The sequence below is a fragment of the Tympanuchus pallidicinctus genome, unplaced genomic scaffold, assembly GCF_026119805.1.
Source record: "Tympanuchus pallidicinctus isolate F22 unplaced genomic scaffold, pur_lepc_1.0 scaffold1, whole genome shotgun sequence".
NCBI classification, from domain to species: Eukaryota; Metazoa; Chordata; class Aves; order Galliformes; family Phasianidae; genus Tympanuchus; species Tympanuchus pallidicinctus.
In genome coordinates, this window is record NW_026294618.1 from 93,511,557 (window position 1) to 93,650,322 (window position 138,766).

General features: G+C 45.9%; 9 protein-coding genes and 1 long non-coding RNA gene across 13 annotated transcripts in view; 4 read left to right on the top strand and 6 right to left on the bottom strand.

The window, feature by feature from the left end:
• The first annotated feature begins 16,200 nt into the window (after positions 1–16,200).
• On the top strand, positions 16,201–59,850 carry MRPS5 (mitochondrial ribosomal protein S5). The gene is made up of 11 exons (XM_052676331.1): positions 16,201–16,327; positions 20,355–20,492; positions 29,913–30,038; positions 30,339–30,572; positions 35,457–35,491; positions 46,320–46,410; positions 50,169–50,215; positions 50,722–50,779; positions 52,035–52,097; positions 58,614–58,750; positions 59,273–59,850. The coding sequence occupies exons 1-11, from the start codon at positions 16,261–16,263 to the stop codon at positions 59,495–59,497; spliced, it is 1,221 nt and encodes a 406-aa protein (XP_052532291.1). The 5' UTR covers positions 16,201–16,260; the 3' UTR covers positions 59,498–59,850.
• A 3,103-nt stretch (positions 59,851–62,953) lies between these two features.
• MAL (mal, T cell differentiation protein) lies at positions 62,954–67,460 on the bottom strand. The gene is made up of 4 exons (XM_052676371.1): positions 67,142–67,460; positions 64,367–64,534; positions 64,066–64,185; positions 62,954–63,853 (listed from the first exon to the last, which is right to left on the bottom strand). The coding sequence occupies exons 1-4, from the start codon at positions 67,244–67,246 to the stop codon at positions 63,779–63,781; spliced, it is 468 nt and encodes a 155-aa protein (XP_052532331.1). The 5' UTR covers positions 67,247–67,460; the 3' UTR covers positions 62,954–63,778.
• On the top strand, positions 64,459–73,268 carry LOC128077359 (uncharacterized). Its single transcript, XR_008204944.1, has 2 exons — positions 64,459–64,557; positions 65,586–73,268. It is a non-coding gene; the product is annotated as an uncharacterized LOC128077359 (long non-coding RNA).
• A 7-nt stretch (positions 73,269–73,275) lies between these two features.
• On the bottom strand, positions 73,276–89,335 carry ENTPD6 (ectonucleoside triphosphate diphosphohydrolase 6). Its single transcript, XM_052676269.1, has 14 exons — positions 89,294–89,335; positions 86,672–87,009; positions 85,792–85,868; positions 84,933–85,076; positions 83,713–83,788; positions 82,120–82,155; positions 80,927–81,015; positions 79,534–79,613; positions 78,826–78,890; positions 78,376–78,477; positions 77,268–77,408; positions 76,660–76,716; positions 74,320–74,432; positions 73,276–74,089 (listed from the first exon to the last, which is right to left on the bottom strand). Exons 2-14 carry the CDS (start codon positions 86,928–86,930, stop codon positions 74,000–74,002), a joined length of 1,329 nt encoding a protein of 442 aa, XP_052532229.1. The 5' UTR covers positions 86,931–87,009; positions 89,294–89,335; the 3' UTR covers positions 73,276–73,999.
• An 18,521-nt stretch (positions 89,336–107,856) lies between these two features.
• Positions 107,857–111,411, top strand: VSX1 (visual system homeobox 1). Its single transcript, XM_052676344.1, has 5 exons — positions 107,857–108,259; positions 108,385–108,463; positions 108,603–108,726; positions 109,552–109,732; positions 110,227–111,411. Exons 1-5 carry the CDS (start codon positions 107,857–107,859, stop codon positions 110,490–110,492), a joined length of 1,053 nt encoding a protein of 350 aa, XP_052532304.1. The 3' UTR covers positions 110,493–111,411.
• Positions 111,412–113,246: 1,835 nt separating this feature from the next.
• On the top strand, positions 113,247–127,649 carry PEX6 (peroxisomal biogenesis factor 6). The gene is made up of 17 exons (XM_052676048.1): positions 113,247–114,152; positions 114,226–114,389; positions 114,773–114,856; positions 115,428–115,530; positions 115,715–115,851; positions 115,970–116,081; positions 120,171–120,379; positions 120,736–120,931; positions 121,314–121,390; positions 121,498–121,630; positions 123,937–124,142; positions 124,228–124,289; positions 124,670–124,778; positions 125,399–125,515; positions 125,900–125,977; positions 126,635–126,774; positions 127,081–127,649. The coding sequence occupies exons 1-17, from the start codon at positions 113,256–113,258 to the stop codon at positions 127,215–127,217; spliced, it is 2,961 nt and encodes a 986-aa protein (XP_052532008.1). The 5' UTR covers positions 113,247–113,255; the 3' UTR covers positions 127,218–127,649.
• Positions 127,650–128,646: 997 nt separating this feature from the next.
• On the bottom strand, positions 128,647–130,464 carry GNMT (glycine N-methyltransferase). Its single transcript, XM_052676357.1, has 6 exons — positions 130,240–130,464; positions 130,036–130,163; positions 129,804–129,917; positions 129,257–129,399; positions 129,038–129,159; positions 128,647–128,953 (listed from the first exon to the last, which is right to left on the bottom strand). Exons 1-6 carry the CDS (start codon positions 130,443–130,445, stop codon positions 128,782–128,784), a joined length of 885 nt encoding a protein of 294 aa, XP_052532317.1. The 5' UTR covers positions 130,446–130,464; the 3' UTR covers positions 128,647–128,781.
• Positions 130,465–130,621: 157 nt separating this feature from the next.
• On the bottom strand, positions 130,622–133,157 carry CNPY3 (canopy FGF signaling regulator 3). Its single transcript, XM_052676384.1, has 6 exons — positions 133,016–133,157; positions 131,982–132,105; positions 131,756–131,852; positions 131,365–131,487; positions 131,128–131,245; positions 130,622–131,016 (listed from the first exon to the last, which is right to left on the bottom strand). The coding sequence occupies exons 1-6, from the start codon at positions 133,113–133,115 to the stop codon at positions 130,820–130,822; spliced, it is 759 nt and encodes a 252-aa protein (XP_052532344.1). The 5' UTR covers positions 133,116–133,157; the 3' UTR covers positions 130,622–130,819.
• A 39-nt stretch (positions 133,158–133,196) lies between these two features.
• Positions 133,197–134,439, bottom strand: PTCRA (pre T cell antigen receptor alpha). Of its 4 annotated transcripts, none has more exons than XM_052676426.1 (4): positions 134,198–134,434; positions 133,775–134,086; positions 133,610–133,680; positions 133,209–133,529 (listed from the first exon to the last, which is right to left on the bottom strand). In XM_052676426.1, the coding sequence occupies exons 1-4, from the start codon at positions 134,241–134,243 to the stop codon at positions 133,506–133,508; spliced, it is 453 nt and encodes a 150-aa protein (XP_052532386.1). In that variant the 5' UTR covers positions 134,244–134,434; the 3' UTR covers positions 133,209–133,505. The 4 variants fall into 4 exon arrangements, with proteins under 4 accessions (XP_052532359.1, XP_052532386.1, XP_052532367.1 ...); XM_052676407.1 differs by having other exon boundaries at positions 133,218–133,529; positions 133,610–133,651; positions 134,198–134,427; XM_052676399.1 differs by having other exon boundaries at positions 133,197–133,529; positions 133,610–134,086; positions 134,198–134,439.
• A 789-nt stretch (positions 134,440–135,228) lies between these two features.
• POLR1B (RNA polymerase I subunit B) overlaps positions 135,229–138,766 on the bottom strand; it is a 15,856-nt gene continuing 12,318 nt past the window's right edge. The window contains exons 13-15 of the mRNA XM_052676034.1: positions 138,744–138,766; positions 138,087–138,340; positions 135,229–136,350 (exon numbers count right to left, since the gene is read on the bottom strand). The exon at positions 138,744–138,766 is cut by the window's right edge and continues 174 nt beyond it. Coding sequence (XP_052531994.1) covers positions 135,468–136,350; positions 138,087–138,340; positions 138,744–138,766 — 1,160 coding nt within the window. The 3' untranslated portion in view covers positions 135,229–135,467. The remainder of the gene's footprint in view (positions 136,351–138,086; positions 138,341–138,743) is intronic.

Here is a 138,766-nt window from a genome sequence, read left to right on the forward strand (position 1 = left end):
AACTCAAGGCAGGGTTATCAGCACTTCAAGCTTTTCCCAGTGCGGGGAATGCTCTGAACTCCATGCTTTCAGAATAAGCCCCTGGCTCATTCTATAAGCTGTGACAAGCCACATCCCATATCCCATTCCTGACTGCTGCTTGCTGGGAAAATCTTCTGAGAAAATGCAACATGGTGAAAGCTGTCAGTTAGCTGCCAGCTTTGCTGTGTTCTCAAAGTTGTGGAGCGCAGGATTGGGGGTTACCCTGCAACCACGATTCCTTCAAGTTGATTTGTAGGTGTTGTGGTTTAAATCAGCAAGCAGCTAAACAGCACACAGCCGTTTGCTCACTCCCATCACAAGTGGGATTGGAAACAAAAAAGTTTTATCTCAAGTCACGTCAGCAATCCATCTCAGCCACAGCTAAGTCATCGGTGTGCTATTAATGCTGTTCCAGCTGAGGACATCCTACCAGGACGGTAGGATAGGGGCACAAAAACACTCAGATAGATGCTAAACCCCTGAGGGTGAGTGTGGCCAGATGGGGCTGTGCGACCCTCCCTGCTGAACGGCTCTGGAAGCAGCACTGTTTCCATAGCCAGCCTCCCTTCCAAGGAAGGCAAGCTGGGGAAATGCGTGTTTCCATTTGTTCATTCAGCAGTGAATACATTAGAGGAAATGCAGTCTATTCGTGGCTTTTGTCAGCTGGGAAAGCGATTGAATTCATGCAACAAATTATTCAGGAGTTATTTGCCAGAGTCTCATTATGAGCTCTATAGAACAGAGGAGTTGAAACATCAGATGTAATTAACTTCATGTTATAAAACCCTTTTGGGATGTAAAGCCTAGATCCTGCCAGCCCTACCCTACTGTAAGGGCCTGGCTGCTGCTGATTTTAACAGGAACCTATGTCTATCTGGCCTGCATATTTCTGCATGTGGCAACATCCATGAAAATCCCATGAGATCTCATCCAGAATATGTCTAGAGAACAAAGCGACACTTCAGACCAACACAAGCAGAATTCAAATGTGAGTTTTGAGTAGGAGTAAGCATCCCTTGAAGGAGTGAAATATCAAGCCTATAAGCATTAGTACTGAAAAGGAGGTTCAATATGAGTTGCAGTTAGCAGGATTTCACTGAGGGCGGAGATAGACCAGCACCAGTGTTCTCTCCTCACCTGCTCCTTAGTGCCAAGGCCTTAATAAGTCTCTCTGGGACAAGACACTGCAAGAATATGCTTTCTGCTCAGCACAACGTGGGGTCTGTGGCCAAAGCAGCAGCTGACGGTCTGTAAAGCAATGAAAGCACAACTGCTTCATAAACATGCAAAAGCAACACATCGGATTCAGCTGACACTACAATGTCCTACCGAGTCTGTGCCATTTTCACCAGATTGCTCACAGCAACTCAGAAAATGTTGATCTTGCCTTTTTCAGTGCACCGCATTGGGCTCTAAATGCAAATTTATACTCTTGTCAACTTCTATTTTTAAGTTGTGTTCCAGCTAAAATTCACTGGCCAATGTGAATGCATGTTTATTTTTTAGGGACCTCACTTAAAAAACAAAAAGGGTAATGGAAGCTTTAACTGTTAAGGAAATGAAAAATCAGTTGGTTGCACAGCTCTGGATAGAAGCAATGGGAGAAAAAAGGGAGAGTGGGCCCTGCAACTGTGTAGAAAGCATTTATTCAAGCATTTGAGAGGTTAGGTTCATTGTAAGTGCTCAAAGACAAATACTGTCTGTTCCTAAGGAAAAGTTACATCAAGCATTGCCAGTATTTATGGCTGACATTTCTTCAGAAAAAAGATTTTAGTGCTTTTAAGGAAAATGTTGATTTTAGAATAATCAACAAAGCTCAAAACAATGCTTCCATTAGCATCTAGTTAAACAGAGACTCAAATCTCTGTGCTTATCCCCCCAAATTTCACACAATAACATCTTCCACCTCCTCCTCCTTAGAAAAGGGGGAAAAAAGCAATAAAGGAGAAAAGCCCTGAAGGAACCTGCTGAACTGCAGGCCTTAAGAATAGTTTTCTGGACTTGTGTTTGTTTTTTTTCTACAACAGCATCTGTTACATTGACCCTTAAAATAAGCCATGGTGGTGATTCAGCTGTACAAACAACTTTAAGCAGCAAGGATTGGATTTATTTCTCATCTCTGCACATTGCTATGTGGGACAAACCCTCTGTAAAACATCACCTATACCTACTGTTAACAAACACCCATCATTTCGCTTTCAGTAGTGAGCTTGTTTAAGAAAAAGTTGAGACCTTGGCTGTGATGGAACTGCACCCAACTGCCTTAGATAAAGGAAGGTTCCTAAAGGGAGCTACGAGAGCCCAACAGGGAAATCTGTGTGGAACAGTGTGCTAAAATAAGGAGGAGTCAGGGTGGCTTGGACCAACCTGGGCTGGGACCAGTGCATCCTCAAGCCATGAAGGGATTTAGGAATAAAATCAGCTCTCAAGAGGGGTCCAGTTCTGGCAGTTTTGGCAAATGCAAACTAGATTTTGCAGCCAAGAATGCTGTGAACATGGCAGCCAAAAGACTGTAATTCTCAAAAGTGAATTATTTGTTCAGCATAAAAATGAGGAATGTAAATGTTGCTCTGCATTGGACAGGTTGAAAGTGGAACGGAGGCTAGCAGCCACATTTCTTGGGCACCTAAAGCGTTCCTAAGAAGCTCCTGTGGGTGTGCATGTGGGGAATATTTATGTTGTGTTTGGGCAGCTGTTGAAAAGAAAGCAGAAAACACTGAACACCACGTTAAAAGGTTGAAATAATTTTTGGAGCAAGGTCAAAGCAGATGGAAGGAAAAAAAACACAAAGTCCTCATGATTGATAAAGAAGGCAAGAGCAGAGCATATCAAGAGTTAGGCTTGTTTCCTTGATCTTGCCAAGATGCCCTTTTTCCTGTGGAAAGTCACTTTGATGCTTTTAAACAGGGATAGGAAAGCAAAGGGAAATTTGGTGACTTTCACTGAGATGCCCTGTAATGGCAGCTGCATCCTGGGCTGCCTGCTCTCATGATGATTTGCTGTGTTCTAATGGGTACAAAGGTACCAGGCTGAAGCAAGTGTCCATCCTCCTGCTCTGGGCAGGTCCAGTCGTATCAAGTTGCTCAGGCACATGTTATGCTGAGTTCTGAATACCTGCAAGAATGGAGATTCCACAACAGCTCTGATTTCTGTTCGGGTGTGCATTGTGAAAAATCCATTTTCCTATAACACGGAGAGTCTCAGAAATACTGATTTTGGACCACGGCATTTTCCTGTACTAATACTGAATCCATATTTTTCCTCACAGTGTCAGAATAGTAAAAAACAGTTCAACAAATAATAACACATGAGACAAAATATTCCGAAATGATTTTTTTCTCATTTTCACTCTACAGTGTATGTCAGAACCACACCATTCTCACAAGGCATTTCTACTTTAGCAGGAAGGAGAGAGAGCCAGAGATACTCAAACTGGTGCATCAGCCCATCTGCCCTGGAGAAGCATGTATAAAATTAGTGCCAAGGGAGGTTCAGGTTGGATATTAGGAAAAAAAAAATTCTCAGAAAGAGTGGTAATGCATTGACACAGGCTGCCCAGGGAGGTGGTGACTCCACCATCCTTGGAGGTGTTCTAGAAACGTGGAGATGTGGCACTGAGGGATGTGGTTAGTGGGTATGGTGGGGGTGGGTTGGCGGTGGGACATGATGATCTCAGTGGTCGTTTCCAGCCTTAACGATTCTGCGATTCTGTGAAAATTATGACTCTGAAGAGGGCAGAGAGCCATCTCCTCTCTGCTCAGTCTAGCGCTTGGTGTGTGCTGTGTGCCCAGAGGAAAACCTGCACTGAGCCATGGGTATAGCAGAGGAAACAACACCTTCACATTGGGTATGAAGGATGAGAGCAACTTGTTGCTTTGTGGAGCTAAATGCTCTTTTGCCACTTTGTAAGTGCCATGCAAATTCAAGCCCTGGGCTTCTAAAGGACTTAAGGAATCACAGCTGGCATAGTCAGGGAGCAGCTGCTTCTCTTCGTTCTTTTCTGTGTTCTGTGCAAGAGGCTGTTGCTTGTGGTAGTAATAGCACAGAAAAGTGAGATGAAGAGCTTGATTCAGCCCCGGCATCAGTCCCAAGGGTACTACATCTGTCTTTGCAACTACACTGCTCTTAGAGCAGTGTCACAGCAGCCTTTCCACCTACTCGTGGGGACAAAATCTCATGGTTGTGCCTTGAACCCACCTGATGCATTAGTATCACAAAAAACAAGACTACATATCCCACTGGTTCTTTTCTTACCCTCTTTTTAAAAAAAATAAAATATAAAGATAAAATAAGGTTTTTTTTACTTATATACACTATCAAATTTTTATGAGAACTGCTCTGAAAGTAATGCTTCTTATTTCGTCACGTTGGCCCACAACACCCACAACATCAGAGGAGGATGGTGGTGGTACGGCAGCAGAGGTTGAGCCAATATCCCATTACATTCTGCTGCTGTGTGACAGATGGCAGCAGAGAGGAAGTCTGACTGTGCTGCGTCTGACATGGAAGTGTGTGTGGAGCAAAGGTGTGGAGCTGAATTCCTCCATGTGGAGAAAATTGCACCCATTGACATTCGTCAACACTTGCTGTACATTTATGGACACCAAACAGTGGGTGTGAGCACCGTGAGGAAGTGGGTGGTGTGTTTCAGCTGGCGCAGATTGTTATGAGCGCAGCACACAGGCACTTGTTCTTCACTGGTGAAAATGGTGGTGACAGTGTTGAAAAACAGTGTTCATAGCTAAGAATTTGCTCTATTAAATAGTGTTATTGTTCTCTTTACATCTGCTGTAGTTTCCATAGAAATAAATTGGAGGTATTACTGTTGGTGCCACCTATGTATATGCTGCCCCAGTTCAGCCAATTCCTCTTCAGCCAACGCAGCACAAGCAAGCCAAAAAGTTGGACACTAATGCTGTAAATACTGCCTCTTTCTCCCTCCATGGGTTGATGAGGGACAGACTCTCATCCTTCTTCTCATTTCAGTTTAGCTCTTGTATGACAAAGATTTGGCTGACCTCAGTTTTGCTGTCCTCTTCCTTAATCTGCGTCTCCCTTTTTTAAGACAAATCAGGCTGTGCCCAGAAGGCAAAATGCTTCAATAGCAGAAAAAAGGGAGAAAAAAACACTGTTCTCAGCCTGGCAGTAACCAGGAAGAGCTGTAAGTCTCCTGGGAGGTCTTGTTACTGAAGATCAAAGAGGCTCAGAGGAGATTGCCTGCATTGGAAAAAATCTCAAGAAAGCTCTCAGCTCCATCCACGAGTCGTTTCCCATCCAGCAACTAAGCCAGTAAAATATCTTGTGAGCCTCCTTTAAAGTCATGAATCGAAAAGAGCAGAGGATGAAGTGGGATTTTATGGCCCTACGTATATTTCCGAAATATGCTTGTACTTCTTCTGGAGGCTCAGCATGAAATTTTAATGCAGAGAGTAGATGATATAAAAGGCAAGGTGGGGAAGCTTCTGGCTTGGATGGAAGCTGCTGAACTCATGCTATACTCTGCTTCCCAGGCGACAGAGGTTTCAGTTCTGGGCAGCCATTGAAGCAGTGCGTGAAGCTGTAAGCACTGACATTCATAGCCCTTCCTCGCAGGTGAGCGATAGAAACCTGAGCAGAGAGCCATAAAGCTGAACCAGCTCGTAACGAGAACATTCATCAGGAGATGGAGCTAACAGGCCTGGCCACTACTGCTGAGCAAGCCAAGTCAGGATTTTCCTGGCACGCAGGTGCTTTATTTCTTTTTGAGCATAATTCCACAGAAAACACTCTCTCCCCCAGGCATTAATGGCTGATGACAGGACATAAGTGTAATTGCATAGTTAAGATGTAGCTCCTGCTGCAGCTAATGGTTTCTGTCCTGAAGAAATGATACAGGCAAAACGTTTGCAGTCGGCCCTTCTCAAGTATTCTGAAAATCAGAAAAGACTAAAACGTTTTCTGTGTGGGGAATTTAATAATGTATTCAGAGTTTATATTCAGAGCACTGGTACTTTATTCTGAATGAGGAAGCAAATAGCAGGAAGGCAGAGTATCCATCAGCCTAATCATGCAGAATGTGCTTATGCTGGTATTCGTAATGCAAGGCAGTCTCCACATCTCCACAGTCAAAATATTTGGCTTTGTTTATAGATTGTTTAAAACATCTCTGAAACTCGGTTTCCCAAGTGACTGGGTTTCATCTCAGAAAAGGTAAACAAATGCTTCTCAAGGTGTTCTCAGATCTCTGAGTAATTCAGGTTGTCTCAATCCATCAGGATACAGAAAGTCAGTGTGTGGCAGCAGCAGACTCCTGGGGCAAGTTTTCAGAAAAACACTGTCAGTGAGGTGCCCCTCTCTGCCAGGCAGCTGGACCCATAAATTGACAGTTTTCCAACTGCAGCGAGATACAGAACTGTGACTGCAGACCATCTTCAAAGCTTAAATCACCCAACCCATCCCCTGGCGGCAGCAGGACTGTCTGACCACCTGCAGAGGTACACCGGAGGTGTGCAGGACTGGGAGCGCTCCAAACCTGACACGGGGTGAGGTGCTGGCAGGCGGCGTGATGAGGAAAAGCAGCCCTCGGATCCATCTCAAGTGCCTGAATGTGGAATGTGCATGCAGTCTGGGAAGCCAAGGATTGGAGGAGAAACACTTGGGAAGTGGGAGCGTGCCAAAACCGGAGGAGCACATCCCAAAGGCATCGGGGCACTGGCTGCCTGCAGTCAGCAGCTGCCGCTTTGAAGGAAGCTCCAATAATCTCTCCCTTGGGCACTCTGAGACTAACAGCCTGCCTCTGCACTGCTCATTTCCCATTTCCTGTGGCCACATGCTCACAGCGTGCTTAGGAAGTGACATGGTGCTTAAGGTGAGCTAATCAGCACGTGTGCTGGTCTGTACAAACTCTGAGGGTGGTACAGCCTTCTACTCTGCAAAGCAGATCTCCTATGTCTACTCAATCGGTCCAGAAGCACGAGGTGGTTTCCAGAGCTGAGGCTCAGGAAATGCACGCTATGACAGAAAGCTAAAAGAAGCAGAGGTCGACTTTGCTCTCCTGCTCTATTTAACCTACCCTGGAATTGCCTTCCCTGTCACCAGCGCAGCTGGGCTCGCAGTCTGCCCTGAAGGCTGCACACTAGAGATAAGCATAAATATTTTAACGTTTCATACTAATGAAAATGACTGCGTGCCCTAAAGATAATAGCCGTTGAGCTGTCACTCACAACATTTTAGGTGTGAACAGATACATTTTCCCCTGCAGCAGTTTTCCTCTGTGAGAGTAACGATGTTATTAAAGTTTGCCCAGCGAACACTTTAGCAGCTTATTAAACACAGCTGCATATTTTGTATAGCATTAAAGCAATTCACTTAGTAATTAACTAAATGCAGGATAAGACTTTTCAACTAATATTCCTTTTCTTGTGCAACTGCCTTCCATTCATCTCGTTCTATGGGTGGCACTGGGGAGGATTCCCTGCCTTGTGGAAGAGGGACAAACTCGGCAGCCACAATTCCTACGAATATTTGGGATATTCCCTCAATTTAAAATGGACTCCACCACACCTCAGGACAGGATTGAGCACGTGTTGCTCTGTAACCAGTCTTTTTTCCTTATGATGCTTGCACTGTTCATTCCTGAGAGGTCATGGTTTTTCCCCACATTTTTCTGGTTTTTCACCAGCATTAAAAACATTCTGGCAGTTCCAAATGGGGGCCTATACATTAAAAACCCCTTGAGTGCCTGCTATAGATCAGCACCTGCCATTCTCACCATGTTTGCAGCAGGTTTTTACTAGCAGCTTGGATAACCCATTTTTGTACTAAATTTCTCCTGGCTGGCCTAATGATTAAAGCTTTCCTAAAAATGAATTCTCTTCCAGATAAATTTAAACAGATTTGGTTTAACTTCTCGATGGTTTCTTCTTACTGTTATTTGAAGTTATTAACTTCTGGTGATAGAGCAGGTAGCACACTGGTTGTTAATTGGGTTCGAAGCTCGTGATATTTTCAGGCAATCCTTCTAGTCTTTCAGTGTTAAGTCTCCAGCATTGACCTATTACTGCGTTTTGATTCTTTATACTACAAAGGCAGAGGAACAGTCTCAAAACAATTTTTGATACACAGTTTTCACAGATGGTCAACAGGACTGGGGCATCTGGGTTCTTGTGAAGCATTTGAGATCTCCACAATCAATCCTGATCTCCATCTCCCAACAGTGTTTATCTTTCACTCTAAGGGTTCATCCTTGCCTCTCCTAGTAGGGAACACATATTTCTCCATAGGCCTTTCATTCACACACTGAAGACAATATATCAGGAAAATAAAAAAAGTAAAATAAAAATGTGGAAAGCTTCAGACTCTGGCAAAGGTGATACGATATCAACATCTTCTCAATGGCCTTTCAAAACAGAAGAATAAAATCGCTTTGAGCTGAGTGGCTTAGCTGAGTTTTTTCTGGAAATGGGAATAACTGTGCTCTCAGTTCTGGAGCCTGACCATACAATGAGTAGAGCTTTGTACCACAGTGCTTGTTTCTTCCAGGAATCCTCTCAGATGCACTGGAGATGGAGAATATACAGAGGTACCTGGCACAGAGCTGCTGTTGTTTGGAAATGAGGTGCGTGAGGACATGATATGCCTTAGTAAACAAAGACCTCTGTTTTCTGCTTAATGACTACAGGTGATCTGGCTTGAAGACCATAGCTTCTTCTAAAGTTTTATACTTCAAGCCTCAAAGCTCCCCAGATGTCAAACTCCAGTCAACGGCCTTGAATGTTCCCTGCCTTGGGACTCCACGGGCAATTAATCCCTCTGCCCCGATTCCTCCCTTGTAAAACAGAAGTGTTTATGCCCCCTGACTGGCTGCAAAGCCCAGCACTGACTGAAGACAGCTTACATACTGACCTTGACTCGGTTGTCAGTAACGTCAAGGTTTCCCCTCTCAGGCTGAAATGTCCTTTGTTGGGCCAACCAGGCTGGGTCTGACCAGGAGGAGAGAGGAGAAATAAAGAAGTGTCGTCAAAAGAACCTGTGGAGTCAGTAGGGCCATTCCCTTTCCCACGGGTGAAAGATGTAGTCCTCTGTGCTAAAAGCAATTCATGGATGGAGTTCTGGAGTGGGCCAACCAAAAGGTGCTATTGAAAACCATCCCTGTCAGTGATATGCAATGACTCAAGCAACTTTCAATGCAACATTATTTAAGTGATTCACTGTTCCTTATTTAAACTGCATTGCTTTACTTGAGGTGGAGAGAGAAGGAAAAGCTACAATAAGTAGTGATTCTATTACCAATTCTAGACACACTACAATAACAACAAGTATCACTTTTACTGGAGTTCCAGTCAAGTTTCACAGCATCATTTACAAAGGCAGACAAATGACATCAGAAATAGATTTCACACTCTGACTCCAAAACCTGGGAAACATGTCTTGGTTGAAGTCCTTAGATTCCACCCCGTTCCTGGGGTCAGCAAGTCCTGTACATTCAACAATCAATTTTTGAGGGTAGCTCTTGTTCCTATTCAGCTCTCAGTCAGCTTTTTAGTCAGCTTTTGTAGCCAATTTGAAGGCCAGTTGCCTGGAAGAAAGTATACATTCACATATGTTGTGCCCCCTGCTCTCAGGTACAGCTTTGTTACCTCCAACTTCACTCTCCTGCCATCATCCTGGCTCAGGAACACACGTCTGTGGCTGCTGCATATAGAGTACTTGTTTTGCTATTTGTCTGTTCTCTGGGAGATTTTGGGAGCTTGTTTTGTGTCCCATGAACACAGAGAGCTGGTAAAGTAGCTCAGGAACACAGGAACACCACTGCCTGTGTTTTTTTCTGTGTTAAAGCTTCAGAGAGTTGTGCAACGTGAACATAAACAATGCTACATGCTATAACCTCCATTGTTGTGGCACCTGAAACCATGCATATCAGAGCTTGAAAGCAAATTTTCTTATTAGTACTAACAGAGAAGCGTGCTGAATTACTGTCAGTGCTTGTTGAGATGAAGCATTGCTGGAACCAAGCACTGCTGCAGACTCCAAAACTTTTGGATGCTTTCCATCTTCGGCACCTGCAGCAAGTGAGGACGTGGTGTAAGGTGAACGCAGTAAAGCTGTAGGTCAGAGTCTGCCACCTGAAATACTTTGATTTTTTCTCCTTTAGTATGTTTCCACAGGCTGCTGTTGCAATCTTCATCTCTAGATGGAATATTTCAACAGCTTCTTTTGAAGGATGCTATGCAAGCAAAAAAATACGGGGGCTGCTCTGAAAGTAATGCCTCCTATTTTATTGTGTTGGCCCATGACATCAGAGGCAGATGTTGGTGGTTGTGTAATCAAGGAATATACAGATGTTATAATTAAGAAATATACAGGAAAGTTAGGCTAAATAAGATTGTTGCAACAGGAAGATAAGTGGAAAATGCTTACTGATGTTGTAGGCTCTGAATATTCTCCTGTGGCTGACTCATTGCTTGCCTCAGGTGGTCAATCAGAGGTTCAGGCCATGATTCAGCAGTTCCCATACACTGGTACAACAGCAGAGGCTGAGCCTTCCCACCACTACCATTACATTTTGATGGCATGTGACAGATGGCAGCAGAGGGGCAGTCTGACAAAATGGTATCCAATGTGGAAATGCATCCAGAACAAAGGTGCGAAACTGAATTCCTCCATGCAGAAAAAATGGTGCATTTCAGCAGTGGTGACAGCAACGTGAAAAAAAGCCACCTTCTGGATGGCCATGCACGGCTGTCACAGCACCAAATGAAGAATGTCTCAATCAGCTAATCCACACAAATGAGCTAACGGTGGGGGCTATGTTGAAAAACAGTGTTTCGTAGTTGAGAATTTGCTATACCAAATAGCGTCACTGTGCTCTTTGTATATGTTGTCATTTTCATGCAATTAAGTAGGAGGCATTACATTCAGAGCAAGCTACGTATTACATATATGACTATAATCATTTTTAATTTTTTTAAACTACTCGAAGAAACCTTGACAAGATGTGGCTATGAGGCTGTTCCACTGATTTCCAGTCAGCCTTTACATTCCTTGAGGTCTCAGCCAGGGTACCTTCAGGAGTGCTGCCTTGTCTTTTGAGTAAACCTGCACTGGAGACAAAATGTGGAAAACACAGATAAGTGGGGAGCAGTGAAAAGGAGGAACAAATAAGCAGAATGTGATGGAATTTCTTCTAAGTATTTCTTAGCCACATTTCCCATCCAGGCTGCATCCAGAACATCTCCTAGAGTGATGCGGGTGGGAGAATCCCAGAGGCACCCAACACTGAAAGCTACTCTTGGCTTTAGTGCTTTAGTGCTTTCCCTTGGTGCTCCCAGGAGCAGGAGATAGAAAGGGTCTTTGACTGCTCTGCACAGAGCTGGGGGTGCTGCAGTGGGCACTGGCAGTTCTCCACACCCTTTTCTACAGCTTGCTTATTGTGCCCAGGGGAGAAGGGCTTGTTATTCCTCTCCAGATGCTGGGATGTCTGAGGCAGAAAGCAGAGAGCAGTCTCAAATGTATTCCATTCATCTGAGCTCTGTATTTCAGACCTGGCAAGAAGCAGCTCAGCTGGCCCTGATAACCTCCACCAGCTCACAGGACCTGAAGACCGAGCTTTCATGAATTGCTGAGTGTTGCCTTAATTTTAAATTTCCTCATTTTATAACATCAGGGAGAAAAGGAAGGAAATCTCATCAACTCTTTTCTCTAGAAATGTAGATTAACGAGGAGATGACAGTATGTTTTAATTTTTTAAAAGCTCTCTCAAGCAAAATGAATATTTTCTTTGTGCCTGAAAGCATCCATTTTCTGTGCCATAACTTCTAGGCTCTGTTATAAGCTGTCCTTCAGTTTCTAGACATTCCTTAGGGATATCCTGCTCCCTGGCAACTTGTTACTTACAAGGACCGGCTTCCACAGACCTTGAGGGGCTTCTGGGAGGGCACCTGGGGGAGTCTCCAGGAGGACAAGAGAACCTGGCTCCAACTGCTGTGGGGGAAGCAGTCTCTCAGCACCAGGCTTTAGTGCTACTGCCTCTTTCATTGCGTGGGAAAAGGGAGCAGCAGACACAAGAGCAGACTTTTTGCTTGACTGTTCACTGTGCTTATTTCATGAAATATCCATGACCACAAAACAAGCTGGGTGTTGCTCAGCCGAGTCATGAGGAGAGCAAGGAACTAAATATACAATGCTTGGTTGCCAGATGGCAAGACAGCACTGGACAGCAGTCCAAAAGACAATGACTTCTGAGTCACTAAGTTGCTCACACCATAAAGGGTAGGATGACCGGTATCCAAGCTGCCTATTCTGTTCTTTGCTGCTCACACTTACACAGGGTCAAGGCTGGGATCTGAGCATGTGAACAAGAGCTTGCAGCTTTATTTCATTTCCTACTGACAGGTGACAGTGGATCTCGCAAGACAATCTTTGCAAGAGGAAACTTGTAGATGTGAGCCTCAGCTTAATCCCAGCCACCATTCCTACAGGATTTCTAACTGTGCCTTCCCTGTGGCCATCAGCTCTTGGCAGAGTGAGCAGCTGCATGGCAGCAGTGGAGGCTGGTCCAAAGACCCCTTGTGATCTCCTGCTGTTGGCATCTGTTCATGCCGGCACAATGCTGGGGATGGATTTGTGCCAAGAGCTGGGATAGGCTGCACTTGCTGTCACTGCAGCTAGTGCTACCAGGACAGGTATCCAGCTCCCCCAACCATGCTGCTGGAAGGAGCACAGCAGCAGCTTCTTGGAGCCTGAGTGTTAGCAGGTGGGTTTTACAGATAGCAGCTTGCTGGCTAGCAAATGATCCATGCCAGACAGGTGGAGCATGGTTTGTTACTGCCAGCAGTGGGAAGGAGAACACATAAATAACACAAAGTGTTGAACAGTTGCTTTGTTTACTACTCCAGTATCTCTGGCTACTGCCAAGCAGAAATCAACCGTGATGCATTTGATGCAGGGTGGCAACAATATTTAGATCTCACTAGAAATGCATTTCTCCTTCAAAGATGGAAAAGTGCTCTCAGATGAATGCTAACCTGGCTGAGAGATATATTTGACCAGCCATCTGGTCCTGTCACACCCTGTTTTACATATATGCTTATTGATAGTCTTCTCTTCTGATTGTACAGCCTTCAAACTAGGTGCCTGGCAGTAACCACCTATTTCAAGGAGCATGCAAATGATGTTCTGTCCTGCTTGCCATTCAGTGTACCTTAACAGAGCTGTCCACATGAAATCTTCAATTTCCAGTTTTCTCTTTGGCTGATTACTGATGTGCACATTATAACACTGTACCTCAGCAACACTAGAGGAATGATGGCAGCAATCACATTAACTGTTCCCCATGTGCATAATCAGCTACATGCCAGTTTCATGTGGCTAAGAGTCTGGCAGTGGCTTTGGGGACTCACAGATGACATCTCAAAACAAATACTGAGGAACATCATTGCTGAAAGACTCGTAACAGAAATACATAGAGAAGGCAGAAATGCACACACACCTTCCAAATTGCAAGTCTGTTTATGACCTTTTTCTGCCTTCATTAGCAGTACTGCTGTGCAGTTGCATGCTAACTGGATGGCCAGTGCACCTGCTCATTTCCCTGCTTGACTCTGAGCACAACCAGTAGTTGCAAGGCCCATGCAGACCTATGTGTCAGGAGTGGAAGAGCAACCAAGCAGAGCAAACAGCAATTGCTCTAGATGAATGTGTTGATGTAATTTCATATTTGGTCATTGGTCGCAGAGATGCAGTGATATCAAGCATTGGAACAGCTGCCCAGGGCAGTGGTAGAGTCCTCATTCCTGGAGGTATTTAAGAGATGAGTGGATGTGGCACTTCACAACATAGTTTGGTCAAGGATGATGGCTGGACTTGGTGATTTTGCAGGTCTTTTCCTACATAGGTTATTCTGTGATTCTTTTTCTTTTTTTTCCCCAGCATGACAGCCTTCATGCCTAGCAGAAGAGGAAATGAAACACCATGCAAACTGCAGGCAGGAGCAGCATTTGTGAAGGGAATAGCTGATTTCCCTAGAAGAAGGCTAAGGAGTGACTGGGGAGATGGCATACTACAGTCACTCATTCTTAGCTTAGGAGAAACATGAGGTTTTGGCAGAAACCCCAAAAGCACTCTTGTACTAAAAGGCAGCAGCAATCTGGCAGGTATGCCCTCGTGGATACTGCCGATGGCTTCAATCCAGTCTCTTTAACAATCTCTCCAACAATCTCTTCCTCAATGGTGCCCATCAGCCCCCAACATGCATCAAAGCAAACTGTGGGAGCGCAGGTTTCCATGGAGAATATATTATGCTTTCTCCTGGCAACCCTTCACTAGGCAACAAAGGGAGCCAGTGACTGTGTGTGCAGAATGGAGCTGGATGCAGCCCATCAGTAAGGAGCTGGAAATGGGGTCTCGTGCACGTGCACCCATAGCCTGGGGTAAAGGAGGGCCTCAGGGATGACAGTTGACTGGTCCCTTACTGCACAGTGGCTCTGTTTCACTCACCTTCAGTCCCAGCAGCCCTGGGGAGTGCCTGCCCAAAACATCCAGCTTTGCTTCTAGAGCTTCTGATATTTTGGAAGGTTTTTTTTTTTCAATCAAAAGCCGTTGAAGGCACTATCCTCTCTCCTGCTGACCCATCATTCTGATTATACCAAGTCTCCACTCTCACATTTAGCTTTCGTTGTTCTTGTTGTTGTTTGCTGCAAATATGCTGTGCTGTTTCTTTTTGCACATCTGAAGTTCCTAGCCAAGGGGAGCCAAAGTAGTAGAATGTACTTATTTGTCATTGATGCTATGATAGGAAAGTATACATTGGAGAATAACTTTAAATAATAGAGATTTGCAGGAAAAACAACTAGGGCAAAAAATAGTGTCTGTGTTGCCAGTTATTAGAAATTATCAGTCTTGCTGAAACAAATGAGCTAGATTGGGACTTTGCTATTATCCAAAGATAGGAAAACCCTAATTGAAATCACATCTCTGAAACTTATGTCTGCTCCTATTAGATCGCACTATTTATCCTTCAGTGGAGCAGGCAGCCTACCCTGGAACAGTCTGTTATCAGCCTGCATCGCTGTTCCTCCCAGTGGCAGTACTGTTCACACATCAATGACTGTTACTGGTTTAAATCTGTTCTACTGCCAAGGCATTCACTTGACACTCATGAAAAAAAAATAGGCCAAATAAAGTCATAAATGACCGTATGCCCAAATAATTGCCTCACCTGCTTTCAGTCCTGGGGTGACAGGATTTTTCCCTGTGAAATCCCTATGACAGGATTTTACCCTGGGACAGCAAAGAAACAGCTGATAACAGCACACAGCTAGAAGCACTATGGTGCAAGACAGGTCAGGACTGTGTTGTAGGGGGGTGCAGCAGGGCATGGAAAGTTCACCACTGGCTGAGCCCTGGGAATAGGGCCTCTCCCACCCCTGCCCCTCCCCACAGGGAGAACTGCATGGAAAACAACTGGTTGTTTTCAGCCAGTCACTCCTTCCTTTCAACCTGAGAAAATAATGGTTGAGAACAGATGGATACAATTTTAAGGAGGGTCAGATGACACAAAGTACCCTAAAATCATACAGGGTCAGTTCACAAGTTCTTTGTATTTTTTTATTCCATGGAATGTACAGGAATGAGCCAGGAATGGGCCTTCAGGACTGCGTGTCACTTTTCTTCCTTCTGTCTCTTGCAGCCCATGCAGAGCACTCAGCGCACACAGCCTGACCTTCGCCATCAGGCAGCCCTGCCACAAGGCTTTGGTGCTAAGCAGCCCTTCTTGCATGGCAAACCTCTCTTCTCAAATCAGCGTCCAGCAAGGGACACGGCCAAAGCACGAGGGCGGCCACCAGCACCGCCCTAACCCAGTAGCGAACAAGATGGCGGCTCTCCTCCCATACCCGTCGGCGAACAAGATGGCGGCGCGAAGCCCCGGCCCGCCGCCTGGTGGCCCAACCCCATCCACGTGACCACCTGTCGCTGGAAAAAGCCCCATGCCGAGGTCGTGCATTCGGTGGGGTCCTGCGGAGCGTTCCAAGCTTGGAGCTGTTCAGAATATGCCTGTCGGGAGGCTAACAGTGCAGCAGCTTCTGGTCAGGGCGGGGAGGAGAATTTCAGCGTGGCTTCAGCCTGGAAATAGGCGCTACTTTCCAGTATTCCTCTTTGGTCTTCCCGTCGCGAGCAGCTCTCTCGTCGCCCTCGCTTACCCATCAGGCAGAGCGTTGGACAGCTAAGTACGGTGGCCGGCTGCGGAGGCGGGAAGTCAGCATGGCGGCGGTGGTGGCGGCGGCCGGCCGGGCGTGCGCCTATGGTGTCGTGCGAGCGGCCTGGCGAGGTGCGGAGGGGGGCGGGGGGTAACGTATTTGCGCCTATGGGGGGCTGAGCTGCCGGCCGGGGGGCGGCTGAGGAACCGGCACGGGGACGGTGCGGCTCTGGTTGTCCGTGCGCCTGTGTGGCGAGAACCCAGTTGTTCTCACAGGTATTCGTGATGAGTCCCGTAGATCGTGCTCTGGAGCTGCAGACTCTGGCTGCATGGCTGACGATTCGGAGACGTGTAATTCTGCTGTAGGTTCTGCGCTGCGTTTCGCTGTGTAGCAGTCGTGCTTCTCGTCAGATGTTAACGCTGTTACGCAGCGCTATTAAGCAGCGAGCGCTGCCGGGTCTGTGGGAAGCGAATGTGAAGCGGTGTGGGCTCAGAGGCAGCGCGGCGCTGAGGGTCCTTACGCTTCTTATGTTGCTGAAGGCCCTTCGTCTCTGTCACCGCTGCGTGCCCTTGTGCAGCTCTGTTTCCATTTGCCCAAGCTGCTCTGGCGTGGGGCAGAGCCTTGGGGGCAGTTTTTCCCCCTCTCATTGTTATCCTTAAGGCTTGGCAGCAGTGAATCCCGTGGTGGATCCTCCACTTGGCAGCAGTGAAAGATTCTCATCTCCCGCCCTTTGTGTTCTTTGGGATTCCTTAGGGGCTGCGATAATGTATCTCCATAGAGTTTAACAGCGAACACCATGCATGCACACAGTCTTAAAGGGAAATCTTAAAAGAGTCCTAATGTAAAGTATATACTATGGGATATTTATGTGAGGGGGAATCATCTCTTGTATTGGAAACTACCTTGACATCCACCTTCTGTCTTCCTGGTTCTTTCTGTTTTCCCTTTTCTCCTGAAGGGACTTCTGTCACGACAGTCAATGTGTGGTACCAGTCACAAATCCTGCTAATAAATTTTTACAATCTGCTGTCAGAACCCTTTATAGAACTTAAGTAACTTGATGAACTGAAGTCCTAGGCAAGGCTGTCCTACAGGGAAAGCTTCTGAATAATAAATATTGCTGGAGACTGAGGTGGGAAGAAAGGCCAGAGTAATTTCCTAAAAATATATTCAAGTCTGGTGTTAGAACACTTGGAAGCTGAATGTGTTGGGTTGTTTGTGGTTTTTTTGTTTGTTTGTTTGTTTTTTTAACTTTTGACAGACTTTCCTTCTTTCTCCCTTGCCTTCAGAGCCAAAAGGATGTTCGTTAGTATTTATTTATTTTTTCAGCCCCCAGGAGCTTCCTTACCTTCCTTTTCTCTGTTTCTAAAAGGAACAGCAAAGTAGTTAATACATTCCTTGCCTCCTTCTTCAGGGTAACATATAGTGAAGAGATGTTCGTTCTTTAGCCAATTAACAATTACAGCTTGCACGTTCAAGGATGTTTGAAAGCATACAAAAATTTGCATACAAAATTTTTCAAAGTAGATGGAGGTGGTTTTGTTTTGTTTCTGAGAATCACTTAGTGCAGAGATTTCATTACTACGTGGGACTTTCTTGAGCTCTTGTGAGATGACATGAGAAAATAGTAATAACTCCAAAATATTTTCCCACTGGAGATTATTTGTATGAGTGTGTAATTTCTGTGCATAACAATTTCATTTGAATAAAAAGCAGCAAGCAAAATATAAAACAAAAACTCCATGCAAGAAAAAAGTTCATTGCCCGTTAGAGATTAACTTGACAGCACTTGATATCTTCAGAACTGCAATTTGTAATTTAAATAGACACACCTCTGGTTTTTTGGATATATATATATATATATATATATATAATATAATATAATATATAAATAAATAATATAAAATAATATATATATATTTAAAGAAATTTTTTTTTTCTTAAGAATGATGTGATTATTTCAATCTAGAGCCTCCCATGTGTATGCCTGTACCCGTACTCAGGCAGTTTCTGCGAAGTTCCAATTATAATGCTGCCATGAGCATTTCAATGGCTGTTTGTTTGTTTGTTTGTTTGTTTTAATAAGCTTTCTTTTGTGTGTGTGGTTGGTTGTTTTTTTATTATTTAACAGAGCAGTTCTCATGGCTGAAACCAACTTCTTGCAGTGTTTCTTTCTCTCAAGTATGGAACTAAGAACAGTTCTCCGTATTTAACTCCTGTGGAAAATAATTACAGAAGCAGAGGGGTTTACTGAGTAGTTGCCATTTGTTTAAGAAAAAAAAAAGCTGGGCTCAGGTTTACTGAACAGTGCTTTCATGATGCAAATGCACGGGTGTTTGGGCTGCTTGCTGCCTTTCAGGATGTGGGTGATGCAGAAATCAAATGCAGTGTGTGCCAGTTTGGGGCCCTGAGCGTGGGGAAAAGTGTGCACTGTGTGTAAGTCCATGAAAGGTGATTTAACCAATGTGTCACTTCAGTGGAGGGTAACAAGGTTTGGATGAAATAGGCACATCAAATTACTTGTATTGTGGTTGCTGTGTAGGAAATGGAGGACGTGGTGCATTGACTGCATGCGTGTGGGTACCACAGTACAGTTTGACTGAGATAGAGCCGTAGAATTTTTAACATTGGAAGTGACCTCTAGGATCATCCACTGATGTTTTCCACTGTTCACCTTCCATAAATATATATTTTTTGCTTTGGTTTTTGAGTGTTTATTCCCTTTGTAGCAGCATGTGCGCAGAGGTATGTGGGTATGCTTCCTTAAATACCAGCACTCAGGGTTTCATGCATTGGGAATTGTGGAGGTTTCTTGTGGGTGCTTTTGTTTGTTTGTTTGTTTTATTTTTCTCCAAGCATCTTCCTGCTTCTCTTGTCCTATTGCAATTCGGACCAAACCAGTTACATGTCCAAGCATCTAGAATAATGTAACACAGCTTTTAGGATTTGTTATACATAAAAGCTGGATTTCCTGCTCAGCTGGAATTCTCATACTTCCAGTCTTCAAAGTGTGAGTTTGTAATGTATGGTATTTTAAAGAAGACTTAATCCTTAAAGAAAATGTTGCTAGGAGATTTTTCTCTTTGATTTCAGAGAAACAGAGATCTCACCCTGCACTTCAAGAGCTTATGTTACAAATCATAATTGTCAGATGTTGTAGCACTTCTATAAAACTACTTTGAATCATTACACTTCTTGAGATCAGTTGGAGATGTCATCTCCTTTCTGTAACACTGGTGTTTGTTTGGCTTTGGTTTTTTGACATTTGACTTCTTCTGTGCCCTGACCACTGTCAGAATGTATTTCTGCAGCAGTTGATGTGATTTTACTGCCTAGTGATTCTTCTCTGTTGTCACTTTGTTCTGATTCTGTTGCCTCTGTAGGCTTTTTCTTGTACTGCTGTCAGAATCTTAGAAGGTGATGGTATTTAAGTTACGGAACTCTTCTTGGCCCATTTTGTTTTAGTGTGTGGAGCCAGGAGTTGGACTCAGTGATTCTTATGGGTCCCTTCCAACTCAGGATATCCCGAGTTTGGATTTGTTCTGTTTTCAGAGAGGCTCAGGAGGGTGATCCAGTTGATGTGCTCTGCATGATTCCCAGCTGGCTTTTTAGTGGAGTCCCTCCCCACAGGCTTCTAAAAAGTTCAGCAGGTATGGGATGTGAGAGGTGATTTGGATGTGGATAAGTAATTGGCTGCGAGGAGAAGTGGGGCTCCTTTAGGAGGGAGGTCAGCTGTGGAGCTCCACAAACATCTGTGTTGTTGAGCATGTTCATGAGCACTCAAGGCATATGGGTGATACAGTGCTGTATTTATGTCTTGCTGTTGACATGTTTTAGAACATTATTGCAGGTTCTGTTATCAAGACAATTTATACCTTCTGAGGGTGCAGTCTCACTCTATCAGCAACTTGTTAGAAACCTCCTAGCTTCCTTCTCTCTGTGACACTTCCTATTACAGTGGTCCCACCCCACCTCCCTCTGCATCTTAGTGCTTCAAGGCAGAGGCTTCACATCTGATTCCCTTTAGTTTCTAAATCATAGGAGTAAATGTTACTGGGGGGTTATTTGTATTTATGTGGTGTGTATGCTTGAGGGAAATGCTGTTTTCAAATTAAAATGTCCTTTATCTAAACACTTTTTTTCTATTTTTATCCCCAGGGTTTGCTTCTGTACCAGTGAAAGGGAATTGCTGTTCCTATTCTAGCTTGGCATGGGCTTTCCAGGTGCGGTGTTCCATCTCTGTCCCCCAGAATGTGACAGTACAGCAAAGCAGGCAAAGCAGTTTCTTCAATACGTGTAAGTCTTGAATTGGATTAAAATTAATGTCTGTAGCAAACAGAAAGAAAGAGAAGTTTGCTTTGGGAAGATCACAAAAATCTATCTTTAGTAATTGTTTTGTATCTCGTAAGATTATGGTCGCACCTACATTTCTTGATGGAACTGCATGCATAAAGTTCATTTCAATAGCAAGCAAGTATTTGATTTGCATCACAATGAATCCATTCAAAATAATTGTATGGGAGGGAAAGACACCTTCCCCTCTATTTCTTAGTCCTTTACTGACAGTGTGAACTATGTGTTTATTTTCCAAATGGTTTTTGAGCCATAGACAAGATGTACTATTTAAGCTGTTCTGTCTCAAAAATGAAATAATTCAAACACAATAACGTGCTTAACAGAAACCGTTGATAATGTCTTGCTAATTGTCAGCCCAGCTACAGTATTGTCCTCCAATCCTGGAAGGAATTAAATGCGTGGTTGATGTAACTGAGGAATGATGGCTGTGAACCTATTTTGTGGTTCCTTGTCTGTGGCATTATCCCACAGCGCAACAGGGGGAATAGTAAGAACATAATTTCTGGAGGAGATAACTGAAGTTTCAGAGTCATGTTGACACTTTATAACCCATAAGCTAAAGAACAATGGTGTTTTCTAATCTTTATGACATAAATGTGGTGGAGTCGTGTATGTATTTTAAATACAAAAGAGGTTTAAGTGATCATGCTGTCTGTCTGTTCTTATTCAGTATATTTTGGCTGTTGGTGGATTTTATTTTATTTTTTCTTTCCAAACAAATGATGGTAGAAGGGGCTTGAAAGACCTGCCAAGGGCTGCAGTGTGGAGGCTGATGGGGAAGGTTTTTGAGGATGCCAACTGCTTAGAGCTTAGGCACTAATGGCAAGATAAAACTATCTGTGAAGCTAAGCACTCTTTTTGTTTTCATAAACTCACAGAATGGCTCTGGTTGGAGAAGACCTTAAAGCCCCAAACCCCTGGCTGTGGGAAGGGCTGCCCTCCTCCCCAGCACAGGCTGCCCAACATGGCCTGGAGCCCCTCCAGGGATGGGGAACCCGCAGGTTCTGTGGGCAAGTGATTTTGTGAATCTTAAATTTAAAATATAATTCTACAAGGTATTTCCCTGTGATTATTTGTAGGGTAGATGTTACCCTAATTTGTGTTTGTGTTCATAACATCTAGATGAGGTCTGTTTTATGAGAAATTCTGCCAACTGCCTTTTAGGTGACTTAATCAAAAGCATTTATTGTAATGGCATCATTACTGCTTGACTTAATAAAATTTTAAGGAAGTTATATTTAGGCAAGCTACATAAAATTGAACTTTAATAAGATATAAGAAGTTGGAATAATTGAAGTACTTCTTGTATGTGTTCAGCAGAGATGGAAGCTGGAATACTGAGAGTTTCAAAGTATGGTTGTTTTAAGAACAGTTTTTATTCAAGAGGTCAGTCTGTAGGGTTCTTCACTTTTAAGAACCAGACTGGATAAAATCATATTACACTACCATTTGGAAGTAATGGGCTACCTTACTTTGTAGGCTCTTTTGTTAGAAAGGCAGGTTACAAATGTGGGTTGATAAAATAGTACTTGGTGCTTAAAAACAGTTTAATGCATTTTTTCAAAGCAATCAGAAAGGCTGGATAAATGAGGTGATCCCATAGGAACCTAGAGAATATAGTAATTGCTTTTTCTTTGTGCAATTCATCATGCAGTTTGTTAGGAAGCGTAAAATTTTATGCTATTGATTTCAAAGATGAGCCAAATCTGCTGAGTTCCCATACAAATAAGATAATGATAGATGAGGTGTACAGTGCTAATCTTGGCATTACGATTACTCTCAAATGTTCTGTTCTTTTTCTGCTTAGATGCGTGCAGTGGAAAGATAAGCCATTGAGTTAAAACTGCAGCAAAACTTTGTGCAATTCGTTTGTTCAATTTGTGAATGTAGGTGTGAGTCTTAACACCTGTTGTTTTCTAACCCTGTCTATACTGGGCTTAGGATACAGCACCAACCTGTTTTATTTTGTGCACCATTTCTTGAAACTCGTTTGGGATCACCTATTCCTGGAACTGAGAAATGGGTGTCAGCAACAGCTGTATCTGGCACGGTTGGGCTTTGTAAGTTTTTAGAAGGAAAATGCTGAGGGAAGCAATGGACAGTGGAAACTCAGGAAGTTCTGTGTGTGCATAAAGAAACACTACTGTGGTGGAGATTGAGAACTGGCATAGGCTTTCCAGGGAGCCTGTGGAGTCTCTGTATTTGGAGATGTTCAGAAGCTGCTGGACTGCTGGATCTGGGCAGCCCTTCTGGAGCAGGAGTTCGAGGGGCGCCTTCCCAGCTCAGCCATCCTGTGAGTCCACGTGGGATTGCTGCAAAGTGCTGACTCACATCTGAGGGCATCGGGTGGGTGGGAAGCTCTGGGACCTTACTGATCTGAAGAGCTGACTAGTGAGGGGCTCAGTGGGTCTTGTTTATTGTGGGTGTGGAGCAGAGATCAGTTGAAGCCTAGCTAGTAGATCCTTCTTGACATGGTTTTGTGTTCTGCTGTGGTGGTGTAAATGAAGAACTGGTAAAAGGGAAATGACACTTTCTTGTCAAGTGCAGAATACTTTGAAGAGCTGCCCTGGTGGCTGTTCAAACACCTTAGCTGGGTGCATGAATTTGCTCTGCCATGAATGGACAATGTGTGGCTGTCTGCATGCTTCCTTTTAGTAGCACCTGTGAGAAACATTGACTTTTCATGCTGTTCAGTCTCCTTGCACACTAACTACTGCATCTCTGGGTTCCATCAGGGTTTTAGAAACATGCCTTCATATGTTGCTTTTACTTCTCTGAAGCATCATTCTTCTCTAGGTTCTCTAGAAATACGTCTAAACCAAGAAGGTTGGTTTTGGTTTTCCTGCCTGGTTTGGTTTGGTTTTGTTTTTGTGTAAGGCTGCTGGTTTTGGAGCAGGTCTTCTTGTTGAGATGTTGTTTCCACTTTCTTTTCTCCCTGGTAATTAACAGCTGGAGTTTAATAGTTCAACATCTTCAAAATTCAAATGAAGTATGATATTAACAGTATAAATCACATTATGGCACTCGTATCCTTTAGTAATGTGGTTGTTTCAGAAGAGTGGTAGCATGGAATGATCGTATCTGCATTTTTAATGTGAAATATAATTTTCAAATGAAATGTCAAATGACAGTTCTTCGTGACTGAGAAAGTGATGGTACTTCTGTGTCTCATTAATGAAGGCTTACTTCTCTTCCATCATACTCTAAAAATTGTTGGCTTGCTCTTGTTAGCAGGGTCACCTGTACCCTTCAGCTTGATCTTTAGTTTAACTCATTTAAATTGGAGGAATTGCAGTTGTCCTAGGCAGTCTGTGGTCCTGGTCTGTATAGCTGGCTGCTGCACTTTGAAAGGGGCGTATGTTGGGATTTGGTTTTGTTTGGTGATATACTTCAGTGAGTTTGTGATGAAGTAATTTAAAATGCTCTTGTTATTTCAGGATTAAATGCTGCCCATCCCTCCCCTTTCCACCCACCCCATATGAAAAGCAATTATGTTTGTATTTACTTAACGATTTCATGTGCAGAAAGGACCTGATTTATTTTTTTTTCCTTCAGATGATGATTGGAAAATGAATACCTCCCTCTGAAAAGCTGTATCTCAACAAACCTGGCATAACAGATAGTATTGCTTGTGCCTGTTTCCATCCAGCTTTTGTGTGAGAAAATAGAGCACTTTTCCTTCCCTACCTCTTTTCACATTTACATGCTCTTATGAGCAGGCAGGCAGACTGGAGAGTGTATGTGTGGGTTGGAAATGACCTTCAAGATCACCAAGTCTGACCATCAACAAACCATGCCTCTGTGTGCAGCATCTGCACAGCTCTTAAATCCCCCCCAGGATGCAAACACCACCACGCTCCTTAGCTTTTTGTTCCAGTGCTTGGCCACCTTCTTGAAAAAATTCTTCCTAATGTCCCACCTAAACCTGCCCAGTGCAGCTTGAGGGCTTTAAATTCCAATAGTTCTGGCTTTTTCTGGTCAGGTGCTTGAGCTTGTAGTTGTTGAGAAACGTGGCTTAAAAAGTGCTGTATACTTCATGGGAGAAGTACGTATCTGTGTGAGCAAAATGTGAAGTAAAGACCTTTACACTACAGAACTGAGTTGAAATATGTAAGCTACCATTTCTGAAGGCAGCAGAGGCACACAGGTGTGTCATGAATACTGAAAGGAATTGTCCCCCATCATCCAAACCTTTTGGCAATAACAGTAAGCAAAATTTCTCCAAAATCTGTTCTGTATCCAAGAGTATATGAGACTAAAGATCTTTTATTTGAGCCTGCAGTTGTACCACGATTATGCTTTCCCTGTCAGTGTTAATTCCATTAGTTACTGTTGGGAAAAAATGAAAAGAACTTGATTTCTCTGTTGCTAGGTGATGTTTCCTTATAGGTTAGAATACAGAGTGAGGAACACGACTATCTTTCAGAGCTCATAGAATAGATTGTAGCAATGAAGAGAGAATCATATTTAGACCAACAATATAAAATTGTACTCAGAGTAACATGTGTTGTCTTTGGAGACTCTCCTTACTGCAAGCAATTACACTCTGTATAAATCTCTGCATTTGTGTTCTTTATGGGAAGCATCAGTTCCTGAAAGCCTACGTGTTAATTAAATTTGATATTAAATTTTCCCAGTCCTATGTGAGTTGTCTTCAGATTAAGTAGTTCATTTTTCTGCCTTGCCTACTTGAGAATCAAAGAGGAAAAGAGATCGTTTTTCAGGTTTTAATTTTTTTTTATTTAATGAAGTATGACCACTCAGAAAAACAGCTAATGAGTTACCACGTGTCACTGTCAGTAGCAGCATATGGAGAGGTTCGTTGTTTCCACATTGAGAATGTCAAGATCTCCAAAATACACATTGCTCAGTTCTATTTCCTCTTGTGAGGGCGATGCCTCATGTATTTATGTGTATGTTGAAGACATGTGAAGCTATGAAATCAGACTTCTCCTTTGTTTTAGATGTTTCACTTGTTGTATATGAAGTGCCTAGTTCTGCAGCAATTATAAGGCTGTCTCCAGCCTTGGTAAGTATTGTGCTTGGAAGCTGAAGTTAACATGTGCAATCTGAAGTGACACCTAAATCGTTCACCTCATGTTTGCTTTGTGTTTAGCCACTGAAATGAGTTGTAGCTTTTGTTCTTATGACAACTTACCTATGTGGGTTTTTTGCCCAGCCATTTCTATGTTAACTGCTTTGGTTGTTGTTATTAAGCAGTCTTTGAAAGTTTGAAACCTTGTTTCAGTGTCTTTGTCTTTTATATTTTATGCTGCCCATATGCTGCTTTGTTTCTTAATAAAAGTGCTAATTATACAGGTAAAATTGAAGCATCAGGAACATATATTTACATGAAAACAGAGGAGAACTAATGGAAGATGAATTAAATGTATATTGCTTAAGACTGAGCATAGTCTTGATTTTTTTTTTTTTTCTTTTTTTTTTTTTTCTTTATTTTCAGGCTTTGTATCTCACTAAAGCTTAAGATCAGAGGCTTAGAAATCAGGAGTCCCTACTGAGTCCATACCATTGTTTCAGAAATGTCTTTCAAAAAAACCAACAGATTTCATATTTGAAAACTGATCCATTAGACATTACCGTAAGGCAATCTAGGAGTTAAAAAGGACCTTTTACAACACGAGGAAATTCTTGCCTCATTAGACCAAATGTCTGTCTGAGCATCCCATCTCCAGCAGTAGCATGTTCTATGGGAAGAAAATGAGAATTGGATGAGCACATGGGGATGGACAGCTGCTCAGAAAATTGTAGAATGGCCTGGGTTGAAAAGGACCTCAGAGATCATCTAGTTTCAACCCCCCTGCTGTGTGCAGGGTTGCCAACCAGCAGACCAGGCTGCCCAGAGCCACATCCAGCCTGGCCTTGATATCTCCAGGGACGGCGCATCCACAGCCTCCTTGGGCAGCCTGTTCCAGTGTGCCACCACCCTCTGTGTGAAAAGCTTCCTCCTAATATCTAACCTAAACCTCCCCTGTCTCAGTTTGAAACCATTCCCCCTTGTCCTGTCACTATGCACCCTCGTAAACAGTTGTTCCCCCTCCTGTTATATGTTCCTTTCAAATATTGGAAGGCAAACAATCCTCGCAACATTCAGTGATTTACAGTGTGCAACTTCTGTGCTTTGTATATTTGAGTGTTTTTTCTTCTGTGAATTTGTTCACTGCTTTTCACCCCTGTAAGTAACACAGCAATGGTATGTTCTCTTTTCTGGAGATGGAGAAGCTTGTCTTTACAATAGAAGACAAGGTCAAGGAAATGTCCTCTGCACTTGAGCGCATCGGGGTCTGTGATGTGTTGGGTTCCCAGAGGAGCTGTTAAGCCTTCAACGTGCCTCTGAGGAAAAGAAAATTTACGTGTTTTTCATTAAGCATCTGAGTCTAGGCTCTGTAATTTATCTTGTCACTTGTAACAGAATATGTAAGCATTCCCTTTTGAGATGCTTTCTCATATTTCACGTGTGGAGAATTTTTTTTCCAAATTTTGTTTTCCTTTTGATTGGAAAAAGGAAATGGCTGAAATATCATACCATTTTAGAATTCATCTGTGTACAGAAGTTGCGTTTTAATCCAAGCTGAAGCCTGAAAATGAATGTTAGTGATTGGGAAGACCTTACAAAGTTCCTTAAGAGAATATGGATGCACAGTTGTAATGGCACTGACAGGCAACAACACACTAAAATAATTGTGTTTGTTATAACACATTCCTTTTTTAATGTTGTTAATATTAATGTGGATTTGTGGTGTTCTGCTGCTGGACTGTTTGTCATCAAAAAATTGAAACAGAAGTTGCTTGTCATGTAGAAAAAATGAGCGTTCGCTCACAAAGTTAATCCTTTCTTCTCTTTTTGTTCCCTTCCATTTTCCAATTTACTGCTATTTGTTTTTCCTTTCTTTTGGTAGTAAGCAAGCTCAAAACTCTCATCTTTCTTGAGGCAAAGAAATCTACTTTCAATCTCAGTTGATCAGATCTTGATTCTGTTTTTAGTATGGTTTACACCAAGCTGTTTTGGTAATGCTTGCGAGTTACTGAGGTGTGACCTGAAACAGCTTCAGAAGATGTGCTCTGATCTGAAATTGGAGAACAGCATAGAAGGGCACAAAACCAAATCCTTTTCAAACATTACAAGAACCTTTTATGTAAATTGAGTAAAACAGTGGCATCTTCACTGTTGGTAGTTGATGATCAGCTTACCAGCAAACATGTTTTCAACAAAATTCAGTAGTGGATCGGTTTTTTTGGCCATACAATAAAATCTTAGATGTCACATATTTCCCTTGTTTGTAGCTTTGTGCTCTTCAGTAGCTGGCTAGATCTGTGTGGTGAGTTTGGTTTTACAACTTGGGCTATTTCAGCAGTAATGGAGTGCATGCAGCTTCCCGTTTCACTGAACTGGCACTGAGGCAAAAGAAAGATAAAGCCACAAATCATTAAGAGATTGCAGACCTAGCTGCGCTGTCTTCATTTCAGAGCATTTTCTCCAATGTGAAAAATAATAAAGTTACTGGCATTACTTTTACCTCTGTGAGATATTTTTCCTGCAGATGTATTATGTATGTGCTCTCCAGTACGTTAGTGCTTTGCTGCCAAGTCAGATCGACCTTTCTATGATCAGATTTTGATTTTCTTAGTTGCTGTGTTGTCTGTTGTAAGCTGTGTCCTCACCATTGTAATCTTCTTGACTGCCCCTATCCTCTCTGTATTCTACTCCTGTCACTGTCTTAAAATTACTTTGTTATCTGACATCTTATAAAGAGCTCTCAGCTCTGAAGCCTGCAGGCTTCTGATATTGCATTAAATACAATTGCTTTCCAAACAAGTGATGATACTACTAGAGATTGATTAGATGGCTACACTTTGGTACCAAGTGTGGTTTTTCCCTCTTGTTCTGATATTATCAGATTCTGCTCTGTGATTGAGGCCAAAACGAGGTTTGTTCTGACCTCATCTTGCTGGATCTGTTGACATTGACTTGTCTCCTTTGCTGCAGTACAATTTGCTCTGTGACTTCTGCTGCTTTCCCTGTATTGTCAAGAAGCACTGTTATGATGTAGACATTTAGATGCTAAGAGGCTCAGTGGGAGCAATGTTGAACCACTGAATTCATGCCAGCTATCATAGTCTACGTGAACGTGAGAAGTCGCATCATACTTTACCTGCTTACCAGCAGTCTTTGTGTGGGTCTGTAATGCAGCGTAATCTTAGAGTATTATTAGTATTCATGTGCAAAAAAATCAGGTATCAATCACAGCATGTATTTTATTAGAAGTAACCAGAGCATCACATTTGGTAGCGTCTTGTACTTCGCAGTGTTTTGTTTCTTCCTCTGTGCTTGCTTTGTAGTGTTCTGAGTGCCAACTATGAGATTCAGGATTGGCCTTCAAAAAAAGAATTGTAGTCAAACATCCCAGTTGCGTTAAGGACTTCTGCCTGGAAAGGTGGGCATTATCCTTTGAATAAAGCCCCCTTGACCCCGTATTTGAACTTACCCAATGCAAGGAAAGCTAAGTACTGAACAGTAGCTCTGGAAATAGTGGCTAGCTCCTCATTCTCACCTTGATGTCAACATAGCAGGGCTCCCCAGCAGCGTAAAGTTTACTATCAAATCCGTACCTCCTCGGCGTCCTCCAGCAATTCTGTATGTTAGATGAAAAATCATGCAGTGGGTGAGGCTGGAAGGGAACTCTGGTGGTCAACTGATCAGACATGTGCAGGCAGTGAATGTTCTGCATGATCACCAAGTGAGAAGGCCAGCTGAGTTCTGTGAGGAAGCAGTTGGTTGTTTAGCGCACTGCGTTCCTTCCTCCACTCACCATTTCCATAAGCAATAACAGAGTGCTTTGTGTTTAATTGGAACATGAAAGTATCTGCAGGTTTATGTTGGTGGTGATTTGTATTTTGTGGGCTTTTTTAAGCAGGTTAACTTAAATATTTTTTAGAAAAAAGACGTTGACTCTCATGAATGCATGTCCTTGGTCAGGTGCTTAAAGGTATTGCTGATCTGAGCTCCTAATGAGTGATTGTCTTTATTTACCTAAGAATTAATACCTTACTGGTACTGGTTGGGATTGTTTACCCTTAAATTGTTTCTGAAAATCCTTTTAAGAATGATGCACCTAGCTGTGTGCATGTCTGATGGCAGTCATCAGTGGCAGAGGCACATCTACCTCTGCAGCAAATACACATGTATGTAGTAGGAAATTTCTTTCTTAGCAAGGCACTAATCCTACAGTTTAAATCCCAGTCATGGTAGGGTTAACTCTGTTTTATTGTGGTTTTTTTTTTGGTTCAGTTTCCAATATGTGAGGTAATTGTACATTACTTACAAAAACTTTCCTATTTCAGCGACAGCTGAGGAGCTATGGAAAGGAGCTTTGGCAGAAACTGGTGTGGGAGTAAAGAAAGGAAGAGGAAAGAGAAGGAAGAAAAAGCTGAAAAAGAATCTCAACAGAGGCCAGGAGATTGGGGAAGGTAGGTTCATAAATAAAGGGTTGCAGAATATGTCAACCTTTTCACATGCAGTGTCTTTTGATTTAGCATACAGATAAGTTGCTGTTAATTTCTGTGATGTCTGAGCAGCTTGAGGTACTCTGTTTTCTGAAAAATAAAAATCCTTGTGCAGTTGTTTAACGCAGTTCTTTGATTTTTAAACACAAATTGCGTCACAGGAAGCACTTCAAATGTGTGAGTACTTTGTGTTTTATTGCACTTTTCCAATGCGCGGATTTCAGTCCTTGCTTGACATAAAACTTTTTTCCACTTATTTTCAAGGACGTTCCGGTTTCCTCTGGCCAGGTCTTAATGCTCCTCTGATACAAGGTGGGAGAGTACAGGCCCTTAGTCAACGGAAAAAAGAAGAACGAGACAGAATTCAGTCTGAGATTATTCAGCAGAGAGATACATGGGAGAAGAAGAGAAAAATAAAAATGAAGAGAGAGGGAGGATGGAGTGGAAAGTGCTGGGGAGGTGTTCTTCTGGATCCTCCTGATCCAGGTCCTAACGGAGGTAAGAAGACTGAATTCATAGCTTTCTCAGTCTTATTAGCCTTTTTGTCAAGGGGCTGGGTAAAAGGGAGATCCAGACTTCCTGTGATTTGAAAATCCAGTTTGTACTTCGGTCTTGGATGCCTTTGTGTCTGCACATATGCTGATATGTTAATCAAGACGGCTGACTCCAAACAAGTTGCATTTACTCAAGCAAAATTTGTTAAATCTCTGCTGTTAGGTGAATGTGTTATGGACCATCTGATCTTACACTTCACTGTGGACCACTGTGTCATGTTACAGACTGTTACAGAGGCTTTGGAGTGTGGAAATATTTTTGTGTTTTTGGCATCATTTGTCTTGAGTATGAAATGCAGCTGTGTTTTTGCATTGTTTCTTAAAGGATCTGTCGTGTTAAATCAACTTTTTCTTTCTAATAATGTAGTGAAATATGGTTTAAGATGTTGCAGTTTGAGTGTGGCTACTAAGTTCTTTATGTGCTAGAGAAATACCATATGTGTCTAGAGAAATACCATAGTGAAAATAGAGATCTTAGAGTGGACAAGTAAACTGTTTTTTTCAATCATGCTGTTCCTCAGACCACTAGGGAATTTTCGTTAGCTTTAACAACTAAAACTGTAGCCCTCTTCAATTAAGCATAAAAAGAAGTTGCTACATTCAGCTGAGTTTTCCTTGTGAAGCACTTTATGGTACTTGAGGATGATGTTTGTTACTGTTTTTCTGTAGTTTTGTATGTCCCATGAGGTAAGAATGACAGCTGATTTCTCTCTAGCACTTGTTTGGGACAAGTTTCAGTCCCTAGTTCTCTTAACAGTTAAGCTTGGTTGATATCTTCATTACTCAGAGAAAGCTGTGATCTTAGAACACACGTTGCAGAAAGCCTTTATAAATAGGACTTGCTGCATAAATGGAAATCCCCATATGAGTGAGAAACTACGTGTATGGATTGCAGTAACTTTTTTTCTGTTCTCCTTGCAGTCAGCTTTGTTGCTCAGTCTGTCTACCTGCTGTGTGGTTTATGAATTATTCTACCTGCTTATTTTCTGGTGATGTTCTATTGGGCCTTAATTCAACATTCAGGCATGCTTTGCACCAAGCCATAAGTCAGCGAGAGCGTTGTCTTTCCAGAGCAGCATAATGCTGTTGTCCATGTAGAATGAAGTGGTGGTGCTGTTGCTTTTTTAATAGTTTTTTGTCTTGTAAATACATCCCCACATAAATGTGTCCCACATTGCTGTCTTGCATTTCTCTGCTCCCTTGCCTGGCCTTCAATTCCTGTAGCTGGAATGGGTAATTCTGTGGCTTGTGTTGCTATGGTGTTGCTGATATCTTGTTTCCCTCAGACTTTCCTTATAAACTGGTGGAGCTCTTACCTTCTGATCTCATCAGAAGCTCAGAGATCAGAGCTTTTTTTTTTTTTCTTCTTGATTATAGGAGTAACTTGTTCTATTTCAATATCAGCCTAATACCATAGAGTATAAACGAAAAAATTCCTTTATTCACTTAACTGCGTTTCATTTTCTTACCTTGAGAGCACATGTACTGTGGAAGGCAGCAACTTAACAATGGAGGAGGCAGCCTGTCTTTCAAGTAAAAACTAGAAATTTGAGAAGTTAATGAATTGTTCCAAATTCCTCTAAGCTACTGTTGGAATATGGAGGAAAGTCAAGAAAATGTCATAGTTTGGGTTCTGTGCTTTAAATAAAACACTGCGTTGCTTTTAAAATCGAGTGTGTTGTCAAGTAGTTTATTCTGTCAAAAGTAGCAGCTGCAAATAGTGTTAATGTATGAGCAAATGGCACTCCTCGCTATTTCTCTACGTTTCAGTGTGATTACTGATCACAGAATCATAAAGGTAGGAAAAGACCTCCAAGATCATCCAGTCCAGCCATCCACCTACCACCAGTTATTTCTCCCATTAAACCAAGACCCTTACTACAGCATCTAAATGTTTCTTGAACACCTCCAGGGACAGTGACTCCACCACCTCTCTGGGCAGCCTGTGCCAGTGCCTCACCACTCTTTTGGGGAAGAAATGTTTCCTAATATCCAGCCTGAACCTCTCCTGATGCAACTTCCAGGCCATCCTGTCTCGGCCTTTCTCTGTGTGTTATAAGTGTGCTTGAGAAGAGCAGTTTCTGATTAGCATACACCGATTCCCTCTTAGTCCATTAAAAATTGTGGGGATTTGCAGATCCCCACAGTTCAATCTCCATCTCTTTATTCAGAAGAATAATGAAATGACTTCATTGGAGTGTGAGGACACTGGCTGTGTTCAAAGCACTGTCTGGGTGGTAGAAGAAGCAGACTTGAAACTGTCAAACCTTATGAGTCTGTTTGTCCTGAGACTGGCATGGACAGATTCTATGCTGTCCAGCCAGGTGTGAGCTATGGTTTGAGATGCTACCATTCAACCCTGCCTACCTGGTATTCTGGGAGGCTTCCTCTGAATTGTACTGAGATGATGACATTTATAACAGTCCATATAAACAATAAAGCAACACCTGAGTCCCAGTTTTGTTGTTTTTTCTCTCCCACCATTATGCTGTTTTAAGCTCTGCTGTGACTATGCCAAATGCAAGAAGTGTTTAACACTAGTCTTCTAAATGGTGACATTAACACTAGTGTTGTAAGTGGTGAAAGCTCTAGTTCATAAAGTAAATGGGAGAAGCAGGAGGTTGGTAAGATCTCCTGTTTATCCTGCCTCTTATACTGAGATGCTGCATTTTACCCTATTGCCCATCGATTTCTAAGGCAGTCATTTTTCTTTTTTCTGGAATAAAGCAGTGTGTGTCAGGGTGAAGGTCTGTGGATAAGATCTCATAGTGCTTTTGTTGGCATGGTTTTGTGCTCTCTCTTATTACTTGCCAGCTTTGGAGTTGGTACTTACAGATGGTATGTCGTGCCCAGAGCTCTGTGCTGTTCTAGCTCTTTCCTACCTTTGTGATTTTTATAGGACACTTCAAAAATTTCTTGTTCCTTTCAAGCCCCTTTTAATGACAGAGCAGAAACACACTGATTTTAGTGCAGTGAAAAGGATGTGTTCAGCATGCAGAGCTGAATAGGTAACATATACCTGATCATAGCTCCTCTTATCGTCATGATGACATGAATTGAACTCCGTGTGACGTGGAAGCAACGCGTAACACTTTAACTGTAACTGGACAAAATGAATGATGCTTTAGTTGTCTTTAATTGCAAAGACTTTTTCTTTTCAGGAGGCATTTGAAATTGGAAGAGATTGAAAGAAGTTTGGCTGTGTTGTTGTTGGTTATTTGATGTGGCTACGTTTTGTTTTTTCTCTTCTCTTGAATTTCACAGGAATATGTATTAAGAAAACCAGTTTGAGTCTTGTTGATTGTCTAGCATGTGTTTCAGAATGTACTGAACAGTACTGGCTGATAGTTTTGCTATGATGGAAGCTGACCCATTTGATGATGTTTTTAACCGTTTGCAGCTTTTGCATGCTGTACATTAAATGTGGTGGTTTGCTTTCTTTGTTGTCGTTTCTTTCGCAGTTTTAGAGCAGTGTTTTTCTTTAATCGTGCTGTAGACTTGTTTTTCATAGTATTTCTGCAACAGGAGAGAATTAGGAAGAATGTCGGATATAATTTAATAAAAATGCTTCAATATAAGTGCTGGCTTGCTCTGATTTCCCAAAGAGTATTTCAGGTTTAATTTAGAAAGATTGTATAGCTTAACTTGTGGTTAAAATATTGAAGAGATTCTGAGGTCAGTTCAGGTTTTCATCAGCTCTGTTATTACGTTCTGTGTGACGTTCAGACAAAGCTGTTGAATCGAAGTCTTGCTTTACCATTAAAAGAAGTATTATTTTTCTTCCTGTGTGCTACGCTGATTATTTGGATTGGACAATCTTTAGAGACTGTTTGCATCTTAATTCTCTTGCAACCACAATACCTAAAAAGATAATGTATAGATTCCAGTTGGAAGCAGGGGTACCTAATAGACACAGTGGATGTGTATAGGTTTTCATCTCTTTCATTATGACAGGAACTGTACTGTACTTACAACAAGAGTGGTGTTACACTTTCTAGGAAGTTACCACTTGAACTGGACTTTTTTTAAAGCTGGATTTCTTAATAGATGTTGATTTTTACGAAAGAAGTAGTAATAAAATTATGCATTATAAATAAAGAGTTACACATTGCTTTGTCTGTTTTAAAAAGAACAAACTGGACTCATGTTACAAAGCACAAAGCCTGCTCCAGAATAATGCCTCCTGTTTCATCACGTTAGCCCGTGATGTCAGAGCAGATGGGGTTTGGCAGCAGGGTTTTGAACCCTCTGACAGCAGAGGGGCAGTCTGACACAGTGGCATCTGACATGGAGTTGCATGTGGAGCAAAGGTGTGGAATGGAATCCTTCCGTGCAGAAAGAGCAGCACTCATTGATGCTTGCTGAGCACTTATGGAAACCAAACAGTGGATGTGAGCACAGTGAGAGTTAGGCTGTGTGGGCAACGTTCTCCTAGCAATGGCTCTGCGTGCAGCATGCAGACTCTTGTTCATCACTGGTGAAAATGCTTAGCTAGTGGTGGTGACTATGTTGGAAAACAGAGTTTGGTAGCAGAGAGTTTGTTCTATCAGATATTTGTTGTGCCCTTTGTCTCTGTTGCAGTTTCTATAGAAACAAGTAGGAGGCGTTACTTTTGGAAGAACCTGTATTTGAAGCCTATTTGTAAGGAAGCAGCTAATAATCTTCATTTTTAGATGTGTTCAAATCATTTTCTGCTTACTGCTGAGATGGATTTGTAAATTACAGCTACATAAAATTGCGTTCGTCTTTAAATTATGTTAACTGCAGGGAGTTGTGCTGATATGTAATTAATACAAGGAAATGTAATACACTGCTTTTTCCCCAACAGAAACTTACGAGGATTTTGAAACAAGAGTCATTGAGGTAAGCATTACAAAACTTTTCAAAGACTTTAATTATAGTTATTTTATATTGAACTTGTAATTATTTAACTGTCTTCACTAAGTCAGTGATACAGAAATTAGTCTGTTGTTTCAACTGCATGACACAATCTGGCATTCTGTTCATGGAGACTTCTCTGTTGAAGAAATAATATCTGATTGGAATGAGTGGCTATGAAATGGGAAGTGCTTTCAGATAAAGCTTTAACAGTTCCCACGCGACTGTAATGCAAGCAATGTAGATTCTAAAATACTTATGTCTCCATTGCATGTCCTTGTCATCTTTTTTCCAACGCAGAGTAGCGCTGCTAATGTGTAACTGATTGTGTGCGATCCCTTGGCTGGTGTGATGTGATTATCTGGTTGCTAAATCCAAGTAACTCAAGATATTTGCTCACTGTTGGCGATGCTTCAGGCTAAAAGTCAAGGTCTTCAACGCTGCCAATAGAAGTTGTTTTGGAGGCCCAAATTTTTCGTGATGATTTCGACAGAAATGCCACTCAGAATATGGTCAGAGAAAGTGCTTTTTAAAAATGAGAAAGGTGAATTTTGTTTTGGAAACAAGATAAACTATTAGTAATAGATTTTGAATAGTGAATTGTAAAGTGTCAGTAGTGCAAATATGTGTTGTTGCTTCTCAATGGAAAAGCCATTTCTGGAGAATGTAATGCATTCCAGAACAGACCATTAACAATTAGAACTATGCACGCTCATGCTATTGCAAGTTCTTTTGTCTACCATTTATGTTATTAGTTCTTCTAACTTCAAACACGTTTGTTACTATGGAAACCATGGAATTACTTGAAGCCTTGTTGGGGCAAGTCCTGACTTCAGAAATAAGCTCGTTTCTTGTGACTCATTTGCTATCAGTCTGGAACCAAATGATGCTGAGCATCCAGAAAAGGCAGTAGCTCTGGAAGTCAGAGCACTATTTGCGTTCCCTTCTCTTCTACTCATGTCCTAACTCTGTGAGATTTGTGGTAGCTGTGGCCAGCTAATTTTCCAGCTCTATCACTGTTGTATATAGCTTGAAGCTTGAAATCTCAATCTGTTGTAGCTTTTCTTGTCAGTTTATAAATACTTGACGTGCTAGAAAGGACTCAATGTTTTGCTGAACTGACAGAGCTATTAGAAAGCAGAACTCAGCAAGGTGTAGCAAATTGACCACTTCCAGCTGGGTGCATCAAATTGGTAAGTTTGGCCAAGTCTTTCTTGTTTATAAGCACAGATCTTATTGGTGAAGGAGAAAGAGCTGGGAGAAATTCAGTGTTCCTTTGCAGCCCTCTTTTATTGGGTTGAAATCTTAGAGCTGCTTTTGTCTCTTGGAGCCCTGAAGCCAACTACAGGAGCACAAAGCAGGGTGAATACCTAAGAACTTGTGAGATCCTGGATTGTGCTTTTAATAAATTAAATTAAACCCTGCTATACAAATATTAGGGGCATAAATCAATCCAGTGGCTTTGTGTTGAAAGTAATTGCATAAACTTGTTTCTTCAGAGTATTCTCATGTTGCTTACTTCGGATGAAATTGCTTGTAAGATTTGTCTCAGAGTTATCATCGAAATCTTATTTGCAATTAATATTTAACTACTTTATTATTGGAAAAAGTATACATGTCTAGCTGCTGCATTGAAAAGACTGCTTTAATTTCTAACCATGATCTTAGAGCTGAGATATTAACCTGGAGCTGTGCACGTTCTCTGACAGAAACATAACAAATCTCTGCTTCATACAAATGTTATCTTTCTATCACTGCAAAAAAGAGTGGCTGTCCAATGGGTTGCTACACAGTTTTAAATAAGTAGTGCTGACTGTTCATCACTTTCCCCCTTGTCATTATTACAGTTTTGCTTATTAGCCAGTTATGTGAAATACTGCCTGTATTTTTAGCCAGTGTTGTGTTATACCACTGTCTAGACACGGTGTTTATACCACTCTGACTTTCAATTTCTGCTTAGTTTCACTCTGAGCATTTCATCTCCTGTTCTGCTACCAAAGCTGACTTGCAATGCCTGTTTTGGAAGGCGTCATCCTTTCTCTGTATCACTACCAGATACCGTCCTGTATCAATCTGTGTTTATCTTAAAAACTAAGTTGCTATTTAAGATCGACTTTGATTTGAATGAGTGAGGTGGTAGTGGTATGTACAAGTACAGATGAAATAACGCACGTGTGAAAATTAATGTGCAGTGGTTTTTTTAGATGAATGTTTGATCACAATTCAATACATTCCATATGAAAATTCACAGGTAGTGTACTTCTGTGGACTGAAAAAGGAGTTGCAGGCATACCAACAAACTGGTTATTTTTTCAGCAATCTTAAAACCTGTTTATCAAAATGTAAAGCACAACTATGTTGTTTTTGCTGTTTCCAGGGCCGTGTTCAGCCAGTCTATCACGGTGCACACAGCCATTTGCCATAACAGTCAGCCTGTGCCCTTCTCCCCCTCTCCTCCCACGTGCCAGTTTCAGCCCATACCAATGGCACATGGCTGGTGGTTGTTGGGAGCAATGGGTGTGTGCCCAGGGCTGTGCTGAGGATTGGACACAGCTGCCTGAGGGGCTTGCTCTTATTTGCAAATTGGTTGAAGGCTGAAGGGAGCACAATGATGAATCTTTCCTCCCTTTTCACCTTGGGTGAGCTACAGGTACCTTACTAACAGCGTGTCTTTAGCCACTGAAACCCATTCCCCATAATTTAAAGGAAGGGAGGGAATTGTCAACTGTAATCTTCATCCCAAATGTAACAACAAAATGGATTTCACCTTTCTCATGTCTATCCACTTCCCAAGTGTCCCAGCTGCAAAGGGCTTGAAAACCATTTGAAGTGTTCTGCTGTCTTGGAACTTGCCACGTAGCTTACTGATTCTGACATTCCTTTTTCATACTTAAGTTAATGTGGAATAAGAATTGATTTTTAGATTGTACTTCTGCTACAGTTAGTGTTACAGTAAGTGTTACAACCTTAACAAGCCTTGCAGGTCACAGTGTTTTCAATTTATTGAAAGGTCATATTGGAGAGTAGTGGCTGTTCCTTTGTCACTGTGACAAAGCAGCCAGTTTGGATTCTACATTAGGTATTTACTGAATGGGGCTGTTCTGTATCTCTGTAATTATTTACAGTTAAATATATTAAATAACAAAAAACTGATTGCTATGCAGCACTTCTGTGTGCTGTAGAAATCTTTCACTGCTTCATTATATCTGAATAATAAAAAAACACTTGAAAGGCAGGCTGGGGAGGTACTGTTATGATGTTGCCACAGGTGTGAGAAAACAGGAATGTATTTTGCAGTAAAATACAGCTGCAAAAATACAGGGGCTGCTCCAAAAGTAATGCCTCTGATGTTACTATGTTGTGCCAGGCTATCAGAGGTTGATATTGGTGGTATGGCAGTAGAAGTGGAACCTTCCTGCCACTGTTCCATTACATTTTATTGCTGTGTGACAGATGGTAGCAGAGGGGCAGTCTGACAAAAATACCATCGAGCATGGAAGTGCATGTAGAGCAAACATGTGGAACTGAATTCCTCCATATGGGGAAAAAAAATGACACCCATTGACATTCATTGGTGCTTGCTGAACGTTTATGGAGACCAAACAGTGGATGTGAGCACAGTGAGTTGATTGCTGATACGTTTCAGCAGTGATGGTAGCAATGTGAAAGATGAGCCGTGTTCTGGATGGCCATGAAGCAAGCTGTCACACCATGAAAGGAAGAGCGTCCCAACGTGCTCATCCATGGAAGTTGGCAGATTGCAACCAGGGAGCTGCGTTTGCAGTTAGATATCAGTTTTGATGCTTTGGAAACAATTGTGGCAATGTTATAATATGGTAAACGCACACGATAGAAAGAACACCACGTGCACCTTTTTCAGTGCCTTATTGAACCAATACGAGGCTGAAGGTGACAACTTCCTTGATCACGTCATTATTATATATTATATATTACTCTGTTTTCCCGGAAGCCAAACAAACCATCAGCTCTGACCATTGCATTGCTGATGCTGACTAAGCTGAAGGCTTGAAATTCTCAAGTTAGACCAGGGAAGAAGACAACTTGCAGTACAATAACACCAGGCCCTATATCAGTGTGAAGAGCATGGAGGATATTGCCCATCTTGGCAGGACTGCCGACCGTAGCCACTGTATAGTCTGGATTTTGTGATTTGACTTCCATCTGACCAGTGAAACAATAGCAGGGACTGTATGTAGGTTTTGGTTTTGTGTTAACTTGTGCTACTTGAAGCAGGTTGCTTGGGCTATCTTTTCCACCTAATCACAGAATGGTGTTGTGAAAGCACCTCTGGGGGTCCATTTGCTCCAGACCCCTGCTTCAGTAGGGCCATGTAGAGTTACTTGCCCAGGTAGGTATTGTCAAATAAATTCTTATATTTTGGTCTAAAATCACAGTGGTGGCATTAAAAAACATAAATAAAAAATAAAGCCTACACGATAGCTTGTTTATGACACCATTTACCTTGTAATGTGTTCAAAATTAGAAAATGAAACCTAGTAGTCAAAAAGGCTGGAAAGCGTATAAGTGTAGTGCCCCGTTTGAATTGCTCATGAATGTGAGCTTACTAAGGATGAAGATAGAGCACTAAATGTATTTTGGACCTGACAGGTATGTTTTTTGTTGTCTGATACTGAAGTTGCCAGCTGCAAAAAGTCTGTCTGTAGAGAGCTTATTTTTTGTATTCATATTTTTTCTTTCTGCCACTTCTTTCTAGTAAAGATCAGTTTACTTGAAATTGTACCTGGGATTGTACCTAGGCTACTGCAGCTTTTTAAGTGGCAGAATAATTGCATTTTCAGTCAGACAGTTGTGTTGTGTCCTGTCTTTTTTAAACCAAGGAAACACTTACTGGTGTTTAAGTATTTAATGACGGAAAGGCAAAGACTTTTTTAAAAATAAAAAAAAAAAAAAAATCAGGTCAGGCAATAGATTGTTTATATAGGCCACAGCATATATATGTTGGTACTGTCCTTAAAGCAAAAGCTACTTTCTGCAGATAAATGTATGTGGATCCTTGTGTTTGCGGATAGAGCGTGGTATGATGTTGAGCTGGGTACTGAGAATGAATGTTGGCATTACCCATGGCCTTGCTCTTGAAATCCAAAATAATTTCTTGTTCTTTTCAAGCCTATCTCTTTCCTATGTTGTAGGTAAAACTTCATATGGACTTTATTCTTTTATCTGTAGTTGGTTTTTTTTTTTTGTTTGCTTGTTTAATTATTTGGTTTGGGTAGCTTTGTTTTTTCTTTTTTGTGTGTGCTCTTCTTCTTTCTTTCAGAGTCTGTAGAAAGGGATGGAAGATGATAGGACAGAAAAATGTTTTTAACGCTTGCATACTGAAAATTACTTAACTGGTTCTTCCTAAGATGAAATCAATCCAAGTAAATTGCATTGAGTGGATTATGGGTGGATATTCTGAAAAGCATCTGAATGGTATTTTCCCAGGAATCAAGTTATTGATGAGCTCTGCTGGAGGCTTTGAGAAGAAATAGTTTTATCCTGTAATCAATATAGTGTGCAGTAAACGAAGCCAGATTTAGAGCTTTTGCCTGAATCTTGTCTTTGTCTTTTTCTGTATTATCTCCAGTGGCAGGCTTTTATGACTTAATTCTCAGTTGAACTGACTCAAGATTAGGCATACGTTGCAGAGTTGTATCATGGTATTGGTGGTTCATAACTGAGTTGGTGTAGTGAGAATTGATTCAAAACCTGTAATTTTGTAAAGGTGGCATTTTTTGTCAAGTGAGGTTGGTTGGATGGTGGTTATTTCTGTACTTTCTCCAAATGCCAAACTGTATTCAGGCATGGTTTTTCTTGATTACATGAGACCTGTTTTGATGCAGCATTTTGCCTCTGCTGTTGCATGGCACTTTAGCAGGACTGAAGGGAACAGTCAGAATTCTGAGAGTATGGTCTGCTCCTAACTGGTGTGGGGTGTGCTGCTCATTTGCAAGGCAGGGATAGAAGTGCCTAATCAGAAAAACACAGGAATAGCAGCAGCCAAATGGCTGGAGGTTTTTGCATTGGAATTAAATGTTTTGCATGTTTTCCATGCAATTGGATGTCACCTGAATTTACTGACTCTGAATGTAGTCCTTGGCAATTATTGATGGGGACAGTGCAGGCAGGTTGGTTACCTGGAGACTCTTGACGTGGGGCACTTTAGGAATGGAGACACTGGAAACCACTAGGCTTTCTGTACCAAACTACAGAGAATTGTCTTACCTTAGGAACAGTAGGTTGGTTTTGTTTTGTTTTGTATGATGAAAGTAACGTCAAAGTCAGAAATAAAGGTTTGGTGGGCCAAAGTGAAAGAACCATGTCTTTGGTGTTTCAGTATGGATTGTTATAAAAGGTACCTGGAACTGTGGAGGAATATCTGTAGGTAGTGTGAACACAGAAGATTCTCGTGCTACAGTAATATGTTTTGCATCTACTGAGCAACTGAATTGCCTAGATGTAGCAGGGAATCATAAGTAGAATATAAGCCATAGTTTCAGTTTTCTGTGAAGTAGCAAGGAAACACATTCATACATGTTTGCTTTAGGAGCACAGAATTATTCTCGGTAGACCAAAAGAGCATTCCTTAAGGCACAGTCAAAAGCCTTTATAAATCATTGGAAATAGTTTTTTAGCTGTTGTTTTTGCAAAGGGCACAACCAAAAAGGCTTGTTATGAAAGGAAATGCTGCTTGAAATTACAGTGTCTGAGATCTATTGCTTGACATCCTTGACTGAAAAATTATATGGTATAAGTGATACTCTGACTAATAGTTTACTTAAAATGAGATGTTGGCACATATGTATTTTGGGGTTGTAGAGATGTAGATTTTGATTTTGGAACTACAGGCAAATTTTATGCTCCAGGGATGATACCAGTGATATCTTTTGACTGATAATGAAAGTTACCTGACGGTTTCTATGATGATAACATGTGAAGCAAGCTGTTATAGGACAGAACGAGAGTTCAGACAGGAAATGTAAACGTGTGCTATAATGTCTTCAGGTTGGATTTCTTCAGGAAAAAGTTTAACCACCAAGAGGGTAGTGAAGCACTGTATCAGGCTGCCCAGGGCAGTGACCACGGCACTGAGCTTGCCTGAGTTCAGGAAGCATCTGGATGAAGCTCTCGGTCATGTGGTCTGATTTTTTTGGATGGCCCTATATGAAGCCAGAACTTGGATTTGGTGATCCTCGTGGGTCCTTTCTAACACAGGATATCCTGTGATTATTTTTTTTCTGATGTTCTAGGAGTTTGGCACGCTGCCTGCAACTGCAGTCATCCTCTGAAAAGGAAGCGAAGCCATCTCAGACGTGATGTGGCTTCAGGAACTGTGCTCAGATATGTGCTGTAGCATGAAACCACATTTAGGCCTACTCTATGTCAGTAGGGTATTTGGATTGCATCATTTTACATAGTGAGCTATGAAGGAGGATTTTATGCATGTCACGAGACGATTATCATCACTAACCTGAGCTTTATCTATAGTTTCTCTGCAAATTGAACTTATTTCTAACTTGGATGAGAATTGTGCCTGGGATTTATCCCAAAGCTGTGATGAGTCAGCCTTTGTGAAAAACCCCTCAAGTGTCTGATCAGAAACTTTCATTCGATTTGTTCAGTGAGGGGTGGAGGAATCTGTTTCTGTCTAATGGTTCTTTTGCTTACTGTATGCAGTCAGCACACAGGGGATGGATGCAGAGTGAACAGGATGACTGAGGCTTCCTCTTAGCCTCCTCTTCTCTAGGCTTACAAACCAAGGGACCTCAGCTGCTCCTTGTTCATCTTCCTCTCTGGACCTTTCACCATCTTCATAGCCCGCCTTTGGATGCTCTCTAATAGTTCTGTGTCCTCCTTCTATTTTGCTTTGCTACTGATTGAATCTGGATACAAGAAAGCAGCAGTCACATCCCTCAGCCCAGCTTCAGAAGCTGGACCCAGAGCTGCAGGACATGGTGGCCACTCCTAATATCTCTAACACTGTTCTACTTGGTGGATCTGGAAGCATAGCAGCCTGGCCTTAGTTGGGCTACTAGATTCATCTCTATCTCCTTATCAGGCCGTGCTGATATTTAATATGAATCCACTAACTTCTCCTTGAGAAGAGTAGCAGAAGACAAACTAATTTACCTTTTGATGCGCTTCCCCTGCTACTGTCGACCATGTGCATGCTTTCAAGGAAAATATCTCGCTGTCCTGTCACTTGTCAGCAGGACTAGTTTTGCCCTACAGCTAGCTTGTGCAATTTAAATCATGGAATGATAGAATTGCTTAGGTTGGAAAAGGCTTTTAAGATCATCAGTCCAACCACAACCTAAGCAGACTACCCTAACTCTTCACAACCAACCCATTGCCAAATCATGACCCTGAGAACCACATCCAGATGGTTTTTTGATACTGTAGTTTTATGTTATACCTGAGAGAAGCTCTGTCACTGTGGTATGCATCTACTTTATCCCTAGTGCTTTGCACAGAGAAGAGAAGGCTGATACAGACACAATCTAGCTAACAGGAATTTGATTTTGTTTATAAGACATGCAGTTTTATTGGTTTATTCTCTCAAGTGTACTGACTTCAGCCTTTTAGCTGCATCCCTCACTAGGACCACTTGCATGAAAAGGATTTTCTTTTAGCACTCTTCTCTCGTTTTATTTTCTATCACCTTGTACCATAGTATTGGACCAGAAGATCTTCTGCCATGAGGTGTTCAACCTGTGTGGATGCTCTCATCAGCAGCAAGTGAGTAGCAGTGGTCACAGGTGTGGCCCAGAGGTGCCCAGATTGTGCTTTGTAGAAAGGAGGGGTTCCTATGGACAGTCAGTCATGTATTGTTATTTTTTCTTTTTCACAAGAGGAAAACTAACAAAGTATTGGGTTTTTTTCCTGTTTCTAGCACATTACAACAAGCTGTTAAGTGCTTGGAATAACAGTGGAAGGACTGCAGCATCCTTGCAGGCTTCTAACTCCACCTTTGAAACTTTGCTATTCCTTCTCTTGAGGAAGGTTTGAAGTGGTTTCGTTCTGCATTTCAGATGGAAGAACAGTATTTCTGTGCTTGAAAGCAAGCTTAATCTGCGTTGTTGGGCACTGAATAATAGAAACGGAGACAGTCAATTTGAGACACTGTGATTAAGGTTGAGCATGTGTGTTTTGGAATTGAAAAAATTGACTTCAAATCTAGCTTGAATTGCAGTCTAGCAAATAAGGGTAATTGTGTCTTAGTTTCAGTCACAATTTCAGAGGTCATGCTGTTTTAAAAGTGGCAAGCTGTTACATTGTGTATTAATTAATTCCAGTGCTGCTTAATGATACGCTTTCAGTTGAATTGCTTTAACTGCAAAATGGAAGGGAAGCACTTCTGAACGCACTCCAGCAGAGCGCTGATCACTTTGATGTAAGGAGGCACGGGGGTGTGCAGGGAGAATCTAAGGACACAGTTGTTCCAGCAGCCATGGCTGCCTGGGCACATTATCAATTTCGAAAAACCTTTACAGCATTTCAGGAGAGATGCAATAGCACTGATTGTGATGGGTGACTGAACACATTTTCCTTCAAAGCTGTTCAGAAACAGCTGACAAGTGCAGTTTTAAGAGGCTACTGGAGAAGCTCATTGCGTGTGTCTTTCCTGCCACCTTCTGGGTAGGGTAAAGAATAATCTTGAGTTGACTTCTGCACACATCACATTATTTGTTCTTGGCAATATGTATGTCAACCTTTCATTATGTAAAGTATGTATCTAAATTGCTCTGCACAAACTTTTGTCTTCCACTGCAAAATAGCCTTCTTTCAGTGCTCCTGGAGAGAGCGTCGCTCTGCTTCAGTCTCTTCCTTTCATCATTCTTTTGCATTTCCTGTAAATAACCTATTGCCACAGGTACTTTCATTGTAGAGTGCTTGTGTTTTAGCTTGCTCTTGTGAGCAGTGAGATTGCAGAAGGAGTAAAAGCTTGGAGTAAGCAATTAGTAAAGCTGATTATTCTTTGAAGCCCTCTACAGAGCACATACATTGAATTTAGCAACATCTTTATTTTAATAAAAGGATGAGTGGAATTTTTCAGAAGTACTTAGTTCTAATCTGTACCCTGTGTTGACAGTAGGTTTTGTCTTATTGTGAATTTCAGTTAAACTATTGAAGTGATATTAGAATAATTTCCTTTCAAATAAGGAGATACAACCAGAGTAGCTTACTGAATTATATATGGGGAAAAGTGGGAAGTGCTGTTTAATTTCTACACTAACGATGAATATTTAAATTAGCTCTTATTATAACATGAAAAAACCATATTGGAGCTTCAGACAAGTAGAAAACAAGATTTTCTTGATTATAGATGTACACACACAAACACATGCATATAGACATGCGAAGAAACAAGAAATAAAAATGTTCAGCACATACATACCTCAGAACAGGACAAAGGATCTCTGATAAGATGTTAGACCACGGCTGTCCAACCTTTTGGTTTGCCTGGGCCTCAGTGAGGAGGAGTTGGCTTGTGCTATAAACATAGTTAGTGTAATGTTGAACTGCTATCTGTTGCACAGCTAAATACAACAGAAGTAGTGAAATAACTTCTTGTGTGTCTGAGTACAGATTTTTAACAGCTGCTATTGAATGTCTTCAAGCCAGTGTCCTGCTGCAGTTGATGTTCACTGGCAAAGGTGATGTATATTGAAACACTGCACTGCAAACTTCTAATTCCTCTCTAGTAAGCAGAATCTCTTTTAAAAATAAAAAAGATATAAAATACAGATGGGTTGTGCTGTAACAAGATGCTTTGTGTTTCTTTCTTCAGGTGAAAAATGTGTTTTGTATGAAGGCGAAGGAAGGCAGAAAAAAATCAATACGTGCTTTAGTGGCTGTTGGAAATGGGAAAGGGGCTGCAGGTACGTGTGTTTGCTGTGTCTGAAAGATTCCAAATTAATCATTGCTCGTAACGGAGCTTTTGAAGATGTGAGGAAACATTGTATGCCAGAAAAAAAAATTACGCTTTTTTCCATTTATTTCATTTATTATGTCCTCCTTAGACATGAGGATACTTCTTTGTAAGTATTGCTGCTTTTAGTTACAAAGTAAGGACTGACTTACTGGTACTCCCAGGTAACATGGACTGCCTTGATTCAGAAGTTTGTCATTCTTCTGTTAAGTCAGAAGACCGTGAATTTCCTTCAGACTCCTCAGGAAGCTCTCTTTATTGAAGTTAATCCTAGAGAAAAGCCAGCAAACCACATTTTCCTACAGATTTTGTGTTTGTACTTTTAAGGGAAAAGAGCACTTGTGACTATTCGAGTCTATTCCTGTAGTCACTTCAGTGATTTGCAGTTTGACCCATTTATAGGTTTTCTCCATTACAATTTTTATAAAGGTCTTTTCAGCAAGCAATTTAAAGTCCAACCTTAGAAATGCTCTTTATGACATAAAGGAAATGAGACAAATCAAAAGAGATGGGATATTATGAAAGATCCAATAATACAAGCTATGAACAGAGCTCTTTTCTTGCTCAGCAGAAACTGGAGGAAGAATACTGATCAGAGGGATTCAGTTCAGTTTTATTCTCCTTGTAACAGGAGTAATTAAGCACAATTATGCTGAACAGTAGCACTTGCCAAGCTATCTCTAGAAGTAATCATACTGAGAGGATCCCATGTAATATTATGGTACTGCTTCATGCATTAGTAAGATCAATTAGAGCAAAGACGTATGACTGAGAACTGGCACGTTGTGCCATGTTCCTCTCCTCAGAAGTTAAGAATATGTTCTAAGTAATTGTAATTCCTACTTCAAGTAAAGAGCTTAACAATCTTGGCCAGAAGAGCCTTTTTGCTGATCAGAGTTGGACTTCACAAAATAAGGATAACAAGAATTCCACTCTACTGCAGCTTCTGACAGGATTGTATGCAGAGTAGATTTGCTGGGAAAAATCCCCAATGGTTTTATCTCAGTCAGTGATCACTGTTGATGAGGAACAGTGATGGTGAGTTTGTGTTATGGTTACAGATTTTATAAAGGAGGAGATATCATTGTAAAACAAAACAACAAAAACAGCAAACAGAACAAAAGGGGGAAAAGAAAACAAAACTGAAATTTGCCCAAACGTTTATGTGCCTTCTGGGTCCTGCTGATAAGTCTGTTGGATGGATAGGATCCAATGTGTTTTCATAATAGACAGATGCAATTCAAGACATGTGTAGATTTGGCCTTTTATTTCTTAGAACATCACTTATTGGATGTCGTTTGAGCCTTAGGAATTGTTAACTGATGTTTGTAATACATGCGCTCTTTGTGCCAGTGATACGCCTGCCCAATCGTAGTGCTGCCCTCCTTGTTCTTGTTTATGTGCCACTTCTATGATTCCTGCTGCGTATGCTATGTGCACTTACTTTTATGTGCTCGTGAGGCCAGGCAAGGCTGATAAGCAGATATTAGTACTTCAGCACAGTCACACAGCAAAGCCTTTGTGCATGGGATGCTTCTGGATAAATAATATTTAACAATATTACGTACTGGTAAAGCAAAAAGAGATGTTCTGTAATGTGGTGGTATTTAAACTTGTTGCTTTTTTAAAATCTCTAAAGGCTAGCAAGTGCTCACTGGAGATAGGAGGCAGCACAACTGGAAAGTGTGCTGTTTGTTACAGGCTTTCTGATCCTTTTTGTCAGTTACAGAAACTATCAAGCATTGTTCATCTTTTGAGAAATGCTTTGTTTTAGTAGCCAGCATTTGAGAAGGGTCAGAATCTAAGCCTGTGGAATAAATTGTCAGGACTGCTTATAAAAGCTATGCTGGAACCATCTAATTGTAATACTGTTTAATTGTATAGGAATCCTTAAAAGAACTGCAAAACCACAGTGTACTACAGTGAGTTTCCAGTTGCGTTGCTTAGGAAATAGCATACATCTTCAACTGATTTTTTTCATGTAATTTCTTTTCCCCCCCAGGCTATGTTTTATTTAAGAAGGTTCCTTGAATCTGTTAAGTTTTTCTCCCTGAGGAGGTAGACTTCTTTATGTAAATACAAACCAATGTACATTAAAATTCCTATTAGATGTCAAATAAGCTTGCAGATAAGAAGTCTGTGCAGAATTAAAAGAAGACTGCTTAAAAGAACAAAGTGAATAGCTATAAAGTAAATAATCCAAATAATAGAGGCAGGAATATGGGATGGTGACAGAGTATAGGAAATTACATTTGCATTGTTATATGGGTGTACTAAAGAAAATTCTATTTTCAGTGTATGTGCAGAGCTTCCAACTGTTGGAAGTAAGTAGTCTCTTTTTATGACGAGCTTGATGAATATCTCTGATGAGATGTACGTAGGAGCTTTATTAAGACAGCCTTATTTCCAGTTGAGTACAGTTCTTCAGAACTTCATCTATTTGAAATATTCAAATCTGGATGGGCTCCTCAAGGTGAACGTTAGCTACAATTTAGAGGGGAAGAAAGGAATGTATACACAGCACAAGGTGTCTCCAGCAGAACACAGCTGTTCTGAAAAGCTCTGCTTATCTTTTCTTTGAAACATTTTTTTGTGAAACATTATCATGTCCTTGAAGGCATACTTTAATCTCAAGTGAAGATTGATTGAATTGAGCTTGACCAAGCCATCTCACTTCTGGAGTTTTCTAATGCTGTGTGTGACTTCATTGTTGATACGTTATTAGTGAGCTGTGTGTGCATAAAAGGATAGCACAGTTTGCTTGCATTTTCTTCTGCAGGAGTTAAAAAGTGATGGAGAGGTCCTGGGTATGTAGTGTGTGCATAGGGAAAACTATCAAGTGTTAACCTTGACCTTCTGCTTCTTATGATATTAATTTCCAGAATTATGGTGATGTCCTCTATTGCTTGCAGCACCACAGTAGTTGGGATGCTTTCTTAGATCTCTCCCAGTCCATTTCTCCTGTAATATCTGCAAGAAATTAGAGAGTTGATATTGGCCAACGAGTCCAACTGCATTGATTTTCTTTTTGTATGAGGCACTGTGATACAGAAACCTTGAGCCTCAGCTGACACAACAGAATCATTAGAAGACCAGAAAAAGCTTCAAAAAAAAAAAAAGTAAATATTTTTAACTCAATCTGTCTTGACAGCATTGGATTTGAGAGTTCATAAAAAAATGGTTGTCACATCCTCCTATTCGTTCCATAAGCTCAGTTGATGCCCCACTTTCTTTCTCTGTTCTGTTGGAATATATATTTTGCAAATACACAGTTCTGTTTATAAAACATGTTTTTAATGTTTTCTATTTTGCTGATATAAACCCAGCCTCCTTTGTTTTTAGGGCTTTCAAGGTGTCATTTGTACAGATGTAGTTCATACGTCTGTCAGCTTCATTATTTCCTTCTTTCATTTACTTCCTTTTAAGCAGAAGACTGATTTTTATTAGATGAAGCAGCCATCTCTTTTCAGTTGTTTGAAACATGTATAGAGCAAATAAAAGAAATAAGCCTTATTTATCTTTGTTTAACAACAAGATATTCATAGTTCTAAAGTTTTTACTTTCTGGAGCTTTTTTTGAATATCATCTATGTGATGGATTGGAAATAACTGGTAGTAGTCTTGGTTGTGAAATTCACTGTTTTTTCCCCCTCTTCTTAAGACACTGCTTCACACATTTCACAGTAATAAAATACTTTTTGTCTTTCAGGTTTTGCACTGGGGAAAGCAGGCGACAGGATGAATGCTTTACGGAAAGTATGTTGATTAAAAACAAGTACAAATATTTCATACCAAAATATAAGATGTTATATATTAATTATTGGTATATTTTTAGTCTACACAAACACGTGAAGCCATGCGTGCATACAGTCTGCTTATAGAGTGGTGTGTAGGACTTTCTTTTCCATGTGTATAATGGCCTTAAGGAGGCTTCTTTAGGCTTCAAGTGTTTATTTATCCATCTGCCTTACTCTAGTTTCTGTTTCAGTGGTCAACAAAACATCAAAATGGCAATGCTAAAATGCACAGTTAAGTTGTTACTACCCTGTGAAGTCTTTTGAAATGCTCAGTGATTAGGAGGGTACAGTTATTAACTTGAATGTTTTCATTTCCGTAAGTGGATCAGATCTGGGCCAGCTTCTGAAGTTTTCTTTCTTGCTTTGTTTTTGTTTTTTTTTTTTTCTATCAAGACAACTAAACAGTGGTAAATTTCCAATGCTTGGCATAAAAATTCACGACAAAACTTTTTTTTTTTTTTTTAGGCAAAGAACAAAGCCATACGCAGCTTACATTTCATAGAGATGTATCAGAACCATACAAGTAAGCACTGTCCTTTCTGACTCTTCAGCTTTCAGCAAGCGATGAATGCACTATTAAAAGCTGATTGAAACTAGTTGCAAAGTGTAAAAAGATAACTAAAACCTTTAATTTTAGAATAATTTAATTTTTACTTTTAAAAAAAGATTTAATTCCTTGTATTTGTTTAATTTGTGTATTACTTAGTTTCTTCAGCATGCTTTATGAAATACTAGCCCCAGATTGTTTGAGCTAGACAGTAGTTCAGTCTACTGATCCCTGTGCAAAATAAACTGCTATTAACTGCAGTGAATATGATTTGGCTCTTCTCTTTCACTCAGGTTTGTATCAACAGTTGTAGGATGGTCCATGAAGAAGAGTTCTGTTAAGATTTCATAATATAAGCAGATGTTGCTAAAATATTGTAGAGAGATTTATCTTCCTTCTGTTCTCCTATTCTTCAGTTCTTTTTGAATGCTTAATGCATAGTATTTCAGGGGTTTTAAAAACATGTGGCAGTAATAGCAAGAGCTGATCTCTGCTGTGTGGATGTCAGCTATGGCTGGACATCTTTTCTCTGCAGTGGACCCCACTGTGCTTTTTCCCTTTTGCCATTCAAACATGATTCCCTGTTCACTCAATCCATGTATACAGAAAAGTCCCAGAAAGGCTAGAGAATGCCGTGGTGTGTTCCATGGTAGCTTTTTGTGAATTTGGTTTAATGGCATACAAGTCTGTCTGATATCAGGTGTGATACCACTATACCAAATACTCTGTTATCTTTTGGAAAAAAAAAATGTAAAGATGGTACCTTACAATGAACATCTTCAACCATGTTATTTAGGTAGATAAATGTTCAGGGTAGTACAGCTTTGTCTTACAACTATGCAATTGCAGTTATCCTTATGAGTCTGTCTCCTGACCATTAATATTTCACATTAATAAATTTGGGATTTGATTTAAAAACTAGCGGTGTTTTCCCCATGCTTTCTGTTCTGCTTAATCTTGTCTGCAGTGTAAGAATTCAGTGTGCACAGGCTGAGTCACTGAATCAGATGTGAACAGCAAACACCAGGGGAAATCAGTTTGGGGTTCCTTTTGAAACAGGAAGACTGAGATGGCAAATTTCTGTACAGAAAAATCTAAGAACACCAAGGCCTAATGGAGCAATTTCAAGTTAAAGCTGAGATATTAAGAAAATCTAAATATAAAGAGGAAGGTAAAATTTCATCACAGAACTTAGGTGTAATGCCTTTGTTTTTTTCTTTCCCTCCTTTAGTTTATCATGACATTACTGTGAAATTTAAACGCACAAACATCCGCATGAAGAAGCAAAACAAAGGTAATTAAGTTGTTTGGAAACTCTAAAGTTTTATTAATGAGCAACTGATATTTATTTGATGGAGTTAAATCTGTGCAATATTCATTTACTTCAGCAGTTAGTAGATGGAAACGAATGATATATCTCTGAAGATAACCAGTGATAACCAGCTGTCTTTCACTAGAAATACCTGCTGTTGATGACATAGCTTTATTTTTGTGAAAGGATTTGTTCCTTATGCACTGGTGGAAGCTTTGCTGGCTTTCTGCTGCCCTGCATGCTTCCCATTGCAATTCAAAATACTTGTAGTCTACAGTAGTAGTAAATTGCTGTCAGTAGTTTGAAATTTGCAACTCAGCATGTCTGATGTCAACAGTTCAGCACAAGAGAAGGCAGGCAACTTCACCCAGGCTTCTCTGATCAGTATACTGGTAAAATATGTCACCAAGTCACAGTAAATACTCAGATATTTATTTTCTGATAGGGCTGTCTCCTGGTCAGTGATAATAAGCAGTATTTCATTCCATCCTAAATGATGGCACTCGTGTGATTTAAATTACATGGTGATGAAGAAAGTGTGCTTGCTCACAGACGGGTTTCTGCCTTTGCCATTGCTCATACTCCAAAGAAACAAACAAACAAACAAACAAAAAAATAGAACCCTGACTGCACAGTACAGTTTTTTATTTGGAGAAGTTCTACTGTATTGTCAGACTGGAAGTTGAGAGGTGGACATGGCTGCATTCTCCTCGCAGCTTTAGCCAAAAGAGATGCACAGCTTACCACGCATCATCTCTGTCTGCTGTCACTGAAAGCTTCCACCTAAATGCTGAACTTTTGAAGAGACATTACTGACTTTCTGCCATCCCTTTCCTCCTCATCTCCAGAGCTGTTGCAGTGTATGCTTTACCAGCTGTTGAAAATGATGGGGATATATCCAGAGCAACCTGGTATCTTGATGCCACCTTCCTCAGGATTGCAGTATAGGAATTCTTACCATATGAAGTAGTTCAGTGAAGTAATGGTTAGCTTATTTCCAATACACTGCAGTTTTCAGTGTGACCTTTTTTTTACCTTCTAGATTCTTCCCGTTTTTAAGTCATTAATGGTGATATGAGGTCATTTCTTTGCATGAATATTGGAGTTAAACCTTTGTATGTAGAGTCATAGAATAGTTTGGGTAGGAAGGGACCTCAAAGATCATCAAGTTCCAGGCTCCCTGCCACAGGCAGGATTTCCAGGTGCTAGATCAAGTACTAGAAAAAGATTTGATTCTACTTGTTTAGCTTAACTTTGCTTTCAAGATGGATAAAGCTGCTATTTCATAGAAAGTGGGTGAAGTTTGCTACTGAGTGCTCTTAATTGACACTCTAATATTAATATACAAACAGGAAGCAAATTAATCTACACGACTAGTTATAATTCACTTCAGATTCGTTATGATAAGACCTAAATTGCAGGAAAATGTAATGATTAACTCATTTATGAGAAACAGGATAGCTTTCCAGTTAGAGAACTGTTATTGTGTTCTACTTTAATTCATTAATTCCCATAGCTGAATAAGCTGAAACACTGACATTTTTTACATTCTCCTTGATTTTTTTCGTGTGCATCTGGTATTCTTCTGCAGTGTCACATTAGTAATATGAGAAGATCATAACTCTGAACATTATTGATGTATTTCAAAAACGTCTAAAATTTCGGTGAATTTTCAACAATTTTTATTAGATGATGTCTTGATTCTGATGAGGGGTTTTTTGTTCAGTATGACAGTAAAATTTAGCACAGGCTTAGAAAAATCTTTACAAGTCAACAAGAACAGCGTTGGCTGTATGCTTATCTGCAGTTCTGCATTTAAGGAGCACTCACAGTTGAAAATTGGCTAATTTGGCCTGTAATTTTTTTTAGGGTAACCACTTTGAACTAAAGACTTACCTGCTATCTAAACTAGACTAATCTAAAAACTGCACTGCAATTTAGTCTTTAATATGAGGGAAAAACATGGAAGGAGCAGGAGTAACACAGCTGAGCTACGCATGTAACTATGCGCTTATAAATAATGCTGTCACTGTTCAGTGGAAAGGAAGATTCTCATTAAATGCTGTTATTTTCTTTTAGTAATACACAGGATAAGACATACCTTCCAGTCTCATCTAGTGTGGCACTCCTGAGCCTCAGAAACAAGAACAGTCTAGTAGTGCTACCTTCTAATTAATATTACATAATCAGACTGCTGTCCTCTTTTATTTCCATTTTAGTAGTACTTTTGCGAAGCGCAGTGCCTTCTCACTGCTTTTTGTTTTTTCTTTCTGTAGCTTGCGTGTTATTACTGCCCTGTTCAGTGAGGCTTTTCCATTCATAGAATCATAGAATTGATTGAGTTGGAAGGGCCCTTTTAAAGATCATCTAGTCCAACTTGCTTACAGTGAACAGTGACTACAGCTAGATCAGGTTGCACATAGTTTGTCCAGCCTGACTTTGAGTGTCTCCATGGACAGGGATTCCACCACCTCTCTGGGCAACCTGTTCCAGTACCTCAATACTCTTATCACATAAAGAACTTTTTTTCCTCATATTCAGTCTAAATCTCCCTCCTTTTAGTTTGAATCCATTTCTCCTTGTCCTTTCACAGCAGACCCTGCTAAAGAGTCTGTCCCCTTCTTTCTTATTGCTCCCTTTGTATATTGGAAGGCCACTGCTCTCAGGTCTCCCTGGAGCCTTCTCTTCTCCTGGCTGAACAGCCCCAGCTCTCTCAGCCTGCCCTTACAGGGAGATGTTCCATTTCTTGGATTATTTTCGTGGCCCTCCTCTGACCATGCTCCAGCAGGCCCATGTCTCTCCTACACTGAGGACTCCACATCTGGATACAGTATTCCAAGTGAGGTCTCACAGTTTCAGTGTGTGCTCACTGCTTCTTGTTCTGGCACTGGGCACCCCTGCCAAGAGCCCAGCTCCATCTTCTTTGTATTTCCCCTTCATATGTTTATGTACATTGCTAAGATCTCCCCATACCCCCTCTCCCCCAGGCTGCGCAGCCCTGGCTCTCTCAACATCTCACAGAAGAGATACTGAAGGGACTGAAGCATGTTGGTGACCCTATGTTGGACTTTCTCAAGTAGCTCTTTCATACCAGGGAGCCCAGAATACAATATGCTTACTCCAAGTGTGACCTCACCTCTCTCAACCTGCTGGTAGCAGTACTTCAGAATAGAAAATTTAATCCCAGTTGAAAGGTACTTACAAAGTACAACTTCAGGGCTAACCAAAAGTTAAAGCATGTTACTGAGGGCATTATCCGAATGCTCCTTGAGTACTGACAGGTATGGGGCATAAACCACCTCTCTGATGAGCCTGTTCCAAAGTTGACTACCTTGACAATGAAGAAGTTTTTCCTAATGTCTTGTCTGAACTCCTTCTGACACAACTTTCAACGATCGCATGTTTCCTGTCACTGGATACCAGGGAGAAGAGATCATCTCCTTCTGCACTTTCCGTCCTCAGGAAGCTGTGGGGAGTAGTGAGGTTGGAGAAAAGGAGGCTAAGGGGCAAACTAGACACTAAAACCAGACCTCAGCCACTCTTCACAGCAGATGCATTCCAACTCTTCTGCCAGCTTTGCAGTATTCAAGATGAGGCTGCATCAGTGCTATTCCTCATCCTTGGTGGCAGCAAATTTGTTTTGTGGTTGTCTTTAGGTGGAGCCAGAGCTCTATCCAACCTGGCCTTGAGTGCTTCCAGAATGGGGTATCCACAGTTTCATTGGGCAGCCTGTGCCAAAGCCTCACCACCCTCATTGTAAAGAATTTCTCTTTAATGTCTAATATAAACCAGCTCCCTTTTAAACTGTTGCCCCTTGTCCTATCTCTGCTTGCCCTGATGAAGACTCTCCCAGTTTTTTTTAAGACCTTTTTATGTACTGGAAGGCCGCAGTGATGAATCCTGCAGATTCCAGGAGCCATCTTTTCTCCAGTCTGAACAATTCCAGCTCTCTCAGTTGATCAATAATATAACTTATGTGGCTGTAAAGCCCAGCACTGCTACCCCGTAGCTGTAATTAATATGCATGAAAAATATACAGTTATTCATAGTTTTCACAGTAGACCATCTTTGATAAGATTCCTTCTGCTTGCTGATGACATTACAATTATATGGTTATATATGCTGAAGCCTCCCACTTTGCATAATTTCCGCTGGCGAATTCAGTATGTTCCCAATTCCTGCACATAGGACTCAGTCAATGACCGTAACAAAGCTTAATGTTTTAAGAAAAAAATAATTTAAAAAAAAAAAGTCATCACTATAATTAAATGTCCTTTTCTTTGTTCCTAATCCCTGCAAAATGTAGAAAACCTCTGTCAGATAATCAGGATTACATATTAAACAAGTAGAATTCCAGGTTTCAAGAGTTAGGTGGTATGAATATCTGAATGTGAGCTTAACTCAGCATAGTGTCTTAGTGTGGGCTGGAGTAGGTTTTCTTTCCAAACTCTTTTAGGGGCTGCCCAGAAAAGCTAATGTAGGTTGCCCATCACAGCTTGTATTAGTTAGGAGGACTGCATTTTAAATGCTTTTCTTGATTTCCTTTTTATCAAAATTCAGTGTGAGAAGATTAGTGATGTTTTAAATGACCTTATCCTCTTACATAGACCCTCCTGAATTAAACTGCAGTACTGCAGCTGGAGTGCCACAGGCAAGTTAGAAAATGTCTGAGCACACTTCTACTCCACAGCTAGAATTTGCAATTGGAATCTTGTGCTTTTGTGTTTGGCATAAATTTTGTTCGGTGACTGATGGAGCAATTTGCTGGCTTCTGAGTTTCGTGCATTAGCAATCTGCAGAAACCTGGTTGAATGGTGTAGGAGAGAAGCAGTGATGCAAAACACTAGAAATAAAATGCTTTTAGTCACTGAAAATGAAAGTTTGACAAACAGCTTTCCAGAAATCATTCACATGTGTCTACCTTTTGACTTTTATTGTAGCATGGAAAGCAGTATTTTTTTTGAAAGAACAAATGACTTTGAATGGTTATAGTTTATTTTCCAATTACAGGTTAGAAAAAAAGAAAGGAAATATTAGTGCTGTAAAACATGTGCCATTAGAATAGGGTTTGATTTTTTTCCTCATTTACTCTAGCAGCAAAACTGTTCTGTAGAGAGGATTAATCGATAAACTGGCTTTTCAGCTTTTAAATAAAGTACATTAGAACTATCAGAAACCAATTTGTGAAGATTAATAGAGCTAGGCCGCATGAAACAAGTCTCTTGGGGAACAAGAGAACAAAATTGGATGCCTCAAAAAGTAAGTCCTTCATTAAAGTCTGGCAAGTGTAAGAAACCATTTGTAATTAATGCTAATACACTGCAATTATACCTTTGAGATAATATAACGCTCTCAACTGAAGATGGAGCAAACTTCTGTTTTTGTGGACTCTGGAATTTGTTTGTCTCTCCCTCCTACTCGCCCAGGTTTGACCTGTGGATTGCACTCGTGCCCATGTGTTCTTTCAGTGATCTTCACTGCCCTCGAGAAGAAGAAAGCAATTGAGGACCATAGTGCTCATTTGTCCTTTAACCTTGATAAATTCATGCCACTTTTTGAGCCAAGGTGGAGTCTGTGTTTAAACCACATTTTCCTGTTGGAGCATTACTGACTTCCCTTTACCTTGCTGGCCCTTCCCAGTTTCTCTACCTATGCTGGGTTGGAAAGGGGTGGGAGATTCTGACCTTGCTGCTTCTGTACCTGCGGGCAGCAAGTCCAGGAGGCGGCAGTGTTTGAAGCACACCGGTTGTTTTCAGCTGTACCTTCACAGTAGGAAATGAGTTCAAATCCCTATAGATGAACTGAGACTTAAAGTCAGATTTATCATCGTTAAGATTTAGTTGTTGAAATTGCAAAGGAAGCAGTTTTGAAACTATTGTAGGTATTGTTTTTTAGAAGGTGTCGTGTGGTTCTTGTTTAGGCATCTCCCCTTGCAATGGCTTCATTTTAATACTCTTTTAAGTAACCTTAAGTGATCTTGCTTCTCTGCTAATCTTCCATATTTTTTTAATCTGGGGAAGTCATTTATTTCCTGAGTGGCAGAAGAGGATTACCTTTTCTTTGCTGAATGTTCTTGGGAGTGGTAAGGAAGTTGTCTGTAGAAGACTTCTTAGTATGTTAATGGCACTTCTAGGAAAGTAGAATGCTACTTAAACCTGAGGTATTAAAACAAACAAACAAAAAAAAAAAAAACAAACAAGAATGGTTTTATGGTTTGAGTTTAAAGGTGGTGATGTTTTCATTCAGTTTTGTATATTGGTAAGTGGAGTGTATTTACTATGAAAAGAATGTGATCTTTGTTAACATGCCAGCAAAAATTGGGAAGAATGGTCTTCCCAGATTGGTTTGACCAGTTTTAAGATACTAGTATGTTGTAACTTAATAGGTAACAGACACAGATGTGAGAAAGTCTTGGTTCTATTTTTCCTTAGCTAAGTTATTATATGCTTACAAGTAATCATGTAATACTAATTTATACTTTCTTTTTTTTCTTTACAGGGTATGGTCTTCGTTGCCACCGAGCTATTATTACCATCTGCAAACTAATTGGCATTAAAGACATGTATGCCAAGGTTACTGGATCTAAAAACTTGATTAATATTACTAGAGCTCTCTTTAAAGGATTGACAGAACAGGTAGATTACATTCGTTGTGGTTCTGTTAATTAAATCAGAGGACAGGATGGGATTGATATTGTAGTAGTCTGTGATTTAAAAATGTTATATTCTGCATTAATGCATGTTACTAACATGTCAGTGTGCATCCTTATTAGCAAGATGCACTTTTTCTGGCAGCCAGACCTCTTCCAGAATCAATTTCCTGTAGAATAACATGGTAATGCAAATTACCTGAATCCCTGCTGCTTATTATTAGCTTATTTGAAATCCACAAGGATCCTTCCGATGAGTCTTTCAGTTTATGCAGCGTTGAAAATGTTTGTTGGTAAACATTTTTCCTACCCCATATACTGTGTATATATTTGACCTCAAGTAAGCCAACATCATGCATCATTGCTCCTGAAGTTAATGTTTTCTTAGGGATGATTTAAATTGGAATCGGCCAGAAGCAGGAAACGAAACAGCCTTTCTTGTAATATTAATTAGCCTGAGACTTTTAAAAATAGTTTTGTCTTTTTCCTGCTCCCTCTCTGCCCGCAGGAGACTCACCAGCAGTTAGCAAACCAGAAAAACCTCTACGTGGTGGAGTTCCGGGAGGAGCAAGGCCCACTGCCCATCGTCGTGGCACTGCCCGAGGGCACCGTCCGTGAGGATCCTGAGCCTGAGGATGAGGTTCCAGACACTAAACTGGAGTGGTGTGAGGTTAAAGAAGCTCAGGGAATGAAGAAATCGCCCTGGGCAAATGTTAGGCGGACAGTATGGTAAAAAATAAAATCAGTACCTATATCTCTTCTGCTCAGAGATGTGGCTGTGAAAGCCCAGCCCAAATGGGCAGGCTTACATTTCAGAAGATGCCTACAATAGATTTCATACCGTTCGTGTTGCTGCTCTCATTATTGCCATTCAGTAGCAGTTTGCTTTCCCACAACTCTTCTGATCACTGTTCAGCTAGGAACATACGGAAGAAAACAGCCAATGGACATGTCGTTGACTTCAAGCATGCGTTTACTTGATTCCTGCAGATGTGTAATCAACAGATCCCGTGTTTCCTTCATAAATTCTTGGGAAACGACTGAAAATACAAGATTGTGGAAGCAATAAAAAATCCTCAGAATGAATTTGCTGGAGGAGTTGTCATCTTTTTTGCAGAGTAGTGGGGCAACTGAAATCAAGAAGGTAGAAGATTTGTAGCTCAAAGGAGATAGGCAGTGATGAAGGGCAACAGCTGAACCTGTGCGAACACTAGTTGTGAAGGCTGAGGGAGTTCCCCAATTGAAGCAGAGCCCAAATATCTGAAGACAGTAATCTCTCAATCTCCTATTTTAGCTGGCGTTGGAAGCGCAATCCAAAACCTGCAATTGCATCTTTCTTACAGAACTTAACTTTCCTTTGCATATGTGCTGGGACAGGACTTGGCTTTCGTTGCTGCCAATTAGGTTCTGAGAAAAGCAATATCTTGAGCTCTGTCCAAGACTTAGAAAGTGTTACAGCTGTTGAGATGAAAGAAAAAAGAGAGTTTGTGATGTGCTTATTCTCAGAGAAGGAGTAAACCCTTTCATGTAGTGGATCTCCAACTGAAGCATGCAGAGGTAGGTGCTAGAAGCTAGAATAGCTCAGTGGTTGGGAGATCTATCACCCAAGAGCTGGAGGAGGTTTAAGGCCCTTCTTGAGCCCACAAGATAGCCACTCATGGTTGACTGCCATGCATCTGAAGCAGTGCTTTGTCATTGCTGTCCTCACAGTTAATGGGGTTTTGATGCTTAATTAACTATGAGAGAGAGAGCAGAGTGGGGCTCATGGCATCCATGTGATGATCGGAAGTGGGGAATGGTCCAAAAGTTTGGCTAAGGAGGGAGAGAAGCAGACACAAATCAGGCTCTGCTCCAGACCTACGTGAAACCTTGATACTTTCACAGAAGTTAGCTTTTGTGGGTTTTCCATTTTCCAAGATTATTCATCTTAATACAGATGATTGTATGTGTCTTTACCTAGCATACATCAGCTCATCATAGCTCATCACTCACTGACAAAGCTCGCTGTAAAATGAGAACAGCAGGCTCTCCTGCACTTTTTCATGGTGCTAATTGTAATTCTCTGTTCAATTTCTTTGCTTTCAGACAAAGCAAATTCTGCAATTTGGGAGAAAATGTAAGTGCTTCTAACTCAGTGCATCCCTGGAGGCAAGGTAATTGAGGTACCTGTATGCAAACATTTGGGTAACCACTAACATTACAGCTAAGGCATTCTTCAATTTAGCAAGAACAATCGAGATAACAATCTGGACATAGTTAATGAATGATACACGTCTGTAATCTTGTTTGCATCAAAAGACCTGAAGTTTTACATACCTTCAAGTGGCTGGTTTGTTTTTAACTACAGTATAGTTGCCTGATCTCTACAGTGCATGCTTGCAGACCCTTGTTTTGCTTAGGAAACTGGATTTTAAATGCTCCCCGAGAAGGCTGGTTTATGGCTTTTTCAACGGGCTCTTACTGACTTACGTCTTCAAGGGAATTCTGCAGATGGAAAGGTGCTAGGGGTGCAGAAATACCTGACTTTTGCTTTTTAGGAACTTATCTTTGTGTATACAGACATCCAGATCCCAAATGGATGTGGTCCAAGTGGCCTGGTGAAGCTTTGGGTGAACTCTGTTGTGAGCTGCCCAGCTTAGAGGGCATGACAGACCTCATACTGGACAGGGTGGATGGAAGGGCTGGGTGTGACAGGCAGTGGAAATCTTTGAGTGCTTTTTTCTGTTTTTCTTTGCATGGAATATGCCTGTTGCTGCAACTCACCTGCAGCTCTGCTGCATCTCCCTCTCACCCAGCTGTTCCTGGTGTAGGAACACTCTTTGCCTCCAAGCTGGTTGGCTGCATGGGGTTCAATTTGGTGCCACACTTTTGAAGTGTGCCCTGTGCTTTTGAAGTGCTGTGAAGTGCTGCTTCGTAAGATGTTTGTATGGATGCTCTTGATCCCATGGTGGTCCTAGGCAGAGGCTTCCCCAGGTTTCCCAATCCCAAGCCTGCACACTCAGGCAGGCTGAAAGGAAGGGCATGGTGGACAAATGAACCGGCACAGACTGGTGCAAACTGGTGTGTTGCAGGGAAAAGAACAGTAAGGCAAAGTGAGGTGGGGAGGAGACAGACTAAGTGACAATACACTGGCTGCAAATGGGATAGTTGTAGTGCACAGGGATGCAGAGGTGAGGGAGACATAAGGCAGCACTTGGAGCTATGGTGTCGGCCGTGCCTGGATGTGAATATAACAGGCACTGTGTTCCAGGCTGCAGAGTGTGACCCCCACATATTTGCAGAAAGATACTTCTGTGCTATGTTCAGAGCAGTGCAAAGTGTGACATCAGCACCTTCCCCATGACGATGTGATGTTGAAATAAGTTTCAGCAGGTGCCTTGAATTGAGTAGTGCCGTCATACACAGCTCCTGAGTTGCCTCCCTGCTCTGAAAAAGGATTTTTTTTTCTACATCTGTTGCAATCAGCTCATTTTTGTTACTAGCATGAAAAAACAGGTCAGGCTGGTTTTCAGCAAGGACAAAAAAATGAATCCAGTGTTTTCTCCATACTGCAGTTTAAAAGTTTCAACCCTCAAAACCCTCAGGACATGAAACAACAGAGGTGTTTCTATGTCCAGTTCTGCTTCCCTTCCCTTCCACAGTCCTTGTTGTTATTCATGAGTTTCAGACTGAAGGTAGCCCCACAAGCTTAGAGGACTAATCTGCTACCGCTGCATTTTAGGTTTCTCTAAAAAAAAAAGCACTCTTTTAAATGGGGGAATTAGACCCAAAAAATAACTCACTTGACATAATACTCTGGGGTAAATTATGTGATCAGATGAACATCATCGCTGACGCTAGCTTGTGCCTGTAGCAACTGGACAAGAGGTAATGGTTAAACTAAAAGAGGGGAGATTTGTAAGACACGAGGAAGAAATTTTTCACTAACAAGGCAGTGAGGCACTGGGGCTGCTGCCCATAGAAGCTGTGGGTGCACCATCCCTGGAGGTGCTGGAGGCCAGGTTGGATGGGGCCCTGAGCAGCCTGAACTGGGGGGGCAGCCCTGCCCACAATGGAACCAGTTGGTCTTTGAGGTCCAACCCATGTTATTGTAGGATTCTTTTATTCATGCCTGGATTTGTGCCTCGTTCTTGGGCGCTGCCCTGCTACTGTATGCATCAACTGTAAGGGGAAGTTAGTGACAGTGGCCTTTGTCTGGTTGTAAAATCATAGGAAATCCATCTTTATTAATGACATAGTGCTAGTATATGTGAGAACAGTCACATGCTGAAGACAAGAGCTAATTGCCTCTGCTTATCTGAGATGTTATTCTAATTATCCATATAATTCTGCTGTAGTATCTATAGTACGTTTCCTTAGTTGTGTTTCATGGGGGAATCCGTGGCAGCAATAATTCCTGGGGTTATAGTTGTGTCTTGTAATTCAGCAGTACCTTTCAGGTGTTGCAGGGAATTCACTGCACCTGAGGCAAATTAAATACTGCCTTTACTCTTTCTCACAAGTCACAAGTGGCATTTTCAAAAATGGCATGGAAAGTTCTTTTGGCACAGCAAATGAGGAAGGCAAAGAGGTTTACACAGATGCATGTCAACCAAAATGACCAGGTTTCATTCTTCTGCTGTGTAGCACCAGTTGTTCAGGCTTCCTCTGACAGTTTGGAGTCAGAGACTCCACTAAGACTGTGAAGTCATAGGGGTACATAAGGATTCAGGGAGATTTTGACATTTTAAATCCAACTGTATTGTTCTAATTTAAGCTGGGTTTTCTGCTGAGGCCCTGGTTACCAGCATCAAGCTGAACCCAACCAGGAGACTGAAGAAAAATAGATCGTGTCAGCAGACAGGTTTCTCTGACAGGCTCTTGGTCTTCGTTGCCATGGTTCCACATAAAAAGCTGCTTGTTTATGGTATGTACATTAAAAACCAAGCCCTAATTCCAGCCTGGAAACTGCGGTCATTGGATAACTTCTGTGTTTGTAGGGTGACCACAAGATAGAACATGCAAGGACAGATCATTAGGATGATTTCCATCGGCGGAGAGAGTATATAATATGGATCACATACAACAGAGTAGCTATGAATGCAAATACCTGCAAAGGAAAAAAAACATCAGGCAGTTATTTTTTATTTGTTGCATGAGTTCCTGATCTGTGCAAATACATTGTAATGCATTATATTTCTGTTAACTTTTTGCACATTTCAAGACATTTGAGCATAATAGAACTGGTCTGATTTCCTCCTCCCTCCTCCAAATGGTTTTTGTGAGTCAAGATTTGCCCAGGGGGCCACCCACAGCACTCACAGAGGCAGAAATATTCTCCCGGTAAAACAGAGTTACAGCCAATGTTTCTTTGGTAGCAATGGCTTCCAACACAGAAGCACTGAAGTAGAACAGAGCTGCTGTCTCCTGACAGATGACATCCTAAGAAAATAAAGATTACACGCAGTTATTCCCAAGACAGGGTCACGCTGCAGAGGAGAAAGCAAAAGGAACCCACGTGAACAAATCCCAGGCTGTGATTCGGAGTACAGTAGGAAAAAAAGGAGACAATCATTACCAGTGATAAAAGGAACAGGTCCTGAGGTTTGCTACATGCACTTACCAAAGTGACCCAGGAGCTACTGCCCCCATGCGCCCCGCACATGTAGAGGAACAGGAGTACAGCAGTCAAGACAAAGCAGAACACAGAAACAAACATCACCCAGCCCTGCAGTGATTCTTTTGAAACCTTCGAGGAGGCAACGAGGATCCAGACAAGGCCCCCAAATATCTGCAAACAAAAGTGAGAGAAAGGTGAGTGTGGAATGCCTTGCCTACTCCAGAGCTAAGCAAAAAGCCATACACACTTCTGGTACTAGCACTGTATGTGGCAATAGTCTGGCAAGGCCTTTGAGTTCTTCCCAGCATCTACTTGAATGTGAGTACATAGCTGGGAACATCTGCCTCTGATCTGGGCCCCAAAAAGCACCATCACCTCTGGGGTTCACTGTTCATTGCCCCCCTCCCCACCTTGCTGCTTCAGGCTATTAGCGAAGGCTGGTTTTGAAAACAAAGGTTTATTTTAGGGCACATCTGTTTCACACCCAGAGTCCCTGAAAGGAGTGGAGACAAGCCCAGCCCACTGACGCAAGCAGCACAGACATGTGGCCTCATGATCACCTTGTGATGAGGTGGTCATCACCTTTGAGCTGAGTGCCTTAAGAATGTGATTCAGGGGTGGAGTTGGTAGAGTTGATGGTTGCATGGGATGAGTCTTTTCCAAACTAAATGATGCTGATTCTATATAAGCAGTGCTGCCATGCATGCTTGTGCCTGAACATCAGTTGCTCTTAATTTTCCTGGCTAACCTTCAGAGCTAAGATTGTTCCCATCTCTGGCATACCCTCCTCAAGCCTTTGGCAGCCTCCAAGTGTCAACTCATCCCAATCATGGCATTTTCATTTCCTTGGGGTACTTCTGCACGTCGAAAAGAAGTTTGTGATTTATGGCACTCAGAAAGCGCTGCATCAATCATGTCACCCCAGCTTTATAGAGGAAAATTCCCTGGAGACTTCTCATTTCTCATGGTTTCCCATCCCTCCTTTCTCTGGGATGTGATTACTCACTCGGGTAAATGTTTGACATGATTTGATTGCTGGCTTTCTGATTTTATGGTGTTGCTGTTCCGTTGACTCGTAAAAAATCAAGACTGGACCAAGAGGCTTTCAGCAAAAATTCACAGTGCATTGGTGACTGCAGTCTGAGAAAAACTTAACTTTAAATAGCCTTTTAAAATACAAGCAAATCTGTTTTCAGTTTATTTCATTTTCTTCACTCCACAGACACAAGTGCAAGATTTTGTCCAGATATACAGAAAACTTCAAATACAATAGATGCTAAGAATTAAACCCAACCTCTCAGAATACAGATGAGAGGTCAACACCCAGATGTAGTCATCTGAGCTGCGGGCAGAACCTTCTGCAGCAGCTGTAGGACCATTCAAAATGCTTCTCCCCCACACCCTGCAGTTGCACTGTAGGCAACCTTGGATTCTGGGATTGAGAACTCTTCACTTCTCCTGAATGCTATGATTTAAGGAGCCACCTCCTTTGTACACAGTGGAAAAAATACACCTGCACAACCCAGAACCCTCTACCCCACTGACAGAGGACCCAGTTCTACTGCATTCCTCTTTCCCTGGGTGGTGCCAAGCCTTTAGGACGTATGTTTCCAGACCTCCCCAAGCCATGAGATGGGCTATTTCCTTATGGCTCATTAAACAAGCTGCATGCCAAATCCCCTGCAGTCAGGAATTATAAGCAAACAGCTCAAGGTACAGCCAGTGCCATAAACACGCCTCGGTGGGCATCAAGCTCAGCACCAGAACAGCCTCGCCACTGTCAGCATAGCCAGAACCTCCACAGGACTTTGTGTACTCCATGCAGCTGCAGGAAACCCGGACCTTGTTCTCAGAGAGGGACCGAGTCTTCAGAGCACACTAGGTGGCCAGAGGGAAAGCCTTTCTCTGCACGGTAATGCCTGCTTTAGCCCAATTCCTTTTTGCTTGCCTGATATCCCTAGGAGAAAATCAGTGCTCTAAGTCCCAGGGATGTGAACTGGGTAGAACTTTGGTTCCAGATGGCAAAATTGAATTTAGGGTGTGAAATCATGAGCTCTGTCCTACGGTATGCAGCCAAACCACTCAGTGCTGAATGAAAGTGTTCAGACATAGGAGAAAGCCTCTTGAACTGATGTGAGAAGAGCAAATTTCATCAGCAGAGGACACAGGAAAAGGTTTCTCCTTGAAACTTTCAGTCAGTGCTCACAGCAACAGCATTTAATTACCTATGCCAAATCCTTTAATATACTGATCTCCTTCCACTCAGTGAGAACAGAAGAAGGAGCAAGGTGCTCACTCACCCTTCACTCAGCCCCATGCCCAGCTCCAATGCTTCACCTCCAGCCCAGGAAAACTGTAGCTTCAGCAGCTGAAGCTTTTTGCTGATGCAGTTATCTCCCTGCTTTAAGAAAGCATTTTATCCTTTGTGTGCATCTGTTGCTAAAAATCACCTACCAGTTGGGTCAATTTGACTATCTACCTTAAAACCACCAGCAACCCCTGCAAATCTGCTAAGCAACAAATTACGGAAGGTTTTTAAAGGTGCCATGACCACCCCCCACAGACTGAAGGGAGCTACAGAGCCCCCAGTTAGGGCTTGTGACTTTCTTTAAGGGAGAGCTGGGGGCTGCCCCCAGATGCTTGCAGCTCAGGGCCCTGTCTGGGCCCCTGGACCACATGCTGTCTGCTGAGAGTCATCCCTTGGACACCCACAGCACCAAGTGTGCTGGGGGACCCGTGAGCAGCATCTGCCCTTCCCAGGGAAAATCTGGCACTCACCATTTCGGGGATGAAGAGAACATCTGGAAAAGTTGTAAAGACGGACAGGCCGCTGGGTAAAGAGCTCCTGGAAGTTGCTGAGGACATTGTGAAGCTCTCCCGCATTGATGGTTGGTCTCTCTGGAGGCAGCTGCCAAATACAGCCTCCTTCCCTCCCTCTCTCTCTTCCTCCTTCCCTCCCCTCCTTCTTGCTCTTCCCTCCCTCCTTCTCAGTGGCAGGCAAAGACAGCTTCGAGAGCCACAGATGTGGCCAGAGCCTGTGATCAGGTATAGCTCTGTGACTGGTCGTGGCCTGCAGGAGGTTTTCAAGAGCTGTGGGCAGCCCTGGGGCGTTTCAGTCACAAGCAGGGACACACCATGCAGGGCAAGTCCTTGGGCGGTGGTGGGTGGCACTGGTTTACATCCAAGGCCAACAAGGGTGATCTGTGCTGAGCCTGCTTGCAGCATCTCTCATTCCCTCTGTTTGCACAGCACTTCAGCTTGTCCTCCACCCTCATGAGCTGGCGACAGAAAGCACAGTGGCAGGTGGCAGAGCAAACCAAGGCATACCAGCTACCAGCTCAGGGCTGGGAGATATCCCATGGAGGGGTCGTGCATCCTGGGATGGTCAGGGGTAGTTGTAAGGCCACCATCTTTGTTGTCTCAGGTCAACGTAATGAAAACTAAAACAATGAGATTTACCAAAACATTTGGCTTCGTCTGTTCTACTTTTTTAGCCTGGAGTTCATGGGAGTGAGTCATTTCCCCTTCCCTTTATATGGAGCATTAACTTCTTATTACCATGCTCAAGTCATGCCCAGCAAAATCACAGCATTGGAGACATTAAACATCAATAAATGGAAAGGAACAGTGTGGTCATTGTGGCCATCCATTGCCAGAAACCAGCAACCCATAAAAGAAATGCCTGTCAGCTTGTGAATGCTGCTCATACTGTGGCAGCTGCTCCCAGCCACAGGTCTTTGGTGTGGGCTCTAGAGCAGGAGGTAGGACTGGTTGCCTCTGAGAACATGCTGTTGGATCCCCATGCAGCCCCACCAGCCTCCTTGCAGTGGCAGTGAGGGACACATTCAGTTGTCCACATTTTGTTTCTTGTGACAGCAGCAGTAGCTGCTCTCTAGACCTTGGACAGGACAGGTATCCTGAGCAGCCCTCAGCATGGTGGTGAGGCTGCAGGAGGTGTAATTGTGGTGTCTGTGAGTTGGTTGCAGATCTTTTGAATCATAGAATGATCTAGGATGAAAGAGCCTTCACGATCATCAAGTGCAGTTGTCACCTTGACTTACTTAGTCCCATCATCAAACCATGTCCCTAAGGGCTTCATCCATACGTCTCCTAATACCTCCAGGGACACCACTTCCCTTGGCAGCCTTTTCCAGTTCTCCATGTAGAAATTCTTCCTGATATCCAATCTATAGCCTTCCTGACACAACTTGAGGCTATTGCCTCACGTCTTTTCACTTGTCACCTGTGAAAAGAGGCTGACATTATCCACACTGCAACATTCTTTCAGGAATTTAAAGGGAGTGATGGGATGTCGTCCAGACTCAGCAACAGTTGAGCAGTTTGCTCAGCCACTCCTCAAGTTCCTTGTCTTGCAGACCCTACACCAGCTATGTTGCTCTTGTGTTTACAACTTGGGCAATTCGATACTCCAATTGCTTTTGTAGCAGGTTGCCGGTCAGGTGGGAATGGAGAGAGCTCCGCAGGGATGCAGTAAATGCCTGTCCTGAACTACAAGACACAGATTTGGGGTGATGAGTACAAAAAGTGCTGCCTGATGGCCAGGGGTCACCCCTGTGTTCCAGTTTGTGCCTCTGGCTTCTTATCCTTGCACTGAGCACCGCTGAAAAGAGCCTGGCTCTGCCTGCACCCTTCCTTCAGGTATTTATAGACATAAATGAATGTACAATGCTGGCCCCAGCACGCACCCAGGGGTGAGACTGCGGAACTGCCCTCAAAACACAACTTGAACCCAGGGCAGCTTAGTGGGAAGAGCTGGACCAGTCCAGCCACCTGCCAAGGAGGAGCCTTAAAGGTCTGAAAAAAGCTGCATTCCCCTGGGGATTCCTGAAGAACAAGGAAGAAGCTGACATGACAACAGCAAAAAATCTGTGTTTCAACCAGCAGAGCCTTAGCAGGGAGGAGTGCAGGGCTTGGCACATGGGTGGTGGCCAGGCTCAGAGCTAGTGGGAATGGGTGTCAGCTGCTCCTTTGACCTGAGTCTTCCATGGCTGAGGGAAAAGCCCAAGGACTATGCATGGGGCTGCTGTGTCTGGAGGGAGCAGCTGCCCTGGGCACTACATGGAGCTTTTCTTGAAGCTGAGTCCTAGTGCTCCACTTTAACAGTGTACTCAAAGGGAGTACTGGACAGCTTTCTGAGTGCTCACTACTTAAGGACACAGAGAGAGATAGGATATTAGGTAACAGAGGAACGGTATTAAGTCTGGAAACATAAGTGGACAAATCTACGCTTACCAAAATATTCCTTTCTGGAATGGCAGGCAAGACCACTTGGCTTCCCTGGCTGTTGGAAAGCACCAATGAAACCCACTTGAAAAGAGTTCTGACACTAAAGACATGACAATCTCTTACTGTGTATTATCACACACCAATGTCCTCAGGAAATCTCTCTCTTTTTCTGTGTTTTCAAACTGAGCAAATCTAAAGCTGAATAGCTGAAAGGAGATTTTCCATGTTGTAGAATCAATGACACAAAATCTGCAGAAGATCTCAAGTGAAGTAGCCTGAAGGAAATGAAACTGTCTTCAGATGACTACCTAAAAAGACCCAAAAAACCCCAACAAAAAACTACAAGGCTGATGGTATGCATGGGTGTGAAAATAGTTATGTCTTCTTGAAGGTATTGTTGCCACCCACTCAAGAATGACATCAAGTCACAGTGACTTTCCAGTCTCCCACTGCTACAGCCAGCTTTGCTGCGCTCTAACTATTGCACAACCAGCCGCTCTGTGAGACTGTGCAGTTAATGTTCCAGCAGTTGCTTTTGCTTTATTTACACAGAGCTAATCCATGTAGAGCTTGGCGTTTTAAGAAAGAACTAGATATGAGATTATCACTCAGAAATTACCAGCTTCTTTCTCTGTCAACAGAGCCTTGACTGAGGCTGCCCACACAGCTATAGGTGGGGTTAGGTGGGGTTAAATGGGGCTAGCTGGTGTTGCAGATTGAGCCCTTGGCTTTCAACCTCATGTTCCCTTACTTGACCTCTGGTAAAATCTGCTGAATGTAGAGGCAGTGCTGCTGCAAAGTTCTCCTTAGCTGGGCATTCCATAGCATGACCAAAAGCAGAAGAAACCTCATTGTACTTTGATACCTTCCTCCAATAATGATTAGATAAATTCATGGGCCAGTCCAACCGCAGGCATACAAGAAGAGGTTTAGAGCAGTCCCATTAAGGTTTCCCCCAGACCTCCTGCAGAATAGGGTGCTAGGGTTAGTGTTTCATTTGTTCGGCAGTCAGGTAGTCCACAAGCAAAACTTTTGTGTCACAAATAGCGGAGTGAAAGATCATGTAAACCCACAAGATGGCAGGAGATACTCAGGAATTTACCATCAGCTAGAAGGGCTTCTAGGCTTTTGTATTTCTCCTTTGACATGCCATTGATTTGGGAGAAGTTAAATGAAACCATGTTTTTAAATAAAATAGAAGAAGCCTGGTAAAGGTATGTCAGCAAGTGTTCATGGATCTCTTAGGAGCAGTGGGATGCTAAGCCTGGCAGGACTAACAGACCCATGTGAGTTATAATTAATGTGGAAACAAGAAGCATACAACTAAGTTATCCTGTGACGGCAGGGTAACCATTTATAGGTCAAAACTCCCCGCTTTGATGGCCAAAGGATCCCCAGCCCTAACCTGCCACAGTCACCTGCATTTCAGCCTGGATGAAGCTTGCTGCCTGTAGAGGTGCCAACCAGGCAGTGTGACAGGGCCATCAGTCCTTCCATTCTGAAGTAGACAACAGTTTCTCATTATGCAGTCCTGCAGTGTGTCTGCAAGATGTAATGTTAAAAAGAAAATCTTTACGCTCAAAAGGTTTTAGCTGCTTGCCATTAAGTCTGCATGGTCCAAATCTATGAACATGACCGAGAGGCCCCACAGCACATTTTTTATTTCTGCTCTGTCAAGACTTCCCTTTCAAGTTATCTCTTCCAAGTTTTTTGTAGGGCTGAAGCCCCTCGCAGGCACTAGATGCTACTTTATACATTGCTTCAATCTCCTAACTTAAAGTACATTTTAAAAATATGAACACTACAATAATGACTTCTTTTTTTTTTTTTTTTTTTTTTTTTTTTCCTGTGCTGCATCTGGAACATAGGCATGTATTTATTCTGATCTCCTCTGTGCTACTTCAGTGGATATATTTTTGTATCTGATTTGTACTGAGTAGGATTAATTTTTATCCTTAGACTTTCCAGAGACAGATAATAGTATGGTGCTGAGCGTCTTTGATTAACTCATTCCACATAGGACTGAGTGCATTATTTGATGAATACTGTCTGTCCCCATGTGGCCAGAAACCAGAGCACATTCAGCCTTCAGATTTCTATAGTTCACTTGCCTTGATTAAGAAGGAACAGCTCATTTTGCTGAAAGAGGAAGTTATCACATAGCATACCAGTCCCTAGAAAGCCTTAGATTTAATTAACATGGAAATAATTTTCATATTCAAAAGTCAGATCTTCAAATATCCTGAAAACCAGTTACACTCACATCTGAACTCTGAGTTGTGTTATCAACCATTTTCAAGAGAACTCTGGATCCAGGACTGAAATTCAAGTAACTTCAATGCCTGAATCACTATAAAGGGACAAGCAAAGTCAAAACTAAAGGTTCTGTTTCACAGATCCTCATTCAGAGTGGAAAACCCACAAAGTTTGATTTACACATCCTGGCCTCTAGTTCTCTTGTCCTCTGTCACTCAAAGACTCATCACCTCCCACAGATATGTAAGCATACAGGCCTCCGGGGCCACCTTTGTGCCTGAATGCCTCTGGGACTCAGCCTGAAGGCTGCTGGGCATGTGTGTCTCTAGGTTGGCCTCTTGGCCTTCCTCTCACCTGCATGCCACCTTCCAGGCCATTCATTCTCTTGGACTCTAGGCCTCCCTCTGGATCTCGAGTCTCCTAGGCTAGTCTCTAAGTCTGTAGGCCTTCAGGCATCCTTTTGGGCCTCAGGACGTCTGGGCCGATGTGTTAGCCCTTTGGCTGCTCGCAGTCTAGCTCAGGTGGCATCCTACCCTCACAGACGACCGGCATCGAGGCCTCCCTGTAGGCCACAAGGCTTGTAAGCCTCCCTCAGGCCTCCTGATGTCCAGTCTTCCCTTTTGGGCCTCAAAGCCTCCAGGCATCCCCCTTGACCTCTTGATCTCTAGGTCTCCCTCTAGGCCTCAAGGCCTTCTGGGCCCACAGCCAGCCTCTGGGCCTGTAGATGTCTTTGCCCCCAGACATTTGTCTTGGCCAATAACTCTCTTGCCCTCCAAGCCTGCCTTTTAATTGAAAAAAATGATTTCAAGGTCTCTAGCCGTCTTGGCCAGCTTCTCGTTTTCCCTCTTGGTCTCTTGGCCCCTACGCCTCAAGGCCTCTAGGCCAGCCTCTAGTTCAGTCATGTCCAACCCACAGCCATGCTTTCTATTTTAATAAGGAATGCAGGTTTTAAGATTGCTGAAAAGTTGATCAATTTTTTGGTGTATTCATGACTCCATTTTCAGTTGACATAAATACATTACCTGTGAATTTTCAAATGCAATGTACAGAGTTGCAAGCCAATACTCAACTCAGATTTTCATGTCTATCTACCAGACCTCTGTTGGTCAGACCTCTTCCTCTTGCCAGAGAGAAATACCCATCCCTTCACAGTCACACCTTATCCATGCCATCGCTTTATGGCAGTACATATATCTGTGAACAATGGACAAAGCACAGGAGGAGTAAAACTTCCATCAAAAATCTCTGACAAACACCAATGAGCTCACTATGAATTGCAACCATTGCCATCAAACCTGACTGATGTGTTAATGTCACAAAAACAAGGTCAAACATCCTACTGGTTCTATGGTTTTATTACCTTTTTTTCAATGTTTTAATTAAAAAAAAAAAACAAAAAAAACCCCATATATTAAGTATATTATTTATTTTATATGTGGCTCAAGGCAATTCATCTTCACTCAGTGTGGCTCACACAAGCCAAAAGGTTGGACACCCATACTTTAGTCCTACAGCAGATATAGGCTCTGATTCATGCTTGTCTGTATCCTGCTTCTACAGCGCTCCCAAACTTTGCTGCTTCATCAATTGAAAACCAGAGCTGAGACTTCCACACTGCATTTCAAAGCTGCTGCCTGTCAGCAGCACATCTGTGTAAATGTATTGTATTCACATGCACACTTAAGCTCTTTTTCAAACATCCAAGTAGCAAAATAAAAATTATCACTGGAAACTGCTGACAAACAGGAAAAAACACCTTGAAAAGAGCATAAAGAGTTCCCTCTGTATTGACCATTTACTACGTTGATTTCAGCACAGTACAAGTGAATAGTACAGGCACATTTCAAAAAGGTGTGGTTTTCTCATAGAGATCATAGGTGTCCTGCAGAGTGCTGGTTCTCCTTCAATGATGATCAAGTTTTACAGGAATTTGACAAGAGATGCTGTACAATCAAGGCTTATTCCATAGAAACTGCACTATGCACTGTAAGAAAAGAGCTTGTGATGGATGGGACTTGGCAGGGAAGGAGCTGAGCTTCTGAGAACCTCCCAAGGGATTCAGGAAGCCAAAAATCCTTCCCCTGTGTTGTGCTTCCAAAACCCGACATCCCCAAAAGTCACCTTCAAGGAGCTTTAGTACTGCAGTCTATTGAGTGAGTCAATGTAATGAAAGGTGGCTCCCAATGCCCAGCTCGTCTCAACATTGTTGATTTTCCGGGCAAGCTGGAAAAAAAAAAAAAAAAAAAAAAAAAGAAGTTTAAATATAATTTTCTGTGAAAACAAAAACGTAAGGTGAATATAGTGCTGAAGGCTATGACAACTAGTTAGCACCATTATAGTGTCACTCCACCCAAATCATAAAGCGTGTTGTAGCAAGAAGGGAAATCCGAACTACTGGCATGATGGCTTGGCCATCTTCTGCCCACTCTCAGCGATCTGTTTTTGTGCACTACCTTAAAGACTTGGGTCTTTGGGAAGCCCAGTTCTTGCAGGAGGAAGGTGATGTATGTGAGGTCCATGCAGAGAAAGGGGCTGCTTCCAGGGCTGATTTCCATGGTCTTGCACACTAAATAAAAAGAAAGAGGTGTCAGAATGTTCATGGTGAGCTCAGGCCTAGCATCAGCCAGCTCTGAAAAACCTCAAACAAATCCTTAGACCACTTCTTGTAACTTGTGTTCCACATCTATGAAACCTGTTAAAATAGCATTCAAAAGATATCCTTGTGTTTGCAGATGCCCAGGAACTTGGGCACACAAGAAGGAAGAGTAAAGCATTGCCTCTCTTACCCAAAGACAGCTGAGTTTACTGTACTTCCAAGGGCAAGTAGAAAAATGGGCCTCCAACTGTTCTCATGTTTACTGTAAAACTTTAAAATATCAACAATTTCAAGTGTGCCTACATCTGCTTTGTGCAGAAAAAAAGTTGTCAGCAACTTGGAAAAACAAACATTGTGAAAACTCTCCACCCTATCCCAATAAAGCTTGAATGCTGAGCAGTTTGTTTTCTTCCCATTAGAAAGTTCCTCAATCGTATGCATTCAACAGCTGATGAAAAAAAATAACAAAGAAACTTAAAATAAAAAGCAGTTCCTTTCTCAAGATGGATCATACAAAAAGTAGTTCAGAAGTTAGAACTGCAACAATTGCTCAGTGATTCATAAAGTTTACCAAAAAGTCCCAACCCGATGTCATTTACCTGGACCTGAGCAAGGCCTTTGACATGGTCCCCCACCACATCCTCATCTCCAAATTGGAGGGAAGTGGATTTGATGGGTGGACGACCCGATGGATAAGCAATTGGTTGAAAGGCCGCAGACAGAGGGTGGTGGTCAATGGCTCTATGTCCAGGTGGAGGCCGGTAACAAGTGGTGTCCCCCAAGGGTCTGTCTTGGGACCGGTGCTCTTTAACATCTTTATTAATGACATCGATGAGGGAATTGAGTGCACCCTCAGCAAGTTTGCTGACGACACCAAGCTGAGTGGTGCGGTTGATACGGCGGAAGGAAGGGATGCCATTCAGAGGGACCTCGACAGGCTTGAGGGCTGGGCTCGGGTGAACCTAATGAGGTTCAACACGGCAAAGTGCAAGGTTTTGCATTTGGGCCGGAAGAACCCCAGGCACCCGTACAGGCTGGGAGGAGTGGGCCTTGAGAGCAGCTCGGCAGAGAAGGACCTCGGGGTCCTGATGGACGAGAGACTTAACATGAGCCAGCAGTGCGCTCTGGCAGCTCGAAAGGCAAATGGGATCCTGGGCTCCATCAGGAGAGGGGTGGTCAGCAGGGAGAGGGAGGTGATCGTCCCTCTCTACTCGGCTCTTGTGAGGCCCCACCTGGAGTACTGTGTCCAGGTGTGGAGCCCTCAGTACAAGAAAGACATAGAGATCTTGGAAAGGGTCCAGAGGAGGGCGACTAAGATGATCAGGGGGCTGGAGCACCTCCCCTATGAGGACAGGCTGAGGGAGTTGGGCTTGTTCAGCCTGGAGAAGAGAAGGCTGCGGGGCGACCTCATTGCAGCCTATCAATACCTGAAGGGAACCTACACCCAGGAGGGGAGTAAACTCTTCAGAAGGGCTGACAACAGCAGGACTAGGGGAAATGGATCAAAGTTGAAGGAGGAAAGATTTAGGTTGGATGTTAGGGGGAAGTTCTTCACAAGGAGAGTGGTTAGGCCCTGGAACAGGCTGCCCAGGGAGGTTGTGGATGCCCCGTCCTTGGACGTGTTCAAGGCCAGGTTGGACGGGGTCCTGGGCAACCTGATCTGAATGTGTGTGTTTGGTGGCCCTGCTAGGCAGGGGGGTTGGAACTACATGATCCTTGAGGTCCCTTCCAACCCAGGTGATTCTGTGATTCTGTGATTCTGTGATTCTGTAACCCAGTTTGATCAAAGCCTGTGCAGTAAAAAAGGAATGATTACGTTTGTAAATCTGAGGCAATTCTCTCTACAGCCAATGAAGCAAAAGAGGCTACGAATCAGCTTCCTCTTGTTTCCAACTAGCAATCAAACACATGAACAAAAGAAAAAATACACAGGATTATTAGAACAGGTTACTTGCATGCAGTGTTAACTGGCAAGTTTACTAGTAATTATCAACAGAGCTTTTAAATGTGTTACAAGAAAACTAAATCACAAAAATAAAAAGTTGAGATTTTCAGAAACAAGCAGAAATAAGCACAGATTCTCCAAAAAGAGGTGCTCAGTATTTACTTAAAAAAAAAGAGAGGCTTCTTTGCATTTCAGACATTTGTCACGTAAATTTGCACACAATTACTAGTCCTGTTTGTGTCTTTTACTTACCATACTTAGCTGCAACTTCAAAATCATTGGCCGTTAAGCTTCCTCCTTTTTCTTTATCTGAAAGAAAAAGAGTCATAAGTTTGTGTGCTTTGTGTAAAGGCAATAGTAGGTTCAAGTTGTAAAAAGAGGTCATAAAAGTTGTTTGGAAGTAAGCCTGAAATCGATGACAAAATTCACAGTTGCTTTAAAGGTACAAGAACCTTTATTAAGGATTTTTAGATTGAAAACCTCATTTTATGAAGAATTTAGTTTCCTAAAACTAGTTTCCTAAAGAAACAGTTTAAAGACTTTTCACACTTCCACATGTCTTTACTACCCTGTCCTGTGATGCTTGCACACTGTTAACACCTTTGGCCAGATCTAACATATTAAATCTGAAATTATCCATGAAACAAAGAGGAGGGGTTAAGTTTGTCCCTCCTAGTCAGAGGTCCTATTTCACAACCTCAGTTTCTTCTATAAAGAAATGCAATAGCATTCAATATCCACTTGAGATCAGTGTACCTCAGTACCCATGACAGCTCAGGACAGCATCATGATGTGTATCACTACTACCGTCTGTTTCAGAACCTGTCATTTTAAATGAAATGAAATGAAAACAGACATACCTATGAGACCAACCTCTGCTGCACAGTCATAGTAGTAGGAGAAAGCATAAAAGTCCAAGTCCTTCACTTCCTCAGCTTTATGTACTTTCTTGTAGAGCATCTTTGCCACTTTGTTAGAACAAGATTCATACAGAGGCTCACCTAAAAGAATGCAAAGACAAGCGGGATATGACAGGTAGGCTAAACAAACACAGTTGCTGTAGCAAGTACAAGGAGACAGGCTCCCTTTCACACAGTAGCACTTACTGAATTCTTACACGTTCTTAACAGAGAACTGAAACAACACACCTGCATCTTCTCCCAGTGTTAGCTCTGACCATCCTCAGGTTGGAACCATATACGTGACACGTATATTGGGCCCCTCACTGCAAGAAAGACATTGAGGCCCTGGAACGTGTTCAAAGGAGGGCAACAAAGCTGGTTGAGGGGGTCTGGAACACAGGCCATATGAGGAGAGGCTGAAGGAGCTGGGAATGTTCAGCCTGGAGAAGAGGAGGCTCAGGGGAGACCTCATTGCTCTCTGTAACTTCCTGAAGGGAGGTTGTAGTGAGCTGGGGGTCGGCCTCTTCTCTCATGTCATTAGTGATAGGAGCAGGGGGAATGGTTTCAAGCTACGGCAGGGGAGATTCAGGCTGGACATGAGGAAGTATTACTTTTCAGAAAGGGTGGTCAGGCACTGGAATGGATGCCCAGGGAGGTGGTGGAGTCACCGACCCTGGGGGTGTTCAAGGAAAGGCTGGATGTTGTGCTGAGGGACATGGTTTAGTGGGAGCTATTGGGAATAGGTGAATGGTTGGACTGGATGATCTTCTAGGTCTTTTCCAACCTTGGTGATTCTATGATTCTATGATTCTATGACATCAGGGATGAACAATACAATTTGAGGCAGATGGATATCAAAAGGGAGTGCCCAGTTCCAACTGCATTACTACTAACAGCTTTACTGACTGGACAGACACACCACAGCATGAGAGGCAACATTTGTAGAATGCATATCAAGAAAGTTGGACAGAAGAGTACACAGATAATTTCCAAGAAGCTGAAAATATATAATTTACTTTGCTACTAGCTGGCCTAGACAGGAAGAGACAGTGATAAAGCACTATACCTGCCTTCTGTCCTTTAATTTTGTACAATATCTCAGCATGTTGCCACTCAGATTTGAAGCCAGGTGGTAAACAAGGGCTGATCAGTTCCTCACCTTCTCCTACTGCAGAAGTAAAATAAAGGCACTTTAGAGAAAAACACGAGGAGTTAATTTTAGCATCCTCATCCCCAGCCCTGCTTTTTTCTGAACCACATGCTTAGTAATGCATCTCTAAGTACCAGTCGTGGCTTTAGGGTCCCACAACCTCTAAGGTTGTCAGGAATCCATGTCTTCTGGGATCCGTTAGTGTCACTTTGTATATTTGTCTCAAATACAGTCAGCCATGGCGACAGGAATTTGCCACCACTCAGGCACCTTCACTTCAGTGGGAAGGGGACAGATGACCTTTTTCTCTACAACACAGCAGTGCGCTCTCTACCCAGAGCCAAGACTTGAGTGCCTGTAACTTACAGGGTTTTCCTTCAACTCCTCCTAAAATGGCGAGCCTTGCCGACATCAGCCCAAGTCCCAGGTAACTGCAAAGGGAAGAAAAGCCTCTGTGAACAACAAGCATCCTTCCTCTGATACTCCACTGACAGCTTGGGTAGGACATGCCTGTTTCCTCTATGTGGTCCCAGCAAAACAGCTCAAGTCGGTAGCTAATGTCCATAAGGGGAATGGTGTGACAGCCCAGTGTCATATTATCCTTACCCAGAAGGATGATCTGTCCTTGTAAAAGCACAGTGAATAGCTGTCAACTATAATCTGTCTCCTGAAAGACTGGGAATGCTTCAGGCATTCTTCTAACCTTTCTCTTACCCTCCTCAAAGTCAGCACAACCTCCAGCACGTAGCATTGACTTTTTCTAAGCCCCAAAACATTCCACAGCAAACACAGGTGGGAAGGAGCTGCTTCCCTCTGCCCGAAACAGCAGGTACAGAGGCATTTTCAAAGCAAGAGGTGGAGCTAAAGCCCCTCATTTTCTCAGCCATCAGACTGCTTGCCTGCCAGTTGATCTGCACAGCTCCCTCCCTACTCCAAGAGCTTGTGTGGACGGTGACTTGACTCAGGTTTCTCCACTTCTCAGGACTCATCTGAACTTCAGCAAAATGCCTGGGTCTCACTGGCTTCACTGAAAGTAATTTATTTTTACAGTATGGCCTCTTTCTCACAACTGACCTGTAGGAATATAGCTTGTAGGTGCTGTTAAACATCTGAAATGAAGTTGTATGGCCAGCTGGTGATGTCTGGAGAGTTGCCTGAGGGAGACAAAGATGTTATGGCAAGGTTACTGCCAGCAATGGCAAACATCAGCAACACAACCTTTCAAACCTTTCAGCCTTCCAAACGTAGAACAGTCCAGGCATGGTTCAGAGACAAAGAATGGCTTCTCGAGTATTTTAGTTTGACCTCTGACGTTTAAGATGACCAAAAAACCCAGAGTTAAAATATGGACTTCACATGAGAGTAAGAACTGATTACATCTATATTCACACCAAAATGGTCGGTAATTTTAATTAGAAAGGAATCCTTATTCCAGCTCTTAACTGCTTTTGTCGAGTTGATACAGAAACTGCTTCTTCATATGATCTCTATGAGGTAAAACTATGGCAAATAATGAGAAAACTGGGCATGTAATTCTCCAGTGAATTCAGCTGCAAACTGCCACAAGCTGGAGGAAAAGCGCATCACTGTGCTTGCTAAGAAACAGAGTGAGGACCCGCCTGTGGTCTGAGGAAATGAAAGGATAACTGTCTAAGGCACTGTGCAGCCTCTTTTCCAAGAGCACCACATCAGCAGGGGGCAAAGCACAGGCTGCTCATGCCTAGCTGCTCGTATCTTGTCACCTCCTCTGAGTCCTGAATTTCCACATCCCGAACTCCTCACATCCCAGCACTCTGCTGTGAAAGCACAACACCTTGATCAGCTCAGGTTTGTGCATTTGGATACAGCATCCTTATCCTCTGCTTCTGCACAGCTTTACTACAAACTCTGCTAAGGCCAAAACCTCATTACTCTATACACACAGGTCTTCCTGCTCACAGAACACCTAAAATAATGCCACCACAGGAACACAGGAAGCTGAAATGACAAACATCAGCATGTATTTCTAACTGCATAATGAGAGTTGCTCCTAAGAAAGCATTCATTGCATTCATTTGCAAAACAGTGAACTCGGGAAAGCTAGAAACAAGGATGGAGAAGGAATCTTATGTTCTTAAAACACAGTATAAGCCAAATGTCGGGCTTGGATTCATTAACAGCATTCCCTTTGAGGTCTTCATTTTACCCAGAGCAAACAGAGTCAAAGATTAACACTCTCAGGATGCTGTATTGTCCCTAACACAAAGCAGCCCTGGCAGTTTCACCGCATGCACCAACCCATGGAGTTGGAACAAGACAACCAGCAGAATGTGAATGCCTCCATTACTGCCTGTAACAAGGTGTATGTGACCAAATAATAAGGGCTCTTCTGTCAGAAGCAAGGCTTCACATCACACCCTTGGCCTGTTTCTGAACCTGAGCAGTTACTGATTTCTGCACCAACATTTCCATACAGTGTTCACATTACCTCAGTGCGTGGAAGGAAAGTGATCTGCGTTGATCCACCACCCAAATCCAGCATTCCTACACTTCTCTTCTGCGGATCATCTAAGCTACCTAAAATATGAGACAGAACAGATAAAGCCACAGTGGACATAGTGAGAATGAAGCAAGGAATAAAACCAGAAGTAGAGCTGTAAAGCAGAATGACAATCTAACTTCATTGGTCAGCTTCCAGCCAGCACTAGATCATAACACTGACTGCTAGTCATTTACCTGTGCTTTATGAGGGTGACATGAAAATCTTCCAAGTGGCACAGTTTGTGTTATTTCCCTGATGGCTGTTCAAGCCCTAATTATAGCAGCTTTGGTTACTGGAATCCTAAACATTTTTCAGTGGATGCAAGGACCCTTTTGCAAACTTTACTCTCATAACCACTTTGAAATGCAAAAGAACGTGGTTTTCCTGGCCATCTCTCCCTGGTCTCACAGCAGTATTTTGTAGCTTCATAAAGCCAAGGGGATGAGAGAATGAAGAGCTGGCCTGACAGACTGGCCTCCCTTGGAAATCTTCTTGCTGCTAACCCATACTTCTCATTTAAATCCAACTCTTCTCAGATCAATCTTTCAAACACACCTTCCTGACAACCTCAGTGTGTGCCAACTACTGGAATATATAGCTCATGAGAGATAATGCTGGAAGATCATTAACCTTTCTGATACTTCCCATGAGCAAAAAAGCTTTACAGCACTTGTCGTAAGGCTCTGCACACTGTGCTGACTGCTTGGAAGGCAGACTGGTCTGCTTATTGCCAAAGCAGACTTCAGCTTAGTTTTTCTACAGCCATCCCTTCCTATGTGTAAACACTGACTTCTATCTTATAAATCTGTAGGAAAGTACAACACTACTTTCACACTGTGCAACTGTGAAGCAGTTCTAGAAAATTACTAAAAAACACAGAGCTTGTGGGGAACTGTAAAAAGGAATTAAATGCTCTGTTACCTTATAAGAAACTCGAAGAACGACTACATGAACATCAAGGAAAAGGGATTAAATTCCTCAATCCTAATAACTTAAGTGGTCCAGGCCAAAAACAACTGATGACTTAATTCTAGATCCTTCTTTCTCCAAGCCAATGAATGAACAAATAATATACAGGGGCAGAAGACAGTATACACAGCATTAGGCATATTTTCATAGATAAGCTCATATAAACATACCTGTTAAAAAATTTATTGTGATCCAGGCTGAAATACCTAACAAGGAAGAGATTCAGAAGATGCACTGTTAGATCACATAGCTTCATTTTATCCAACAGTAACAACTAAGATGAGCCATACAACAAGGTGTTCCTGCTTTAGTATCTTTTTAGCTGGAGGTATTTTAAGGTTTTCTCACATGCTTTCACTGCACCATCTAAACAAAACAATAGCAAACCACAGCTAGTCATCTAAGCACAGAAAGAGGCGCCAAGACTATCAGTCACAAGCTCCTTTGCCCCTGTTTCACAAATGGACAATTTCTAATACAAAATTCCCAAACAATATCTAGCTGAGAACTGAGCAGGAAGGACTTCCAAGAGGAGCAAACAGAATTGGTTCTGCTGAGCTACTCTGACCCAGCTTGCCCCAAAGCCATTGCTTCCACAACTGTCAATGTCCGTCAAAAGCCAAAATTAGATGCCTGGAACAAATAGAATGACCTTCTACACCAGAGCTTATGTGGTGCTAGGAGGAGAAGCCCTGTATACAAAATGCCTAGAGAACTTGGTTCTTCACAGGTCAAAAACCTCAGTTTGAAGTCCCAAAGGCTTCACTGGCTTCAGTCCTTAGCTATGTAATAAGGAAATTACCTACATTCACATTGTTCATTTTCTAGAAAAATACCCATTGGCAAGCTTTTGTTTGATGTGAGGCATTTGATTTAGCTTTTGAATGTTAAGAATTTTCATCTTTTCAGTGTTTAAATTTTCCCTGTTTTCCTCAAGGCACTTCTGCAAACCACACTGTTTCTGTCCTTTTATTGTTTTGTAAACCTTTCCTCTACGAATTAGGTGAATTAATGGCCTTTATGTTAACAAATTAAAATATTTATCCATTTGGTTAAAATTAAGGCACACTGAGGAACAAGTTCTTGTTCAACCTTGGCTAAACCAACTGTTAGAACTATGAACTTAAAATGAAGACAATTAGTGTCTTTCTTCCATGAAGCAGTAAAAAAGAAACTCATAAGCAGTCCAAATCAGCAGCTACTTTCAAGTTTTGTTTCTAAGTAAGTTAAAAACACTTCAACACTAAGTAACCCACAATTTAGAAATTCTCCTTTGAATCACTTCAAGTGAAGACTGATTCTGGGTTCGGTCCTCAGCTCTTTTTTGATAAACATCAGTGTACTTTAATAGTTATTTTCTCTATATAACTTTTTTTTTTCAGGTTCAATTCACAATCACAGTTATTAGATCAGTTGCAAGCTCAGATGAGTATAATCCAAAGCAGGGTGTGTGCAGAAGCAGTTGTTGAAGCCCATCTCAACAAGCAGATATACAAAAAACCTTCCTAAAGTGCTGACTGCCCAGTGGCCTCCTGCTGATCCCACAGGAACTGCCTGGCACTCAGACCTTTGAAAGTCAGGACAGAATTCAGGACTTCACCTCAGAAAATGTAGCACAAAATCTCTTTGGCAGGCACAGCCTGAGGTAGTATAAAAACTATCAAACCTGCTACTTAGAGGTTCCTATTACCCTCAGTGAAGTCCTGCCACAGTGCAGTAGAAATCTCAAGAACTGCAGAAAAGTTCCTCAGAAGTAAACCTACCTTCATCAGTTCCATTCATTATCGACACACAGTTGTCCCTCACGAAGAAAGGGGAAGCCTGAAAAATCTCCTTCACCTGTAGTTCGAATAAAAGCTACACTCAGAGAAATCTTTTTCTTTCCATTTGAAAGGAAGGGTATTTATTTAAACTCTGGTTTTACACAAGTATTCCTTTTCTTGGGCCAGATTCCTTAAGTTCAAGAGCTCAGTAAGCATCAGGCTGTGCTAAACTATAAAAGTCAGTGATTTACATGCAGTTTGGTGAAGAAACAGAACAGACAGGTGGGTGTTCAAACATGAAGACTGCTCAGAAATGCTGATAACATGGGTAGGGTATGGTGGTAGATATGCTGGTAACATTTCACTCTTGCAGTGAGCAACACATGGGGTATGAATATCTAAAGGAGAGAAAGGAAATGGACACTCATGGTTTCACAAATGCCCAGGGGATGGCATTTTTTAACATGAGTATGTTGGCTGTTAGAAGTCTGCACTGCACCCTGCAAGAGGCAGTAAGACCCTATGTTTCTTGTGTCTCCTCAAGCAACTACTTTAAGAGTTGCATTAGTTCCAGCTGAAATTTGGTATGGAAAAAAGAACAGACTGTCTTGTAGGCAGCAAAGAACAATATGGACAATATTGGTTTAAACCACAACACATTTCTTCCTTCCAGTCACTGCTGAGAAAAAGAGTACATTTAGGGCACTAAATTTTCCAGCAGCTGTAAGATCTAGGACATAATATTTTTATTTTTAAAATACTTGTCATGGTTTAAAATATCAAACATTTTACGTGCCTGTAAATACAATTCACATTATTTCTAACCAATATAGAGCCGAGGAACCTTGCAGCAGCAGGCTGATAACACGACAAATCAAACAGGAGAGCTTTTCCCAGAACAGCAGGATTCTGGTCAAAACCACCAACAAACCAGTGCACCAACAAGTCTCTGATTTCTGTTAGAAGTATCACATTATGCTTGTTATGTTGCATGTTGTTTCCAGGCTTATTTGGAGCTGTCATTATTCCTCTATGTCTGTACTCATACAATTCCTTAATCTGAACCCATCTGAGATCAGGTGACTGTGCAGCGCTTTCAGAGTAAAACGACAGGAATGACTCATACATACGAAGCATAAAGGAGCATGTGCTTTACACAGAAAGGAACAAATATTGTCATAGAATTTCTGGAAAGGAAACTGAAAGACAAGAAACAGTACCTTATCCAGCAACTTCTGAGCCTTTTCTCCTGGCAGCAACCGCAGGCCAGCTGTAGCTTTCAGGACCAGAGGAGTAAACTTCCAGAGTTCCATAGGAACTTCCTTCTTCGCCACCTCCAGGAGCTCTGTTATTCCTTGTCCACTCTGTGAGCAGAGAAAGAACCCCCAAAAAAGGATCTTAGAAACTCTTAAGATTTGCCTTTCTTGGAAGGGCAAAAGGGTGATCAGAGGAATCTAAGTGTGGAACAGGGAGAAGTAAAGACCAAAAGGAGCCAGAAGGCATATAGGTATAACTGGGTTTATCCATCAGCAAGTTCAAAAACAAAAAAACTCACTCTCAAACAGTGCCACTGCCAAACAATACCAGAGGTTTGGCTACAAAAATCAAAATCAATGTGATAAATCCTTGGGCAATAAAGCCCTTTGGGGCTAAGAAAACACTATGAGCTGTGTTCATGTCTGGCTCAGCAAGTCTCCACATCCCTGTGAGTCAGAAGATGAGGCAGGCAGTGACTTGATACTTGGCCTGTTGGGTTTTTTTGATTCTTCCCCTGAGAATCTACTGCTAGTCCCTTTTGGAGATGGCTCAGCTCCAATGCAACCTCGCTCTTTTGTCATATTCTTAAGCACACAGAAAATATTAAGGCAGGGATACGAAAAGCATCAGCTCTTCTTAATTGACATAAGCGAGCAGAATAAGATGCATTTGGTTCCTTGATCCTCTGACAGCTGACCAATTTTTCCTATGGGTTTGTATCATTTGGAGACCGATCTGAGACAGTTCAGCAGAGATGATCTGCATGGCATATCAAGAACAGGAGGCTTTAGGGCACGTGAACTCTAAGAGAAACAAGAATACCTTTTCGACATCATCAGCGTATGCAGACAGACCTGGCTTCAGCGCTTTAAACGTCTCATGGGTTAACTTGGGAGTCTCTGTTCAAAAGCAGTATTCCAAAATAAGTACTGGTACAAATCATTTGGATACACAAAAAGAAAACCATAGTACAAATTATATCATTAGGCACTAATGAGAATAAACTGAAGCCTCTGCTTAAAGAACTATCAAAGGCCATCAAATCTGTTAAACACAGCCTCCGCTATGGAATTAGCTCTCTACAAAACTATTTGTTAAAGCTGACTGTGCTGGTGTGCACCATACGTGTATTTTTTTGCACACATCAGACACATCACTAGATCATAGAATCATAGAATTGTTCAGGTTGGAAAAGACCTTAAAGATCATTGAGTCCAACCACGACCTAACCATACTATACTAACAACCCTCCGCTAATCATGCCCCTGAGCACCACATCCAAAGGTTTTTAAACACATTCAGGGATGGTGACTCAACCATCTCCCTGGGGAGGCTATGGTACAAGTTCTCTTTGATCCCTTACCCCTTATATAACCCCGTTATATGCAGCCTTCCAAACTACACAGGTAACAAGGGCCACATGTTTCAGCATGCTCAGCTCTGGCTAAATTTGACTCTAACAAAAGTCAGTGGAAGTTTTACCACCATTTTCAATGGCAGCAAAGAGCGAGACCTAAGCATTTTGGAAAGCTGCAGGATAGACAATTACATGAACATGCAGGCAAGGCAGCATGGGTCCCTCTTGGCGGCTCTAGAGAAAGCTGAAGCACATTTATGCAAGTACTCCCTAGAACAGAACCATCAATAGGCTGCACCACAATTTATGGAGGAGTTTGCATATTGCGCCATGCACAAGCCGTACCTTTTGGCTGCTGTGTAAATTTAAAAATATGGATGCGAGTTCCTGTGCTTCCCGCATCAAACATGATTCCATAGAAGACTGAGAGATCTGCGGTCAGCGCCTGACGGTTCAGTTTGTCTCCAGTGCTTTCAGCAATTCCTTCCGTTGCTGCCACAAGCGCTTTGGAATCCAAGTGCCATTTCATGTATGCGACGTAAAACGCTATGCACGCCAAAATCCCAAACGCAAAGAACCGCTTTGATATCTTCATGGCTTCCATTTATCAGATGTTTTGTTTCCTTCTGTTACCGAATGCTTTATTTCTGTTTCACACAGAATAAGTGGTTTCCCCATCACTCCTACATCCAACAGAAAAGAAAGATGTGTTTTACTTTCTAAACAGGGAGAAAGTATTCTAAAAAGAAAGAGGTAAAAGCATGATGATTATTTGATGACAGACTTGTGGAAATAAACTTGACTTGAGCTTTAGTTAAATACTTAACTGTCAGTGGTAAATATGTTCATAGCACCATAGAGGTGTTTGAGTTGGAAGGAACCCTCAAAGGCCATCTAATCCAACCCCTCTGCAATGAACAGGGACACCTACAGCTCCATCAGGTGCACAGAGCCCTGTCCAGCCTGACCTTGAGTGTCACCAGGGTTGGAGTTTCTACCACATCTCTGGGCAACTTTGCCAGTGCCTCACCACCCTTATTTAAGAAACGACTTCCTTGTGTTCAATCTAAGTCTCCCCTCTTTTAGTTTGAAATCACTTCCCCCTGTCCTATTACAACATACTCTGCTAAAGAGTCTGTCCCCTTCTTTCTTACGTCCCTCCCCTTGAAATACTGAAAGGCTGCTCTGAGCTCTTCCTGGAGCTTCTCTTCTCCAGGCTGAACAGCCTCAGCTCTCTCAGCCTGTCCTCGCAGAGGAGGTGTTCCATCCTTTGGATTGTTTCCTGATAGTTGGGCATGACTGTCAAAGAAAGCAACCGTCCACTGCAACAGAGTGTGGAAAAAAGCCTTACACACAGTGACAGAGTCCTGGTTGCATGTAAAAGGATTTATGCCTTCAGCTTCTTCAGTAGAGTGAGACTAAGGTATCAGCTAAACTCTTCAGAGATCAAATCTATCTTGACAAATCCAGGGAAACTTGCAGCTAGATGTGTAAAATGACTTTATCAGGATCATGCAGTGTCCTGCATTCATAAAGCTGGGATTATGCTATGAACTGCTTGTAAAATTGGTTCTAGCAGCAAATCCCTCTCTCTCATGCTGCCTGTCCCAGACATGGAAAGCCTCCACGGCAGCTGGATGCCTGTAACACTGCACACTGCTTTCCCACTGGTTCATAAGGTGTATTTCCATTCTTCTTCAGAATGTCACTGAGACCTACAGCAAATTTTAAGATGTGAAATAGCATAAATATATATATATTTTTCCCACTCTTCCTGAGGCCTACAAAAGAACTGAGAAAGGAGAAACCAGAGAAACTGGATTTCCTGTCTATAGCAGGGGTTAGAACTAGATGACCTTAAAGGTCCCTTCCAACCCAAACCATTCTATGATCCTATAAGCTTAAACTGAAGGGGGACGGAACCTCGAGAGGCTTCCTGTTCAAATCACAGGCAGCTGTGGGGATCCAACAGTTGCTGAGGACTTTACCCCCATTGGATCCTAGACAAGGATGTCCCTCCCACAACCTCTCTGAGCAACCTGAATCATGTGCAGTTATCTTTGTTTGTTCCTGGATGACAAAGGAGTGCCCAGGAGACTGGACTTGGGTGTGGTGGTGATGGGCTGCCAGTTGGACACGATCATCTTAGTGCACTTTTCCAACCGCAATGACTCTGTGACTCTATGAATGTAAAACCAGTGTTTAAGGAAGAAGATGGAGGGAGTTGGGCTGGTTCCCAACACCAGGAAAGAAACTACAGGAGAGCACAACAGAACACTTGTACAGGTGTCCACGCAGACACCTCGATGACTAAAAAGCAGTCAACGGTGATTTAGGGTGAAAAAATTACTTATCCCTACTTTGTTTGGCAGTGTAATGAAAAAGAGGAAGGAATCCAGTCACTGAAGCTGACTTCAAGGAGGTTTTGACAGTGGCAATCGGTTGATGACGGGAATTTAGTGGATAATAGAGGGCGAGTGGGAGGAATTTAAAATTCAAGGGGATTGTGGCATGCTGTCAAACGTTCTAGAAATGGAAGGAGGTGAGACTGCAGGCACAAACACAACCAGGAGCGATAATTACTGCACACTGTCCAGCCTTCCCGCTCTGAGAAAGGCCTCGGCTAGAGTTGCGGTGCCCAACGGCTGAAAGGAAAGCAGGAGCCGGATCCGTTCCGGACGCAGAGATGTGCGTGAGCTGAACGGGGAGCGGAGCAGGGACAGCCCCGAGCGCTGCGCAGCTCACGCCTTTCTGTCCGGCACACGCATCGGCTCCTCCCGGGGCTGGCCGGGGGGCGGAGAAGGGGACGCAGGGCTCGTTGCCGCCGGCAGAGCCCCGCGGGTCCCCGCCCGCTTAAACCGCGCCGCCCGGTAAACCTCCCTGCGCTCGGCCCGGCCCCGCCGCCCGCCTCCGCCCCCGCGCGGCTCCCGCCGCCCGCGCCCGCCCGGCCCCGTCGCCCGCACTCACGCCGCCGCCGCTGCCGGCTCCGCCATGGCGACACCGCTGGCACTGCGCAGGCGCGGGAGGCCGCCGGCAGCGGGCGAGGCGCTCATCGGGTGGCCCTGCGGCGTGCCGGGCATGGCGTGCTGGGTTGGGTTGGGCGCGGTGGTGTGAGGGGAGAACGAGAGCTGGGGCTGATGCCGCGGCCAGGCGCCTTCCAGGGGTGCCCAGCGCACCTGGGGCCTGTGTAGGAACGAGTGCTGGACGTTCTGTTCTGTGTAAGGAAGAATTCTTACGTGGAAAACGAGTATGCACAGAAAGTAACGTGGACTAGATGAGAATCTCATCTGGTCAAGCAGAAGCTCCTGTTGGCTCCCAGTTGTGGTAGAGTAAGGTCATCAAAAAGATAGTCAATAGGATTGCTACAGACCTTCAGCGTATCTGGTCAGACCCAGTCCTGACAAGAACTCTTTACCTGCAGGTTTTATCCAGCTGTGTTCTGGGCACAAAGTGTTGGTACATGGCAGCCAAGAATCCATCAGACGGCTGCTTTCCTCTGCAAGTGCACACTGTTCTGCTTAAGTCAGGCTCTAAATGGCTCTTTCACTTCAGTCACTTTGTGTTTTCCCAGTGAAGATGACACTGCTGCAGTACCCCTGCACCTAACCTGGGAGAAGAGCTGAAGTGGGAATCATAGGATCACTGAGGTTGGAAAAGACCTCTAAGGTCATCACGTCCAACTGCTGACCCATCCCCGCCATGCCAACTAACCCACATCACTCAGTGCCTCATCACCGTGGTTCTTGAACACCTCCAGGGACAGCAACTCCACCCTTGTTTTTCTTAGCAATTCAGTTTTCTACTTTTTTTTCAGTCCAAACAGAAGAGTGCTCCTTTCATCGCGTCTCCCCACTGCAAACCACACATATCTGTAGGATTTGCTGAGACATTGCCAACCTCCACATCCTCCCTGTATTGCCAACCTCCACATCCTCCCTGTATCCCTCACCCTACAGGTAGCTCTGTTGTCCCATCACTTACCTGAAGCCCAGGTGGCACATGCTGATTCCTCTGATGCCCTCTACTATGTTTCCCCATCATTTCTCCCTGACATTTCCAGCAAGGCGAGAATTGGTGTAGATGTGGCCTTTTCAAAGCTGTACCCATCCCAGCTATGCTATCAGACACACCAGACAGATGTAGAGTGGCCACTTCCCACAGAGAAAGCATAAATAAGATACTTCTCTGTCTCTACTGGGTACCCACCAGTTTCTGATGAACTCATAAATGTTAAATCTCTCTGAAACATTTATGTTTCTGTCATGTCTGGCTGAAACTATTAAGAGATTCAAAAGTTTTGGAGGGGCAGCAGGTGGGCAAAACAATCACATAAACCTCCCATTCTTAGAAGATTGGGATTAAAACATGCATCTGGCATATTAGTGTCTTACTCCTTCACTGGCTGCTTTGTCATTCTAGCTCTCTGTCTTTCTAATGATGCTGCAATGATTTCTGTGGCTGAAGTATTATGTGTTTGATCTTCCTGGCTTCTTTTCTTCCAAACTAGGCTATCATCCAGCAATAAACTCCAACTATGAAGCACTCTAGAACTGAGCCAAATTTGCAATCTGTAGGCTGGATGCAATACAGTGTGATAGATGATGTTAGTTGTTTCAAACTGGATTCATCTGCAATAAATGCTGAATGAGCTCCACCGTTCTGCAGTCAATTACAGTGTCCCAGAAGACATGAGTGATATTTTCAGTGGTGGCTCTGGCTGTGCTACCAGAAGACACAAACAGCCCTCCGTGTTGTTTCTTCCTGCTACTCGGTGAGCTGTGCACAGAAATGAGCCATAACTTTGAAAATGCTGCCTCAGCGTGGTCTTGTTGGTGTCCTACAGGACAAAGTTCTTCACAAATTTATCGTGACCTACATAATTGACCTATATTATGTGTCTCTTTGTTAAATAGGTTGCACTAATTAGAAACACAAATGGGAATGGCTTAGTGGTTATTTATTTCTATGGAGGTGGGTGCCTGCTGTCCGCAGTGATGTGCGGGAGGATAGTGTCCAGACTTCCCCCCTCTGGCCCTCTTCCATATTTGACCTGTGCTTGGATTATTGCAATAAATCTGGAAATGCTTCTGCTCTCGAAGAAAAACAAAACAAAACAAAACAACCCCATAATATTATTTTTATTGCTCTTCTAGACAAGGAGATAGATCTACATGCATGTCTGAATGCAAGACAGCAAGCATGAGGGAAGAGATGCAGCAAAATTGAAGTCCTTGATTCAGAGATCACAGAGAAGGAGCAAAATGTGCTTTGCACTTCAGTCACTCTATTAGGGCACACTTCTAAGGCCCAGGACTGGCCAATAGCCTCACAGCACCCTGCTGATCTTTGAACATTTGGTGACGAATAGGATTATTCCAACTTGCACTTCTGCCCCGCTTGTAGACTGATAGGAATTGTTTGAAATACGGCTGTAATTAATCAAACATAAGTAGTACCTTTGAGTTTAATGGAATTGCACCTGCTTCCAGCAAGTATGAATTGTGCTTTGAATGTTTTAGAACAATGTCGAAAGTCCACCTGATTGGCCTCTAGGGGCAGATTTGCATCACAGCTTTTAAGCAGATGTCTGCTACCACAAACCCTACTGGTTATATTAGCAGAGCTGTCAGGCGGTTGCCACTGCTGTGTCTTCATTCATTCAGACAGGGTGCGCAGAGTGTAATCTAATTATGGACAAATTCCCCAGATTTCTTTCATATCTCTTATCAGTGCATTTTCAACTTCTTCATATTCATTAGGAATGCATCCATCTGTGGGCTGTCACACAGCGCTGTGCTGCGTATCACTCCTTCTGTGTGCTTGTTTTGAGGAAAAATACAGCTGGATGGAGTGAAAAAATGAAAACAAATGGCTCCTGTTTTGAACTGTTCATGTTTTCAGGAATTGTTCCCCGTGTCTCATGTTAAGGATGGATTTATAGACAGTTGAAAGTGTATGTTCTGCCAATGAGAATGTGAACAAAGCATATGTTCGAAAATATCTATCAATCGATGCTCAGTGGGACATCTAGTGATACAGGTCTTTCTAACTGAACAGACAGCCTGTGCCTTGGAGTCAGTTTTGAACATTTAGAGTGAGAAGAAAGTCACTTCTGACCTTATGGTCAACTTCACCTGCAGAAAAATGATTCCAGTCACCGGTAAAGATTCCAAGAGCAATTATGGCATGATGCATCACAAGGTTGTGAAAGTTTTTTGGTAAAAATGCTTTGATTTTGTGCATGATATTTGAATGCTAGAAAAATTTACTGACCTCTTGAGGTTCTTCTGCTCAGACAAGGGCCAAATATGAAGTTTGGTCAGGTTGCCCAAGGTCTTGTCCAGATGGCCATTTAGCATCTCCAAGAGACCCAGCAGGCCCTGTCCTGGGACTGGACCACCTATAATTTTCTGATATCTGATAGAAATTTCCCATGTTTTTGCTTGCGCACATCACTTACACTTTCACTGAAGGTCTTTGAAAAGGGCCCAGTTCTATCTTCTTTACTGTAGGTAGCAATAAGATCTCCTCTTTGCCTTTGCTTCTCCAGATTGAACAAACATGTACTGAATGGAGAGATAGGATTACCTCCTGATTCTGCTGGCTCCCCTCTGGTTAATACAGCCAAGGACGCTGTTGGTTTTGTGCTCTGCGAGGGCGTCCTGCTGATTTCTGGCCAGCTTGGCCTTCATGGCCTTTTCAGTGGAGCTGGTCCCTACTCTGTCCCCCTGCAAGGCACCTGACTGTCTTGGGTCAGGGCAATCCTAGATATATACAGACTGGGAGAACTTGAGAGCAGCCCTGCAGAGAAGGACTTGGGGGTCCTGGTGGATGAAAAGCTGGACATGAGTCTGCAGTGTGCACTTGCAGCCTGGAAGTCCAACAGTATCTTGGGCTGCAGCAAAAGATGGATGGCAGCAGGGAGAGAGAGGGGATTGTTCCCCTCTGTTCTCCCCTCCTGAGGCCCCATCTGGAGTACTGCATCCAGGTCTGGAGCCTCCAGCACAAGAAAGATATGGAGCTGTCTGAGTGGGTCCAGAGGAAGCCACAAAGATGCTCAGAGGGCTGGAGCACCTCTCCCAAGAAGACAGGCTGAGGGAGCTAAGCTAGTACAGCCTGGAGAAGTCTTAGGGGAGACATCATTGCAGCCTTCCAGTATCTGAAGGGAGCTTACAAGCAGGAGGAGAACTGACCTTTTCACGTGGTTTGATAGTGATAGGACAAGGAGGAATGGCTTTAAATTAAAAGAGGGGAATGGCTTTACATTAAAAGAGGGGAGACTTCAATTTGATGTCACGGGGAAATTTTTCACTCAGAGAGTGGGTAGGCCCTGGCACTGCTGCCCAGAGAAGCTGTGGGTGAATTGAGGCGACATATTTTCTGGTTCAGCTAATGAACAGAATTATAAAATTCTGAGTGTTCTGGATGAAAGAGCAGATGATCCCCATCTTCACCTTCCCCATGCCCAAGCTGCATTCCTCTAACTAATTTCACAGACTGAGATGCCTGGAAACCAGAAACCACTGCTGGTGGATATGTGAGAAGCAACTGTGTAGGCCAGCAGTGGGTGCAGGAGCTAAGAAGATGAAGGGGAAGACGTGAAGCTGTGTCCAGCAGCCTCTCCTGCCCATTGGGACCTTCTTTGCAGCCCATCAGAGCTACTTGGAAGTGCAGCGAGACCCAAAGCTATCCCAGAGGCTGTAAAGTTTGCCTGGACCAAAAAGCCAGAGGATTAGGCTGGTGAGGGTCTCTCAGCAAAGCTACTCCTGCAATCAGTGCAGGGGCCCTTCAGCTGCTGGAAGGACGCAGTGCCCCAGAGGGACAGAGGACGGATGGCAGGTTCATGATGCAAGGGAAATACTGCGTTGGGGTTGACCTGCCATCAGTCTGGCTGCTCATCTCCTCTAGAAAGCACTTCACCTCAGTCTCATCCTGATGAATAGCAAGGGTTTGAATTTACCAAGTGAAGTGGCCGGCCCCTCCGGCCCGCTATTCATTACTCCAATTAACAGTCAGTTGCCTGAAAAATGGGCCAATCTGTTTCTTGAGGAGCCGCATAGAAAAACCCACAAGGCAAGGCAATTAGCATACGTGCCAGCCCTCACCCTCTGGGGAATTTCATTTAACTACTTGGTTGATCTAAGTACCAAAATATTGTTGGTTTGTTATGGAGCATATAATGTTTGTTAAATGACTGCAGTCCCCTGAGGCCCATATGCTGCCGATATTCTGCGTCCTCCCAAGCCGGGAGAGGCAATAAGGCAAAACTGTTGCATTGCACACATGGCCCCACATTTTCTTGACAGAACACAGCAGCTGGACACGGGCAGAACAAACCTTCACCACCCGGGGTGGGCGGAATAGCTTCCCTATGAAATAGTTGCACACTTGAGCAAGCCCATTGTCTGCCCAAAAAGCATTTCAACCGCCTCTTGTCGGGCAGCCGCCGCGCACAGAAAGCACGCGGAGCGGGCACTCGGACAACCTGTCTATGCTGCATATTGTGTGGGGCAATTAGTTTGCAAATTGCCCGTTTGCACATCCGTGCATGAATCGGTAAGGTTGCTCCCACAGGATTTGTTGTTATTATCACGATTAGTAAGCGAGGCCCATGAATAAATAAGGCAATTTGGCCGAATGCCTTTCTACCCGCACACATACGGTGCTTGCCTCTTCCACAGCAAGGAAAGGGCGAGATCCCTGGGTGGAAAATGCAGTGCCCGGAGGCATCATTTGGGTATTTCTGACCCTCTGAGCTGATGCCTGTGTAATGGCGACATGTGCGAAGTTTTTTTGTCAGTTTAATGGCTTTTTTCTTTTTCCCAGCGAGAAAAAGTGTATCACAGTTGTTGGCTTGTGCTGTCATTGCTGGTGCACGTGCACCAGCTCTGAGATGTGACCCCACTCCTGCAGCTGATCTGCTGCTTCTTTTGTGAAAAAATCCCATGTTGGGATTTCAATGGCCAAAAAGTGCCTGTGCTACCAACCTCAGCCATTTAAGTGCAGGCAAAATATATCTGGCTTGATTCAAGAATATCAGGTTAATTTTGGCCTGAATTTGCTGGAGTCCTGTCACAGAATCTTTAAGGTTGGAAAAGTCCACCAAGATCATCATGTCCAAGCCCACCCCGCCATGCCCACTATGCATATCCCTCAGTGCCACATCTTCACAGTTCTTGAACACCTCCAGGGACAGTGATTCCACCACCCCCCTGTGCAGCCTGTGCCAGTGCCTCACCACTCTTTCAGAGAAGAAATTCCTCCCAGCTTCCAACCTAAAGCTCCTCTGGCTCAAGCAGAGGCCATTCCTTCTCGTTCTATCACTATTAACCAAGGGAAGAGGCTGACCTTCACTTCACCGTAACTTCCTTTGCAGTCAAAAGTAAGGCAGCCTGACTGGACTGTCCCTCTCAGTCTTAATGATGCATTCAGTTCTGCAGTGCATAAACCCAACCTGCAGATCACTGCTACTGAATCAGCAGATGAAAAATATGGATGAAGTGTTACTCTGTCATACTTGGAGTTTTGGTCAGGTATTTAATTTAATCGATGTGTGTTTAATAACAGGAGGTTAAAATCTGACCGCCTGCAGTTTAGCACTCAATTCATGAATCCTCTGCAAATCTTATGGAAATCCACTAACATTCAGTATTTCTTTGCAGCCCATTGGTTAGCTCAACACTAGTTGGTTGAGATTAGGCTGGAGGTGTTGAATCCTTTAGTGTTGATTTGGGGATTTTAAGTTACGTAGATTAAAAACCGGTTAATAAGAGCACAACCAATGTTGTATAACACTCATTTATTTTCAAAATGCAATGAAATTGAATTCCTTCATGAAGCTGTAGCATTATTTCATCAATATGGTCACATTCTTTGAGCCAGCTCCTAATCTGATGAACAAGGATCATTTGTATTTTCTGAAACCAAAGCTATGTCCCCAGTGCTATGTCCCGAATTCTTTGCAAATCAACTCTTACCTGAGCATTGCAGCATTTCCTGATGGAAAGTTAAAGAGCTGCTTGCTCACTGCACTTACCACCAAAAAATGTGATCACTGCTTCTTTCCTTGTTTAAAACTGCAAACATATTGACTAAAAGTATAGATACATTCTGAATCGTAGATGGGACCTTAACAATTACTGTGCTGTATGAAAGTTAACAAGCAGGGGGTACATGGTAAATGTAGATACTTTCTTCTTAATTTCTTTGACTGCTTTTGTCAGGGCCTTTTTCGATGCTGTCTTTACAGTGCTGTATCACTCCTCTCCATTCCCCACCTGCCAGGCTATGATTCCTGGTGCAGCGATTTTGGTGGAGCTACTGCATTTTAAAGCAATTGGGGATAGGATCCTATGTCTCATTTGTTGACAGTCCCAAAATGTGAGGAGTTCAGGCAGTGCATGGTGTAACGAAGAAACAGATTTCTTGGGGTAGGTCACCATCCTTTGGTCACAGCTGTGGTCCAAATGCTTTGTGGAACATGGAACTGCTGCAATTTATTAAAGACATGCAACCAAAATGATAATCGGATAAAAAGATCATTTATTGTCGAACGATTATGGAGCTGCATTATGTGATTTCATATCTTTCCCTTCAAAATCTCTGCATTTCAAACCAGCTTGTGGTTTTACTCCGTGCCATTAACACTTTGGTATTACACAGTATATTTCACATGGTAAATTCTGTGGAATATGGATTATGTTATCAGGAAATAAATGCAAATTTCTCAGGTTGGCCATGGCTTTGCTGGTGGTAATCAGGAAATTGTTTGTCCTTAAGCTACGACAGAGAATTGGATTCTTAAATAGGGAAAAAATGCTTTTAAGGTGATTTCTTTACAATAAAAACATGATAGTCTTAAAGCTCAGTGATAATCTTTGTGAGTCTGTTCCATGTGAACCCGGGGAGCAAGCGGGTTCCCAGCTGATGTAAGTCAGTGTAGTCCCATTAGCTGGCAAAGCTGGGTCAGCACGCGGCAGCTGAGGATCCAGCCCCTGTGCTTGCAAGGAATCATCATCTTGCTGTCATAACCAGGGGAAAAACTATAAAAGGATTTTGTGAGGGCAGATAATATGAGAGAGAAAATAAGATGGGCTGCGAACCAAAGTGGAAGGCTGGTTCAGTTGCCATTTACTGAGAACTTTTTAATTGGAACATGTACCAACAGGAACAAATCGTTTCAAAATGCAAGTCAGGGCTGCTAACCTGATGCAGTACTATTTAGTATCTCTCACTACAGCGGGGTTACACCCTCAAACAGTGCACCTTTAATAACAAAACTCCTAAATTAATCTCCTTTAGAGGTCTGTGTGACATTGCTAGCTCTAATCTAACCCTTCCAGGTTATTGTCAGTGCACTTATGGGCGTAAAACCTTCTTTGGGAGAATTAGGCATTTTCTCATTATGCACACTAATAACTTTTCTCTGAATATCACCAAATTTCCATGAAAATCTGGTTGACATTCTCCGATAAGTTGCAGAGTTTACTGAGTTGATAAAAGAGGGTCTTAAGAATTATCTCTAAGAAATTGTCCTCTAGCTACTTTTTTTCTGCAGGTGAGAACTGCTCTGATGAACTGATGAAAAATAGAAGTATTCTTCTTTGGAACAAGCAGATGTGGGGTATGTGTGGAAAAGAAAATCCTGAAGCAGTTGAGACCCTGTTGGATGCAGACCTCTGGGTGGTGGTTGCCAGGCCACAGCAGAGGGCAGGGAGCCACACTGAGGCAATGGCCTGGGCATGAAAGCACCTGTTCCTTGCTCTGTCCATGGGATCTCACTGCTGTGTGTTGAGGGAAAACGTGTGGCCAGTAGAGCTGGCTGTGGGCATGGACGTTGCCATGCAGCTCAGCATCAAGGGGGAATCATAGAATCATAGAATATCCCAAGTTGGAAAGGACTCACAAGGGTCATTATGTCCAACTCCTGGCTCCATGCAGCACCACTCAGACCCTATGGCTGAGAGTCTTGTCCAAATGCTCCCTGAGCTCATGCCCACCACCCAGGGCAGCCTGTTCTGTGCCTACTGCCCTCTGAGGCAGAACCTGTCCCTAAATCACCACAACTCTCCTCTGACACAGCTCTGTGCCTTCAGGAGCAGGAAGGTCCAGAGATCTGCTCAAGGATCTCCTCCAGTGCACCCAGATTTAGCAGTTTTTTAAGGTTTGAGGGACTGGATGTAGACACCTAAAGTACAAAACCAAACCTAAAGCCTGTGTTGGATCTGATCTTCAAATCCTGTGTGTCAGCTTCTTCAGGGAAAATAATGCACTCTTTCCCTGCCCCTCATATGTGCAGATTTAGCAAACTCAGCAGGAAGGGGACCCTCTCGTTTTGTCTCTGTCATGCTAACAATAAATAACTCAGCAAAGAGCTGTGATTGCCAATCTTGTGTCCATCTGTGCTGTAGAGCAGTCCATGGGCAACAGGGCTCTTTAGGTCACTGGGTATCTGTCCCCAGGTGCAACCAGTGCCAGCTCCCTCACTTGGTCACAAGATGGATCAGGGAAATGAGGTCACGGCAGAGACAGGCTGCAGCTCTGCCATCTGCAGAAGAGTTTGCGAGAGTCCCGCACGCAGGATTGGTGGCAGGTGTCCAAGGCACAAGGACTATTGGATGCTCCTGTCCCTCCTGGTTAGGAAGGACAAGGAGGACTTTGCTGGCAGATGGTGCCTGTGGTGCGGTCTGCAACATCTGCACTCGTGTACAGCTGCAAACCCAGCGTTTGTGCTCCTGAGATATCACATGGCTGGAATATTCACGTTAGAAAATCTTTGTTGAGCTCATGGCTGAGATGTGACGCCATGCCAAACTCCAGAACACTGTACATGGAACAAGCTGGTGCATCCTCATTTCCCACCACTTGAGTGGTGGCTTGAGTGCAGTTGTGGTGGAGGAACAAGGCAGAACATTGTGCAGAGTTTATAACTGCGATGCTTGTATGCTCTGTGTCAGCTGTGTGAGGAGGAAGGCCTCAGCTCTGAGGTGTGAGCATACAGGACAGGCCTGGCAGGGCTGTCTCTTCCACCTCCTGTTGCCCAGCGGCTTGTTAAGGGCTTGTGGATGGCTGAAAATTGAAGCAAAGCCCCTCAGGTGCCCAGGACAACTCACCTCATCTTGCCTCAGTGACCAGGTCACCTGAAGCACAGCGTGCCATCCAGGTTTGGCATCCACCTGACACTGCAGAAATCTTGGGCTGATCCACCATGCTGTTGTCAAGTAGTTTTGCCTTGTTTTAATTCTTCGCTTTTCCTTGACATCAAATTGTTCAACGTGGCTTGGCTTGAAGAAGGGCTGAAATTCCTTCGCAGGCTCTGCACTGTCTCAGAGGAGGCATAATTAAGCCCCAAATACACGACCCGCCTTCAAAGAATCAGGGAAAGTCACAGGAAGGGTTAAACACTTTATTTAGATGGCTTTGTTTGTTACGTTAGTGCTTTGCTTGTTCTGAGAATTAACAGAAGATAAGCTAAAAGTTCATTTATAAGAGTATTAAAGGATAATTATGATGGAGTAAATGCAGCGGGTCAAAAGGCATTATGATGAACAGAATCATAATATAGGGCTTGGGAAAATAAGCTAAAATGTACAATGCCTAACATCACTTCTGAACGCCATGGAGGGTGGACGTCTTTGGTTTTCTCTCTTCTTCATTTCCACTCTAAATTAACGTTTCCTCCATCAACACTGCCAGTCGTGCTCGAACACATAATGATAATCAATTGCAGCAACTTAAATTAAACTTTTGGGCAGGCACAAATATGTGACCTTTTAATATCAACAAAATGATAAAAAAGATTTGGTAGGAAATCTGTTTCAATCAGATTAGAGGAGAAGTGGGTAAAGCTGATTACAAGACCGCTAAACACAGTATTTGGGCAGTATTTGTTCAGAAACAATAGCGTTAATTCTACTTTAACAAGTATTATCTGAAAAATCAATAATTAATGGGAACCCATTATCAACTTGTAATTTAGCGCTCGGATTAAGTTGGGGGAGAAGTGAAAGCGAGCGGGCAACCTGCTTTTACTTGACCTGTCGGCCGATGGATTAATGGGGTGAGGGCAGGTTTCGTGCTGACTTAAAAGAGAGGAGGTGGAAATTCCTCTATTTGTCCCCTTATTGCTTGGTGTCGCTGCAGCCCTCGGCAGACATCTTGAGCAGTGTCTGGGGCATGGTGGAACCATGCCTGCAAATCCTCAGAGTGTGTGGAGCTGGCCCACCGGGGAGATAGGTGCTGTTACCTATTAGCCCCCTCCTTAACATCTCTCTGCACGCTCTCTGCCGTGCTCCCCTTGGCTGATCAGCGATGGCATGTGTGAACACGTGTGCTGCCAGATCCTCACCAGCCTGCCCCCCGCTGCCCCCACCACACCGGCTCTATTTGGAGAAACAACACGATTTGTCCTTAGATGTCGTGTGTGCGGGGGTCCGAAGTGCCGCACGTGCCACTTCCCACCAGAGTAGGTCATCACAACAGATGCCTAACACCACGGTTTTGCAAAGACAGCGTTCTTGTAGAGGATGCAGATGTTCTGATCTCAGTGTTTTTGGAGATGGCTTTGAGAATAGGAGCATCATTGCTTGTGACATTTTGGGTGGGCAGCATTAAGCCAGAATTTCCAGCTTGCTGCCAACCTGTCCGTGTTCTCCTCCTGGCTTTTCTCCACAGTGGATCACCCACCTGGTTTAGAATCACAGAATCATTAAGGTTGGAATGATCTGTAGGGTCATCATGTCCAACCACCAGCCCAACCCCACCATGCCCATGAGCCACATCGCTCAGTGTCATATCTTCACTTTTCTTGAACCGCTCCAGGGACGGTGACTCCCCCTCTCCCTGGGCACCCTGTGCCAGCGCATCACCACTCTTTCTGAGAAGAAATTCCTCCCAGCATCCAACCTGGTTCTCCCTCGGCACTACTTAAAGCCATTATCTCTTGTCCTATCACTAGTAGGGTTAGGACAGAGTCGGCAGACTGCTGAGGTTCAATGCAGTGAGGGATTGAACACCAGTATTTGGGGATACTAGGAAGTGCCAGGTGGCTTGTGGGCACATGGATGGAACTGGGTGTAGGAGAGCCACGGACTGATCCCACCAAAGTGAGAGGGATGCCTTGGGTTGGGACAGGGATTCTCAGAGGAGCACAAAGGCGGGATGCTCTCAGCAAGGGGAACAGATTGAAGGCAGATTGTGTGGGTGAAGCAGCACCGTGCTCCGCAGCTAGGGAGTGGCTTCAGAAATGGCATTTAATCATTCAACATTAACACAAGACATCTGTCACCGTCCCCGGCAGTGACGGGGCCACACGACAAAACAATATGTTCTGGCGCTCCTAATCACTGGAAAAACACTACTTTTTGCGGAGAGTTCTTTTAGTGCCCAGCACAAATCCTTCTATTTTATTATAGCAATCCCAGCCAAATCCTCCAATAAATGGAGTTTTTATTAATGTGCAGCTGTTAAATGAGAAAAAAATAAAACTCAGAAATAAAAATGAATCCCTGAATAATCAGGCTGATCCCAGGCAGTAAGAACAAGCAGGCCGACCAAATACTTACAGCTTTCTGGTATTATTTAAAAATACGCTCGGGGCTTTTCTTTCACCCTCTATTTCCTACAAAGGTTTGATTAGATTTTGCTCGGTCCCCACCACTTCAGTCCTTTCCTGCACATGGGTCCTGTTGAATCCCCCTGCCCTACAAGGAACCCGAAACCCCTGTGACATGAGCAGGGAGCCTTGCAATGAAGGGAAGAAATCTCCCTTTTGATGCACACTGTTCCTGCTCTTCCTGGCTCACAGCGTGGCCACGATACAGCATGGGTGTGGGAGCTGAGTAGTGAGATGGCCACCAAGGAGATGGCAATGAAACAGCCCAAAGAAGGGTACTGAGATAGCGGAGCTGTGGGAGACCTGGTGGAGCCTCCATCAGATGTATGGCATGCTTCCATCACATCCACTACGTGTTTCCAAGGAGCCGAGACCTTGGGCAGCGTTGAGAGCCCACCCAGAACAAAGCCTCCAACAGAAGGGTAAAGCCAGCCCGGCAGCTTCCCCAGCTGTCCCACCTGGGATGCTTAGAGCTGAGCTGTGTTCACTAGGATGCTGCTTGCTGCCAGCCATCAGACCTTGACTATCGAGGAGTACTGATGGCGGAAGGTAGAGCAGGGAGGAATGCCCCAGGCAGATAGTACTCTGCCCATGAAATGGCATGACCACCTCTGCTATTCTTTCTGATTAAATTAGAGCCAAAGTAAAGCCCTAATTCTTCTGATTAAAGCTTAGAAGTTAAGCTCTTTGGGCAGGATGCGTGCCTTGATCTGCGCTCTCCTAAAACACTTTGTCCACTTGATGATGAGACACTAATAATACACCCCTAGATCTTTCTTCTCAGACGCGTATGAGGTCTGGTCCTTAGGATGTATGATGTCCTGGGGGCATCCCATTACTCCTGTCCCAATGGCAGTGTTTGTGTCACCACTCAGCTGTTTGCAGAAGGGTGAAGGTGGGAGAAACAGCTCCAAGCAAAGGAGAGGTGCAGATCTGCTGCGGTTTGGGCTCTCCACAGAGAAATTGCCTGAGGAGAGATACCACCGCCTCCAACTTCTGCCTCCAGCATTCTGAACATCTTTGATCCCTCCTCCTCCTCTGCACCACAGACAGAGGCACAGCCGAGTATTGTTTGTCCCAGATCAATGCATTTACCCATGTGGAAAATTGTTATTAGCTCGGCTTTTCTTTCCCCTTGAGCCGCTCCTGCAGAGCAAAGGGCATCTCCCAGGGTTTCTGCAGCCACCGCAGCTCCTGCACCTTCACATGGATGAACCTTCAGGGACAGTCAAGGAGGGGGAGCAGAGGGTCCTGAAAGGAACTGATGGCAGGCAGCCCTCCTGCAATGACACCAGTGTTTTTTGAGGTGCTGAGCAAAAGGAAGCAAGAGCACTTGCTGCCATTTCCAAATCGGAAGAAAATGCAATTTGTGACCCCACAAGGGAGATGATTATTTCTTCCTCTTAATCTTTTTCCTCCTCCTTTTTTCCTCCTCCTTTTTTCCCAGAGTGTGACAGTATCCATCGTGCAAGTCCCTGTTTGAGCTGATTAGGTAACTGTTCGTTGTCAGCAACACTCAATCTGTTCATTTTGGACAATATGGCCCCTTTTGGCATCGATGTACCTTGCTTATGTTGCAGAAATCACATCAAAGCAAAGAGCAGAAGCTGGCAGGAGAGCTGGGAAGTCCTTCATGCTCTGTATCCTTTCTAATCAGAAAACTAAACCACACAAAGAGCAATAGCTGTGCTTTGCCTGGTGCGTGTTTTACAAAGGGGGCTACCAACCCAAGAGCTGAAGAAGCCGGTATGTCTTCACTTATATGAGAAGCAGGAACCACACGTGGGGTTGCATTTGATGACATTTCTCTCTTTTCTCCACCTGGTTTCTTTGGGATGGAGTTGTTTTGGCAGAGGGCCACATTGCTTGTGTGTCACCTCCCAACTTTTGAATTTGCCTTTGAGCACTGGGCTGTCAGGTGGTGATGGCCAGAGCCTGGCCTGGTCCTGTGTTACAGCACCTGTTTGGTTCAGGAGAGCAGTTCTAGAAAGCGGCGTTGAAGGGAAGAGTGAGAGTAGCTGCTTGCATGCACGGTGTCCCCATCTTTAATTAGGTTAGCTACTTTCATGGCAAGTGCTGTCATATGGAGCTGAAAAATCAATACCATATGGCACCACACTCAGATAGCAAACTTGGAGATTAATTAAAGGAGAAGGAACTCTGTCAGGTCTCGTAGCGCAGCGCCTACGATTAGGCATGGCTGAACTAGTTTGGAAATGCAAAGGATGACTGGGTGACACCTTCACCCCGATCTCAGCTGGGCTCTTCTCCATCTGGGGGCAGAATGAAAGCAGATCTGCCTTTCTCTGCCCCCGGCAGAGTCGCTGGAGATAGCAAAAAGCCATTTCATGTGTTCTACTAGATCTCACCATGCCTAGATCGGCACCTGGAGGAAGAGGAGGAGGTGGCAGTGGGGTGGATTGAAGTGGCAGGGGGAGAAAGGAGGCTAGGAGGTGGAGAAGGGCAAAAAAGCAACCTTCAAGCCACCCGTGAGCAGACAGCTCTCAGCAGGACCTCCTGCAGCCAGCCTCAGGCACTTCTCCATCACTCCTCCACCTCCTGGACTGATGCCTTCCAAGACAAACCAGCTTTTCCAAGGTTTGGCTCAAAACTTCCAACAGATTTCACTGTCCTCAAATGAAGTCCTTAATGGAACCAAAAAATTCTCTCTCAAATGTAAAAGATACCCGAGAAGCTGGTGAAATGCTCTTTTTAAATTATTGTTTCTATAAGACAAAAAATCTGACTCCACTGCTTGGAAGGTTTCATTTCCAAGGCTCAGAGCAGAGTGGGACAATGTCTACCGCTCTTTTGGGAGATGCTGATATAATGAATGTGGCAGCTATTGTGTGTGCTTGGGAGCCTCGCAGCCGTTTTTCTGCTGCTTATATTTTCTTTTCTTTTCTGCTTTAACGAGTGTTTCTCTAATTGACTTGATGATTTCTGTTTAATTAGCACATTTTGGAGGAATGATCAAAAAATAATAAGATAAAGTAATCGGACAGGCATAGTGCAGAGGAAGAATAGCTCCTTTGTGGGGCTAATTGGAGTGGACAGTCCATCGGCTAGTTTGGGCTCTGCGTGATCAGACCTTCCCAGCTCTGCCGTGCGCCCAGGACTCCAAGCATCCACACAGACCCAGCTCCAGCAGTCAACTCAATTGGCTCTAATGAGCTGTGAGGGAGCACCCAGCCTGGATCCGCCAGGGTTTGCTGTTGCTCATGTTTTGTAGGACGCCGCTCCCGAGGAAACAAGTGGACGGGCGCCAGGTACCACCAAGCACAGCATTCCCAGCTCTACTTGCTGACCACGTGCCCGTCACACCTCCAGCTGTGGCTGTAGGTGTAGCACCTGGATGGTCATTTGTTTGCCTCATGTTTGGCTAGGAATTAATTAGGAGATCGGCTCCAGGCTTCTGTGACAGCTGTCTGCGTGCGGCACTTCCCAGCACTTTGATTAAATCTGCAGCACTCCAGATGTGAGAGCCCTGCGTGTCGGCACATTGCTCTTAAACTCCACTTAAACCGTGACTGCTCTTCTGCTTTTAATCAAAGGCAAATGTCTTAAGACAGAAAGCTGTGCAGAGGAATTAGTGAGGATGTCTCTGGGGCATGTGGTAAGAGCTCCACTTGCTGCACTCTGGCACGGCAGGCAGAGGGGACAGCCAGATGTGGCCATGCCACCTGTCTCCGTGAATCCATCGCCCCAAAATGGAGATTATTTGGCCATATTTTGGGAGTTGGAGGAAAATCTCTTTTCCTTCTGCCTGAGTTTACTGATGCAGACACCTGCCCTCCAGATTCCTTTCCTTGCCAATCTGAGTGTCCCTTCCCTCTACCCCAGCAGGAGCAGTGCAGGGCTGTGGCATGGAGCACTGGGGACCAGTGATGCTGTCCATGGGCACGGGAGACTCTTCCACCTCCAGCAGTCACAGTCAGAGGGTTTGGGCTGTCCTTTATTATTGACCTGATTCATATCTAAAGCAGGAAGGTGAAAGCTGCCTTATCCCATTACAAATCCCCTAACTGTCCCTTCCATATTCTCCTCCTTCATTCCCCTGCCTCCCTCATCTTTACAGAAAGTGAACCCGTGACGAATGCGCATCCTTCCAAGGTTCTCCCTCACATCACTGCAAATAGTGAACTCCAGGGCCTCCCAGCTGCTGGCTCAGGGCTCGCCAAACACACATCTGTAATCCCACAGGGCCTTGGCAGGGCTCACCCCGGAGTTCCAGCCCTGGGCATCCATCCCAGCAGGGCCATGCCAAGGGGGTGCAGGGCATGGGGCACGGGACCGGATGCTGGGGCTCCCGCTCTGGCTGGCACATGTGGGAGAAGGGGAGGGGGGGGGCACTGTGGGGAAATTAGAGCAAGAGCGATGTTTGATGTTCTGCTCTTTAAGCGATTAATAATCTTTCGGCATCGGAGAATCAGCTGAAAATCTTCCCTGGAAAATAATGAGCAGAGAAACATTTACTGATTAGTCTAATCCCAGATAATCCTATCTGATGAGCGTATATCGAGATATCCTTTAACTGATTTATTGTCCATAGGACTGGGGGAGATGCCCCTCCGAGATGCCCCTCTCCACCTTGGTGGAGGAGCTCCGCATCCCCCCACCCAACCCCACACCTCCCACGTCCTGACACACCGCAGGGCATCCCGTGGCATTGCCCCATATCCAGGCCACGGCGCCGGCACGGGGAGATTTAATCGCTATTTCCATTTCTGCGTCTATCGGCTTTCTCTTGGGTTTGGGCTTTTATGTTTCATAAACTGATTAGGAGCAATTATACGCGCTTTATCCCCAAACTTTCCAAATGACTGGGCCATATGCATATTTAAGGCTTCATCATCTCTCCCAACAGCTCAGCCTTCACGTTAAACTGCTGAAATCAAGCTGATTCTGGGACAACGTCAAAAATTAGGGGTTTATCTACTAAGATCGGCTCGGACAGGAAATTTGTTGTGGGTGGTGGCCGGATTAGGGCTTCTAATTACTGCGGCAGATCCTCCCCGCCCAGCAGTGAAAGTCTCCCCTTCCAGCAAACCTGCACTAAACGCGCTCAGGGGCATAGAGGTGCCCGAGGGGACGTCGGGGGGACGTCGCTGTGCCCAAGCCCCGAGCGTGCTCGCATCCCACACTGTGGCTTCGGGGACGCGTCGACCCCCGCCCGCCACCTCCCGTCTGGGGTGTGAAGCGCGGTCGGTTGTCGCCCCCCCTTCCCCTCCCCCCGACGGCCCCAGCGCCGGGCACGGCAATTATCCTAAATGAAAGTTATTGTTCTGCTAATCCCGGGAACAGCTTGCGAGGAGAGATTTGGGTCTTTCTTTAATAATGCAAAGTTAATGCGGAGTCCCCTTGTAATTATCTTTATCAGAAGGACCCTCGGTTAATCTGACCGTCCAGCGGGAAGGCCGGGATCAGGCGGCCCGTGTAAGCCGGTCGTAAATCGGTTCCATAAACAGATGAAGGGAAGGGAGAAAAATAAAATAAAATAAAATAAAATTGCAGCCCAGGTGCCAGACTCTGGGAGCCAAAAGGAGGGAGGATGCCAGGCACCTCCCAGCGGCCCCGGGGGGCGAGAAGGTCCTGCCCCAAACGGACGGGGCATGTGGGGGAAGAGGAGGGGGGGTGCCCCGTCTAGGATGTGGGGCCCGCGGACGGGGGGGCACACAGGCGAACGCGGACAGGGAAGGGCCGAGGGGAGAGTCCCGAGGGGGGACCCGAGGGGACGGCGGGGAGGGGCCGCGCGGGGGGGCCCGAGGGAGGGGCCCGGGGCCCGAGGGCCGCTAATCCGGGGATTGGGAGCGCTCCCCCGCCGCCCCGGGCCGCGATTGGGGCCGGGCCCGGCGGCGGGCCGATAAAAGGGGCGGCGGGCGGCGGTGCCCGCTCCGGGCCGGGCCAGGCGGCGGCGATGCCGGGCCGGGCAGAGCCGTCGGGGGGCCGCGCGGCGGTGCCGGTGCCGCTTCCCGTCGCGGTGGCGGCGGCCCCGGGGCCGGCGTCGGTTCGCAGCGCCCTCCCCGAGCGGTCGGCGCGTCCGGGAGGAGCGGGACTGCGGGCCAAGGGCTTCGCCATCACCGACCTGCTGGGGCTGGAGGCCGAGCTGCAGCCCCCCCCCGGGGCCGCTCCCGGGCCCGCCGGCGGCTACGAGGGCGGCGGGGCGCTGGGGCTGGGGCTGGGGCTGCTGTGCGGCTTGGCGGGACCCGGAGCTCCCTGCCTGCTGCCCGCCCCGCTGCCACTGCTGCCCGCCCGCGGTCCCCGCCCGGGCGCCCCTGGGCCGCCGCCCGCCGCCCGCCGCCACAAGGAGAGTGCCTCCGGTGAGCCGCCGTCCCCCGCCCGCGGCGCCCTCGGGTCCCCCGGGGGTGGTGGCACCGCGGGGAGCCCTTGGCGGGATGGGATGTGACTATCGTACCCCCTCCCTCCTTCCCCATGCTGCCGCCAGATGAGGACAGCCTGTCCGGGGACGCCAGCGAGCTGAAGATGCCGGCTTCGCAGATCAAGAGGAAGAAGCGGCGGCACAGGTGACCGCCGGCCACCCCCGTGCGTCCCCGTGGGTGTGCCCGCGAGGAGCAGGGCATCCAAGCTGGGGGAGGCGGGAGGGGTTGATGCTATGCCCTGCTCGCCTGGACCCCGTCGCAGGACGCTGTTCGCTCTCCGCAGGACGGTGTTCACCGCCCATCAGCTGGAGGAGCTGGAGAAGGCGTTCAACGAAGCTCACTATCCCGACGTCTATGCCAGGGAGATGCTGGCGGTGAAGACGGAGCTGCCCGAGGACCGCATCCAGGTAAGCGGCTCCTCGCTGCCCGGGCGGCCGCTGGCACCGGCTGTGCTCCGCCATAGGGCAAGAGAGTGCGGGCGGCAGGGAGGTGGTGGCACTGGGGGGCTGATCTGGCGGATGACAGCCCGGCACACCGGGGCAGGGAGTTGGAGTTGGCTTTAAGGTCCCTTCCAATCCAGCCGTTCTGTGATTCTATGATTGCATTGCCCGGGTTCCGAGCGGAAGTGCAGACGAAGGGACTCAGTGCCCTGCTGTTTGGACAGGAGCTTGGAGCAGTGCAGGAGGTGCAGGCTGCTTCCCACCTTGCTCACACAGCTCTTCAAGAGGCACTTTATGGCCCAATCCTGCCTTGTTGCGGAGCAGCTCGTTGGGGTGGGGGTTTGGGTGATGCTTAGGTTGCATCGACACCTCTGGAGGCTTTAAGAACAAGAAGGAGATGAGGAGAGGGACTCGAGCATCCTCTGCCATCATGCGTGAATGCTTTATGGACCCCTTTTTCTGCATACGCAAATGGCTTTGCACAGAAGGGCTCTGCAGGAGGGTGGCATGCAGGGGCTGCCCTCAGTGACTCAGGCTGGGGACACTTTCATAGGTCAGGATCAGCCTCGTGTAACGTCTGCTCCCTCTCCCCCCCTTCCTCTCCTCCCTCACTGACACCCACGTGTGCCTTCCCCAAATTCCCCACTGTGGCTCTGCCCTGGCCACTCTCGCATTGCCAACCCTGCGTGCCCCCAACCCCATGGCCGCCCCTGGGCGCGCTCCACCATGGCTCGAACGCCCATCTCCTCCCCATCCCACCCCTCCGTGCTCTCCTGGCTGTTACCCCTGAAGGTTTGGTTTCAGAACCGAAGAGCCAAGTGGCGGAAGCGGGAGAAGTGCTGGGGCCGGAGCAGCGTGATGGCTGAGTATGGGCTGTACGGAGCCATGGTGCGGCACTCCATCCCTCTGCCCGAGTCCATCATCAACTCGGCCAAGAGCGGGCTGGTGGGATCCTGCGCCCCGTGGCTGCTGGGTGAGCCTCAGGCAAGAGCGGGGCATGTGGGAGCTGCAGCGGATGGCAGTGTTAGTGCTGTGTCAGAGCTACCCTGGGGCTCCGGTGTAACAAGAATCTGGAACTGTTGGAGTGGGTCTCTGCACACGACAGGGGGGTTGGAACCAAGTGATCTTTAAGGTCCCTTCCGACCCAAGTCATTCTGAACCTGGGGTCCTGCATGGAGGTGATACTTGAAGACGGGGCTGGGATGGGCTGTCACAACACTTCTCTGTCTTCCCTGCTGAGTGGGAGGGAAATGTACAGATTGATCCTGTTGCAAACCGTCCTGAGTGGTGCAGAGAGCAAGCTGCAGGGTCTGGGCTGGGGTCTGTGGCATGAGTTTTCCTCTGGATGTAAGTGTGAGCTGGGGTAGGCAGCAGGAGGGCAGAGCAGCATGTTCCCCTCCCGCACTGAGCACTCCCAGGCAGAAATAAGCAGCCGGCTCCTTTGGTTTGCTCTCCCCCCTCTGCAAGGCATGCACAAGAAGTCCATGGAGGTGAGCAGGAAGGCAGAGAGCCAGGAGAAGCCGACAGATGGCTGGCAAGCAGAGCAGGATGGAGAGGAACTTCAAGGGAAGCAGGCCAGTTCTCACAGGAGCTCCGAAAAGCTTGGCCCTGCGAAAGATCCTGAAGACACAGCCATCGACCTCTCCAGGACAGCCAAGCAGGAGAAGAGGAGCGTACTGAGGCAGTGCGTCAACGGGGAGCCCGCCACGGAGCAGAAGGACAGGGACCACTGAGCTTGGGCAGCCCTGGAAGAGGCCAGAGCTCACAGCTTTCTGGGGAGATCAGAATATTTATTGGTTTATTGATATATCTCTATATTTTTCTGAAATAATTGAACTTCTATCTGAATTCAGGGCATTTTAAAACTGGAAACCTTCCTCCCGACTCTGTCCCCTCACTTGTCAGCAGAGCACAGGGGAAGCCAGGGTGGAGCGTGGGAGGTGTGTCCCAACACAGCCAAGAGCAGTGTGAAAACAGGACCATCCTTTGGGCAGCACAGATGGCTGCTCAGGAAGAGCCCCCCTTCTCCTCTGGGATGTGTCCCAGGCTATCCAAGAGCACAAACAGCAAGAAAGCCATGGGAATCGCTCTGATACCCGGGTGCAGAGATAGTGCAGGTCATGGATGCCTTCTCTGAGCACTTCCACCCCTGCACAGCACCCATGTGGTGATTCCCTCTGCTTCAGGCACGTGATTCTTTCACCTCAAGGAGCAGCAGGGCTTTTAAACGCAGTAGGGTCCATCCTCAGGCTGGTGTAACTGGACCAGTTTATACCTCCTGAGGATCTGGCCTGCCAATGCAGCCTTACCACTGGATTTACACTGTGTAGCTTCCTTAACTCACGTTTGGGAGAAGGGGGTAAAAACATTTTTGTTTATGCAATGATTTTGTACACTCTTGAATGTTATCTTCCATACTATGCATAATAGAACAGAAAACCAAGCCATAGCCCCCTGGAACAATTGAACAGTCTTGGGAACTGACAGAATACTTTGTAATTGTCTGTAAATAGTGTAATGTCAGAGCTGTTTCTTGGTCGTCCTATATTTATGTCTTAAAAGCACTTTAGTGGTCTGGATTTTTGAATGTGGCTGTTCCTGTTTTGTCCATCATTTATTTATTACACATCTTAAGTAAAATTGTGGCATATCTTTGGTTTTCATGCTCCTCATTGGTGATTTTTCAATTTTACTTTGGCGGACGTCACAGTAGTTGCCTGGAAGTAGGGTCCTGCACAGACCCATGTCTGAATGCAGTTGGTCACTCCCCTGAGGCTGTGCAGTTACCCAGGGGAGCAGAGCAGAGCCCTCATGTGTCTTCCCCCAAGCTGAGTTCCAGTTCAGCAGATTCTACATGCCCAAAGGCAACTGACTGTTGCTCATCAAAGACCCCAAATGCCCATCCAGAAATGCCCAGTGCACTGGAAGGTGCAGAGTTGGGCCCTGTGTCCCTTGTGGTTAAACATAAGGAGCTTGCTTTGGGTTAGGTGAATGGATGGTGAAGACACCTGGGGGGCACCTCAGCCTCCCAGCAGATACGCTGATCAGGATGGTGCCGGCAGCCCCTTGATCATCTGCAGCCATGTGCAAGGGTGTTATGGCCATCTAGGTGCTCAGACTCAAGCTGCAACTGGTCCTCCTCGCTGCCATGTCGAGTTGGCCCAGATATGTGCTGTGACAGCTCTCCTGGAACACCTCCAGCTTTCCCTGCTGGCCAAAACCTAACTGAAAATTATCAGAAGGTTTTATTACAATCTGAGTAATCCCAATTTGGAAAGTTTCCTGATGCAGCTCGGTGTGAGCACAGTCGTGTCATGATGTTGTCACCTGTCTCTGCTGCCAGGATGCTCCTTGCACACTGGGTGCAGTGTAGAGGGCCAAGGGTGCACAGGGGAACGGCTGGCTGGGAAGAGCAGAGAAATAATGATCTTTAAGGTCCTTTCCAACTTAAGCCATGATTCTAATAGAAATGGCATCTGCAGATTTCCTGTTTTTCCCTCCCTCCACTCAGTCAGGCCCCGCTGAGGGGTGGGAGGGAACATATGCATGGCAAATACAAGCTTTGCAGAAAAACAAAACAAAACAAAACAAAAAAACCCCCACACATATGATGGAGTGGGGGAGATCAGTTCATGAAAGGACCAGCAGCAGGGCTTATTGCAGCAGCAATTAGGCTCTGCGAGAGCCGAGACTTAGCACATTGGAGGCCTAATCCTGCCTGAGCAGCATCTGCAAACCCTTTATTTGGGCCGTGCCACGCTGGCACTAGATGCTTGCGATGCTTTTTTTTTCCTGCCTTGCCTGCGTGCAGATGGCCTGGCGCTCTGCCTCACACTGGACACAGTGCTGTGAGCCGTGAGCAACCCACTACTGCAATGGGGAAACACCATGGCCCTGTCCCCCTGTGGGATGCAGAGCACTGCTGGAAGGGCTCCCAGCTCTCTGTGCTGTGAGGGGTGGTTCATAGGGAGGGGTGCTGGCCCGAGGCACATTTCATAGAGGCACACAATGGCTCGGGCTGGAAGGGACCTCAAAGCCCATCCAGTTCTAACCCCAGCCGTGGGCCAGGCTGCCTTCCAGCTCAGGCCGCAAAGGACTCCATGTAACCTGGAGGAACACCTCTGGGGATGGGGCACCCACAGCTTCTATGGGCAGCTGTGCCAGTGCCTCACTGCCTCACACTGAGGAATTTCTTCCTTATATCTAACTTAAATCTCTTCTTTTTTAGTCTAAAGCCACTCCCATTGTCCTGTCACTATCAGACCACATTGAAAGTCAGTCCCTCTCCTGTTTATAAGCGTTCCTGAAGTACTGGAAGGTTTCAACGAGGTCTCCTTGCGCGGCCGCCCGGGGCGAGCGACTCCCGACCACGGGACCTCCAGGCCGCAGGGCGGCGTGGCGGCCTCTCTCCGTTACCCGGCGGCGCTAGTCTACGGCCCGCGAGGGAGCCCTCCGCGCCTGCGCGCCGCCCTCTCGATGGTGTCGGGGCGGCCTCCATGGCGGTGGCGGTGCTGCGGCCGTTGGACGCGCCGCCGGCGGAGCTGGTGCCGGTGACGGCGCTGCTGCTGGCTCCGCCGCCGCTCTGCGCGGCTCTGAGGGGCCGCGGCGGCGGGCTGGTGCTGGCGGTGCGGCCGGCGGGGCGCGTCGGGGCGCAGGCCGTGCTGCTAAGCGCCGTGGCGCTGGAGGCGGGCGGGCGGAGGGGCGCCGAGCTGTGGCTGCGCGGGGCGCTGCTGCGCCGCCTGGGGCTGGCGGCGGGCCGCCGGGTGGCCGTGTGGCCGGTGCGCCGCCCGCCGCCGCTGGCCTGGGTGCTGCTGGGGGCGGCGGCGGCGGTGGGGCGGGCGGGGAGGCCGGCGGGCGGCGCGGTGCTGGCGCGGCGCGGCGAGGCCTTGCCGGGGCCGGGGCCGGGCCCTCTGGTGCTGGAAGCGCGGCCGGCGCTGCAGGGGTTGCTAGGCAACGGTACGCGCGTCGCGCTCGCCGCCCCGCCGCCGCGCGAGGCCGAGGCCGGGCCCGCTCCCGCTCACGGAGGCGGCGCCCCCTGCCGGCGCCCCGCCGCGCCGCCCGTCGTCTCTCTTTTCGCCGCCGGGCGCGGGCGGGCGGAGGGGCCGCGGCTTCGGGCGGCGCCCCCTTGCGGCGGGGCGGGAAGCGGAGTGGCCGAGGTGTGGGTGAGCCGGCGCGGGCTGCTGGCGCTGGGGCTCTTCCAGGGAGAGTGGGTGCGGGTGAGCGCCGAGGGGGTGGCCCGGCCGCACCTGGCCGCGGTGTTCGCCCGCCCGCTCGCCTGGGACTACCCGCGGGCCGCCCGCCGCAGGCCCCCGGACGGCGCCGCCCTGCTGGCGCCCGCCCTCGCCTTCAACCTGGGCTGCGAGCCCGGCGGCGGGACGCACGTCTGCCTACGGGTGAGCTCCGGCGAGGGGTGTGGGGCGATGGGCGCGGGACGGGCGGCTCACGGCGTGCTTCGTCCCCCCGCAGAGGTACGACGGGGTGCCCGGGGCTGCGGAAGGGAAGGGTAGCCGCTCCTTGCTGCCCGTGCCGCCCTTCGCCGCGGAGCTGCACGTCGAGATGATCTGCTCGCCTGCCTACTGCGCCCGAGCCGTGTATGACCGCCTTCTCTACCGGCACTTCCAGACGCCCCGGTGAGCCGCGGCTGGACGCTTTGTAGATAGCCGCTCACGCCATCGTGAGCTGTGCGGTGTGGTGACGGGAGTCGGACGCTGTGGTCGTCGTGGGGCCCTTCCGTCGGGATGTTCCCTGATGCCGTGATTCATCTCCCCATAAGTTCACACGGGCCTCGCTTCCACACAGCACTCTCCATCGCACGCCTCCCTCTGGTTGCGTCTGCTTTCATCCCGTGCATCCCATCCTTCAGTATTCCCGGTGTCAGAATACAGAAAGGACCGAGTTGGTGTTAACCGCTATATTCATTTCTGTAGAAGCGTGTGGTATGGAGTGGATGCACGAGAAGAATTTACCATTTCTCACTAGTGAAGCTCTTGGTCGTTTTGTTTTTTTTTTGTAGGCTGGTCCAGGAGGGAGATGTCCTCTGTGTCCCAACATTTGGATGTGCCGAGTTTTTAGATGGAAATGCAGACAAACTCCTTAGGTAAGTGCCAATAAACTGCTTCTGCTATACGGACACAAAAAGAGAAAAGGTGCTTTTCTCCTCCTTGAAACAAGACAATGGGTTCTGTTCTCTTCTGTTCTTGGAGTCCATAGAGTCATAGAGTGGCTTGAATTGGAGGGGGCCCTAAAGATCATTGAGTTTGAATCCCCTGCCACAGACAGGGTTGCCAGCTGGAAGTTTATCTGCCTGTTATTTTAAAGGGAGAGGGAAACATTGTTGGGTAGGGGATGGTTGCAGCTCAGAGCACAGCTTAGCACAGTTAGCTTGCTTATGGAAGAGTTGAGAGAGTGTCCAGAGGGAAAAGAACAAAGGGGAGGAAAGGGTGGAAAATGGAACTGTGCATGCAGGATTTGCAAGATGTGTTGAACAATGTTCAGCTCCATGATATATTTTAAAACTTAGGAATATAACCCTATGATGAATATTTGAGGCTTTTTTTTGGGGGAGGGAGGCAGAACCACAGGAGGCTCAAGCCTTCCATTTGTGTATTTAGACATTCCTGCCTTCAAGGTTTTGACCCAACAGCTCAGGCTTTTTGGTTTTCCTTTAGGTGGCCGGAGCTTTACTTCAAAGTGAGGAAGGTATTAGGCTCGGTGGAAGGCATGCAGTCCGAGGGTTACCTGGCAGACACCCAAAACACCTCTCTGTATCTGGTAAGATGTCAGAGAGCAGGGTGGTTGTCCAGAAGATCTGAGCCTGAGGTTGCTCAGTCCATGACAAAGGTGCCTGCAGAGGCTTGCATCTCCTGCTCTTGAGAAATGGCATTTCAGGACAGACTGTCAGTTGGTCATTGTCTTTTCTCAACAGATGTTCTACAAAGTGCTGATTTTCTCATAGGTGGGTTCAACAAACAGTGCTGTCCCATCTGCCCCAGCGTATACCAGCCATGAGTTCTGGAGCAGTTTGTCTCCTGCTGGACTTTCTGATGTCGTGAAGGAGCTCTGCGATGCTCTTCGGCCTTACCTGACCAGTCAGTGAGTTAAAATTCCTTCTAGCAAACCTCAGGAGAGCTGGGACCTTGGGTCTCAGGTTCTAGCAAGTTGGGCAAGACACACATCTGATGATAGCTCTGGTTTTGAATTTGTGTTACAGGGCAGCAGCACTGAATGGGGCTGGCAGTGTTCTCCTCTCAGGACCAAGTGGCAGTGGGAAAGCAATGGCTGTCAGAGCTGTGTGCAGCTGCCTCAACCTCCACCTCTTCAAGGTACTTCATCCTGTGAGCGGTTGATGAGTGGGTTTACCACAGTGGAAGAATATCAGAAATGTTCTGTGAGATAGCAGTACCAAAAGGTGGCAGCTGTGACATGAGCCTATTCAGAAGCTGTTCCCGTGCACACATGCAGATAAAAGGAGTCAAAGTTTGCTGAGCTTAGTAGCTCACTCTGGCACAGGTTAGGACTGTCGATGGGCATAACTACAGACATTTGGATGATCCCAGAGGTCTACCTATTCTGCTGGTCTGTGTCTGAGAATGGCCAGAAACAGATGATTAGGAAGAATATATAAAAACAGACCAAGCACGAGGAGTTGTTTTCCCTGGTGTAAGGTACCTGTAAGAAGTACCTTCCAGTGCTCAGGAATCAGTAATTTTGAGGTCTTGTGTTGCAGAGGTTGCCTTTATACCTTTCTTTAATATACTGACCAAAATAACAGTTAACTTACTTTACAGCTGTGATGTTATACGGTTGTGTTATAGTAGATTTCATTTCATTGGATAGGTTATTGAACTGATACGACGTAGGCCATTCTGAAAGCAACATATCCTATTTATTTCCATGGAAATTAAAACAAAGAGCACAATAACACCATTTGGTTGAGCAGATTCTTAGCTACAAACACTATGTTTCAGCATAGTCACCATGATTAGCATTGTATGCATTTTCAGCAGTGATGAACAAGAGTTTGCATGCCACACTTGTGAAAATTTGTACCAGCAGAGGTGGCCTGTTTCACAGCTACTATGTGAGCATCATTGCTAGGAACACGTTCTCCACACAGTTCATCTTTCATTGGCCCAAACAGATGGAACTCTGAAGGTGCCAAGTCTGGACTATGCAGTGGTTGCAATAGGACAATCCAGCCAAGATGAGTAGTGTGCTCCATGTCCTTCAAACTAGAATGGGGCCTGGCATTATTGTGTTGGAAGAGAAAGGTTGTCTTCTGTGGCCTGGCTGTGAAGTTTGAGCCATCAGCTTAGTCAGTGTCACTATGTGGTGGTCAGAGTCAATGGTTCATCCAGCTTCCAGGAAACTCAGGAGGATCATCACTTTCCTATCACAAAATACACTGCACATGACCTTAGCTGCTGGGGCTGTGTCTTGAACTTTTTCTTCAATGAAGAATTCACATGTTGCCACTCTGTGGACTGCTGTTTTGACTCTGGTTCATAGTGGTGACACCATGTTTCACCGCTAATGCTGTGATTCAGGAAACTGTCACCTTCAGCCTTGTTGGTTCAGTAGGTGCTGACAAACTCTACACAGTGTTGTTTCTGTTCCTGTGTGAGCGTTCATTGTGCCTACCTGGTGCAAACTTTTGTGATATTCCTATGTTGCCACCATCATTTCTAGTACACTGAAGCTGACGTTCAGCTCCATATGCAGTTCCCTGGTTGTAGTCTATCAGTTCATGTGGATGAGCTGATGAAGATGCTCTTCATTTGCTGTGTGACAGCTGTGCACTGCTGTCCAGAATTTGGCTTTGTCTTTCACATCACTGTCACCACTGCTGGCATGCACCACCCACCATTTCACTATGCTCCCATCCACTGTTTGGTCTCCATGAATGTTCAGTGAGAGTCAGTGAATGTCAGTGGGAGCCATTTTTTCCACATTGAGAAATTCAGTTCCACACCTTTGCTCCATACACACTTCCATGTCAGACACCATTGTGTCAGACTGCCCCTCTGCTGCCACCTGTCACGTCATGGCAGCAGAATGTAAGGGGATATTGTCCTGAATCTGCTTCAGAATGTCACTGCCTTGAAAAGAGCTGCAATGTAACTGTGTTCCCATTCACTATTCTTCCTCCTAAGAGCAAAAAGCCCCAGAATCTTCCATTAGTCTGCTTGGATTTGGGAAGGGGAACATCAGAATCATGTATCTTTAGAACAAGAGAACTATGGAGAATAACACAGTTCTTACATCTGCTATGGAAGTGAATGAGAGACATTAACATAAAATGAGGCTACTGCAGAGATCCTATAGGGATGGCCTTGAAAAAAGTAATCTGAAGACAGAACAGGGAAGCAGGGATATGACTGTCACTGGAAAACAAGAGGCAGCCTTCAAAGGACAGTAAGCTGTAGCAGGTTAGAGTGGAGGATGGAGTTGTCAAAAAGGAGCATGACTGAGGAACTGTTAAAGTTTCCATATAGTTACTGCAAGTTCCTGTCCTGTGAACCTTCACAGTTTCTTCAAGGTGTTACACCAAGCATGTGGTGAAGGTAATTTGATTGATACAGTCTACTTAAATTTTGAAGAGGCTCTTGGGAATACTGAGTGGTAGTGAGAAGATCCTGATATTGATTGATAGTGCAGTTAAAGGTTTGGGACAGGACGGGGGTAGCTGGTGAGTCTTCACAGTCAACAGTGCACCTCTGCAGCTGTCTGGACTGGGAGCACATTCAGAAATGACCTTGGAAAAGAATGTGAACTGTGACATGATGGTTTGTTCATAACCAAGTTGTTAAGTAGAAGGACAGGCTCCTTGGCCTAGAGGAGAGCTTTAGTGAGGCAAGATGACTCAGTAGCAAAACAGCAGATAAAAATCACTGTAGGTACCTGAACATGAAAAACAATGAATTTCTGACTCCTGTGTAGCAGAAATGCTAAGTCATGGCCTGAACCAGTGATTGAGCACCTGGTGGGAAGGCAGGGCCAACACAGAGGAGCTCAGGTGTTTGCAATGCTCCTGACCTCATTTAATGGTTGACAGTGGAGGCAAGTGTATCTTGCTGGAGATCCCTGCCTACTGGAGGTCTTCCACAGGTAAGCAGCTTTTTTCCTTCATTTCTGCATCTGTGTCTGCTGCATTTGGGCTTGTCCTCATTTGCTGCAGTAAAGACTTTGCTGCCCTGCTATTGTTGCTCTACTTTCCATCTCATTATAGCATTACACTCCCACAGTCAGGATTGAGATTTTGGTTCTTTTTATCAATGGCTCCCTGAAGGCTTTGGCTTCAGATCATACTTTAGAAAGCAAACTGGAGAGTAGATGCTGCTTCTGTGGAAATCTGTTGCTATGAATCAAATATCGTCCGCTGTTGTAGTCTCTGCATATCAAGAATATAAAGCTGAACTGGAAAAATCCAGAGCAGGTCACTGAGGAGGATCAGTCTAGAGCAGTTTCTGTGTAGTGAAAAGCTGCAGAGACTTTTTGGCTGGAGAAATAAAGAATTTAAGGATGAATTTGATAGATGTTTACAAGATCCTGAGCGATCAGCAGAGTGTGGAAAGTGTTTGATTGTCTGTGCTAGGCGAGGCCTGAGGCTGGCAAGTGAAACTAATGGGAGGCAGGCTATGTTTGGGTGTGCTGTGGCGCTGCCTCATCCTTGTGAGTGGTCTCAGGTTCTAGCAGGATGTGCAAGGTACGTATCTCATTATGGCGTGGGTTTTGACTTTGTGTGCCTCATTTAAAGGCGAACACTACTGAATCCAAGGGTACATGCTGTTCATGTAATTCTCCTGTTCCAGTTTGTGTTTCTGTAGTGCGTGGAGGCTTTCCAGAGATGATTTGCCTTTTCCTGGTGTGACCTCTCAGCACCAGGGGGCAGCAGCGTGTGTTCCTAGCAATACTCAAGCTATTGTTCGAAGGTCGTCTCTCCTTTTTGCCGGACTCATCCAGTGTTTGCCTGTAAACGACTGGTCTGGCCTTCTAACCACCCGTAACTTTTTTTTTTTCCCCTCTTACCTTCTACCTTCCTCTTGCACTTAGAGTTTGTGTGGCTCTGGGTTGAGTAGTTTCCTGAGCTTTCCCCTCTGCTCTTTGTTCTGGAACACCTTACTTGGCCTTTTTGACAGCTTAGATTGCCTGAGCCCTGACACCTATGTATTTTGTTGTTTTTTCCAGTCCATTGGCCTCAGCTCTTTCAGACAAGAGCGTTTTCCTTTGCAGAAAAGCACAATGCTGCTGTTTCTCTATGCCAGGTGATCCTAACATTCAGTAAGCGGAAAGAGTCCTCTTAGATCCCCTTTCATCTGTCAATTGCGGATGGAACATTTTGCAGCAGTGAGCATCTTCCTCTGTCCATCTGTCTTGCTGCCCCTGAAGGCTGTGTGTTGTGTGTCTTGCAGGTTGATTGTGTCAGTTTGTGTGGTGACACCAGTGCAGCTACAGAGGAGAAAATACAGATGGCCTTTGCCCAGGCCCAGCAGTATCGTCCCTGTGTGCTTCTACTGAAAGACATAGAGGTGCTTGGCAGAGATCGGGACAGGCTAGGAGAGGACGCCAGGGTCATCGCTACTCTGAGGCAGCTGCTTCTGGACAGAGATCCAGCACTGAGGTAAGGACCTTATGCTCTGGCCACCAAGGATGGTTCATTACTTCTGCTGTTCCTAGGTCTGCAGTCACTGTTGCATAAAGGATTTTCTTGTTGCTACCACACTCAGTTTTGATTTTAATCCAGTGGAGACTCTCCTAGACTTGGTTTGTTCGCTTCAGTGAGGGCTTGTTCTTCCAGCTGGCTGGTGTCAGTGGCTGGAGGAGCCAGGAGGCCTGATCATCTGAAGCTGGGCTGGTTTCTGCCTTTGTTCAGATAAGAAAAGTTGGCATGTTTGTTGTGACCATTGGAGAGTGATTTGATGTGGGTGATGGCAATGCGGGGAGAGAGTTTTCCACAGAGCTGTTCCCCTTTCTCAGCAGCCACCCTGTCCTAGTGATAGGCACAACCTGCAAGCCCCAGGATGTTCCTACAGATGTGCAGACTGCTTTCCTTCACGAGGTGAAAATTGAGGCCCTTTCAGAAGACCAGAGGAGGGCGATACTGAGCACGCTGACTGCCAGTCTTCCTCTGGGCAAAGAAGTGAACCTAGCCAAGCTGGCCCGCAGGACTGCAGTGAGTGAAACCACAATGGTGTGTGGAGCAGGGTGGGCTTGTGGTGTGACAGGTCAGGAGTGCTGGGCCAACCTCCTGTGTCTGGCCGTGTAGAAAAGGGGCAGTTCCCACAGCACAGTCACTGTCTTCAGTGGGAAACCCTGTTCCTCACACCTCAGCTCTAACGTAATTTCTAGTGCCTAAGGATGCTACGCTTTTTGCAGATGTGCTAGCTCTGCTAGAAGACAGTGAAAAGAAAAACACAACATCAAAACAAGCTAGAGACTTGAAACAGAGCACAGAAACTCAGAGAACAACTCTGCAAGGAATCTTGCCCCTTCTATAGCCTGGCTGGAGCTGTGTTCAGGGATTGAACTGATGCTGTTTGTTTCCACATTTACAGGGTTTTGTGCTGGGAGATTTCTGTGCCTTGCTGTCCCACAGCAGCCGGGCTGCTTGTACCCGCATCCAGGCTTTGAGGTAGCACAGGCAGTTTGGCAGGAGGCAGGGAGGGTGGGGATGCAGTGAGCCTGATGGCTCTGGGAGTGGGGCAGTGCCTGAACTCTCCCCTTCTCTTTCCTTGCCAGTTTTCCAGGTGGACTGAGTGAGGAAGTGGAGAGAGATTTTTGCACTGCTGGCTTCCCAGTCCTCGAGGAGGATTTCAGTGTTGCACTGGACCAGCTACATGATGCCCATTCACAGGCAGTGGGAGCCCCAAAGGTAGGATCCTGGAATGGGATTGTTTTTTCTAAAGCCCTGTGGCTCAAGATGCCTCTCACAGACCTCAGCAGGCTGGCACGTGCCCAACCACGTTGCTTCCTGCTCTCTCATTCCACATATTTCCCCAGCCATGGAAAAAAGTGCAGCTGTGTTTTTTGACCTTGTTGGTTTTGAATTTGGCTAGGGGAGCTCTTGCAGATGTAATTGGAGACTGCTTCATCAACTAATACAGTAGGGATGCCAGGCTGTGTAGCTCAGCCTTTCAAGAGGTAAAGGTAAGCAGTGGGCTGGCTGCCTTGTTGAGGCTGAAGCTACCTGCCGTTATAGGAATGGAGAGGGCATGAACACAAGCTGGAGATGGAGTTTCCCTACATGTTCAAGAAACTTTAAACTTGGTCTTCTGACCTTGGCCACAGCTCAAGCTGGATTTTCTGACAGCCGGGCAGTTTGAAGGTGGGGGATTCTTCAGGAAAAGGGACATGAAGTGTGAAAGAGAACCAGTTGAGTTAGCTTCTCAGGGGGAGCGTGGTCTGCCTCTGGCTCAGGTTCAAGGAAACAGCATTTGAATTGACCATTTCTGCTGGGCAGCGTGGTATTGGGACCAAGAAAAATGATCAGAGCCTCATCTGCACGTTGTCAAGTTCAAATCACTGGACTCAGCACAGGACTCGAAATGCTGCCCCAGAGCAGTTATTCAGGCACCTTCCCCAGCTGCCTGTTTGCACCCCTGCCCAAGCAGGGTATCACCTTGCTGGTGTCATCATCTGGAAGCTACTCCAGGACTGTTCAGTACCCAATGAATGAATGAATGAATTAAATGAGCTCAGCTTTGAGGAGTGTTTGCTAAGTTCACTATAAGACAGATAATTACCTTAGACTGTGCTCAGCAGCGAGCTGTGTGAATAGGAGCTAATTTTGTTTGCATTTTACAGTCTCTTTAACAATTTCTTAGTAGTTGGCCATGGTTCAAAAAGCCCATTAGCAGATTTCAACATGCGTAATTTTCAATTCCATGCTTACTTTTACTGGTCATTTGCACATTTGTTTGCAGTTGAAGGAATGTCAACTCGAGCCTCCAAGAAAAAGAAACAAATTTAAAACTTCAGTTGCTAGCAGCATCTGCAACATGTCCTAGAGTTATGATGTATTTTTTTGAAAACAACCTTGCTGCCATTTTCCAGCCCTTGGATCTGTAGAGTTTTTCTAAGGAAGCAGCATAAGCAAGAGTGTAGGAGAGAAGACAACTGTTCTACTCATCTGCAGTGAGGAAAGAGGGCCTGTGACCTTTTGCTTTCAAGATTTTCTTCTAGAAATCCTTATCTTGCCTGTCCTGATTCTTTTGGTGGAGTTGCTGGGCAGCTGGAATAGTAGCATGATAATGTCATCTCAAGTAGCAGAAGAAGGAAGGGGCAAAGAATTTTGCTTTGGCTATTTTTAACCCTGCTGTTTGTGCTGACACCTGTTCAGCACCCAGCCAGCAGCTGGGGGGAAGTGTTCTGGGGCTTTGCTTTCTCTGCATGTTCCTAGGAGAGCTTCTCTGGCTCTGGAGATCTGTCCCACAGGCTGTGGCATTCTGGCTATTTCTAAAGCTTTTGAGCAGCATTCTCCTCCAAGATTGCATTACTCAGCATAAAATAACAGAAGTGACATGTGTCACCCATCTCAGGTTTGCTGTCTTTCCTCTTGTGTGCTTGCAAGGGATCACCACATCCCTTGCATCCTTGTCTATTACTTGTAAGCATCTGTGGAGCTTGTTCCTGTATTTCCCCCTTCAAAAGCATGTAGTTTTCTGCACGGTGTCCTCCAGGATGATTTTACTTCATACCATCCTTTATATGACAGAGGTTCTAGTCTAGTAGCTGAGGTTTTGTCACTCTAGTGAAGCCAGTCTGACCATCCTTGGGGGACAAGGTGCCCTGGACACAAGGCACACAGCTGCTAGGTTCAGGTTTCCTTTTTAATGAATTAATTATTTTTTACCTCCCTTGTGTCCCTAACGCTGTGTCTGCAGTAGAATTCTCCCCTCAAGGTTGCAGGCAGACACTACTCCTGTTTTTTATTTTGCTCATGGGCGATAGGAGGTGCAGTGAAGAATCAGAAAAGGCTGCAGGTTGCTTGTGGAGATGTGCGGCTTGGTTTCACTGTTGCAACACTCAAGAGAGGATGGGGGATCTCACATAAGGGGTAGCTGGGCAGTGTGGTGTGCGGCTGTTTTGCTGCGTGGCCAAATGATGACTAATAGCCCATTGGAGCTAAAGAAGCAAGCTCAGGAAGAAGTGCTGACAGGGACTCTGACTCTTGTGCAGATCCCCTCCGTGTCCTGGCAGGACGTTGGTGGGCTCCATGAGGTGAAGAAGGAGATCCTGGACACTATCCAGTTGCCCCTGGAGCACCCGGAACTGCTGTCACTGGGTCTGTGTCGCTCTGGTCTGCTGCTGTACGGACCTCCTGGGACAGGGAAGACCTTGCTGGCAAAAGCTGTGGCGACAACATGCACCATGACATTCCTTAGGTGAACAGTAGGGGTCTTGCAATAGGACTTTCTCCTGGCAGTGTATGGGATGCTCTAACCTGTTTCCTTTTCTCCTTCTCCACAGTGTGAAAGGGCCAGAGCTCATCAACATGTATGTTGGACAAAGCGAGGAGAACGTGCGTAATGGTGAGCAGAAGCATCCCAGTCCTGCATGTAGCAAGAGGATCTGTTCTGTGGTGCTGGAGGGGAGGAGGGAGTGCTTGAATTGTTTCTCCAGGCTCCCATTCACAGCTGCCAGCAAGGGCATAAATCCATTGCCTGCTATACCATGTCAGTTCTCTGCCTCGCTGCAGCTGCCCCTCTTCCACGCTCTGCTCCTTCCAGTCTGTCTTTGGTGTTCCTGATGGGGCAGCAGCCCCTCAGAGACACAGCTGAGCTTTGGGACCCCTCAGGCAGGAGCAAAGGCGGAGGTGCAGCAGTGGGCAGCTGACTTCCATCTGCAGCTCTTTGCTGGTGACAGCTTCTCTGAGTCTTTCTCACCTTGTGTGTTCTCTCTGTCCTCCCAGTGTTTGTCAGAGCCAGGGCAGCTGCTCCCTGCATTATCTTCTTTGATGAACTGGATTCTCTGGCGCCAAATCGTGGGCGGAGTGGAGATTCAGGAGGTGTCATGGACAGGTGAGTGAGCACAGGCTGTCCTTGGGAAAGCAGGCATGTCCTGCCTGCCTGAGGGAACATGGGATGGCCCAACAAGGCAGAGGTCATCCCCACTCTTTATCTCATTTTTTTTTCCATCCTTGCTCCCTTCAACTCTGCATGGCCTTTCTCTGGCCATTGCTGTTTGCATTGCAGCAGATTCCTGATTGCCCAAGCTCATTGTGCAAACACTGGTTAAAACCGTGCCTTCTCCAACTGCTTCCATGGCTGCCAACTGTTCCCTTTGGCCTCTCCAAGGTTGTCCTTCACACCCCTGCTTTGCTGTCTTATTAGTTGCTATTTTCCTGAGGTGAGAAACATTTCAGCTGTGTTGAGGATAGCATGGCAGTATCAGGGCCTGCCAGGGTGTCCCACAGCACTGATTGTCGGGTCAGTCTTGCAGCTGGATTTGCTGGGCAGAACCGCATAGCAGGGACAGTTAGGATTAGCAGATACATCTGGGTGCAGAACCTTATCTAGAGCCATGCATGCCTGCTTATGTTTGGCCTATGTTGTCAGTATCTGACAGCAAGTTACAAGCACATGCAGTGGTAATGGTGATGACTTGCCTAGTTCTGGGTGTCCTATCTCACTCTTTGCAGAGTTGTCTCACAGCTCCTGGCTGAACTTGATGGCCTCCATTCCAGCAGAGAGGTGTTTGTTATTGGAGCAACCAACAGGCCTGACCTTCTGGATTCAGCTCTGCTCCGGCCAGGCAGGTGTGTCACATCCTACCCTGCCTTGCTCTGGGGTAGATCTCTCGAGCACCTTGGACTTTGGTGAGCTGGACTGTGTCCCCACCAGGGCCTTATCTGGAGAGCTCCCTCCCAGCCTGTCCTCTTGGCTGTGATTTGCCTGTCCTGGGGCAGGACTTTGTACCATCCACCCTTGTTGGACCCCATGTGGTTCCCATCATTCCATTTCTCTGCCTTTCCAAGGTCCCTCTGAAGAGCAGCCTTGACCTCCAGTGTATCATCTGCACCCCTCATCCCCAGAAAGTTTTCTGTTTTGCAAGGACTTGACATCCAAAGCAGCTGCCCCAGGGCCCTATTTTAGTTGCCAGCAGCGGCCTGTTCTTGATGGTCTCTTTTCTCTGCTGACAGATTTGACAAGCTGGTCTATGTGGGCGTAAATGAAGACCGGGAGTCACAGCTGCAGGTGTTGAGTGCCGTCACCAGGAAGTGAGTGAGCCTGGCCTCTTCCAGCACCCTTCCACTGCTTTCTGATGGGTAGCAGCCTTCCTGGGGCTGATGTGCTCCAAGTTGGCCTCATGTCTGAGTGCTGCGGAGCGGGATAGCTGTGATCACTGCTGCCTTCAAAGATGGGCTGGAAGGAGAGGTGACAGCGTAGGCTGGCTGTACGCACATTCCATACCATGTGGCTTGGCAGCCATGCCCTCCAGCACTGGGCTGTAGGAGGCTCCATGTCTGCAGCATGACTGTGATGGGGTGGTTTGGTGTCTCAGTGGTTAGCACTGTCTGTAATTAAATGTTGTTATTCAGCCCTTGCTGTAGGCTGTTCACAGGTGTGTAGAGCACTTCATTTCACTGAGTGAGAACGCAAGTTGCCTTTGATCCTACTGGGCAGTAGAAAGGACACTGCTGTGGGGTTGTTGCAAAGAAATGACTGGTTTAAAAAAGAAAACAAAAAAGACACAACAAAACATAGAATCAACCAACCAAGCAGAACGCTTTGATTTTTCTGAAGCACGAAGAGCAGAGTCCAGAAGTTGCTAAACATGGGGTGTGACTCTGTGGCCTGTGATCCCTCCTGCCCAGCTGCTCTGGCTGCTGCCTGTCTCCCAGACTCTCATCACCTGCAGCTTTATTTCTTGGCAGGTTTAAACTGGATCCTTCTGTGAACCTCAGCAGCATCCTAGAAGAGTGCCCGGCTCAGCTGACAGGAGCTGATATCTACTCACTGTGCTCAGATGCCATGATGTGTGCTGTCAAACGCAAGGTGGAATGGATCGAGGAGGGTATGAGCCCAGCCCCTCCTCACCCCATGTGCTGGAGTTCCTCAGCACAAAGACAGAGGGCAGTTAGCCCTGCTATAGCAGTAGTTGGGCTTGGAGGGAAGAGCCCCAATGGCTCTGGGCCATCTCTAAGTGCAAGGCTGTGGGTTGCTAGCAGGTGCTTTTGCCATGTGTGATTGCACCTTGGGTGGCCTCAGTGGGGAGGGGAGAGGCAGTTTTCTTTCCCCTTCTCTATCTGGAAAAAGGACTGGAGGCTATGCTATGCTCCCTGGCTTTGCTCTCAGTTTGTTCTCATTCTTTTTTACACAGGGTTGGATACAGAGAGCTCTGCTCTCATACTCACCATGGAAGACTTCCTGCAGGCTGCTGCGAGGTTGCAGCCATCAGTCTCTGAGCAGGAGCTCCTCAGGTACAAACTCATCCAGCAAAAGTTTGCTGCCTGCTAATAAGGCTCAGGAGAGCTGGAACTGGAGGAGCAAATATGGAGCTAAGGGGCGTGAGAGATCTGGGGCAGAGACACCCACCTCCTACCTTCGTATTGCTCCTGCTTCTCCTTTTTCAATCTTGGCAGAAAAAATGGCCATGCAGTTTTGTCAGGCAAAGCCTTGTGTAGGTATTGACCTGGTGGGGGACTCTTTAACAGCCCCTCTAGTGTAGGGGGAGCAGCACCTGGCCGCCAGGAGCATGCTGAGAGGACAGACCACTGACAGGGAAGCAAGGATGGCTCTACTGGTTGGCAGTAGTCTCCTGTTGGGGTGGCATCCCCGCACTGTGGGGAGCTGGCTGGAGTACAGGGCCACTGTGGGGCAGTACTGCTGCCATGGGCCTGGCCTTGCCCTGGACTCTACAAATAAATATAGGTTTCTGTTCAGCTTTCAGCACTTGTGCTCTCTTGCTGGGGGCTTGGGATGGGCTGTGCCAGCCCAGGGGGCGGCTGTGTATCACAGAGAAACTAGTGGCTGGGCTTGCAGGGCTGCATCCACTCCTATACATCCAGCACAGGGGGGGCAGGACAAAATGCAGTGGGGACAAGTCCAGCAAAGGAAACTCCCATTAACTGGTAGGCAAAAGCTGTCCTAGTGACGAGGGGGTCAGTACTTACCCCACCTCCCGGCTGGAGCAGCCATGAGCTGCTCCATCTGAGCCAAGCCCATACTCCTGCTCCTGCCTTGCCTCTCACTGCAGCCTCTTGGCAGCTGCTGGCCCTGCCACACGTGCACTGCTTCCTGCCCTCCACCACGGATCCCAAATAAATCCCACACTGGGGCCGTGTGGCAGCCAGCTGGCAGCTGCCTTCATGTCTGCCTCGTGGCTGCCCGCTCCCGGCAGCTGCTCCTGCAGCTCATGGGCAGAGCCTCAGCCCTCTGTGTTAGTGGCACCAAAGCTGCTGCCAGTAGTGTTGCAGAGCCACGTGTGGCTGGCAAGGAGCTTGCCCCCACCGTGCTTTTCCCCAGAGGGCCACTCCTCCACCAGCTGCAGGCCCTTCATGCATGGTGGCCTGGCTAATTAGTGCCTCCAGCGTGGAGCATGTTCAGGCAGAGCAGGCCATTGCCGCGACACTCAACTGGATCTGATCCCAAGCTCTGCAGGGTGGGTAAGAAGTGAACTGTAGCTGCACAAAGCATTTCAGCTGGGTGTCTGTAACCTCCCCACCTACGTGGACCTCCAGATGGCGCTCCGTGGGGCTCAGTGCCCTCTTGGAGGCTGTGGGGCTGTGCCACCACTCAGGCACCAGCCCTGCACTTCACCCTTGGCACTGTGGCATGGGCTGGGAATAGAGGGCTGGGATGAGGCCATGCCCACCAGGCCCTGCGCCCTCCAGGCCCCCCCAGCTGACGGCGGCTCACCCCACAGATGGACACACGAACCATGGGCTCCAGTTGCTCTCATAGATGCTCTTAATTAACAGCAGTTGGCTGCTGGGTGGGTCTCTGCGAAGTCCCCAGCCGCCTGTTTGTCCCCAGAGCAACGCAGAGTGCTCTGCCACCACAGTCCTGTCACTGCAGCCCCTTAGGCAGTCTTCTTGACGACGTGGATGAAGTAGCAGGGAACGTGGGCCTGACCCGGCGTGTAGGACTGGAAGTCACCCAGGACGCTGTGCTGGCACTTCCCCTGGAAGGCGCCTTTCAGCAGTGCCGTGAAGGCCTCCAGCCGGTGCGGGTAGTACGAGAGGCGGAACTTGCTGCAGGGAGGCAATGGCCATGAGGCTGGGCCTCAGGCACCGAGGCCATGGCCTCAGCTGGGACCCCCATGCAGCCCCTCTCACCTCAGCTCCGGGGCGGCCCCCGCCTCCGTCGGGGGGACCTGCACGGTGTAGTCCAGGGTCACCATGTGGGCCTTGTTGTTCACCAGCAGCACTGAGGTGGTGATGTCCTTGGTCAGGTCGCTCTGGGGACAGCGGAATGTTGGTGTTCCGTTGTCCCTGGCCCCAGCCTGGGGTTGTGGCAGAGGGCAGCGGGATGGGGCAGGGATGGCAGCCGCCCACCTTGTAGTAGATGTTCTTTCCAGGCGGCGCGCAGCCGGTGGCCAGGATGTGGTCGTAGTTGCGGTGGTCGATGATCAGGACGCCGCCGGGCCGTACCATGCTGGCGATGTTCTTCAGGGCCAGTTTGTGGTCACTCTGGTCCCCTGGGGAGAACAGCCCAGCGTCCCCAGGCATGGACTGTGCCCCCACATCCACACAAACCCACACGGTTCCCCCAGCCTGTGGCTCGGGGCACCCGCAGCTCCACCCCTGTGATGAGCTCAGGCACGCTCTCAGCCTCCCCAGGGAAGTGTGGGGAACCCACAGCCCCACACATGGTACAGGTCTGGGTGTGCCTTCGGCCCAGCCGAAAGTGACACAGACACGCACAGCTCTACCACCGCCACAGTGGCTCCATGGAGCCCCAAAGCAGCGCCTGTTCTCAGACACGCTGCCACCTAGCGCAGTCTACCTGTGCCATGAGTTAGGGCACATCCTCAGCCTCCCTCCAGACAGGTGTGCGGCAGCCCCCGATCCCTCCAGCCGCAGCACCACCTTTGAGCCTCACCTTTGAAGTCAGGCAGGTGCGCGAAGGAGTTCCCCAGGCAGATGACAGCATCAAAGCCGTCCCCAGGCTTCTCCAGGTCCTGCTCCAGCGTCAGCCAGTTGGCCTCCTCGATGACTGTGGCACGCGGGGAGGATGAAGGCAGGGTCGCTCCGCAAGGACCCTCCGCTCCCCTCCTCCTCCCCCTCTCGCCGCCCCCCCCGCCGCAGCCCCACGCACCCCCCCAGGCCCGCACCCCATCGGTCGAAGGGTTCCTCCTTGCGCCGCTCCCAGCGCTCCTTCAGCGCGTACTTAAGCATCTTGTCGCTGGCGTCCACGCTGGTTACCTGGAAGCCCTCCTCCAGCAGCATGATGGAGTCCACCCTGGGGACAGCGCCGTCAGCGGGACGGAAGAGGGAAGGGAGAGGGAAGGGAGGGACGCGAAGACGAGGGGCCTTACCCGGTGCCGCAGGCCACGTCGAGGACGGATCGGCATCGGTGCTGGCGGAGGAGCGCCAGGAGCCAGCTGCGGTACTCGGCCGTGCGGCTCCGCGTGTCCCCGATGTACAGCTGCCAGACCTTCGCCGCCCGCCCGTCCGCATACTGATCCGGCAGCCCCTCGGCCGCCACCCCCAGCGAGCGCGTCCGGTACACGCTGTCCACCATCCCGCCGCCGCCGCCCCGCTCCGCCGCGGCCCCGCCGCCGCTCCACCGCTCCCCCGCTCCGCCCCGCCCCGCCCCCTAGGGCCGCCAATCGCCGCGGCCGACACTCCCCTTCGCCCCGCCCCCCCGCGGGGAGGAGCCTCCGAGAGCCGACCCGGCAGCGCGGGGCAAGCAGCGCAGCGGCGCTCCGCGAAAAAGGTCTTTATTCGCAGCCCCGGCGCCGCAGGGTCCCGGGCTGCCGAGCTGCGGGCGCTGGGAGGACGCGGCCCCGGCCCTGCGCGCCGTGGGGGAATGAGTCCGTACCGTGGTGGGCCGGAAGCCGCGGCTGTGGCACGGGGGAGAGCCTTTCTCCCCGCTCAGTCCTTGCGAGCCGCTACCTATAGCTCGTCGGTGGGGCTGTGGGGGAGCGGGGTGGCTTCCTGCACTCCGCTCTCCTCCGGGGAGAAGCTCTCGACACCCTCGCTTTGTTCCTTCTCGGCTTTCTTCTTCTTTTTCCCGCTCTTCTTCTTGCTCGACTTCTCCCCTGCGCTTGCCAAGTCCCCCTTCTTGCCGGTCCACTTCTCTGCTAAGCAGCCTGGGCAGGGGGAGAGAGGGCCCTGAGGAACACGTAGGGCTCCCCGTGCCCTTGCTGGATTCCCTGTGCTCTCACAGGCATGCACTGCCCCAGGCAGCCCCAAGGACTTACTGGCATCCTTCCCTTTCAGCACGCGGTCAGCACAGAGGAATTGGGAGAGATCTTCTGTCTGGTGGTGCCGGTACCAGTCCTCGATCACGTCTTCGTACTCCTCCACCAGCACATCACACTGACAGGGAGAGGACAGCCTGGCACCAGCACGTGGCAGAGCCCTGATCCCATCCCCACACCTGCTGAGCCCTTTCCAGCCCGCACGGCCGCAGCACACTGACCCCAGCAAGAAGGTACCTGCTTCTTGAGATCCGCCACCTCGGCAGAGGTCTCATTCCACAGCTCATAGGGAATGTCCATCACCACCTTGACACCTTTGTGCACCAGGTTGTGCAGGGTCTCAAATGTCTCTGACATGCCCTGGGGAGAACAGAGCCATGCAGTGAGGCTGTGCGCGGGGGCACAGAGAGACCTGAGGCAGCCAACACTGAGGTGTTACGTGCCCACCAGTCCTTCTCTGCACTGAGCACATCCTAAACACAGTAGGAAGGCCTATGTGGGATGGCACCTGGCTCCCTTCTGGCCCACCTCCCCCTCAGGACAGCACCCCAGAGCAGCACAGCCTTGCCTGCTGTCAGCTGGCACCTTGAAGAACCGACCACATTTCAGCACCAGGAAGGAAACCCACCTTTGCAAATCTGTTGCTGCCGCTCCTTTCCTTGTGCAGGTTGTAGTCCAACAGCCTCTTGCAAATGTTCTCTGTCACCTCGATGAGCCGGATGTCCCTGCACAGAGAGGAAGAATGGGAACGGCTTGGAAGTACACCGCAGAACAGCCTCCAAGTTCAGGAGGAAGCAACCTGGCACATTTCCATGCTCCAGAGGAGGGACTCAGCCTCTTCTGTTTTTACTTACGACTGTGTGTACTTGACAGCAGCGCCCTTCCCATCCAAGAAGCCATACTTAGTGTCGATGACCTCCTTGGTCTTGCCGGTCTCTTCAAAGGCAGATTTCAGCTCCAATGCCACGTATTTGCACACTGCAGGAGGGAAAGCATAGCAGGTCAGTAGGTCCTGAGGAGGAACTTGGTGCTGGGAGAAGAGCTCACAGGGCACGGTCACCACTGTTCACAGAAACGAAGAGCAGCATCCTGACTGATGATCTCCTGGAGTAGGAGGCCCTGAATAGTGCTTCAGTATTAGTGCAGCCACACTGCTACAGCCAGGAGAGCAGAGGGCAGCCACTCCAGTGTCTGCTTCACCTGCTCATCACTTTCCATGGGGACAGGGAACCGCGAGTCACCCCTTTCCTGTGCCTCCCACACAGGAAGGCAGCCAGGCACATGGGTGCAGAGCTGCAGGGGTTGCATCACTACTGCAGGGCACTGCACTGCCGGCGGTGCTCTGCCACGCTTTTAGAAACGATAAATGAACGAAAGAGGGGAGGGGGGAAACAAAATTTTATTTCAGCTGTAACAGACAGTCCAACAGAGAGACAGGAACGGTGAGCAGGAGGAAATGGGGGTTTGCAGGCGTGGAGGGACGGAGGCTGGGCTCGGCACGGCCCTTCCTGCCCCGGAGCTCCGCAGGGCTCCGTGCCGTTCCGCAGTGCCCTCCGCCGGGAGCGAGCCCGGCCCTGCGCTGCCATGGCTCACAGCGGTCCCGTGCTAGGCGGGCAGCAGCCGTGCGGTCACACGGCACCTCCGGAGCGTCTTCCCGGGAGGGGGAGCCGCACAAAGAGCTCCGCCGCAGCTTCTCCTCCTTTCCTCCTCGCCGCGGAGCCCCGCACGTCCCTGCACGGCACAGACAGAGCGAGGCGAGGCCCGGCCCCGGCGGAGCCTCGGCTCCCTTCACTTCCGGGTGCTGCGGGAAGGCCCGGCTGCCGCGACCGGGCCTCCTCCGCCCCGGCCCGCTCCCGGCCCCGCTCCCCTCGCCCCCGGCCGCGCTCACCCTCGCACTTGCTGGGCAGCCGCACCCAGTCCGCGTCGTCGCCGCCCGCTACCGCCAGCAGCAGCAGCAGCAGCAACGCGGCGGGACCCTCCGCCGCCATGGCTCCGCTTCCGGGCGTTCACCCCGCCCCCGTCACCACGGCAACCCACCGCCACTGCCAACCCCAGCGGCCCGCGTGGCACGCCCGGCCAATCGCCGCCCTGCCCGCCGAGTAAGCCCCGCCCTCTCCGCTGGCTTGCCGCGGGCCCGCGCCGGAGGGTCCTTGTCCGTCCCATCGCACGCCGTGCTCCGAGGTTGTTCCGGGCCCCCGTTCCGCGGGCTCCTTTCCGCTCCGCTCCCACACCTTCACCCATACTGGGTCTGCCCCTCGTTCCGGGGGACTCCTCCCTGCCCGGCCTGGTCCCTCAGCGCCGGGCCAGGAGCAGGGCGGTGAGCAGGGCGTCGAGGAGCGCGGCCTTCAGCAGCACCACCCGCGCGGCCACCAGCAGGGCTACGGCAGCACAGGCGCGGGGCTCTGAAACAGAGGGGACAGCAGCGTGGCTGCAGGCCCTACGGCACCCCCCCTAAATGGCACGTTGTCCCCGTCGCACTCACCCGCGGGGGTTCTGGGACACAGCTCTGCCTCCTCATCGCTGCCTGCAGGATGAGGAACAGTGAGGAGGGGGCTGCCACAAAACCCTTTGTAAAATTCACCCGCAGGGCCACATGCCTGCTGCCTGCTGGCACAGCCCTGGTCCCAGGCAGGGCCCCTGTCCGTACCTGCAACTGGGATGAGGTTGGAGCTATGGGCTGGAGCGCTGCTGTTGGGCCCAACATGGCACGCCAGGAGCTCCTGCTCCATGGGACTGTCAGGGAGGATGGAAACTGCACAGACGGTGCCACCCTCCTCCTGTGAAGCCCCATAGGCAAAGGACTGCAAAGCGCTGCTGTTCCCACTGGAGATCCAGACGGCATGGCCGGAGCTTGCAGGCAGCTCACTCACCACACACACCACCAGCCGCCGCTGCTGCCCTGACACCACCATGGTCAGTGGTGGGGAAAGGACGGGCAGGGGGTTGGCAGCCCTGCAGGCTGCAAGGATGCAGGTTAAAGCTTTGCGCTGGGCCTAGCCTTCACAGCTAGGCTCGGTGGCCGCCAGCCCACTCCACACCCACCACCTCAACTCGCCTGCTGGCTACTCACAGGGCAGAAGCAGAGCAGAGGCCAGCAGCAACCAGGGCACCTCCATGGAAGCAGCAGCAGCAGCACAGTGGTCGCTCAGCCCCCAACCGTTACTGTCACCTGCTCCCAGCTGCTCTGAGCTGCACCTGGGGCAAGGCAGTGAGAGGGAGGCGGGCACGGGCCAGAGACAGCCCCTGGCACGAGTGCCATCGCCTCACTACTTTCCCATCCCAGAGCTGCCCGCCTCCCCCTCCCGCACACATGGTAGCGCCCTTCCTCCCCCCCTGCTGCAGTGGTACGGCCACAGACAGCGCCATGATGGAGCCGGGCAGCGCCGTGACAGAGCAGATGAAGGACACGGCCCCCCCAGCCACCGTAGCCCCAGCCCCCCCTCCTTCATTTGCTGAGCTGCTGCAGATGGTGCAGAGGGGCCAGACCCCAGCTGGTGTGCGGTGCCCCAACGCCTCACCCACAAACGACATCCCCACAGCCTCCCGCCTCTCGCGGCCTCCCAAGCCCTGGGAGAACCGCCCAGGCCAGCCCTGAGCTTCTCTGGCAGCCAGGAGGCCCCGCTGCCCCCCCTGGATGCCCTTGGATCTCCCAGGAGGATGGAGCAAGGCTGGCTGCAGACACAGCTTTAAATGCTTTTTTTTTTTTTTTTTTTTTTTTTTTTAAAGAAACATATAAAGAACTCTTAACAAGAAGTATAAAAATCTCCTTGGTGCCAACCAGACGAGGATCATACAGAAGGAGAGGCCACAGCTACCGCTGGGGCTTGGGAACATAGTCTGCCCCAGGCCTGTACTACTGCCCGAGGGCTGAGAACCTGCCTGTGACTGTGCATCTCTATGACCTGAGGAGCGCTGGAGCCAAGGTAAGAGCTGGGCTGGAAAGCTATCTGCTTTGTTCTTTGGGTCAAAATATTGAAAAAATAAAATAATGACAAAAAAGTGCAATGCACTGTCACTCCCAGCATTCACTTCATGCTGTTTGTGACCTATTCATCTTTGCAGCTGCTGCCAGCTCTTAGCGAACAAAAAACTCTCACTGCCTTCAAGCCCATAGGAACAGTGATCCTGCTTGATTTCCACACACGTTGCAATAGCAATCTTTTACAACGTGCAAACAAACACCAATGGGACCGCATTTCTGCACGATGCGGCTTCACCCCATCACAACACAAACATGAAGTTAACCTTGTAACTGTTTGACAAACCTGAGAACTTAACCCTTGAAACCCAGAGGGGGCAAAGGCAGAACTAAGGGGTGCTTCCTTCCTCTCACTGCAGGATTACTGCTCCAGCGTGAGCTTTAGCTTGATGTTCATGGCTGCCAGCTCTGCCAAGAAGTACCGGAAGACGTGGGGCACGGGGATGACCTGGATGGTGTCCATCCTGCCACAGAGCATGCAGGAATACCTCCTGTTGCTTGCTACAGAGGAAGGTGGTGGGCGCTGGAGCAGAGGAGATAACATGCTGCCGCAGCTCGTGCAAACATAGGCTTCTGAGCCATCGGAGCAGCTGAACAGGCGGTCGTGCAGCAGGAAGGAGGTGCCATGAGCCAAGAGCGCATCACGCTCCATCTCACCAAAGCGAATCCCCCCTTCCACGTTCCTCCCCTTGACGGGCTGGTTGGTGACAGAATCCCGGGGTCCTGTAGTCCTCACCTGGAACTTGTCTGAGACCATGTGGCGCAGGCGCTGGTAGTACACGACTCCCACAAAGATGTCTGCCTCCAGCTCCACGCCGCTGATTCCGCTGTACATCTTTTCTGTCCCAAAGAAGTTATAGCCCGCGCTCACCAAAGTCTCACCAAAGTACTTCAAGGCAGAGTTTTTCTCCGTGAAGGTGAAGGGAGTGGCATCGTAGTAGGCGCCGTGCAGCGCTGCTGACTTCCCCGCCATGCTCTCAATTAACATCCCGATGGTCATACGGGAGGGGAACCCATGGGGGTTGAAGAGGATGTCTGGAACCATCCCATTCTCCGTGAATGGCATGTCTTCAACAGGCCAGAGCTGGCTCAGGATGCCCTTCTGCCCATGGCGGCTGGCAAATTTGTCTCCAACAGTTGGGTTTCGAGGAACTCTCACAGTGATGCAAGCCTTCTTGAATTTCCCAGTGCCACGGTCATTACTGCACAGCTTGATGTTGTCCACAATGCCTACTTCTTTATTCCTGCGTAGGTGGAAAAACATTCACAGCAAAGGTATCAGATAATATGCTCATGACTTTGAAGTGAAGCAAAGAAACCAACCCACTTTTAAATCCAATGAAGAGCTGGGGATCACCACATTTTTTGAAGAATGTCATTCAGGGAAATCAGACTGCACAAGAATTAGAGCACAGCAGCCAAACAAAGGTATCACCCAAGTGCCATTTGTTTGCTGTTTCTAATGCTAGCAACACAACTGCAACTTCCATGTGATGAGGTAATGTGTCACCCATGATAATAAAGTCAAAATTATTTAAACCTGGTTCATCAGTACTACAGCCGATCAGACGTGCCAATTGTCTTCTTTCAAGGCAGCATTTTCCTACACAATAAATTAACACTGCCCTGGTGGGACGCTAGCATAAATGAACAGGTTCAGGGCGAAGTTGAGAGGAAAGCTCAGGAGCAGATAGCAGAGGCAGCTGAGTGGGCCTTTGCCAACAGGTGTTCAGGGCTACGTTGCTGTTTCAAGCGAACCCTCAGCAGATGTTTCACATGCTGGATGTCTGTTGCACACTTAACTCCTGTCACAGAGCTTGCAGCCCAAACTCTTAAGAAATGAATAAATTTAGACCACATTACAACAGGATTAGTTTTTTGTTTGTCCTCTGAAGTCCCTTTACTGCTTGCAGAAGGCCTGCCCTTATGATTAGCTTCTGTTTTACAGCTATTCTTCTACTGTGCCAAAATGCAACCACAGTATAGGCCATCCCCAAACAACAACAAAAACACTCAAAAATTGCTTCATAAGCCTCTTCCCAGCTTCATGAAAGTTCTGAGTCAAAGCCTCTGCTCTCCACCCCTTCCAAGCCAAGTTTAAGATCCAAGCAGTGTGTGTAGGACAGTAGGGAGAACTGCCCCTTCAAGTTGCAGGGTCTCTGGGAAAACTTGGGGCATGAGCTAACAGTGAGAGCAGGGAACCTCCCCATAGGAACCTAAACAGTTACCTCATCTAGAACTGTAATGAACAAATGCTGCAGAGTACACAGGTAAAATGGCTCTCTGGGTAAGGAACCTGAACTAAGGTGAGGCTGGCACAAAAGAGCTGGCAAACAGGAATATGGAGTAGGGAGCCAAAACAGGATTCACAAGTGGAAGGAGCATAAGGCTGAGCTGACAGTATCAAGTTCTGGCAATCCTCACTGCCACGTACTGAATCTCTCTGCTCTGCTCTACAACCAGCAATCTCTCCAACACAGTTTCAATGCACTCATTGTGTATTATTAACAGATAGCTTTCCCAGTAAGACTGGTTATTCTGCTCTCCAATTAGCTTATCCAATAAGCTAATTTGCTTTCTAATAATGAATAACTAAATAGTATGATCTTCACTGTATAAATGGTGCAGGTAAGGCATGAAGTTGTATTGACAAGAGACTGGCAAGTCTTTGGGGACCAAGAACCCAATTCAGTTAACACAATACTGCAGAAAATGATAGAGATGGACAAATGAACAATATTGGGGGACAGCAAAAAATTTTTGCAAATTCTCTCTTTTTACCATTCCTAGTCTTATATCCTAGATGCTGCAGCTCTTCAGCATACACTGACTCCAAGCCACAAAACATGCATCAATTTCATGCTCCATGAACACGTGGATACCTTAAGTGCTGTGTGAGGAGAAAAGGCAATACCTAAAAGAGCAGCTGATCAGGGTCCACTATGTATGTTTGGAGACAGGAGGAACAAGCTGAACTTACTGGTAGTACACAGTGAAGGTCTCTCCTGTGTTAAGGTTCATGTAGCTGTAGAACGGGTCCCCGGGCTGCAGGATGGAGCCAACAAAAGGCAGTCCATCAGCATCCAACTTCTCCTTAATGTTTGGGTCCCCAGGCCTGATACCAAATACTAAATTATCACCTCCCCTGCTAGCTTTAAGGGAAAGGTCAATGCTCTCCATCTTGATAACACTTCCGTAAGCAAACCCTCTCTCCCAAGAAGATTTGTTCACAATCTGAGAGAAAGAAAAAAAGGATGTTAAAAACTTGTTAGTATCTTCAAAAAAAGAATTTCCATTCTGATCTGATGCACACCTTCCTACATTAAAAAAACAAACACCTCCCAGCCAATCATCACTCCAACAGGCTCAGGTCTCCTCCGATCCCATTTTTTTTCCTCTTTTTTTTTTTTTTTTTTTAAATCAATGCTGGAAGCCCACAGCCTTGCACAAGGGAGCTCTGCTCTACTCTGACTACCCCGAACATTACTGCAGAAGGTGCTTAACAGCTGAGTTCCTGTATCAATTCTAATGGAACTAGCAAAAGCAGAAAAAGGGCTCTTCTCAACTGCATACCGCCCTTCTTTACAACTGCCTGTGCTAAATTCCTTTGCAGGACAATGTAATTCCTCACACTTACCATTGCATCTTCCATGTCATAGC

Coding starts and splice junctions, on each gene's coding strand:
- MRPS5 (XM_052676331.1), top strand. CDS start 16,261: ATGGCGGCGGTGGTGGCGGCGGCCGGCCGGGCGTGCGCCTATGGTGTC. Junction 30,039..30,338: donor AGGCCAGGAGATTGGGGAAG/GTAGGTTCATAA, acceptor CTTATTTTCAAG/GACGTTCCGGTTTCCTCTGG. Junction 46,411..50,168: donor AAATGGGAAAGGGGCTGCAG/GTACGTGTGTTT, acceptor TTTGTCTTTCAG/GTTTTGCACTGGGGAAAGCA.
- MAL (XM_052676371.1), bottom strand. CDS start 67,246: ATGCGGGAGAGCTTCACAATGTCCTCAGCAACTTCCAGGAGCTCTTTA. Junction 64,535..67,141: donor TTCTCTTCATCCCCGAAATG/GTGAGTGCCAGA, acceptor TTTTGTTTGCAG/ATATTTGGGGGCCTTGTCTG. Junction 64,186..64,366: donor GTAGCTCCTGGGTCACTTTG/GTAAGTGCATGT, acceptor TTATTTTCTTAG/GATGTCATCTGTCAGGAGAC.
- ENTPD6 (XM_052676269.1), bottom strand. CDS start 86,930: ATGGAAGCCATGAAGATATCAAAGCGGTTCTTTGCGTTTGGGATTTTG. Junction 82,156..83,712: donor AATGAATGGAACTGATGAAG/GTAGGTTTACTT, acceptor CTTCCTTGTTAG/GTATTTCAGCCTGGATCACA. Junction 74,090..74,319: donor CAAAGACCCAAGTCTTTAAG/GTAGTGCACAAA, acceptor TTTTTTTTCCAG/CTTGCCCGGAAAATCAACAA.
- VSX1 (XM_052676344.1), top strand. CDS start 107,857: ATGCCGGGCCGGGCAGAGCCGTCGGGGGGCCGCGCGGCGGTGCCGGTG. Junction 108,727..109,551: donor TGCCCGAGGACCGCATCCAG/GTAAGCGGCTCC, acceptor TTACCCCTGAAG/GTTTGGTTTCAGAACCGAAG. Junction 109,733..110,226: donor CTGCGCCCCGTGGCTGCTGG/GTGAGCCTCAGG, acceptor CCCCTCTGCAAG/GCATGCACAAGAAGTCCATG.
- PEX6 (XM_052676048.1), top strand. CDS start 113,256: ATGGCGGTGGCGGTGCTGCGGCCGTTGGACGCGCCGCCGGCGGAGCTG. Junction 124,143..124,227: donor TGCACCATGACATTCCTTAG/GTGAACAGTAGG, acceptor CCTTCTCCACAG/TGTGAAAGGGCCAGAGCTCA. Junction 126,775..127,080: donor GGTGGAATGGATCGAGGAGG/GTATGAGCCCAG, acceptor TTTTTTACACAG/GGTTGGATACAGAGAGCTCT.
- GNMT (XM_052676357.1), bottom strand. CDS start 130,445: ATGGTGGACAGCGTGTACCGGACGCGCTCGCTGGGGGTGGCGGCCGAG. Junction 129,160..129,256: donor GAAAGAACATCTACTACAAG/GTGGGCGGCTGC, acceptor CGCTGTCCCCAG/AGCGACCTGACCAAGGACAT. Junction 128,954..129,037: donor GGGGCCGCCCCGGAGCTGAG/GTGAGAGGGGCT, acceptor GCCTCCCTGCAG/CAAGTTCCGCCTCTCGTACT.
- CNPY3 (XM_052676384.1), bottom strand. CDS start 133,115: ATGGCGGCGGAGGGTCCCGCCGCGTTGCTGCTGCTGCTGCTGCTGGCG. Junction 131,246..131,364: donor TGGCGGATCTCAAGAAGCAG/GTACCTTCTTGC, acceptor TCTCCCTGTCAG/TGTGATGTGCTGGTGGAGGA. Junction 131,017..131,127: donor GCTGAAAGGGAAGGATGCCA/GTAAGTCCTTGG, acceptor CCCCCTGCCCAG/GCTGCTTAGCAGAGAAGTGG.
- PTCRA (XM_052676399.1), bottom strand. CDS start 134,243: ATGGAGGTGCCCTGGTTGCTGCTGGCCTCTGCTCTGCTTCTGCCCT. Junction 134,087..134,197: donor CTCTGCTCTGCTTCTGCCCT/GTGAGTAGCCAG, acceptor GCATCCTTGCAG/CCTGCAGGGCTGCCAACCCC. Junction 133,530..133,609: donor GTGTCCCAGAACCCCCGCGG/GTGAGTGCGACG, acceptor CCTCTGTTTCAG/AGCCCCGCGCCTGTGCTGCC.